The sequence below is a fragment of the Rana temporaria genome, chromosome 1 (genome assembly GCF_905171775.1).
Source record: "Rana temporaria chromosome 1, aRanTem1.1, whole genome shotgun sequence".
NCBI lineage: Eukaryota > Metazoa > Chordata > Amphibia > Anura > Ranidae > Rana > Rana temporaria.
Genome location: NC_053489.1, coordinates 203,663,883 through 203,808,061, shown reverse-complemented (window position 1 = coordinate 203,808,061; position 144,179 = coordinate 203,663,883). Strand labels below are relative to the sequence as shown.

At 43.0% G+C, this 144,179-nt stretch overlaps 1 protein-coding gene across 3 annotated transcripts; it reads right to left on the bottom strand.

Moving 5' to 3' along the window:
- Nucleotides 1-24,750: 24,750 nt before the first annotated feature.
- On the bottom strand, nucleotides 24,751-131,315 carry GOLGA3 (golgin A3). Of its 3 annotated transcripts, none has more exons than XM_040347791.1 (24): nucleotides 131,003-131,315; nucleotides 127,507-127,813; nucleotides 107,910-108,167; nucleotides 99,917-100,029; nucleotides 96,745-97,418; nucleotides 90,556-90,667; nucleotides 87,548-87,854; nucleotides 77,796-77,998; nucleotides 77,559-77,696; nucleotides 77,046-77,207; nucleotides 76,296-76,664; nucleotides 76,007-76,084; nucleotides 74,582-74,845; nucleotides 68,870-68,964; nucleotides 65,406-65,622; nucleotides 64,045-64,188; nucleotides 56,324-56,521; nucleotides 54,282-54,398; nucleotides 54,007-54,146; nucleotides 51,041-51,173; nucleotides 44,640-44,762; nucleotides 43,627-43,791; nucleotides 31,749-31,909; nucleotides 24,751-31,228 (listed from the first exon to the last, which is right to left on the bottom strand). In XM_040347791.1, the coding sequence occupies exons 2-24, from the start codon at nucleotides 127,643-127,645 to the stop codon at nucleotides 31,033-31,035; spliced, it is 4,506 nt and encodes a 1,501-aa protein (XP_040203725.1). In that variant the 5' UTR covers nucleotides 127,646-127,813; nucleotides 131,003-131,315; the 3' UTR covers nucleotides 24,751-31,032. The 3 variants fall into 3 exon arrangements, with proteins under 3 accessions (XP_040203725.1, XP_040203733.1, XP_040203729.1); XM_040347799.1 differs by having other exon boundaries at nucleotides 108,012-108,167; XM_040347795.1 differs by having other exon boundaries at nucleotides 131,019-131,315.
- Nucleotides 131,316-144,179: the final 12,864 nt, after the last annotated feature.

Genomic DNA, 144,179 nt, shown 5'->3' with positions numbered 1-144,179 from the left:
ACCATATTTAGATGCATTAATGCATTGAATTGCTGCCATGTGATTGGCTGATTAGCAGTTTTTGTTACCAAGCAACTGAACAGGTGTACCTAATAAAGTGGCCAGTGAGTGTGAAATTTGAAAGCATACTTTACTTCATAGCATTTCTTTACACCTGCCTAAAACATTTGCACAGTATTGAACCTTTGTTTTGTTTACTAACGTAACCCTTGGACAGATTGAGGCTAGGGCAGGGGTGTCCAAACTTTATTCAAAGAGGGCCAGATTTGATTAAGTGAACATGCGTGAAGGGCCGAATATTTTGCCTGACATTCTTTGAACCATTAAAATTCTGCCTAAGTGTGTTCGTCTGAGCACTAATACACGGCCCAACAATAATTCTCTTGCCTTTGTGGCTGTGTGTGGTGAAGAGATGAGCTCGGGCGTGTTATTTGGATCTACTGTATATATTTTATTTGTGGCCCCAACGAATCCCAGAGCGCTGCTTAGGACTAAGGATGAGCTTGGGCGTGTTATTTGGATATACCGTATTTATCGGCGTATAACACTCACAAGCTTACCATTGCCAGGAATGCAGCCTTACAATTGCCATGAATGCAGCCTTACCATTGCAACCAATGCAGCCTTACCATTGCAACCAATGCAGCCTCACATGTGCCATCAGTGCAGCCTGAACGATGCCGATCTGCAGCCTCGGAGGGCAGAGGGAGGGGGCGGGACGAGTGCCAACAGATTACAAACAGGAGAATGCCTTGTTTATCCTGTGGCCTCTTTAATAGACAGAACAGTCGTCCAATGGCATCCCAGGAGACGGGACTTACAATAGAGACGCTGCTGAGTAAACAGGAGATTCTCTTCATGTAATCTGATGGCGCTCGTCCTGCCCCCTCCCTGTCCCCTCCAAGGCAGCGCCAATAAATACAGTATATATCTTTTGTGGCCCTGGGGGCCACAAACAATATATACATCCAAATCCCCAGGGGGGCCATATTAAATCAACAGGGGGGCCGCATTTGGCCCCCGGGCCTGACTTTGGGCATGCCTGGGCTAGGGCTTTGGTAGAAAACATAGTTTATACATTTACGAAATGCAAAGTGAGCAAACAGAAGAAAAATCAAATGAATATCTGATGTGACTACCCTTCGGCTTTAAACCAGCATCAATTCTTAGGCCTCGTACACACGACAGAGTTTCTCGGCAGAATTCACAGAGAAACTCGGTCAAAACCCGGATTCTGCCGAGAAACTCTGTCGTCTGTACAGTTTTGGCTCGATGGAGCCGCCGAGGAACTCGACGAGAAAATAGAGGGACATGTTCTCTATTTTCTCGTTGTTCTATGGGAGAAGGCGGCCCGCCGAGCTCCTCGGCGGCTTCATCCCAAAACTCGACGAGGAACTCGACGTGCCAAGCACGTCGAGTTCCTCTGTCGTGTGTACGGGGCCTTACACTTGCACAATATCAGGGATTTTGTAGGATTTGAATCAAGCACATAGGCGTCCGCATGGGGTGTGTTGGAGGTGCCTGGCACACCCTTATCACTCTGTGCGCATTACAGTGGCGTATCTAGGGTATGGCAGCCATGGCAAGTGCCATGGGCGACATGGGGAGGGGGGCGGCAAAAAGCCAGCCCCCTGCATTAAAAAAAAAAAAACACCTGTCCTCCTGCGGCCGCCTCCCGCACTAATGTAGCTCCCGACGCCGCGCCCGCCCTGCTGAAGCATGGCACCAGCACAGCAATTGCTAATATTTCTGCCTGGGGAGGGGAGTGACAGGGGCAACCAAGACGGCCGATGACTGGCCAGACCGGATCCACGTAGGGTAGCCTAACAGTGGTGGAGGCAGAGCCTAATGCTTTGCCTACCTTCTCTGCGTGGCATTATCTTATCCCCAGAGCGGGGAATGGGACATGATATAGTGCTCAATATAGATTAAATAATTTATAAATATGCATAGCCATAGATATCATTAATAAAGTGATTTGTGCAACAAGCTCATTAAACAGTCCACATTCAGTAAACTTTGCAGTGCATTAACTTTCACTGAATGTGTACTGTTTAATGAGAAGGGCTATTGATGGGTACATTAGCTGCGTTTGATGGTCACAGTGGCTGCGTTTGATGGTCACAGTGGCTGCGTTTGATGGTCACAGTGGCTGCGTTTGATGGTCACAGTGGCTGCGTTTGAGGGTCACAGTGGTGGCAATTGATGGCACATTGGCTGCAAATGATGGGCACAGTGGCAGCAATTGATGGGCACAGTGGCTGCAAATGATGGGCACAGTGGCGGCAATTGATGGGCACAGTGGCGGCAATTTATGTTTTTCTTTTCAGTTTGTTTGCGCCCCCCCCCCCCCAAAAAAATGTTCAGCACCAGCCGCCAGTGGTCCCCAATGTCCCTCTCTGTCTCCAACGTGTGCATGGTTATCTGAAAGATGGGTTTCAAATGTTTTGACAAGGCCGCAGTTTCAGTGCTTGCCATAGGCGCCATTTTCACTAGATTCGCCTCTGGCGCATTAGCATTATCTGTGTGCCAACAGGGATATGAGAAAGACCAGCTCTGCCATAAGAGAAGTGCTTCTGCACTCCTTTCACTGTGCCAGGGGGGAGATCAATGTGCCAGTGTATATACAGCCCTCAAAATTTCCACTTGCATTTGGTGAATGGAAATAAGCTGAGGGCGAGTGTTCCAGTTCAGTTCGGGCGGGGAGGTGGGTCAGCATCATCTTTACCACTGGAGGGTTAAGGAGAAGCCATAGCGGTAGCAGCTTCACCCTCGTTTTTTTTTATTGGATATGTTTTATTTATATAATAGAAAATAAAAAAAACAAAAGAAAGCTCTATTTGTGTAAAATCTTCCTAAGCTGAAATGGTTAATATATATATATATATATATATATATATATATATATATATATATATGTATGTGTGTGTATATATATATATATATATATATATATATATATATATATATATGTATGTGTGTGTATATATATATCATGACCAGGCCATTTTTTGCTAATTAGCACTGCAACGCTGTACCCAAACAAAATGTATAAAAAAAAAAACTCAAATAGAGCTTTCTTTTGGTGGTATTAGATCGCTACAGTTTTTTTTTTTTTTTCTATTATATAAATAAATCCAATCATCTGCTCCTACAGGCTCTTTCTATGCTGCTAAACTGGCCATATGGACTTTTCCCCCTATGCTCCAGTTGTTGCGGTCTTCTGATGGCATCAAGTAAAGTGTAAGGCTTGTAGCCCTATATTGATTGTGAGGACGCTGAGGGACAGTCCATAAGCTGGAGTAGAAGGAGCATCTGCTGAGGGGGCAGGGATAAGGTAAGCATAACTGCTTTTTTGCCCCCCTAAACCTAAAAGGGCATTTACCCTTGTAATTCAGGGGCCAGTATAACTGTAGGGGGAATTTTGTCAATTTCCTAGAGATAGGTTTCAAACTTTTTGGGTTACTTTGACTTCTTTGCATTAGTATTTATAATAACCAATGTAATGATTATGGGGGAGGATGAAAAGATTAGCACAATATAAACAACCCTGGCAGGCTATTCCAAAAGATTTCCCTCCTGAAGGTTTGAAGGTATGAAAATCCAGAGCTTGGATTATAGGCTTCTATGGCAAAACCATAGCACAACTGTTATATTTTAAGAGGCTCTTTTTGACCTGTTTGACCCAGTATTGTGTAACTTGCCAGCTAGTTGCAGAAAGTTAAAGGGGTTGTAAAGGTTCTTTATTTATTGTATAAGGTTTTTTATTTTCTAAATAGGTTCCTTTAAGCTAGTGTATTGTTGGTTCACTTACCTTTTCCTTCAATTTCCCTTTGAAATGTTTTTTTTTTTTTTTTTTTAATTTCTCACTTCCTGTTTCTCCTCAGTAAGCTTGCCCCCATCATCCGAGCCATTCTGGCTGTGGGTTAGTGAGCCAGAACAGCTTACTGAGGAGGAACAGGAAGTGAGAAATTCAGGCAAAAAAAAACAAAGAAATAAAACATTTAGGCCCAGATTCTCGTAGGAGATACGGTGGCGTATCTCCAGATACACCGTCGTATCTCTGAGTCTGAGCCGTCGTATCTTGGAGCCTGATTCAAAGAATCAGATATGCCAGAATTTGTGTAAGATACGACCAGCGTAAGTCTCCTACGCCGTCGTATCTTAACTGCATATTTACGCTGGCCGCTAGGGGCGTGTACGCTGATTTACGCCTAGAAATATGTAAATCAGCTAGATACGCCGATTCACGAACGTACGCCCGGCCGTCGCAGTCCAGATACGCCGTTTACGTAAGGCTTTTCCCGGCGTAAAGTTGCCCCTGCTATATGAGGCGTAGATGAGGCGTACCAATGTTAAGTATGGACGTCGGAACAGCGTCAAATTTTTCACGTTTTACGTCGTTTGCGAATAGGGCAGGGCGTCATTTACGTTCACATCAAAAGCATTGTCTTCTTGTGGGTTAATTTGGAGCATGCGCACTGGGATACTTACACGGACGGCGCATGCGCCCTTCGTAAAAAGCGTCATTTAAGTGGGGTCACATTAAATTTCCATAACACACCCCCACATCTTCCACATTTGAATTAGGCGGGCTTACGCCGGCCTATTTACGCTACGCCGCCGCAACTTTGGTTTGAGAATACTGCACTTGCCTGTCAAAGTTGCGGAGGCGTAACGTAAATAGGATACGTTACGCCCGCACAAAGATGCACGCTTCTACGTGAATCCGGGCCTTAGAAGGGAAATCAAAGGAAAAGGTAAGTGAACTAACAATGCACTTAAAGGAACCTATTTAGAAAATAAAAAACAAACCTTTACAACCCCTTTAAATCAGAAAAGTTATTGAAATTAATTTCAATGGCTCCTCAAGGTTGAGAAAGGCTGATGTAGATTGTTATACCAGAGCAAGAAGGCTGATATTTCATTGAAGATGAAAGACAGAGGGATTTGATTCAAAAAGTGTGACAGTCCCTCTAATTGAGCTACTATGCATTTTGTTTGATTATAGAGGTATAGAAATGAAGGAGCTCTTGGAGTACAGTACATAAATACCAAAAAAAAAACATTTAATTGGTAATCTGAAAAATAAATCTAACAATTACAGGAACAAAACTGTACATAAAAGACAAGACCCTGGCCAGGATTCAGAAAGGACTTACGACGGCGTATCTCCAGATACGCCGTCGTAAGTCCAAATGTGCGCCGTCGTATCTTTAAGCGTATTCTGGAAACCAGATACGCCTGAATTTGGCCAAGATACGACCGACGTAAGTCTCCTACGCGGTCGTATCTTGGGTGCATATTTACGCTGGCCGCTAGGGGCGCTTCCGTAGATTTACGCGTCAAATTTGCAAATGACCTAGATACGCTGATTCACAAACATACTTGCGCCCGTCGGATTTAGCTACGCCGTTTACGTAAGGCGTACGTCCGGCGTAAGTTTACCCCTCATAAAGCAGGGGTAAGTCATGTTAAGGTATGGACGTCGGAAACGTCGGAACAGCGTCGTATTTTACGTTGTTTGCGTAAGTCGTACGTGAATGGGGCTGGGTGTAGTTTACGTTCACGTCGACAAAGCATTGAGTCGACGTATCTTAGGGAGTATTTGCGACGTGATTCTGAGCATGCGCGAGCATGCGCCGTTCGATCGGCCATGCATTTACATGGGGTCACGATTCATTATAATACAACACGCCCACCGCCTTGCTACTTTGAATTACGCGGGCTTACGCCGGTGCATTGCCATGAAATGTGATTTGCCATGAAATGTGATGGTCCGCCTCCATCACATCCCATTGGCTCACTCATGTCATGTGACATATAGACACGTCATCAGTCTCAGCTAGGCTATCATAGGGAGAGGATCTCCTCTCTCTGTGATAGGTGAAGCTGCACGGAGCTGGTATATACTGTTAGGAAGGAGAAGCCAGTGTGATATGCACAGCTCTGTGAGGAGCAGCCTGTGTGCAGTGAGTGCTGAAGCTGCACGGAGCTGTAGTAGTAAATTTAGCTTACTCGCGCACCCAGGGAGGTCAGTCCCCGTGCAGCTCTTCAAAGGGCTAAGAGAGAGGAGAGGGAGGCAGGCAGATGGGAGGCTGCTCCATTATACAGGCTGCCCATGGTGTGTGTGTGTGTGTGCTGCTGGCCACACAGCCTGAGAGCAGCCTATAGATGTGTGTGAGATCATTGTTTCTATACATTGTTACACCAGCAATGCACTCACTGCACACAGGCTGCTCCTCACAGAGCTGTGCATATCACACTGGCTTCTCCTTCCTAACAGTATATACCAGCTCCGTGCAGCTTCACCTATGATAGCCTAGCTGAGACTGATGACGTTTCTATATGTCACGTGACATGAGTGAGCCAATGGGATGTGATGGAGGCGGACCATCACATTTCATGGCAAATCACATTTAATGGCAATGCACTGGCCCATTTACATTACGCCGGCGTAAGAAAGGGAGCAAGTCCTTTCTGAATACAGTACGAGCCACTCTAGGTTACGTCGGCGTAGCGCATATCAGATGCGCTTCGCCGCACTAAAGATACGACAATCTCTCTGAATCCCGTCCCCTGTCTCTGGTACTTTATGTATACATTAATTAAAAAGTATTAATTTTGTATTTATATATTTGTATTTTTTATATTGCTATAGTGCAATTTTTGAGTTGGTTCACAGTTTCTTTATTTTATTGTGGGTGGTTTTGAGTATATGCAGTTTACAATATGCCTTTTTTCATTTTGCATTTTTGAAATAGAAACAAGTATACAGCTTTTTACTTCATAAATTGCAAACATATGGATGTATTAAGCAAATTTGAAGGAACATAACATTTTGCAGAATAAAGAACATAATAAAGTCAGAAGAGTAGTACTTCTCCATGAATTTTCCAGTCTTATAAAAGATAAGCGGGACACTAGAAACAAATTACTGTGGGAATCTCTCTTAAATAATGTTGGAAGTGGTGTGGCATTAAAATAGGGGGGGAAGGTTGCCTGTGAGCAGGGCCGCTGATAGGGGGGGACCACCAGTCCTCCTGTAGGGGGCCCAGGCACACAAGAGGGCCCAAACAGCAGAGAGGCAGTAACAGAAAAATGCCCAGTGTGGCGCTCTGCAGCAGCTGAAAGCCGGTTTCTCTCCCTCCCGCCGGCTATCAGTTCCTGCAGAGAGAGACACAGGGCATTGTTCCTGTATTTGCTCCCCCCCGCACCAAACTCCCTCTCTGTTCTTTCTGCTTCTGACCCCCCTCCCTGTTCTCCCTGCTTCTGACCCCCCCTCCCCAATGTGCCCACTGTCACTGCGCTTCCCCCCCCCCTGTGGCACTGCCAGGCTTCACTATCCTGTAAAAAAAGAATTGTAAAAAAATATATATTTTTTTAAACATTGTAATAAATAATTTTTAGAAATTGTAATATAAAATAATTAAAAAAATGTCAACTTTTTTAAAAATTATAAAAAAATTTAATGTAAAAAAACAATAAAAAAAGAACAATTCACACAGGCTCTCTGTTATGTGTGTGTCCGCTAATAATAATTTTAGTGTATTTTTAGTGAGAATATTGTTTTGATATATTTGGGAGGGGAGGACTGCCAGGTAGGCTGTACAGAGCCCCGTCATTTCTAATGCCGCGCACACACGATCATTTTTTGGCATGAAAAAAATGACGTTTTAAAAAAATGTAATTTAAAATGATCGTGTGGGCTTCACATCATTTTTCGGGTTCTGAAAAACGACACAATTTTTTTTCGAACATGCTGCATTTTTTAACGACGTTTTAAACAATGACGTTTTTCGGGTTGTAAAAAATGATCGTGTGTGGGCTAAAATGACGTTAAAAACCCACGCATGCTCAGAAGCAAGTTATGAGACGGGAGCGCTCATTCTGGTACAACTACCATTCGTAATGGAGTAAGCACATTCATCACGCTGTAAGAGACAGAAAAGCGCAAATTGTCTTTTACCAACAGGAAATCAGCTAAAGCAGCCCCAAGAGCGGCGTCATCTGCATGGAACTTCCCCTTTATAGTGCCGTCGTACGTGTTGTATGTCACTGCGCTTTGCTAGAGCATTTTTTTAAAACGACCGTGTGTAGGCAACGTCGTTTTAATGATGAAGTTGGAAAAAACAACGTTTTTTCTACATGCCGAAAAATGATTGTGTGTACGCAGCATCACAGCAGCTGTGCATGTGAGATTAGGTTGCCATAAGAGGTGCTACAAAAGAGGAATAGGGGAAGGAAGAAGAAAAAGAGAAGATGTGTAGGGGGGACAGGTATCCCAAAGGGTGGAGATTGGAAGGGAGGTAAGGGCAGAGAAGCATCCCATGGAGTCTGACAATGTACCCAGCACCACAAATGACCACTATCAATGCAGGTATAAGAAAAGAAGGGAACGATCAGGGTTTAGGTGGTTATTGTATTTCACTATTATTATTATTATTATACAGGATTTAAATAAAGCCAACAGTTTGTGCAGCGCTTTACATCAGGGAAGACAGTACAGTCACAATACAATTAAATACAAGAGGGATCAGAGGGCCCTGCTCGTTAGAGCTTACAATCTAGAAGGGAGGGTCAAGTGGAACAAATAGTAGTTAGCTGTGGGGGATGATCAGATGAACTCAAATGAAAATACAGTTGTTAGGTGTGGGAAGGATAGGCTTCTCTGAAGAGGAGGGTTTTCAGGAATCCTCTAAAACAGGGATATGCAATTAGCGGACCTCCAGCTGTTGCAGAACTACAAGTCCCATGAGGCATAGCAAGACTCTGACAGCCACAAGCATGACACCCAGGGGCAGAGGCATGATGGGACTTGTAGTTTTGCAACAGCTGGAGGTCCGCTAATTGCATATCACTGCTCTAAAAGCTAATAGAGAAGGAGATAGACTGACAGATTGGGGTAAGGAGTTCCATAGGCTTGGAGAGGCACTGAAAAATCCCTGGAGACGAGCATGGGAGCAGGTGATGAGAGAGCTAGAGAGTAAGAGGTCTTGAGAAGAACAAAGAGAACGATTAGGTTGGTATTTAGATACTGGGTCATTGATGTAGCTGTGGGTAGAGTTGTGGATGGCTTTTCAGGTGTAACGGTCAGGGGTTAACACCGTTTACGATATTCCATTCCATCGCCCCACGACAGCTTATCCGACAATCCAGCAGACATGACCCATTCTATTCCCCAGTAAGACGAGACACACGCTCTGTTTCTGGTTTTAAAATGAATGAATGAATCTTTAATGGTACCTTAACTTTCTTATATACAGTACAAATATGTTACAGTAATCAAAAGGAACAAAGAAAACTCTCCAATCCACAACCAGACAGACATTCTATCTCCGCATTTAGAGGAGGTAATTACTACAGTTAACAAGTCACATTCCACATCTAATCAATAGGCTTTTCACACAGAACAGTGTCATTAGTGTGAAGGATATGCTTCAGTTAATTCTCCCTGCTAGTAATGCTGTGTATGTTAAAGGGTAATTGATCTAGTGTGTTGTGTGAAGAAGCCCTGTGTTTACTGTTTACTGTGATTAGAAGGGGCTCATGTTAATTATTCTGATTGCTTCATTGTGGTAATTACCTCTTCTATATGCGGGGCCAAGCTGTCTAGATAACGTATTCTGTTACAACTAGTAATTACCTTCACTGATGTCATTATCTAAAGAAATGTGTCTTCAGAGTCAGCGCCGAAGTGTCTGCCTATAATCTGTATGAGAGCCCCCACTGTGTGTGGAAAGGGGGTGGAGATTTCATTGTTCTTTGATTGAGGATTTAGCTTGTAAACTGCATATATATCTAGCAGCATGCTGCCATTAAAGTGTCTTGTTCCAGCAGTAAGCTTGGCTCATGTGTGGCTTATTGGGCGATTCCAGGAATATTCCTCCTCGTGGAATATTGGGTGATTTTCTTTATGGGAAGAAGGGAATGTTTGACGGGGATATCATTCTACTACCGTCACAACCGGTTGGCAGCAGCGGGATTTTCCCTTCTACTCTCCTTTACACCCAGATTCCAAGCAGACACTGGAAGAACTACTGGAAGTTCGTGGAAGGATTGCTAGCAACAAAACCAAGCGGGTCATCATAGCAGAATTAATGGAGCTAGACCAGGAGAACTTGGTTGCAGCAACGCCAGCAGTACAAGAGATGGAGACACCAGTGATTCAGGAGGAGTAATCGCCAGCCAACAAAGTAATGAGAGAGAAGCTACCATGGTTCGGTCCGAACCCAACGGCGGATGTGGTGCTGAAAGTGATGGACCTGTTAGTAAACGCAGAGCTACAGTTAAAACTGGCAGCAGTCCAACAAGCAGCCGCACATTCTCCAAACAGTGAGTACAGCCCAGCAGACACAAGGAAGCATTTAGCGCTTTTAAAGCTTTTGATGAAAAGGACTGTGAAATTGATAACTACCTGGCAGATTTTGAGCGACAATGTAACCTACACCGAATAGCTAGAGGAGAGTGGGTTTCAATATTGTCAGGCAAGCTGTCAGGCAAAGCTTCGGATGCTTTCCAGACCGTGCCAGATCAGGATATCCATAGCTACGCCCGGGTTAAAGAAGTGCTCCTGGCTCGTTATGCAGTAACCCCAGAGTCCCACCGACAGAAGTTCAGGGACTCACGCAAAACCACGAAAGACTCTTACGCGGAATGGGCATGCCAGTTATCCCTGTCGGCCTCTAACTGGGTTAACAGCAGCCAGGCCACCACCGCAGAGGACATTTTGCAACTAATGCTCCTGGAGCAATTTTACAATCACATCCAGACGGATGTCAAAGACTGGGTGAGAGATCGCAGGCCCATGACTCTACCAGAGGCCGCAAAGTTGGCGGATGAATATGCGGATACTCGCAAGACAAACCAGGTCACACCACGGGTACAACCTCCACGACCAACGGCGCCCTCACACCCACTAGCCGCTAGATACCAACCTCCTAACAGACCGGTGACATCTAGCCCTCGCTATCCACGCCAGGAGGACAACGAACAACGCTGCTTCCGGTGCAAACAGCTGGGTCACTTCAAGCAGAATTGCCCCATGAACGACAACACCAGGTCAAATTGGTCTCAACCTGGGTACCGCCCACCAGCAGCAGCCCATTGTGTAGACTCGGCTTGGGATCCCCAGGAGCTGGGTCAGGAAGAACCATTGGGCACCCCTTACGAAGCCCTCATGGTACAATCTGTTATTACGGACAACAGGGAACACCATTGTCAGCTGGTCATGGGTAACGGAAAAACCGCCCGGGGATTAAGAGACAGCCGGGTGGGCGACAGCCATGAGCCGGAGGGGCCCTGGAGGGAGCTGGGCAGAAAGAGGCACCGCCGGCTACCCTCCAAGAAGAAGAGGTCCTGGAAGCCGTATAACAAGCTGACCTGGGAGGAGAAGAAGCGACTGGAGGAGAGGGAGTCGCAGCGGGCGTCCCAGATGCGGGCCGAGATGTTCGCCAAGGGCCCACCGTTGGCCCCTTACACCACCACCCAGTTCCTGATGATGAAGTACCATGTGGAGAGCCTGTAGGACATTAACAAGCAGGAGCTGATCCGTGAGTACATGGAGCTGGAGGAGTGCATAAGCCGCATGGAGGAGAACAACCACCTGAGGTCACAGCAGGCTGACCCCCCCAAGCTCCATGAACTGGAGATGGAGCTGGAGAAGCTCAAAGAGAAGAACCGGTGGCTGCGGAGGGAGCAGGGGGTGGCTGACCCTATGGGGCACTGATCCAACCCCCCCCCCCGGACTCTGAGCACCAGTGCTACAGCATTTCAACAAATATACATTTTTCTTTTTATGAATCTCCTGTGATTGTCACTTCAGAGCCATAACCTGCCCCTCCCATAGCGGGACACCTAGACGGCGGCGCACAGACCCATTCGCCGTCTTCACACTGACTTCTGGTGACTCTGCAGATCGCACAAAGACTTGGGGACTGACCGGCGTGTGATCTGACGACCCGGTGGCATACCTGAGTCGGAAGCTGTTGCCAAGGGAGGTCAGTTACGGAGTTAACCTCGGACTAAAAGCTCTGAACCCGTCAACCCTACTGGACCAGGAAAGGTCCAACCGGGTTGCCGGAGCAGGGAGAAAAAGGGGGGCCATTGTGAAGGATATGCTTCAGTTAATTCTCCCTGCTAGTAATGCTGTGTATGTTAAAGGGTAATTGGTCTAGTGTGTTGTGTGAAGAAGCCCTGTGTTTACTGTTTACTGTGATTAGAAGGGGCTCATGTTAATTATTCTGATTGCTTCATTGTGGTAATTACCTCTTCTATATGCGGGGCCAAGCTGTCTAGATAACGTATTCTGTTACAACTAGTAATTACCTTCACTGATGTCATTATCTAAAGAAATGTGTCTTCAGAGTCGGCGCCAAAGTGTCTGCCTATAATCTGTATGAGAGCCCCCACACTGTGTGTGGAAAGGGGGTGGAGATTTCATTGTTCTTTGATTGAGGATTTAGCTTGTAAACTGCATATATACCTAGCAGCATGCTGCCATTAAAGTGTCTTGTTCCAGCAGTAAGCTTGGCTCATGTGTGACTTATTGGGCGATTGCAGGAATATTCCTCCTCGTGGAATATTGGGCGATTTTCTTTATGGGAAGAAGGGAATGTTTGACGGGGATATCATTCTACTACCATCACAATTAGCATCCACAATGGAATGTCTTTCAGGAGACAGACTCAATTAACACCTAAAAGTTAGACATCTGACGTTTACAGACTTAATCAGTACAATAGACACAAAACAGTATTAGCATCACACAATGGACAATTGAATATCAACAGTCTATTGACCTGTTCATAAGGAACAACTTGTAATATTCTAAGATATCCTGCAAAACATGAATTATCATTTCTCAGCCATCCTATGCCCAAAAGGGGCATAGGATGACCCTAGACCCAATAGCCATTAGTGACGCTGGCACAGGAGTACCCCACATCCTTCAAAGGTCTCTGGGTGTCACGGGCCATTCCGTTACAGTAGGTAATTGTTAGTAGTTTGAATTTAATTTGTTGGGTGAGCGGAAGCCAGTGGAGGGATTGACAGAGAGGAGTAGCAGAGACAGAGCGATTGGTAAGGTGGATGAGTCTGGCAGCAGCATTCATGATGGACTGAAGGGGGTTAGAGTATGCAGAGGTAAGACAATGAGGAGGGAGTTGCAGTAATCAAGGCGAGGGATGACCAGGGAGTGAATTAAGAGTTTTGTGGTGTCATTGGATAGAAAGGGGGTATTTTGGAAATGTTGCGGAGGTTGAGACGGCAAGATTTGGACAGTGATTGAACGTGAGGCTTAAAGGACAATTCAGAGTCCAGGACTACTCCTAGGACATTGGCATGTGGCTGATAGTTGTGCCATCAATTTTGACAGAGAGATCAGGGGAAGAGGCACGTGGGGGAGGGAAAATGATAAGTTACGTTTTGGATAGATTAAGTTTGAGGAAGTGGTGAAACATCCAAACTGATATATCCGATAGTAAAATAGTGATACGTGAGGAGAATGAAGGAGTGAGTTGAGGGGTAGAGAACAGAATAGTGTCCCTTCATTTTTGTCCGTTGGTATATTGTTTGTTAGTTTTAGGAGAGCAGTTTCTGTGGAATGTTGAGGACGAAATCCAGACTGAAGGGGATCAAGAAGGTTATTATCAGCAAGGGGGACACTCAAGCGGTTGTAGACTAGATGGCCAGATGACATTGCCAGGTGATGTGGCCAGTGGACAATCCACAACTTGTGGCCAGGTGACATGGCAAGTGGACAATCCACAACTTGTGGCCAGGTGACGTGGCTAGGTGATGTGGCCAGGTGACGTGGCCAGTGGACAATCCACAACTCGTGGCAGGTGACATGGCCAGGTGACATAGCAGGTGATGTGGCAAGTGGACAATCCACAACTTGTGGCAGGTGACGTGGCCAGGTGACGTGGCAGGTAATGTGGCCAGGTGACATGGCCTGGTGACGTGGCAAGTGGACAATCCACAACTTGTGGCAGGTGACGTGGCAAGTGACGTGCCAGGTGATGTGGCAAGTGAACAATCCACTTGTGGCAGGTGACGTGGCAGGTGACGTGGCAAGTGACGTGACGTGGCCAGTGGACAGGTGACGTGGCCAGTGGACAATCCAAAACTTGTAGCAGGTGACATGGCAAGTGGACAATCCACAACTTGTGGCAGGTGACGTGGCAGGTAATGTGGCCAGGTGACATGGCCTGGTGACGTGGCAAGTGGACAATCCACAACTTGTGGCAGGTGACGTGGCAAGTGACGTGCCAGGTGATGTGGCAAGTGAACAATCCACAACTTGTGGCAGGTGACGTGCCAGGTGATGTGAACAGGTGATGTGGCAGGTGACGTGGCCAGGTGACATGGCCAGGTGACGTGGCAAGTGGACAATCTGCAACTTGTGGCAGGTGATGTGGCCAGGTGATTTGGCAAGTGAATAATCCACAACTTGTGGCAGGTGCCGTGGCCAGGTGACATGCCAGGTGACGTGGCAAGTGGACAATCCACAACTTGTGGCAGGTGTCATGGTCAGGTGACGTGGCAAGTGGACAATTCACAACTTGTGGCAGGTGACGTGGCCAGTTGACATGGCAGGTGATGTGGCCAGTGGACAATCCACAACTTGTGGCAGGTGACGTGGCCAGGTGACGTGGCAGGTGACGTGGCCAGTGAAAAATCCACAACTTTGTGGCAGGTGATGTGGTCAGGTGACGTGGCAAGTGGACAATCCACAACTTGTGGCAGGTGACGTGGCCAGTGGACAATCCACAACTTGTGCCAGTTGACGCGGCAGGTGACGTGGCAAGTGGACAATCCACAACTTGGGGCAGGTGACGTGGCAGGTGACGTGGCCAGTGGACAATCCAAAACTTGTGGCAGGTGACGTGGCCAGGTGACATGGCAAGTGGACAATCCACAACTTGTGGCAGGTGACGTGGCCAGTTGACGTGGCAGGTGATGTGGCCAGTGGACAATCCAAAACTTGTGGCAGGTGACGTGGCCAGGTGACGTGGCAAGTGGACAATTCACAACTTATGGCAGGAGAGGTGGCAAGTGGACAATCCGCAGCTTGTGGCAGGTGATGTGGCAAGTGACACGCTAAATACAAGTACACTGCTGCTCTCTCAGCTGCTACTCACTCTGGTCTCACAAAATGGCTGAACTGGTTAAATAATACAGTTTTTTGAGCTTAGGGTGGTCTTATGATGTTTTTTAACTAAACGCTTATAAACGCAAACGCGGTAAAACGCTGCGAAATTCGCAGCAAAATGGGCGCTTTAAACGCCGGTTTTTGCGTTTGAAAACGTGTGTTTAGATGAGTTTTCATCTGCGTCTCGTGTGCATGGGGCCTAAAACTGCTTGCGGCTTTAATGTAATGTTGGGTCCCAGCAATATAGATGAAAATTATTGAGAAAAACGGCATGGGTACCCCCCCAGCCCATTACCAGGCCCTTTGTGTGTTGTATGGATATTAAGGGGAACCCCGCACCCAAATAAAAAAAGGAAAAGGCGTGGGGCCCCCAGGCCCTATATACTCTGAACAGCAGTATACAGGCGGTCCCCGGGTTACAAACAAGACGGAGCCTGTAGGTTTGTTCATAAGTTGAATCTGTTTGTAATTTGGAACAAGTACATTTTGTAAGTGTAGCTCCGGCCAAAACATCTTTTTCTAAGCTTTTTGGATAACATAACTCTTCCCTATCACCCTGTAACATTTGTTTTGCTGTCTGTGCCCCTGTTCAGAAGATTTCACCTCACTTTCTGTCCCATTGACAAATGGATTTAGAAAATTTTTCTTTTTTTAGGGAAACAAGGATTGGAGAAAAAGCATCGGTGGAGACACTTGTTTCCCATATTAACTCTTAACGATCGTGTGTGGGCTCCGGAGCATTTTTCACGACGTAAAAAATGGGCATAACAATTTTAGAACATGCTCTAAATTTTCACTTAGTTTTTAACGTTGTCGTTTTTAACGTCGTAAAAAATGGTCATGTGTGGACTTTAACGACGTGAAAAAAACGCGCATGCTCAGAAGAAAGTTATGAGACGGAAGCGCTCGTTCTGGTAAAACTACTCGTTCGTAATGGAGATAGCACATTCGTCACGCTGTAACAGACTGAAAAGCATGAAAACTGAAAAGCGCGAATCGTCTCTCACCAAGTTCACCATGCAAGACTTGGGAGCAGAAACGCCGCGCCAAGGCCCTAATGGTGTCGCTGTCCATTCATACCACATTCACACGGTCGAGAGGATAACTTCTCACCGACGACCCAGGGTGACACCCCTTTGCTGGCAGGAGTGTCACCCCCACATTCACACACCAGTAGCTTGCACTACTGACCGTGTGCATACACAAAAAAAGAATTATAACTCATAACCTGAGTATAAAATCAAAATAATAACACTCATAACCTGAGTAGAAAAGCAAAATAATCAAACTGGCACTCATTTGCCCTGACGTGGGCTATGCCTAGTGCCAAGGCTCCTGGTCCTCAGTTGCCTGGGGGGAGCCTCGGGTGGGGTGGTGGGGCCCCGGGAGGAGGATCATTCCCCCGTCTCTCCCTGGCTGGCTGCCTGCCTTCCAATGCCAGGGCTATGCGGGTGAGGACCGCATTAGTCTGCCTCCCCCGCCTCAATGTCAGCTGTATTGGCCTGTATGGCCACTGCCAGGCTCCTGACCTCTGCCACAAGGCCTGATGTTGTGGCCTGAAGCTCCCCCAGGCAGGTCACAATCGCTGAGCAGTTTGCACTGACATCCTGCAGGCTGTCAGTGATGGATGTAGTCCGAGCAGCCTGCTGGGTGAGGGCCTGCTGGACAGCCAGTGTGCAGGCAGCCTGGGTCTTGGCCGAGGAGGCCAGGCTGTCTGCCACACGACGCATGTCACCCGCTATAGAACCCATATGGTAGGTCTGCCGGGCCTGGTCCCTCGCCAGATTCTCTTCTAAGGCCTCAGGATCACCCCTGGTCTTCCTCGTAGCCTTCCTGGGGGCAGGAGAGGCTTGGGGCCGTTTGTATGGGGAGGCCCTTGAGGGTACTTCCCTGATGGAGGAGGAGGGGCTTCCCCCGATGGAGGAGGCCCTTGGGGGGCTTCCCCTGATGGAGGAGGCCCTTGAGGGGCTATCCTGTATGGAGGTGGAGGTTTGGGAGGGTCCTGGGATGGGGGTCTCCTCCACAAGGTATACTCCTTCCTCCAGAGTACCGTGCTCCTCCTCTACTTCCTCTAGAGGAGAGGTGTGGGCACTCTCATCATGGGATGGCGTGGGTCGCCCAGCAGCCGACGACGGCCCAGCTCCCTCCAGCACATCTGTGGATGACACAAAAATTCAAATGTTGGTGGACCCACACACTTGTCACATGTTCCCTTCCACCCCCACACATGCTACACACTGGATAGGAGATAAAACACACTTACCTGTCCTCAAGGGCTGATCAACTGAATCAAAGCCCTCCAGGCCCTCCACCTGCTCCTCTCCAGGCACCTGGCAATGACCTGCTCATCAGGAGTCAGCGTGATCTTCATGGCTGGTCCACCTCCTGTGCCCCTGGAGTGCCTCCTGATCGTGGCCACCTTGTCTTTGACCAGACGCCGCAGATCGTTTATTTTTTTTGCAATGTCCTTTGAGGACCGAACCTCATGGCCAAGGGACATTGACCTGCGTTGTTATTTCCTGCAGGATCTCCTCCCTCCGGACCTTGCTGGTCGTGCCACTCTCAGCACCATGGAGGTACTTGTCGTGCCTTGACATGGCATCAATAATAATTGCCTTCTCCTGTGGTATGAAGTTTTTTTTTCTCTTATCCTTAGGCCCAGTCACTGGTGCAGACATGACTCTGAAATCAGCAAGCAAAAGTACCTACACCAAAATAACAAAAGCTGCTGGTGTACTTTTGCACTCGACGGGCGCATGTCTGGGCGTATTTATGCACTGGGCGTAGGCATTGGGTCGGCGTATCTCAGGGGTTACGCCGGGCGTAGTTGTGAGCATGCGTAGAGGGGCGCGGGACATACGTCCACGTCACGGCGCATGCGCCGTTCGTTCGGCCCTTCATTTGCATGGGGTCACGCTTCATTTAAATGGATCACGCCCACTTCCTTCCTACTTTGAATTACGCAAGCTTACGCCTACGAATTTACATTACGCCGGCGCAATGTTGGGAGCATTTGCTCTGAGAATACGGTGCTTGCCTCTCTTAGTTACGTCGGCGTAGCGCATATGAGATGCGCTACGCCGGCATAAAGATGCGCCGATCTACGTGAATCTGGGCCCTAGTTTTTTTCTAGACCATTAAAAACGGCTGTGTGTACGCAGCATAACAGGAGAGAATTTACCTTCCTAGGGGTAGATTTCCTCTAACTTCCTGTTTTCTCCCTCTGTTTGGAGTCGTTTGTAAGTCGGATGTTTGAAAGTAGGGGACCACCTGCATATACTATATACTCTGCAGAAAATTGGACCTTAGGTGTTGGTGGTACCAGAACACTGTAAGCCCTCACATTTACTCTTGATGGGTGCTGAAACGGGCCCTGCTGTGAAATATTATAGCAAGAATTGTAATTACATGGCACTGTTAAACAGGGGCAGAAAAATTGGGCCTTAGGCAGTGGTGGTGGTGCCCTGAACCAAAATATTCTTAGAAGCTAGCATCATCAAGAGATTGAGGAGGAATAGGATAGTCACTCAGCATAGGCAGTCTTCAAGGGATCCCACATCTATAGAAAAATTAATCGGTTACATCAGCATCCGGTGCTTGGTAGCTGGTGATCCAACACTGATTCATTTTTATGAAGGTGAGCCGATCAACAGAGTCTGTGGACAGGCATACTCTTGTGATCGGTTACAAAGCCTCCAGCAGCACTGAATGTGCGTTCAGAAAGAACGCTGGATGCAGGACAGGCCAGTAGCTCAATTGCATATTGTGCAAGCTTTGGCCAGTGGTCCATCCTCAACACCCAGTAACCCAGTGGATTTTCTGTTGGAAAGCTCTCCAAGTCTGATCTTGCCCCTAGGATTTCCTGCACCATGTAATTCAGACGCGGGCGATGGTTGCTGGAACCAATCAGACCTTGGGGCTGTGGACTGAAGAATTGTCTGAAGGCCACCTTCTCCACTGCTCCTTCTGTGACTAACCGAAGCTTTAGCAACACGTTGTCCAGGACAAGGAAATTGTAACCTCCCAGGCTCTGGAAACGCATTGCACAAACCTTTCTGCAAGGCCTCCCGAAGATGTTTCATCCTCTGCGAAGGCTGGATAAGTTCTGCAACCTTACCCTTGTAACGTGGATCAAGAAGGGTTGCCAGCAAGTAATGATCCCTCTCTTTGATACCACAAATTCTAGGGTCCTTTCGCAGGCTTTGCAGGATCAGGGAGGCCATGCAGCATAGGTTTGCTGAGGCATTCGATCCGGAGTCCTCTGGGTCACCGAGGATCACATGATCTGCAGCCACCTCCTCCCAGCCACGTACAACTCCATGGGTTTCTGGGGACTGAAAATGATCCCTTAAAGACTACTGCTGATGCTGAGTGCTATGCTCCACCTCCATGCGGACATAATCTTCCTCCTCTTCCTGTGTGACAGGCGGGCCCGCAGTAATACTATCTGGATAAAGGGGGCCTTTAGAGGCAAGAAAGACCTCCTCTTCCTCCCTCTGTTCTGCCTCAAGTGCACTGTGCATTATTCCCCGAAGCGTGTACTTCAACAGGAAGACAAGAGGGACAGTATCACCGATGCATGCACTGTCACTGCTCACCATCCTCGTGGCCTCCTCAACTGGTGACAGGACAGTGCATGCATCCTTGATCAGTAGCCACTGGCGTGGCAAAAAAAAAGCCAAGCTCCCCTGACCCTGTTCTTGTGCCATACTCACACAGGTACTTATTGATGGCCCTCTGCTGCGTGTGCAGCCACTGCCGCATTGTCAACGTTGAGTTCCACCTGGTGGGCATGTCACAAATGAGGCGGTTCTTGGGCAGGTTGCATTCCTTTTGAAGGTCAGCCAGCTGAGCACTGGCATTATATGACCGGCGGAAATGACCACAGACTTTCCTGGCCTGCCTCAGGAGATCCTGTAAGCCTGGGCACCTGCACAAGAACCATTGCACCACCAAATTTAGGACATGAGCCAAACAGAGAGCATGGGTCAAGTGTCCCTGTCGGAGGGCGGAGAGAAGGTTGGTGCCATTGTCGCATATAACCATTCCTGACAGAATCGCTGCCCCAGTGTGGCTCCTGTCCCCTAAGCAGACCAACTCGAACACCACATGGCATCTTTTTGCCTGAGTGCTTGCGTAGCCCCTTGAACGCCTATGGCGCACCGCTGGTTCCGAGGACAAATCTGCGGAGGAAGAGGCCATAGAGGAAGAAGAGGAGGGGGTGGAGGTGAGAGCTGTGGCAGAATCATCACTACTAGAATTTGGAGGCATGGTGGCAGAACAAGCTCCAACAATACTGCACCCTGTCCTGCATCCTTCCCAGCTGCCAGCAGAGTTACCCAGTGCACCGTGAAAGAAAGGTAACGTCCCTGGCCATGCCTGCTGGACCATGAGTCAGCGGTAATATGCACCTTACCGTGGGGTTGGAGATCCCAGCTGATGAGGAGCAAGGAGAGGTCCGCCTTGTTCTTTGGTGTGGGTCTTTTAAGTACTGTTGCCAACGGACTGCATGGGAGCTCGACATATGTCTGGTCAAGCATGTGGTGCCCAAGCAGCTTCTGTTTTGTCCACACTTGATATGCTTCAGACATATGTTGCAAACAGCAATGGTGCGATCTGCTGCACATGTGTCAAAAAGGCCCACACCAAAGAACTTTTCAAAATACGCGGGGAGTCAGCAGCGCCCTGCACATGCGTAGCTCTGCGGTGTGATGCAGTCGGGTGACTGCCCTTAAGCTGGCCCCTGGAGGGCATCCTGCCTCGTTGGAGAAAATAAATGATGTTGACTATACACAGGACATTTTTCTAGCAAATTCAACCTCTTGAAAGAAAGCGTGTCTTGCCTACAGTCAAGCATGGTGGTGGGAGTGTCATGGCATGAGTGCAGCCGACACAGGGGAGCTACAGTTCATTGAGGGAACCATAATTGCCAACATGTACTTTGACATACTGAAGCAGAGCATGATCCCCTCTTTTTGGAGACTGGACCGCAGGGCAGTATTCCAAACATAACTACCTCAAACACACCTCCACGATGACCACTGCCTTGTTAAATAAGCTGAGGGTAAAGATGATGGACTGGACATGCATGTCTCCAGACCTAAACCCTATTGAGCATCTGTGGGGCATCCTCAAATGGAAGGTGGAGGAGCGCAAGGTCTCCAACTACCACCAGCTCTGTGATGTCATTATGGAGGAGGGGAAGAGGACTCCAATGGAAACCTCTAAAGCTCTGGTGAACTCCTTGCCCAAGAGGGTTAAGGCAGTGCTGGAAAATAATGGTGGCCACACAAAATATAGACACTTAATAAAATATTTATAAAAATGTGAGGGGTGTACTCACTTTTGTGAGATACTGTGTATATGTATGTATATACAGTAATACCTCGGATTGGGAGAAACGCAGTAAACGAGCGTTTCGCAATACGAGCTATTACTTAAAAAAAAATCCTGACTCGGTTTGCGAGTGTTGTCTCGCGAAACAAGCAGGATTCAAGCCTCTGCAGTGTGCAGTAACGCATTTGGCCAGAGGTGCGGGGGTGGCGGTGACACTCTGAGCCATTCGGATGCACTCGGAAACACTCCTTTCCTGAGTGTTTCCGAACCTCTGAGGGTTTACGAGCAGTTTCCAGGTCTCTCCGGCAACCCCCCCCCCCACCTCTAGCCAAAAGCGTTACTGCATACGATAGAAATCTATGTGGAATGAATTATCTTTGTTTTCATTGACTTTTATGGGGAAACTCGCTTTGATATGCAAGTGCTTTGGATTACAAGCATTCTCCTGGAACGGATTATGCTCGTAATCCAAAGTTTCTCTGTGTATAATTATATATAGTCATATATACTGTAAAAATCAATTGCACCCCCTCTGTTTTAGGAAGAAATAAAGCACAGTATGTCAGTTGTTTTTATTAAAATCCTAAATATATATATATATATATATATATATATATAAAAAGATATTTAGGATTTTAATAAAAAAACTGACATACTGTGCTTTATTTCTTCCTAAAACAGAGGGGGTGCAAGTGATTTTTACAGCATATATGACTTAACAAGCACTTTAACCTCCCTGACGATATTCGAGTCTAGCTCGTAGTGAAATTTCAGTGCATATAGCAGTACCCCCAGGCCACACTCGGGATCGCATCGCAGTATCCAGGCAGGGAGTTACTTACCTTGTCCCTGGATCCTGCGATGCCTCCCCGCTGTGTGTGCAAGCTGTCTCCTCGCTTGATTCACACAGTGCCCGAGTGCCGCCGAGCTCCGTTCCCTGCGACGCACGGGGGTGGAGATCGGCGCCAAATTCAAAAAAATAAAAACACAGTACACACAGTATACTGTAATCTTACAGATTACAGTACTGTATAAAATAATTACACACCCCCTTCGTCCCTAGTGGTCTGCCCAGTGTCCTGTATGTAGTTTTATATTATAAAAACTGTTCTTTCTGCCTGGAAACTGGAGATTGTCCATAGCAACCAAAAAGTGTCCCTTTATGTCAAAAGTGGTTTTAGAGCAGCTAGAAAAGAGCAATAATAAATTAGAATCACTTGCAGAATTGAGCGATAGCGATTTGTGGGGAAATTCGTCATCAAACACCGAAAGTAATGACAGCGACAATTCTGCAACTGAGCAAATTTCAGTGTTTTTTTTAGATTTGATTACATTATTGAATCATTTTTATTATTATTATATTTGTTATAATTATTTATAGTTATTATATTATAATTAATGATTTTGTGTTTCAAACTTTATCATACCCGGGATGTCTACTAGACTCTTGTTTGGACAGATTTAGGTGAGTTATTCCTAAGAATTACAGGCCTACAATATAAAACGGCAAATTTCCATGCAAAACAATTGTACCGCTTTCAGCATCAAAAACCTGACATAATCATACCACCAGGGAGATTAAATAGTAAAAATCATATTTTCTGATTTTGCATAAGACAAGAAAACAACATATTAACAAAAATAGTTTATTTCACAAAAAAAGAAAGAAAGACTGCTTATGCATATATCGATCCACATGCTTTACACTGCATTATATGTACAGTTTTAACAGTTTAAAAGCTGTAACTTTATATTATATAGGAATATACCACATGTAATAATAATAAATGTCCTTAAAGGAGTTCTCTGACCTAAAACTTTTAACCCCCGCTGTGCCCGGGCTGTAAAAATATACAAAATAAACTTTCACTTACCTGCCTACGATCCCCCGTTGTTCCGATATCGCCGTCCCGTTCTCCGGTCCCGGTCTCTTCCGCTTCCTGTGTGTCGGTGACTCATAGTGCGCTCAGCCTATCAGCGGCCGCAACGGGACATTGCTGCGGGCGCTGATAGGCTGAGCGCACTATGAGTCACCGACACACAGGAAGCGGAAGGGGCCCGGGACCGGAGAACGGGACGGCGATATCGGAACAACGGGGGATCGTAGGCAGGTAAGTGAAAGTTTATTTTGTATATTTTTACAGCCCGGGCACAGCGGGGGTTAAAAGTTTTAGGTCAGAGAACTCCTTTAAGATACATTTTTCTTTCTATAAATAATAGCACAAACATTGTCAATGAAAACAATTCATTGATTATACAACAAATTTTCAAACTGTCCACCAGATTGTTTCACAACTTGCCACAGACTGACAGAACAGAAGCCATCAACCCAAAAAGATTCTGTTACAGTTTTACAATTGTTATAACTTAAAAAAAGAACAGTGCAACAATGTCTACTTTCAACAGTCTACTGCAAAAAAATAAAAATAAATGACGTTGACTATACACAGAACATTTTTCTAGCAAATTCAACCTCTTGATAGCAAGGGAAAAAAAACAAAAAAAAAAAACACCACCTCTGCACAGATCAGGTCAACCTGCCACCATATGTATGTTTATATAACAAAGATATTGATATGGAAGCCTGCCTTGAGTGGTTCCATTGTTTTTGAGATTAAAAGGCAGTTGAAAATGTCGAAAAAAAATGCCTGTAGTAATCGCCAGCTCAAAAGTTTACCCAAAACCTTTACTACTAATAAATGCTGGTGGGTATAAGGACCCATTTGATGCTTATATATCTCTCTCTCTCTCTCTCTCTTTAGTCCTGGCAGTGATCATTCTCTACTTGAATGTCTAGTTCCACCCCCTGGAACTTTCCCAACACAGCTTTAGACCATGCAAAGCAATCAAATTCTGCTGGTTGACATCTCCCATTTATTCAGGTGGAGCCCCAGAGATCTAAGCAAAAAAGATCCACCGACTGCTATCCAGTACATACAATCAGACTTTAATTATTGATATGCAGTATGTATTACTGTTTTTACAAAAGTGACAAATACAAAGCTGTGTTAATGCTGAAATCTGGGCTAGAAAATAATATACAAGAGCCATGTGTATTCTCATTTTTATCTTTGTGTACCTTCTGTGCATTAATCAAACATAAAACTCCTCCTACACTTTAAAATATAAAAAAAATACCTGCTCAACCGGGTAGCCATCCGAAGTAGGATAAAGCCATGCACTGGCTAACGTGACAAAGATAAAAAGCTGCATCCAAGTGCCTGTCCTGTTTTAAAAAAATCATTTTTCTACCGGTTTTATTTAGCATCTCCCAGCAATCACATGACGCCAGCCTCTCTGCTCTCCCCACCGGATAGCTCCAGAGGGCAGGGCTGAGGGCCGAGATTCCCTTGCCAACATCAGCCGGGGAGGCGAGCCTGGAGTCACGTGATCGCTGGGAGACGCTGGTAAAACAGATAGAAATCTGCTTTTTTTTTTTTGTATAAAGCACAGGTACTAAGATACATTTTTATCTGACAGAGGGGATGATATAAAAGGTCAGATAGTTTTGAAGCAGCAGGGAGAGGAGCAGAGCAGCACTAGTGAGAACTGACAGGCAGGGAGGAGAGGAGGACAGAGGTAGACACAAAAGAGCTGCAGATAGCAACGGATGATGGAGGCACATACGTTGACCACGGTTTTAGGGCTCAGTAGCCCCAATATATCGAGGTCAGCGTACAGAGGGGAAAGTAGAAACTGTCAGGGTCAGACGTTACGGGGGGCCAAATGACACAGCACAAGCAATGTGCCGTATAACATGCTTTAAAGGAACAGGGTCAATTTTTTGGGGGGTTAACAAACGCTTTAAGACTGTTGGGTGCCCTGGTTTGTATGGTGTAAATCCAACACATCTCTCTTTCGAAATAACTTTTCATGCATATCACCCATCAAAACACGTTCTACATCTTAAAAAGAAAAGACCATACATCCTTCATGGATATCTCTTGTAATCATAATAATCAGTGGCTGTTGAGAGCAATTTACAATCATTTATACTTGTTAATCTGATTGCCGGGGCTGTTTAGGATATACCTGGGAATATATCAATATAGCTTTACATTTTATAAATGTGATAATTGTGTGCTGTTGCTCACTTAATTGATTTCAATTATTATCTCCTGCTTCTTCCGCTTGGTTCAAGAGTAGGTATGTCTATTTGATTGTTTGTTCAGCATGTTTTTATATTTGCTATGAGTAAGGCCAAGTAGCCAAAATGTGTTAGCCCTCCGTCCTGTGTACCCACCATGTAGCCAATAAAGGACTCATATTTGTGGATGACACCGGGTTACCAGCTTAATTTTGCTGCATGGATCTTTGTCAGAGTGCGGAGACACTTTAGCCAGTGCATGGGTTTCTCTCGCCTCTTGAGCAGAGTCACTGGTAGTATTTTATAGTGAGGGGACCTAATCTGTCCCATTCACAAATATACTCTCTGAACATGTACAGCATAGAAATTATGTTCCCACTACTTTTAAAAGATATCTGGGTTTTGCAAATACATCAAGTACACACAATTTAGATTTTTATTAATTGAGCAATAGATTTAAATAAACATTATTTTTTGACAATAGTTCAGCTTTAACCATTTTTACTGATTAAAGGTTACCCTGCATTTTTTCCGGCTTATAATGAAACCGAATACTTAATTTTAAACTGAAGTCCAGTTTTCTGAGGATGAACCTTCATTTAAAATGTTGCAACATTTATAGGAAAAAGAAAATCTGCCGACTGATCTAACAAAAATTTGTATGACCTCCTGGGTTGAAAAAAAAAAATCACCCAAACATCATGAACATACATTTTACATTTTAGGGACTACTTGTATGCTTGCTATGAGGATATATGCAGCATAGGCAGTGTAGTGTGTCCATCAACTATAACTATTCAACACCTAACTGTACCATAGAACAAACATTATAATACCCTGAAATACGACATTTGAAGTACAGTAGACATAAATGGGCTGTTTAAAAATAAAATGTGTTGGCATGATTTGGATTTAAAAATCATCAGCCTTTTCCATAGTGACTGTTTGTTAAAGAGGAACTTTCAGAAAATTAAGTCATGATAGATTCACTTTATGATGGCCAACTTTGCTAATATAGCTTTATAAAACACTAATAATACGTGCCTATATTCTTTCTCATCTTGCTCTGCACAGCCTCAGTTGCTCTTATTTTCAACAAGATTTACTGCTGCTAAGGAGAGGGGAAAAAAACAGGAATAACACAGACTGTGCCAATGGATAACACATTAGGGAGGATTACAGGACAAACTCTGCAGCCAGGGAGACACAAAAGTGTTTACCTACAAGCATAGTGTCTTATCTCTTTGATATTCTCTCCTTTCTCCCTGCATGTCAGCATCAGCTGCTGTTAACCCACTGTCAGCTCCTGCAGCCTTCCTTCTTAGCTGAGCCAAGACATACAATCAAGACTGGAAATGCATACATTTTAATTGCATAACGTTTTTGAGACTAAGGAGAGGGGGACAGTTCTCAATAAGAAAGTCACTGGTCTGGGTGGCCTCCAGCAAGATACCGGAGCAGTGCTGGACGCATTTTACAGCACACACTAATTTTGGTAGCATATTTATTAATGTGGAATGTTTTACCTTGCTAAAAGGTACAGGTATTGTATATTACAATTTTTTTTTAATAAAATAACTTCACAAAAGAAAAAAAAAAAAAGAAATTATGCTACTGTGAATGGCAGTAGTCCATTCATAAACCATACAAAGTACATAAGCATGCAGCTTATCAACATATACAGAATCAGTAGCATCTAAGGGCATGAACAGGCATTTTACCATTTGTAAGTAGGTCACCTCCAACCTATTCCTACTTTCATGCCCGGAGAGTTGTCCAAGTGCCCACTATGATAAGTCAATAAAAAGTGGAAAGAGATGTAGGGTTATTGGCTTTTTGATACAGGTATGACATACCTCCTCATTCAGCTAATACAATCCCTAGTGTAATATTTTTGAGGGTACTAATTGGAACAGTCAGTGAAGGTATGTGGTATGTATGTGAATCTAGTCAGTAATGTGTCAGATGCATAATGTGTAGCGCGTAAACAAAAAGCAAAACTTTAGCATGTAAATAATTGCCAACACTAGACTTTTACAGCAGAATATATTTTATAGGTCTCTTCTGTAATAAACGTTTTTTAGATTCTAAAGATTGTACACTCTGCAGAAGAGAAGCTCAGTGTATACTCTCAACATGCCAGGTGCTTATGCGCAGGAGTAACCTCATCTGGCAAATCAAGGCAGCCGAAGGCTTCAAATTAAGTGGAAGAATGCAGACACTGGGTCACTGGAAAGATTGGTTTGAGAGGAAGGTTCAGCTTTAAGTGGCTGTTAATTTTTTTTTAACCTGGCTGTTGTGGAATAATACAGAAAGAAAAAAATGTAAAGTGTAAACTTATATTAATGAGAAAAAATGTAAGGTGGAAATTTATATTAATGAATTCCTGCATTATAGTGCCTAGAATCAGTATACAGTGAGATTATTAAAATCACCAACACCACCACATTTCATTCAGAAGCCAAACTGCAATGTCCCCCTTTTAAATTGCACCCAAATGTACATCCACACCTCAATGATGAGCGTTTTGTGCACTGCTTCTGAAAAGCAGGTGCAGATATGTTTTTTCTGTTTGCTATGGTGAATTGGCTGCTTTAAAAGGAGAAGTTCACCTTTTGTAACATGTTACAACCGTATTCAGTAATATACAACATATGCACAGGCCCCTGCTCCCCCCGATTCACCGTTGTGAAAGCTGGAGGGGTATTTCCACCCCCCACACCAGCTGTCACACACCCTGCAACAAATGTGGCCATCCACAGTGTTCTGTAAATAGGAACACTATAAGGTCTGACAGCCTTTGCGGCTGTCGGCTTGTAGTTCTCAATGAGCTACCATGGCGCTGTTGAGCACTGTGGTAGTTCATTTATGCTATTGGAGGTACAGTCAGACAAATACACAGACAGTCTGTAGGACCGTGGCATTACACTGGTGATCGTGGGTGCAATTCTTTACAGGTTCATTACAAAAAATACATATTTTTTTACATGCAAAAACAAAATGTGCATTTATTTTTAATTATTTTGTGAATTTTTTCCTTTAATGCACAGTACTGGAGCAGACAAATGAAGTAAGCTTAAAAGTCTCCTTTAAGGATAACAACAGGAAAAAAAAAAAAAAAAAAAGTGTTTAGGGAGTCACTGCACTCGTTTTGCCAACCAATATTTAAAAACGTTTTCCCCCTAAATATTTAGGACACTTTTAGTATCCGGTTTTGGGATTTCAGAGTTTTGGTGCACTAGCAGACAGCTAGTTTACTGGGTCACTTATATTCAAGATGACTTCATAGCTGTGACACATGTGTAAATGTAATAATAAATCGCATTAGTGAAAAAACACAGGCTGGAAGAAATTTGTAGGCTGGCCTCTGCTACTAAAAGTGCTAGTTTGCTTGGCTTTTAAGCTGATCCAATGGTTTCAATATTTTCTGATACAATGAGAGAACAGACATAAAGACAACAGATATGAGATTATACATGCTGCATACCTGTTCTGCTTTAGTAAATCAATGGACTGAAGCTTGTCAGATAACTAATCATTTTCAGAGGGGGTCAACAATGACAGCCAACATATTGCTCTCAGCACAGTTTTCCTTATAATGTTGTCTGAAGTTTTTTTTATGATTTTCACTTTGGATTGTAAGAGCAGCATTCAAGAACCAACATTGAACAGTACTGGCTACACCATGCCGAGATTCATTTTTGCATTGCTATTACAAAATGTAAATTTATTACACCTAGATAAATATCTAGCATATTAGCCGTGTGAATTTTTAGCTCAAACAAATATTTGATTCATAGGTAAAGATTCAGCATAGGGGAAAGTAACCTTATAAGTAAAGCAAATGAAACCACACTACATGCGTCGGCTATAAAACACCTTTCTTTCTGCAAACCGTAATCCAGGAAAAAACTAAATTCTGATAAACAAAATGCATACGACTGCAAATCTGTGTCAGAAAAAAACAAAACATTTTGTATGTTGTAGTAAAAGGAGGGCACTATGCTAACTATTTTAGCCGCAGATGCCATCCCAATGGGATCATGCAGGCAGCAAAACTATAAATGCCAAGATTCAGGTCTTAATGTTAGAATAAAAAATTACCCACATGGCATAAATTAAGGGGCAATCATTTGTAAGGTAAAAGGTGCCGTAGGAACAGAACATAAAATAAAAAAAATCTTGAAACAAATTATATTAAATATGAATGAAATAATTTTGTTCTAACTAACAAATTCAACGTAAACATATACAAGTTATTATCCATTTACAATCAAAAGTAGTATGAAACATCATGTAACTTAAAGTGTACATTAAAATCAGAATGATCAATGTCAGTTGTAAAAATCAACTATAGAGTGCAAGACAACACATATACACATAATGGTACATAGACAGAAAAAATTGGAAATTCAAAAAGGTAACAACAAAGGCCTGTAAATAAAGTATAGCATACCTAGCCATAGGTTGATCAATTTACAGTGGCTTTCCAGTTGTGATACACCCCACCTACTTCTGACCCATCTGCATCTGTCTTAAGCGGACATCCCCTACCCAGTTTTCCCTCATTATCAGGATTGGGGCTTTGGTTCTGCAGCCTTACAGAAACAATTCAGCTGTATGAATAACTAGGTTTCAGTCTGCCAAGCAATGTTCACAGTAGGATGATAGTCCTGCTTCTGCTTTCTAGGGAGGTTTTTCTATGGAATACCTATTGGTATTATTGCATAGAGGTATCAAACACAGATGGTTTATTTTCTTATTAACCAGGAAACCCTGCCACTGGCACACTAATGGAGTGTTTTCTAACTTTTTATGAATGCAGAAAACACCTTTAAACAATAATTACATATTATTATAAAAGTATTCCATTATGGTGTGCTCATCACAAAAAGGACTACAAGTTGTATTTAAAATTGATTTGCAAGCTATATTTTTAGGTTTATTCACACAGCATTTAATGAAACATTTAATGATGATCATTTAAGTTGAATAGACTGCCGACATGAGTAGACAAGTATGTAAAACATCCTTGTTCATCTGATAAAAACCTCCTCCACTTTGTCTAATTTGTTGTGAGGAGAGTTCCTGAGATGACCCACAGATGAACTTATTTCTTAAGAACAGGCCTTTGACGATAATGCAAGATGCTAACTGTACTCTTCCTTATGTACCGTTATAGGAAGGACCCCTGCATTAAAGCAGGATTGTTTTAGGCACATATATGTGTGTGATTTCCAACAGGCATCCTCCATGTTCTCCTCTACAGTTCCAAGCGTCTTGGCTTTCTACCGAATATATATATATTATTTACAATAAATAATTGGTGTGTTAAGAGAGACCCTCTTACACTGTGCTTTTTGGTGTGCATACGTTTCTGGTATAGGCAGGCACACACAGAGTTCCTACCATCCAGTATTAGAAAGCAGCTGTAAAATAACCGAAGAGTGCAGAATCATTGGTCAGTTCTTTTTGGCTCACTGTTATTGAAGTTCTGATCATTCTTGGGGAGACTAGAACTAGTGAGGGGCAACTGGACAGGTTCGGCCAAGTCCTGTAGCTGTCCTTCAATGTGGTTCCAAGAGGTCATTGATTCATGTACAGTAAAAGTGTGTTCTTCCATTTGACGCTGAAGACTGTCCATTTCCTGCCTGAAAATACAAGTGTATGTTAGCGGAGTGCACAATATAATATATATAATTGTACAGTGTCTAATTTTTTTTCAGTCTACCCCAAAGTAATATTTTAGTTATAAGTGGAGTACGGTGCAGTGACTCATCTGGCTTCTTGTAGCCTCTTGGGAACTCCAGTAGCAACTCTTGAGAGGCACAACTCCTGGCTGTGTTCCCACCCATTTTAAGATATTTGCATTGTTCTGTTCACCTCTGGATGTTCCCAGTCTTCCTGCAGACTTCTTTATTATTAAAACAAAAATCAAGGATGACGATATCTGTTCATAAAAGCCAGAACATCTAGAAACTTAAATGGACAAACTACACCAACAGTTGGATATCTGAACTAATCAAATTAGTTTTGAACCAATACCTTGGATATCGGAACTAATCAAACATCCTTAGAATTAAATGCCTGACCGTAGAGAGTTTTTTTTTATTCTATATCTTATTTAAACAAATTAAAAGTAAAAAATATATGTAGTTGTAAATATATTACTTTAATTGTTGAAGACAGCTGTTTAGATTATTCAATGGTTCTTTGCTTATAGCAGTAGGTTTCAGGAGCTCCTCTAGTAGTGAAGCTGGTACTGGACAGTCTGGTATCTTAACTGGAGTTACTGGATTAGATGAGGTTATATCTCCTTTCAATTCTTTCCGCTGGATAAAAGAAAGAATTAAAAACATATTAGAAACATTCGTTTCAAATAGATATCAAATCATATTTAGTATGAGATACATAAAAACAAAAAATAATCAAAATGATTATGCAAATCACAATGAGGATGTAAGCACTAACAAATAGAGTCGTTTGCTTTACAATGTGCTGTCCAGTTGTGAGCACTTAAACAGCACATACTATTATTTTGATAGTATGCACACTGACTTTATACATAACCATAGTAAAATAGAATGATGACTGCAAGAAAATTAAGTGGTTATTCAGACTAGAGAATTGATGCGTACTGCCTACAACTACACTTGTGACTATGTGATAAGGTTTAAATATTAACCACTTGAGACCCGCACTGTAGACGAAAGACATCCACAGCGCGGCTCTCAACTGCGCAGCGGGGAAAAACTGTGCCCGGCGCATCGCTGAGATGCCGATGCGCGTGCCTGGAGGCCGCGATGTCCGCCAGGTACCCGCGATCGGCAGTGACAGCAAGGACGTGGAGCTGTGTGTGTAAACACAGAGCTCCACGTCCTGTCAGGGAGAGAGACCGATGCCGTGTCCCTTGTACATAGGGACACAGCATCGGTCACCTGCCCGAGTCAGTCCCCTCCACACACAGTAAGAATAACACCCAGGGAATACATTTAATCCCTTCCTCACCCCCAAGTGTTAACCCCTTCCCTGCCAGTCACATTTACACAGTAATCAGTACATTTTTATAGCACTGATCGCTGTATAAATGTGAATGGTCCCAAAATAGTGTCAAAAGTGTCCGCCGCAATATCGCAGGCCTGACAAAAAAAAAAAAAAAAAAAACGCAGATCGCCGCCATTACTAGTAAAAAATAAATCATAAATCTATCCCCTATTTTGTAGGCTTTTTCATTTTTGCTCAAACCAATCAATATATGCTTATTGCGTTTTTTTTTAACAAAAATAAGTAAAAGAATACATATCGGCCTAAACTGAGGAAGAAAATATATATATTTTTTTAAATTGGGATATTATTATAACAAAAAGTAAAAAATAGTGTTTTTTTTTTCAAAATGTTTGGTCTTTTTTTGTTTATAGCGCAAAATGGATGGCTGAAGACATGCACTGCTGAGCTCCATGTTCTCCCGACGCTGACAGGCAATTTTACAGACGTCACACATCTGCGATCGTCATGTCGGCACACAGCTCTGACCCTCCTGAGTCTGTTAAACTGCAACAGGGCATGATACAGCATCACTTGCTACGTGCATCTCAGTCAGAACCCTGCACTTCCAAAAAACAAGATGGTGCCCGCCCAGACCACAGGGAAAACCAAGCCTCCTCCCCCTGTTCAGGCAGTGGTAGAAGTCTGTGAGGACTCCGCAGAGTACTCTGCTCCACAGACAGATCTTCTGGCTCCTACATCCAGGTTAGTAAGCCCTGATGCATTATGAATTGAAGCAGACCAGGCTGCACCAACTCCTCTGGCCCCAGGGGATTCATCTAGATTTGAAGCTACGGCCCTTCTGTCGGCATTCCGCAGAGTTTGAGTCCTGGGCTATCAAAATGGAAACCTTGCTCCATAGAAACTTAAATGCCTTTAAACAGCAGGTTTCCACGTCAGAAACTGCATTATCAGCCCTGATTGTCACCCAGAAAGACCATGCGGTCAGTATAACAGCACTCAAGTTTGCATCCAGCGAGCATTTGCACTGTATAAGGCAGCACCAGCAACGCATAGAAGACAGTGAGAATAGGAGCCTCAGGAATAATGTCAGTTTGCAGAGCATACCAGAAGCAACATCTGGCACAGACTTAAAGCCCACAGTCATCACTATCCTCAACCAAGTTCTGGGCAAGGAGGCCTCGTCCCCTATCGAACTAGATCACAAGGAAACGCTCAATACTTGTGCGAGAAAATAAAGCACTACACCCCCAATCGCATTCTCTGATCAACCAACCAAAACCTCCTCCTCATCCCCAAGTCCCGCTACAAATCAAAGGGAGAACGAAGATTTGCAGTCCAAGGACCACGGCTATGGAACGCTCTGCCCACAAACATCCACATGGAAGAAAACCATCGGGCCTTCCGGAAAAAACGTAAGACTCATCTCTTCTGAAGGATAAGGACGTCACTGGATGGAAATAAGCGCCTTGAGGCGATTCAGTTCGCATTTGTAGCGCTATACAAGTTATTCACTCACTCTAGATCGAGTGCATAGAGTGGAAGGGCAGAGGAGGGATCGCAGTGGTCGCCCTTTAGATGTTCTCTGTTGGGTGTACTACTATACCCTAAAAGAAGATCTAATGCGCAAGGCATGGCGCTCGGGTCCAGTGGAAATCGATGGTGCCTCAATTCAGCTCTACCCAGACCTTTCTTGTAACACTCTACATATGGGTTGAGTGGTCCGTCCCCTGCTGGACCTGATCTATCAAGCCGGAGCAACCTACACCTGGGGTCCATCCTTTCAGCATTAAGGTGACCAGTGGTGAGAGTAAATTTGTCCTATCAGATGCGGACCAACTCCCTGACTTCTTTCTCTTCTTTCTCTTTCTGGACCCAGAAGACGTTCCGAAATGGCTAGACCCACCAGACAACCGTTCAAGACTGCCAGGCTGTGAACCTCTCCCACAACATCGTAGGCGTCCTGCTTCATAAGAAGATTGATCTGGGTTTTGGGTTATTGATCACCGATATGATCCTGATGCGCCTACATTCAGCACTTCTCAGGGTTTCTACCAGGTTTGCACTGAGAACGTTTTTTTTTTTAACTGAGATGTCCCCTTATAGATACAAATCCGTCAACGTACTGGATATGACACCTCATGGTCGTGCGGTTAATAGAACTTTGGGCCTTTTCCCTGCTCTTTGCTGGTGTGCTGGGGTTTGGGGGGGGGGGGGGACGATTGAATCTTGTTATCTCTGCTAAATGTATTCGCTTTATATGGTATAGGATTAGACTAACCCTCCTTAGATTTGTCATTTCCACCTGCCATATTGCTAATGATTTCATTGATGAGTACAAGAGACCACCCCCCCTTTAGTTGAATGACTAGAATTTTTGTCTCGTCTTAGTGTAGGGGGGGCAAGATATAGCTATAGGTGGGAACATATATATTATATGCAGCCTCCCTGTCTGGAAAGGTGCTCCCCTTAACTACGGTAGATAGACCTGCAAAAACCGGAGTTAGACTTACCGGTAACTCTTTTTCTAAGGACAGCCTTGAGATATATGGCTCCTCCCTCCGGGACAGGAAACACATGTGCCCAAATCATAAAAAGCGGTCCTCCAGGCCTCCTCCTCAGTTTACTCAAGAATTCCTGAAGGCTCTGAAAGACATAACATACTAACACAATGTCAGTACACACACCCAATTCCAGTTAATAAAATAAACACTGGGTGGGAAACCAGGCTGTCCTGGAAGACTCTTAGAAAAAGAGTTACTGGTAAGTCTAACTCCGGTTTTCCCCTTTCGTCTTCCAGGACAGCCTTGAGATGATGAGCAAGAAACTTACTTGTCAGGGTGGGATCACTACCTGGAGGACCTTTCGGCCAAATGTCTGATCCCTCTCAGACATCAGATCCAGGCGATAATGCTTGGCGAAAGTCGTATGACTGGACCACGTTGCCGCCTTGCAGATCTCCTCCGGTGAGGCGCCAGCCCTCTCTGCCCATGAACTCTAGACTGCCCTAGTTGAGTGTACCTTAACTAACGGGGCCTGAACACCTTCTAACTCATAAGCTTTCACAATTGCCATTCTGATCCATCTGGCAATGGAAGATTTAGAAGCTTTCTGTCCCTTCCTAACCCCCGCAAAATTAACGAAAAGAGAGTCAGATTTTCTGAATCCACTGGTTACATCTAAGTAAACTAAAAGGCATCTTCTGACATCTAGCAAGTTCAGCGATGCTTCCTCTACATCTGTGTCCTTATGAAAAGAGGACGCAACTTTGGGTAGAAAACTGGGGTCTGTTTTCAAAATAACCCTATCTTCAAAAATCAACAAAAATGGCTCCCTTATTGAGAGAGCCTGCAGATCAATCACCCATCTGGCTGAAGTGACCGCTACCAAAAGTACTGTTTTGAGAATTACCCACTTCAAGAGGGATTCCTCCAAAGGTTCAAATGGACTGTTTGTCAGAGCTTTGAGCACCAGGGAGAGATCCAAGGAAGGACAGGTTGAAACTCTCACCGGCCTAGACCTTGACAGGGCCTTGAAAAAATTATTAATGAGCCGATTCTGCTGTAGGGAACATTGAAGGAAGACACTAAGTGCCGCCACCTGTACCTTTAAGGTACTAGGGGAAAGTCCGAAATCCACACCTGTTTGTAAAAAATCTAGAATAGCTGGGATCCCTGGCTGATTAAGTCCTTGCTCCCCCAACCAAGAATTGAACCTTTTCCAAACCTTGGCATAGATCGCTCTGGTCACTGGCTTCTGACACTCTAGAAGAGTTTTTATTACCCTCTCTGAGAAACCCTGAGATCTCAGCAGCTGTTCCTCAGATACCACGCAGTCAACCCCAACCTCTCCACCTGAGAAGGAAGGATGGGGCCCTGAGAGATCAGATCTTTCCTGATGGGCAGATGAAATTGCAGGAGAATGGCCAACCTCTTTAAACTGGCGTACCAGGGTCTCTTTGGCCAAAAAGGTGTGATCAAAATCAAATCCGTCTCCTCTGACCGAAATTTTTGAAGGACTGCCGCAATCAACCTTACTGGAGGGAACGCGTAGCAGAGGTTGAACTGCCAAGGGTTGGCGAATGCATCTATTCCCCTGGCCCGATCCCCTGGATGGACCAAAAAGAACTGAGCTACCTTCCTGTTCTTCTCGGAGGCAAAAAGATCCACCTCCGGCTGTCCCCATTCCTGCACAATCTTTGTGAACACTTCTCCATTGAGAGCCCACTCGTCCTGTCTCACCTGTTGACGACTCAGGAAATCTGCCAGCGAGTTTTGGGTGCCCTTCAAATGAACGGCTGGTCAGCGAGGACAAGTTCGCTTCTGCCCAGGATAGAATTTTGTTGGCTATGTCCTGTAGCACAGGGCTTCTGGTTCCTCCCTGCTTGTTCAGATATGCAACTGCTGCCGCGTTGTCTGTGCGAACCTGCAGATGCTGTCCTTCTATTCTTGCATGGAATACTTCTATTGTCCTCAGGATTGCCAACAGCTCTCTTTGGTTTGAGGACCGACTTGCCTCTACTGGTGACCATGCCCCCTGGGCCACGGCTTCTCCCAGATGGGCTCCCCACCCCCAGGCACTGTCGTCAGTAGTCACCACTGTGGCCATAGGTTGGGTCCAGGCTAAACCCTTCTCCAAGTTGTGATGTGTCTGCCACCACCACAGAGTCCTCTTGACCCTGGATGAAATGGGCATCCGGATGTCTAGATCCTGCCTTCGGCCGATCCAATAACAGAGCATAAGACCCTGTAAGGGACGCTGATGGAACCTTGCCCAGGGTACAGCTGGGAAACATGCTGTCATCAGACCCAGTACCCTCATTACCTCTCTGACCGTGGCTACCTGGTTGGACTGCAACTGCCTGATCCACTTTTGCAATCTTTTCTTTGGGTAGAAAGATTTTCCTCTCCACTGAAGAAACCCCTTTATCCTAGGTACAGGACTTCCTGAGATGGGATCAGTTGAGATTTGTCCCTGTTGATTAGCCACCCGAGAGAAGAGAGAACACTTTGTGCCTCCCGAAAGTCCCTCTCCAGTTGCTGAACTGACGTGGCTATAAACAAGAGGTCGTCCAGGTAAGGAATCACTGCAATAGCCTTGACTCTTAACGGAGCTAGAGCTTCTGCCAGAACCTTTGGGAAGATTCTCGGCGATGAGGACAGACCAAAGGGAAGAGCTCGGAACTGGAAGTACCGTATCTCCGAATTTATTCTCACTGCTACCCTGAGGTACTTCTGAAATTCTGGATGAATTGGGATGTGTAAATAAGCATCCCTGAGATCTAAGGTAGCCATGTGACACCCTGGGAACAGAAACCTTGCAACTGTAAAAATGGACTCTATCCTGAATTGTTTGTACTTCACAAACTTGTTTAAGGGCCGAAGGTTCAGGATCAACCTGAACTTCCCTGAAGGCTTCTTTACCACAAAGACATGGGAGTACATTCCCTGTCCCTTCTGGGGTACCTGAACCAAAACTCTCTGATCCACCAATTCCCCCAGAGACAGACTTAGGGCCTCTGCTTTCTCTCTGTCCCTGGGAAGTTGCGTAACCAGAAAATTTAACGGGGGGCGTTGACTCGAACTCCAATTTGTACCCGTTCTTTATTATGTCCAATATGAACGGGCTTGAAGTCGACGTGGTCCATTGTGGGAGGAACTGCCCTAGTCTTCCTCCCACTGGGACACAGGAGTCACTGAGCTTTTGGGGTGGTTTGAGGAGGATTGAATAAGATTCCTTCCCTCACATGCCCTTTGTGACCTGCCCAATGCTTCTTGGGCTGGCCGTCTTTCTGCTGGTTCTGTTGTTTGAACCCTCGAAAAAAGCGTCTTCAATCTGTTTTTTTCTTTTTCTCGGGAAATGCCTTTTTCCTGTCCCGAGTCCGCGCTAGCGCCTCCTGGAGACCGGGACCAAACAGGTGGTCCGCCAAAAAAGGTAGCCCACACAGTTTTAGCTAAGAGGCGGCATCTCCTGTGCACGTCTTTAGCCACACTGCTCTTCTAGCATTTAAAAGAGCTGCTGACCTGGCCGCTAATTTTACGGATTCTTCTGAGGCATCTGCCAAAAATCCTACTGCCTTGAATAAAAGCGGGAAGGATTTTAAAAGATCCTGTCTGGAAGTGCGCCTGTAGCTGAGTGAGCCAACACTCTAAATTTCTGGCCACACAAGTAGCTGCGAGAGCTGGCTTCAGCCCTATGAAAGAGGCATCCCAGGCTCTTTTTAACAGAAAATCCCCTCTCTTATCCATCAGATCCTTGAGGGACCCAAGATCATCCAAAGCCAAGTCAGTCTTTTTTGACACTTTAGCTAAAGGTGCATCTATTTTGGGATTTTTATTCCAAGCATAAGACACATCCGTTTCAAACGGAAATCTGCGCTTGAGGCTACCCGAGAAGAAAGGTCTCCTTTCAGGCTGTCCCCATTCCCGCAGAATTGTATGAATCAAGGATTTATGAACGGGAAAAACCCTGGTTTTACTTGCACTAGACCCCTGGTACATTAGGTCGTGCTTCGAGAGTTGAACCTGTTCTTCACGGATCTCTAACGTGTCATAAATAGCCTTTAGTAATTCCCAACATCATCCAAAGACAATTTATATATTGATGTCCTGGAGGAATCCCCCTCTCCCTCTGAATCGGATGCTGATCCTGCCTGAGAGGATGCAACTGACCTGGGAGTCCTCTCCCTATCTTCCTCCTCTTCTCTTTCTTGTAACAGAGAAGGCATGCTAGAAGCTCTGGGGAGAGATGAAGAGGGACCCTGCATCCTATCCATTAACCCTTTAAATGACTGGAAAGTATATGCAATTTCATCCTTCACAGAGGATAGTATTTTGTGACAAGCAGTCACTGAATCGTCTTTTACTAGGCTACTGACACATTCTGGACACAGAGGCTTGTCACAACTGGAACCTAACTTTGTCCCACATACGGCACACTTCTTCCTAGGAGGCTGCATCTGAGTTCTGTCGTGGGCCTTAACCTGTAAAAAAAAAAAAAAAAAAAAACTGAGAAAACAGCCCCAGTCACTCACAGTCCTGCACCTGCCACCACTGTGCCTGGTAATCCTAGGGAGTGCCTGACCCATCACCACAGGTTCCCCACCTAGTGAGGGTAAATGAGCCTAAAGCCCTAACCTTGCAGTGTAAGCTATGGTCTGCTCTCACCACGCTTACCTGAGAGGCACCAGAGCCTGTGGAGCCGGAGTCCGATTGTGCCGCTGCACCCTCCATGATCCTCGGTGATAGCTCAGTCTCTCTGGCCAAATTCACCTCCTCCGTGTCCCTGTTTAAACACTGCCGTGCCTGGAAACCGAAACACTGTTTCATGTGCCCCTGGATGACGCAATTCCGCTGGAAGCTCTCACTTCCTCTCAGTGGAACGCATAGCACCGCCCTGCGCTACCTGGAAGTCCTCCGACAACCGCGCGGCTGATTCAAGTGTCTTTCGCCTCCTCACTGCCAGCTAACACCAGGTAAGCCTGCAGAGCGGTGCCGTAGTCTTTCCAGGGTCCTGCTCTCTCTGAGCAACAAACGGCAGCAGTGCTTTCAGCCACCTTCTCTTCCCCATAGGACAGAGAGGTGCTGCAGGGGAAACAAGGTTCACCCAGGGGCTCTCCCAGGACAGCCCTGAGATAAGGAGCTTCCCAATACTGTTCCTGATGTGCTCCTTCCCGTCCGGCAGGAAACACAAAAAAGGAGGCCGCCTGGAGGACCGCCTTTTATGATTTGGGCACATGCGTTTCCTGTCCCAGGGGGAGGAGCCATATATCTCAAGGCTGTCCTGAAAGACGAAAGGGGAAAAAATGTATTCTCTTTAAGATATCTCTACATTACCCACATGAGTCGTTACAGTTTTTCAGGCCCAGGTTCGTGTACCCTGGGGATTGATGACCTACTGAACCCTCTAGATTGGCACTTGGGTGCTTCAATAGTAACACTTGTGGTACATCTCCTCAGGGGGCCTTACAGTTACTGTTCATGGTTAACTTGTTATTGTCAGATTACATGTTTTAGGGTATACTTATTTCTACCGTTTCATATTCAAGCTGCAGCCAACAGATGTGTTCCAATTAAAGCTACAAATGCCTGTCGGGATCACAGCCTCGCTTTTCTCCATTTCGACCTCTCTCCCTCAATAGGTTTGGCACAAATTGTGCCTAAAACTTGATATTTCACGTAGTGTCTCGCTTGCACAGGCATTCCTTTTTTTTATTTTTATTAATGTTTTTACTAAATTTCTTAAACAAAACAAAAAAAAAAAACCACAACAAGACATAACACATCATACACATTAAATCTGAAGCATATTAGTTAAATAAATGTGCAGGCATTCTAGTGTTTTTCAGGCACCCATACCCAGGTGTGTTTCTGCTCAATTGTTATAATTTACTATATTCATTGACTCTACTAGTTCCCTTCTTCTGCTTTCTCCTTTCCCTTTTACCTCCCTGGCTCCCCATACTTCATCCCTTCTTCACACTCCACCATGGCCCATAAGGCAATATCTCATCCTCGGCTGAAACTTTGCTCCTACAATGTAAACGGCCTTAACGTTGCATCCAAGCGAATGCAAATCCTCTATCAGATGCACAAACACCAGATCAAATGTGCTCCTCTTGCAAGAGACGCACTTCCACCCTTTCTGTTCCAACAGATATTTTAACAGGTGGGTTTACAGTACAAACCCTTCTCAGAAAGCCAAAGGAGTGTCTATTGTCTTCCATAAAACGCTTCCTATCACACAGAATGATCATCTAGTTGACCCCGAGGGACGGAGCGCATTTGTAAATTTTGTCCCCCACAATGAAAATTTCCTAATCGCCAATATCTACCTACCAATACATTTTTTTGGTAGATCATAGCTGTTTAAATTGGTCACCTGCATGTAACAGATTCTATGGTTTGATCACTCTCCAGTATACTTGACATTGTCGATTCCCTCCATTTCAGCGAAGGAATGGACATGGCGTTTAAAAGATTTGCTCCTCACGAATTCGGATGGCCTTGCACAGGTTACAGAGACCATCTTTAACTTTTTTTACAGACCACGTCATGGACTCTGCCATGGACTCTACCCCGCTACTGATGTAGTGGGAGGCACTGAAAGCTTTATACAAATTGGGGCTCGCATTAAGAAGGAATGCTCGGCCATTGTAGTGTCTACCATGCAAAAGTCAGGATCTGGAAACTAAGCATAACAGGCTCTAACAGTGGAGACTCTCACAGGTCTCCATGGCTCTGTCTCCTCTACTGGAACTGTATGAGGCCTCAGCTCGCACATATGCAGACAGGGTTGCCTTATATCACTACAAGTTCCAAAATAAATGTGGTAGACCATTAGCCTGCTCCTTACACCCAAAACCATTCTCTACGTTTATACCTCACAGACCTTAGCTTGGGAGTCGGTCACTGCACGCTCTAAAATATACCCAGACGTTTAGGGATTTCTATCAGTCCCTATATAATATCTCTCCTGAGGGACCCTCAAGCCCCCTGTTCGATCAGCTAGACTGTCAAATCCTTTGTTTGTTCTTAATGCAAATAGGTCTGGGCCCCCACATGTTCTCACAGATCATGTCCCTCTATTCCTCTCCACCTGCCAGACTTTGTGTAAATGGCTTTGTCCCCCACATTCTCTATACATAATGGGGCGCGACAAGGCTGTCCTCTGTCTCCTCTTCCTTACGTCCTTGGTATGGAAAACTTGCCATCGCTCATCACAGTAATTCTAATATTAAAAAGGTATTTCGGTAGGCCCTATGCACACAAAGTTATCCCTCTTTGCCGACGATCTTCTAATGTTTGCCACGGTCATCCCTACATCCCATATTACAGGAGTTTAGCAAGTTTGGGGAAATTAGTAATTTCAAAGTGAATCATAGTAAATCAGAAATACTCAATATTTTGCTGCAAAAAAGGTTCTTCACCAAATTTCTACCACATTTCCTTTTAAGACAGATTCCACCTCCATTCGCTATCTAGGAATCCATGTACCCACAGATGTAACACAGTTGTTTTCTAGGAATTCATCCCCCTATTCCACAGAACCAAGACAGATATGTCCAACTATGTGACCAGGCATCTGTCTTGCCTAGGCAGGGTGAATGCTTTGAAAATGGGATGTTCTCCCTCGGTTTCTATACCTGTTCCCAACAATTCCTATTCACATACCTTCTTCATTTTTTAAACAGCTTCACCAGATGTTATTCAATTTTATCTGGAAAGAGGCCCGACCTAGGATACACTATGAAACACTTTCGCTCCCGAAGACTCGGAGGTGGTGATGGAGTTCCATATGCCTCTATTAATCATAAGGGTACAGTACGCGCACGAATACTGGATTGGTTCCACCACTCCTCATATAAATTATATTTTTTTAATTAGAAGGCCATATGACCCCAAGTGGATAAAGATAAGCAATTCTCTAAGACTTGGACCATGTGGTCTATGTTCCGTTATTCCACTGAGTTTATCTCATGGGCCGAAGGAGACCCTGTCCCTACCACCGCTTAACCTAGATGGAGGGACTTCTAGCCATACCTTTTTGGTTATAACGCTGTTTCTTCCCTTTCCTTTTCTCAACACCTCCTGACATTTATGTAATCTTCGAGCAATCACCCTGCAACAATTTGTCTCACCTCAAGGAAATTATGTGATCCAAACAGCATTACCTTTATCGAGTCATTTTGATCATTGAAATATCATACATCTTGGTATGTTACTATCCAAGTATCCACCGGCCATACTGCAGATGGTGGTGTATACGAAGTTCAATTGAGTTATAGGTTATGTTAAGGACATACCTAGATGCTACCATTTAGAATTAAACATACACATGACAATTTATATATAACAATTGCGTTATGTGTAGAATTGCCTAGCTCTCCTTTATGTTATGTAATCACATCTCTACGTTAGATTTTCTTACCCAATAAAATCAGACTGAACTAAAAAAACAAAATAATCACGTTCGAGTTTTTTTTTTATCTCATAGGAGTGAAATATTTTTGCTTTAAAGATAAATGAAACCTGTAAATAAGCACCTTCTTTAGACGACCTTGTCTAAGATCCAGCTTCAGCTGCTGATTTTGCTGCAGCAAGGTTTTCATGCTATTCTTCAGCTCAATCACCTTTGCCTGTAGCATGAATTTATCCTTCTGGGTCATAGTAAGATCCTCTCGAACAACTTCAAGCTCAGACTTTAGATTCTAAGAAGGACAGAAAGAGTAGGTAAAACAAACAAGGCTTCAAATAAACATCCACATATAAAATCAAACAATTATCTGTGTAAAATGCATCTATGATACATATGAACATACAGTTTTTCAGATGTCATACTTTTTGTAATTTTCATATGAAAATGCACAAAAATATGCCCGCTGATATGTTTAGATGTGCAGGTTAAAGTGCACCCATCACTTGCACCTCAAGTATTAAGCAACAGGGAGTCCACATTGTTAAACTCAGACTTTCTGCCTAGCAAAACGATCACAAAGTATAGCCATCCCTGTACAAACCACTTTTATACAAGTAACATAATGATTATTTTTTAATGACTGTTCATTTAGAGTCTGTTATGACTGTGTTTGCAAGCAATACATACCCTTCATAAATGAAGGGATAGAAAACAGTATTGGCCAGCACATTTACCAGTCACTTAAAAATTACTGTATTTAAAATGCCTCTGTAAAAAGGAATCATAAATGTGCCAGAACTTATCATCTCTACACTTTTCTGGGTCAGCCACAAAGCAACTGAATGTCAATAAGGAAACTAGCATTGTCAACAATGGCACTCTCTATTAGTTTCATGACAGATTCTCTTTAGGTGGCTTTGCTTCCATGTAAATAAAGACAGCTTTTAAGGCACTTTTGCAAATGTGCTGGTTGAATGTATAACTTAACACGTACATCACACCTTCTAATGGGTGAGATCACTTAAATGCAATATTAACGTTTTAGGTGGTTTCATTTTTAGGCTTAAAGAGAGATGAATAAATGCATATCAAATGTCTAGATGGATTATAAATCAGTGAAGGAGTGGAAGTATAGCGTACCTGAAGCAAGGTCTGAACATTTTCCAACTCCCTATGGCTGCGTTGCTCAGTCATGTCCAGTTGCTGCTTCATAGACTGAAGCTCATGCTCCTTCTGTTCCAACTGCCATTTAAGGTCTTCCACCTGAAAAAATAAATAATAATAATAAAAAAAAAAGATATAAAAAGCTATACACAGTATTGCTACAGCAAACAGGAAAAAAAACAACCTTTATTCTCTTTAAAAATACCTATAATATTTCTCCAAAGCCAGCATGTTCATCAATATTCCAATAAAAAAAACTGCTTAAATTCTTATATTTGTCTTGCTTGCAAGATTTAATGTGAAGATGTACAGCAGGGACCGGCTGAGGTTCGAACCATGTACGGGCAGGCTGAATGTACACACAATGGATCGACTTGGGTACAACCAGCCTGTCAGGTTTTACATGCGATTATTGCTAGTGGTTATTATAGCCGTAAGCAATAATCACCGTGTTCTCCTGTGGGGTTGGCTTCCCACCACCGGGAGAAAACCATGGCTCTGTGGGAGCGAATACCTCATCCACACGGACTGTGTTGATGGTGGTTTTGAGCAATTTTCTTTCCTGCAAACTGTGGTTGCAGGAAAGATAATCCCACGGCTTAAAGACAAAACATTTTTTGTTTTGGATACCATGTGGCGGGGGTGTAGGGGCTGCACAGGCTACCTTCAGGTGATTGGGCACTGGCAAAAATGTTTGCTAGGGCTGCCTCTAGAGCATACTCTTATAACCCTGCCTAACTCCATGAGGTTTGAGTAGGTCTATATACCACATTCTTCTGGGCCAATTTTGGTGCAATTAGAAACACTGGGACCCATTCCTTTTCTACACTGCACAGCTCTCAAGTTAGCATCTTCATAAAAAAAGAAAAAAAAAAAGGCATAAACCAGTTAAAATTTAGTGCAAGTAATCATCAGAGCATCTACTTCGAAGGCTAGAGGATCATAGGTCTTCGCCACAGATTTGTTCAGCTTGTTGTTGAACCTGGAGACCAGCATGTCCCCATTTGATTTTCCCCAACTTTGACAGTGATTTTGTAAGACCACTCCCCCAGAGCTAGGCATTGACTGCCTAGAAAATCTGCCTGCCAATTGTTCACTCCGTGAATGTGGATGGCCAAAAGGGGTGGAATGTAAGTTTCTACCCATGAGAGGATTTGTTTATTTGTATACTTGTTTCTTTTAGGGCTGCTAGGCTTCTGGTGCTCCCTTGATTATAAATAAAGGCTACCGCTGTGGCATCGTCATACTGTACTTTGACTGGGCGACCTTGTAGAAGGGAGGTCCAATACTGTAGAGGCTGTTTGATGGCTCTCAGTTTCAGACTGTTGATGTGTAGTTTTTACTGCTGTGAGGACATGTCCCCCCACAGTCAGGGAGTTGTAAACTCCACCCTAGCCTGCAAGAATCACATTTGTTTTTAACATGCTCCAAGTCCTGTTCAGTATTAATTTTGAATGCAAATTTTGATTTAGTTTGTCATAGTCTTGACTAAAATGCCGTTTTAGTCATATTTTTAGTCATCTGAATTGTTTTAGTTGACTAAAATCGAATCGGTTTAGATAAATTGTAATGCATTATTTAAGCATTTCACTACAATTGCCAAACTCATAATATAATCTTAAAGTAAAAATCTTTTTTTTATTCTTATTTATGATATTAAAGGGGTTGTAAACCCTCAAGGTTTTTCACCTTAATGCATTCTATGCATTAAGGTGAAAAATCTTTTGTAGTGCTAGTGCAGCAGCACCCCAGAGCCCTCCTTTTACTTACCTGAACTATATTGTTCCAGCGACGGGGACGAGCACAGCAGTTCCAGCCGCTGTCTCAGGTCCTCAATGAATAAATTAATAACAGCAGGAGCAATTGGCTCCCGCTGCTGTCAATCAAATCCAGTGACACGTTAGTCGGGGGACGGGGCTGAGTTCTGCTGTCTGTGTCAATGGACGCAGCAGCAAGACCTGGGGGTGTGCCCCCATGTAAAGCGGCTCTCTGTCGGGGCACTTGAGGAGAGGAGGAGGGCCGCTGGGGGACCCCAGAAGAGGAGGACATGTTTGTTATAAAAAAAAGAAAAATCTGTTGCGATATAGAACGCCTTTATAAATAAAACCAAGTTTCATAAAACAGAAATAGTGCAACTTTAAGATATAAAAAAAAGAAACAAAACAAAATGTAAACTCTATTGGCTGTAATGCTACCTGAATAGATTACCAAACATTACATTTTAAGAAAATAAAATAAGGAAAGTTTTTTTTTTGCTATTTTTTTCCCCCTTTCAGCAGCTTAGCGGATGGCCCCTACTTATTATGTGGTGGTGGAATAGTGCAATACAAGGGATGTGCTGTATTTTTGGTCTCTGGAAGCTGAAGGTTCTACAAGTGACTCATCAGCCCAGAACACCTACTGCCATTTTTCTGTACCCCAGTTCCTATGTTTTCGTATATAGGACATAGAAACAAGGCTAAGAGACTCAACTATGCAAGAAAACATAGGAACTGGGGTGCAGAAAAACGACAGCAGGTGCTCAGGACTGATGAGTCAAAATGTGGAGGTTCCTCGCAAGTTCGGGGCTGCATTTCTGAAAAAAGAGTTGGAGATCTGGTCAGGATCAATGATGTCCTCAATGCTAAGAAATACAGGCAGATACTTACCCATCGTGCCATACCATCAGGGAAGAATGCGATCGGCCCCAAATTTATTCTGCAGCAAGACAACAAACCCAAACATGCAGCCAATATCATTAAGAACTATCTTCAGCATAAAGAAGAACAAGGAGTCCTGGAAGTGAAGGTTTGGCTCCCACAATGCCCTAATCTCAACATCAAGTCTGCCTGGTATTACATGAAGAGACTGAAGGATTTGAAGAAGCCTACATCCACAGAAGATCTGTGGGTGGCTCACCAAGATGTTTGGAACAACCTACCTGCCAAGTTCCTTCTAAAAATGTGTGCAAGCGTACCAAGAAGAATTGATGCGGTTTTGAATGCAAAAAGGTGGTCATACCAAATATTGATTTAATTTGGATTTTTCTCGAATGTTCATTTAGTTTCCATTTAGTTAATTAATAACACTTTAATTTCTGTAAGCATTCTTAATTTACAGTATTTTTTTCATTCCTTGCCTATGACTTTTGCACAGTAGTTTACATCTTGAAGGTTTTCACAAGGGAGAGTGAAACCAGAGGCCCTTGAAAAAGAATAGATAAGAACTAGTAGTCTCTGGGATTAAAGTGCATCTTCTCACACCAACCAAAAATGAATTTCCAGGTGTGATATCGGATCTTCCTGGAAATAGGCTTTTTTTTGCTTTTAACAAGGTAGAAATGAGACACTCAGAAACCTCTCTATCCTTTAGGTGCAACAGACATGCCATTAAAGCTAGAGACTGATAACCAGGATGGATTAGAAGGCCCTGAGAAAGCAGATTTAGCCTTTTGGAAAGTGGACAGGGGTAGTCTGCTAGAAGGCCCAGTATATCTGTGTACCAGGTTCTTCTGGGTCAGTTTGTTGCAATTGGAATCATTGTTTTACTCTTTTGCTCCACTCTTCAAAGTATTATTATTATACAGGATTTATATAGCGCCATTTGTTTGCACAGTGCTTAACAAAATGAAGGCAGACATTACAGTTACATTACAATTTGGTACAGGAGGAATCAGAGGTCTCTGCTCCTTAGAGCAAACAATCCAAGATGGAGGGTCAATTGACACAAAAGGCAATAGCTGTGGGGGATGAGCTAATAGAGAAAGTAAAACAGTGTATTAGTTAGAAGCATGATAGGCTTCTTTAAAAGAGAAGGTTTTTCAGGGATTGTTTAAAGATGGAAAGATTAGGGGACAGTCGGACAGACTGGGGTAGGGAGTTCCAAAGAATGGGTGAGGCTATGGAGAAATCCTGGAGGCGAGCATGGGAGGAGGTGACAAAGGAGCTTTTCACTTCCTGTTTGCCAATATATTGCTCTTGTCACTTCTCCTGCCGTCTATATCTTTGCTACCACACATTACAGAGCTTTGGATTGTTCCTCAACTATGCTTCTGCTTGATCCCAACCTGCAAACACGTGTTACCAACCTTTGGCTTGTTTACTGACTATGTATCTGCTTGATCTCTACCTGCTATATCTGCTACTGGACCCCGGCTTGCTCACCTCCTGGTGGAGTGATCCTGATGACCGTGACCTGGTACTAACACACAGCAAAACCCACATTCACCATCAAGGCCTCTGGTGAATACCAGTTAGTGCTTAAACTCCACACCTCAGGATAGCCTGCATCATCTGCCAGGGTGATCTTTTCATGTATTTATCCTGCTGGTCGGTGGGAGCCTTTCAACTGCCAAAACTACTGTTCTCCGAGCCTGGCCCGGACTGTGGCAGACTTATTTTTTCATTGAGAATCTCATTGTGGGATGCCACAATTCTTAAGCATGTGCTTCTAGAGAAAGAAACGTTATTTTCTGGGAGAAATGCTTTTGCTTGGGATGTGTCCAGGACCACACACAAATATTCCAGACAGAGAGGAAAGCTGAAGAACAAATTTGTTGAAATTGATCACCGAGCCAAAAGCTTGGAGAATCGGAATTGTCTTGTGGGCATTTTCTGAAAGGAGAGGAGTCATTCAGTAGAAGATCATCTAGATAGCTTGTGACCTGGCTGCCCTGGGTTCTGAGACGGGAAAGTAGAGGTGCTAAGACCTTAGTGAACACTTTGGGAGCAGAAAATAGACCAAAATGGCAATGCAACAAACTGGATGTGGTCGTCTGCCAATGCGGAGCACAAAAAGCGCAGATGAGGTAGGCAAATGGGAATATGCAAATAGGCATCTTGAATGTCCACAGATGTCATGTACTCCTTTTGTCTCAGAGGGGCAATTACTGACCTTGTGGATTCTATTTTTTTTTTTTTATTTGAAGGAATTTAAGCGATTTTAAGTCCAGAATAGGATTATTACCCCCATTGGGCTTCAGTATTCTTTCAGTAGAATCATTTGAACCGGTCTTGTATTGGTACTGGCAAAACGAATCCCTGGGACAAGAGGTGGTTCGGGCATTCTGCAGATCTAACTATCCTTGGGCAGATTTTAGTTGATTTGAAAAAAGAAAGCAGTGAGTAGGTAGTAGAGGTTTAAGCTCTATTTTGTACACCTTTGAAACCACCAATTGAACCCACAGGTCTGATACATCTGTGACCCAGAGAAAAGACCCTCCACTCCCCTTATTGTGACAAGGGCTTTGGGGAAGGTTTATATAATGATAAGAGTGGCGCTGGTCAGCACATTAACCCAAAAAATATAATCTTAAATAGTGAAAAATCAGAACATACATCTATATACTGTATATCATCACATGTGTGATAACATCTGTGCAAAAAAATATAAAAAAGTGCTAGTGTTTATCAAATTACAGTGCAAACAATCGTATTCTGCAATATAATCAAAGTGCTACAAAAAAACTCAAAACAATTTATGATAAAGAGAAACAGCAAAAATATAAAAGGTCACAAAATATTACATTTATAAAAAAAGTCTCTGCTTATAAGTGCATCAAGTGCTCCACCGCTGTGTGAATCCTTCACCACTCTCACCAAAATGGACTCACCAGATCAATAAAATTGTAAAATTATGAACGAGCAAGAGGACCACACTGTCTGCAAATGATCACCAATCACCGATCTACGTTCAGATTTCCCTTACACAGCTCACAGCAAATTATAGGGAAGACACAGGAGTAGGAGACAAGGCATAGTGTTTTTAGGCCCTGGAAAAAGATGGCTATACCAAGGCTGCAATCTGTGCATTAATATGGTGTATGCGCAGTCAAAGATGATTGACACTAGCTTTCATTTTGTTTAGACCGCATCTGTATCCAAGGCTCTTTTATTTACTTTACAGATATTAGCATTGCATTTTACAACCTCCATTAGATATATTTTTCATGGATTTATTCTAAAACTAAGCAGCTGTTAGTTTCTTAGTGAATGTAATCAATTGGCATACTATATCCCACCCCATACTGTTTTGCAATAGGAGGACATGGAGGAGGAGGGATGGGAGTGTCATTTACCACTTTGTAGATGCCCATGTGTGACTCTATAGTCATGTGGGCTGTATAGATAAGAAAAAAGAGCAAATGAAGAGCTTAGACGGGAACTGAAGTTAAGCATGCTCCGTAGAGGACACCAGCTGGTCTACAAATTCTCATCCTGCAGTGGGGACCACAGAAGATGTGAGGAGACACCTGAAGCCTGGATCAAATAGGTATGTTTGACTCTACTGTACACAAAACAAATGCTTTAGTGGCTTTGTGAGTATGCACACTCTTTTGTATAACACGTAATGAGAGTTTTTCATAGTCTGGGTTTAACATTTCAGAAGTTCTGTATTACCTCTTGACTGATTTCAGGCTTTTTGCCGAGTTGATCGTCCAGTTCCCTCTGCAACAGCCCCAGCTGGGAGCGGGCTTCAGCAAGCTCCTGCTGGAACTGGGACAATTCTTCAGAGTGTTTCTTATCCTGAGTCCTACAGGGTAAAACCATGGCAAACGATCACATTGAGCCTGCTGCATATATAAATCCTAATAAAATTTTATTTTATATTTACTGTAAACATACACAATGGCAAATATAGACATTTATTTCACACAAGATATTTAATAAAACGCACAAAAAGCAAAGTGCAGTAATCATCTTCCATTGGTCTAACATCAGTGCATTCTGACTGGTGGCTATACAGTACTTTGTATGGTTTATTGAATAATCAAGATCAAGTTTTTCAGGTCTTGCGTGTGTGTAGGAAGACAAAAAATAGTATTTTTGTACTCGTCATAAAATCCTTATCTCAGAGTCAATTGAAGGACACCGCTTCCTTCCCTCATTTGCCATCATTTGGATTTGGATGAAAACAAGAGAACACTCACTAGAGTCGACTTTAAATGCGTAAAATAAATAACTAGGCCTTTCATATCCAATGCCTGTCAAATTCACTTAGAGACAGGGATTCTGAAACCTGGAGGACCACTTTCTGGAACTTCTGAAATAGAGGATTACGTGGAAATACCTTTCCGAACATTTAGCTCTATGATAACCAGGCCTAGACATCATAGAATTGGATGAAACAGTGGCATCCTGATTCCAAAGTGGAAGGCACAGCCGCATCTAGAAACAAACAGTCTCTTTCAGTTGTGGTGACACAACCGCTAACTAAAATTTAGCTGGTGGGGTCTCTGTCTATAAAGGAAGAGAGAATCTTCATGTCTGAAATAATCCTTTGGAGGATTCCCGGCAGATTTAGCAATACAAGGCACCTCTAACTCACTAAAATAACTTATTCACACCTTGTTCCTCCCCTTCTCTCTCTAACAATTAGATTTTAAAAAAATGTTTGCTTTTCTAAGCGTTTGACTTTTTAGTGCTGCAACAAATAATTTTCGCCTTTCTCACTTAGTTGAGAATGACACAGCGCTCCCCGGTGTCCCTGACTGTACATGCACCGGATACCGTACTTGTGCAGATGTGTTTCTGGGCTTTGGGACCTGGCAGAAACTTACTGCACATCTGTGCACTGCCAGGGTTTCCCATGCCTCAAAGATGGCAGTGCTGGGGGGGGGGGTAGCAACATTACAGGTAACCAAGTTCCTCTTTAAGATCTTGTGTAATCTCACAAATTGTTGCAAAGATATTATATGAGCATTTTCTTGTGCATTCCTGCACATGTTCCCTCTTTAAGTGCTGTGCCATCCTAACGGATGAAGGAAGAGGCAGGAAAGTTAAAATGGCAGTTTGCGCCAAAACAGAGCCAACAGCCAGAGAAACAATAGCGAACCCTGAAAAAAAATAAAAAAAATAACATGGCTCCCCCAAGTGGCAAGCTCCTAAAAAGGTAAATACACCACAGTCTGAGGATAAAATTAAAATGAAGGGGGCTCCCCAAGTGGCTAGATTGCAAAATTACAAAAAAAAAAAAACTGTATTTAAAGCAAGTTCAGTAGTAAAGAGAAGGTAGAAAAATGTAAAAGCATTGCACCCCTAATCAGCAGATTATGGTACAATCTCAGGCTCCTGTAGACTGTCAGTGTATCTGTCTGCTCGTATCTCATACAGGCAGGCAATTACACAATGACAGGAAGACTCAATGAACTACCAACAGCTAGTAGCCTGGTAGTTCACTGAGCACAAGATGTCAGCTGCAAAGGTACTTGTAGTTCATTTATTTACAGATCTCTGTGAATGAATGATGTGGTTGCATTCTTTTCAAATTATGACAGCGGTTGCGGGGGGAGGATATCTTATGCCCACTGTCACAATTTTTTTTTGGGGGGGGGGGGGTAGTTAAATCAGTGAGAGGCTGCAGGAGTGGGAACATGTTACACCCTAAAAATGTGTATAACATTTAACATGAACGTATCCTTTAACCCCTTCCCAAAATGGCCTCGGTATAAAACAAACAGAGAACAAAGCAGGCAGGTCACTCACAACAGTGAATCTTTAGACATGGGCACACCAAGACTTCAGGTGGCCATAGATGGATAGACTTTCTAAAGAAATTTGTTAGGAAGCGAACATTCTCAAAACATTTAAATGTCATTCAAGAGATTTCAATTGCTTTTAACACTTGATTTTGATTTGATTTCAATTGCTTTGAACACTTGATTTTGGAAATAACGGACTTAACAAAAACCACATACACGGTTAGAAATTCGTTCCTTCGAGAAAATATTTCCATCCAACTCCTTCGAATTTTCTTATCACTGCGGTAGAAAATAAATGTCGATTTGACCCACTAATGATTAGAAAAAACAAACTTTCTTGGAACATTATTTTCCAAGAAATTTTGTTCGGAATTCTACCCACCTATGGCCAACTTTCCACAGATGTGGTTACGAGAACTCCATAAGTAATAGGTATGTCAATAACAGACACAGGCCTGAACTGAAAGCAGTGTGCAAGATAGTTCTTGCCAACTGCAGGACCATTGCAGAGAAAGCACCAGTATACCTAATCAACCAGGAAAACCTGAACATCCAGGATAACTGGAGAGACTTCCAGAATTTACAATAACTGTAGAACATTTTCCAATTTAAGAAAAATCTATACTGTAGCAGAAAGAAAGGAGACATCCATTAACCTGGGACACTATACATAACTGTATAGATATGAGGTGAGAGGGGTAAAAGTATTAAGGAGGCTGCCCTTCAGTCTTCTACGTGCATAGTTTACATTTCTCCTGTAAGCAGCAGTATAATCCTAGGTTGCCTAATCATTGTCAAACTGTGTACTTCAATGCATGATAGACAAAGCAGATCTGTACTACATTTGCCCTTACTGAGGATTTTTTTTTTTTATTAATTACTTACTGTAATTTTTCAGCTTCAGCCTGAAGTGCCTGAATCATCTGTTCCTTTGCCTGAAGTTCCTTTTTTACCTCACTAAGCTCAAGTGCTGCAGCCCTGTAGTGCCTCCTGTTATGTGCAGCTTCGGCCTTGGTGCTAGCAACCTGTGAAAATAACATACCAATACATTTCAAAAATAAAAGACTATCTAAAAATCAACAGTGCTGTCCCATTTTAAAATATTTAAAAATTATATTGGTGTACTTTTTTTCAAACAGCAGTGTCAGACAGTGTGTTACCTGTTCAGCAAGACTGTTGACTTTTGCTCTCTCTTTCTCTAAGGCATATTGTAGACTCTGCACTAGTTCTTTCATTTGCCGATCTTCTTCTTCTTTACGTTTAAGAACTGCCTGTACCTGTTCAAGACAAAGTATTTAAACAAAAGCAGAGAAGTGGCTAAAGCCTGGTACACACAGGTCAAATATAGAATGGGCATGCTGGATAAAGTTGTTAAACGGGCATGCTGGAAAACCAACCAGCCAATTCCATAAGTGCTTACAGCCAATGGCTGCGAGTGCTAACCACTGTGTTCTGGCTGGTTGGGGGCAGACCCCCTTATCAGAACACAAAAGCTCAGCGGGGAGATCACTGTACTAACATTGCATAGTTAGCGCAGTGAGCTCCTGGTTTTGTTTTGTTTTTATCAGCCCACTGGGTTGAACAAAAAAAATAATTAAAGTATCGGCTTAAGCCAGAATTATTCGCCTGACACCTGCTGTAGGTCCAATCCTGCTTTTGTCACACAAAAACATAATTGAAATGAGAAAAAAGTTCTTGAAAAATCTGGGATGAAAGTTCCTGCAAAAAGTTCACTTCACCTCTGTTTTTAAAAATAATTACATTATATTGTATTAGAATAAAAAATGCCTCAGGGATTTCAATAACCATTCAATAATAAAAAAAAAATTCTGCCTTTTATCAAAAACACTTGTCTACCTAAATAATCCAGGCTTATTTTCTTGCGTGATATAACTCGTATTTATCTCAAAAAACCTACCTAAACTTACAAAGTAAAGGAGCCTAGTCTACAAATTTTGAGGGGTACAAAACAAGTCACATTCACTAGCATTACATGCAACATATTCATTTTAAATTATCACTAGTCTGCACAATAAAAGTAGGGAATATAAATCTAGTCTGTCTGCCGCTGATTTCGTTTTTTTTAATTGAACTACAGTTAAATATTCAATGCAAATTTGTTGTGCATTTTGATTTCCACTAGCCCTCTACAAGCCCCCAAAAAATACCTATTTATCCTGCCAGAACTGTGCATATTTTCCACTTGCTTTACTGGGGTGACAACACTAGCACACCCATTCTGAAATCAGGGCAGTGTTGTTACCTCAACTCGGCTGTGCTGACTACAGCTTACATGCTAATGCCATGGGGGGACAAGACTAACCGCACTGTTGCCAGCGACAGAAAAGCCTTTTCACCATCAGCTGCCGTCAACAGCTATTTTATTTCCTTTTTAGCGTTGGCAGTTGCAGTGTGCTCAGCGGTCTGCACATTACATGACATCCAGGCACTGAATAGACCTGCCCAATTTCCTAAATCTGTTTGGCAGAAGAAAGCTAGGGATATCAAAAAGCTATAATGTGGCAGATTTTGAGAAGCAAGTCAGTTTTTTTTTTTTTTTTTCACAGAATGGCTTTGAATACTGAATTAAACTCTTGAAAGCATTACATTATTACATATGAAGTGAATTTGGTAAATCATAGCCAATAAATACATGTATACTTTATATCAGCTCAAAATCACTAACTTAATTAACCAATCTTAATTTTTCATCCTAAACACTGCATCTAAAATCAATTTCAGGAATATAAAAAGTTGGGGAAATATACATGTTAAAATTCAAAATCATAATATACTACCAAAAATCCCATACCAGCAGTCACTGTGAAAATTTTTAAATGTGATCATCTTCAAGCAACTATGTGTACAGCTTCCCAAACAATCTTCTTGCGTTTCTTCCCAGGTGAAACACTCCATCACCACTCAGAGGTAAGAACAACCAGAAGAAACTACCTTTTTAAGTGTACTGCAGCAGTCAAACTTCCTTATTGCCATAAATCATCATAACCAGAGGTATGGTTAGGGTTAAGGTATATACATGACATCACCTGTTCATACACTCTATAGAATTTTGCTACTTCAATCGCTGTTCTAAATATCAAAAACACACACAACCAGCTGTATTCCAATTTATTTAGTTAAGAAATCCTCTTAGAATATCGATACAGATAGAAGGACCGCAGTGTGTCCACTTATTCTATACCTGCAGGTTCAGTTGGACCAGGTCTGCCTCTCTTTTTGCCAGTGCAGTTTCAATAACGTTGTTATGTTCACGCAAAGTAGCATTGGACTGTGCAAGTCCAGACAACTTTCCTCGTTCATGTTCTAGTTCTAGAGTCAGCTTTTTATTTATTTCTTCCAATTTTTTTATTTTTCTTTTAAAACCACGAGACTCCTGGAGCTGAAGCAATATTTTCAAACAAAAACAAAAAATAAAAAACACATATTTGAAGCTTCTAAAACAATCTAGTACAAATTTTAAAACTGCATCCTATGAACAAAATATACTTTTTTCAAATGTAATTGGCACTAGAAACAAGAACCATACAAGGCTAAAAATGTATCTATAGTCAAAAATTTTATTTTCTGTGTCCTGTTGGGGAGATTTCTCTTCAGTTTCTCTCCTGGAACCATAACAGGAAGTGAAAATAAATCTCTCTAAAGTAGAGACAACTTTAGACAGTTGTCACTGCTAGAACTGGAAGATTTTTTTTCTCATCTCCTGTTATGGTGGTAAACGTAAAGCAATTCTGCCTTGCAGCACTGGGCTCCCTGGTTCGAACCCAAGACACTACACTATCTGCAGTGAGTTTGCATGTTCTCTTTGTGCTTGTGTGGGTCTTCTCTGGGTACTCTGGTCTTCCTCGCACACTCCAAAGACATGCTGGAAGGATAGGTGGCTCTCGTCTAAATAGGATTTTTTTGTGTGTGTGTGTATATATATATATATATATATATATATATATATATATATATATATATATAAAATATACACACACACACTATATATATATATATATATATATATATATATATATATATATATATATAAAATAGGGACCTTAGATTGTAAACTCCTTGAGTGCAGGGGCTAATTTACAGTACATAAAGTGCTGCGTAAATTGTTGGTGAGCACAGCAATAAAAACAGGGCTTATACCCTTCCCTACCTTATCCAAACTAGGGGTCGACCGATTATCGAAGCAGCCAATTATTATGGCTGATATTTGAGAACATTATGGCTGATATTCAAGAATTTTCAAAAGAATTGGTATCGGTCAGAAACTTACAGATAAAGAGATTTTTAATACAGCTTACCTGTAAAATCTTTTTCTTGGAGTACATCACGGGACACAGAGCGGCATTCATTACTATATGGGTTATATGGAGTACCTTCAGGTGTAGACACTGGCAATCTCAAACAGGAAATGCCCCTCCCTATATAACCCCCTCCCATAGGAGGAGTACCTCAGTTTTGTAGCAAGCAGTATGCCTCCCAAAATGGTCCTCAAAAAAGAGGGGTGGGAGCTCTGTGTCCCGTGATGTACTCCAAGAAAAAGATTTTACAGGTAAGCTGTATTAAAAATCTCTTTTTCTTTATCGTACATCACGGGACACAGAGCGGCATTCATTACTATATGGGATGTCCCAAAGCAATGCTTACAATGAGGGGAGGGAGAACATCTCCAAGACAAAAGGATTTAATTTAGAGATATACTCAAATCATAATAAATCCAACTTAGTTGAGAAAAATAATTTTAAATTTTAAATTTAACTCAAAAAAGAGGAGCCCCCGGAATCCGAGGGTCTCAAACTGCAGCCTGCAGCACTGCCTGCCCGAAGGCAGTATCAGTATTCCTTCTTACGTCCAACTTGTAGAATTTTGTAAACGTGTGGACAGAAGACCAGGTTGCCGCCTTGCAAACTTGAGCCATAGAGATCTGGTGGTGTGCTGCCCAGGAGGCGCCCATGGCTCTAGTAGAATGAGCCTTTAATGATACTGGAGGAGGCAACCCTTTCAAGCCGTAGGCCTGAGTGATTAATTGCTTAATCCACCTAGAAATGGTGGACTTTGCAGCTGCCTGCCCCTTCTTGGGCCCATCCGGTAGAATGAACAGCACATCTGTTTTCCGGATCTTCTTTGTAGCTTTAAGATAGGCCTTCATGGCCCTGACAATATCCAAGGTATGCAGCAACCCTTCCTTTCTGGAAGTAGGTTTAGGGAAGAAGGATGGTAATACCAAATCCTGGTTCAAATGAAAACTGGATATGACCTTCGGTAGGAAGGATGAGGGCGGAGAACGACCCTGTCCTTATGAAAAACAAGATATGGTTCCTTACAGGATAAGGCCGCTAGCTCCGAAACTCTTCTTGCGGAAACTATGGCAACCAAAAATACTAACTTCCTTGTCAGTAGAACCAAAGGAATTTCAGCCAACGGCTCAAACGGTTGTTTCTGTAAACTTGACAGAACAAGATTTAAATCCCACGGACAAAGCGGGGATTTAACTGGAGGTCTAATACGTAAGACCCCTTGAAGGAAGGTCTTAACCAGCGAGTGGGTGGCCAGCGGCCGCTGAAACCACACTGACAGAGCAGAAATCTGTCCTTTGATTGTGCTTAATGCCAATCCTTTATCCACTCCTAGCTGGAGAAAACTTAATACTCTATCGATGGTAAATTTGCGAGAAAGCCATCGCTTGGACTCACACCAGCCTACATAGGCCTTCCAGACCCTGTAATAAATCACCCTAGAGACCGGTTTCCTGGCTCTGATTAGGGTAGAGACTACTTTCTGAGACAGACCTCTACCCCTGAGAATCAGGGATTCAGCTTCCAGGCCGTCAAATTTAGATGCCGTAAGGCAGGGTGGAGGATCGGACCTTGCGATAGCAGGTCTGGCCGTAGAGGAAGAGTCCAAGGGTCTCCCACTACCATCTTTAGGATGAGTGAGTACCATGCCCTTCTGGGCCATGCTGGAGCTACCAGGATGACTGGTATGTGTTCCACCCGGATCCTGCGCAGCAGGCGGGGTAGTAACTGGAGCGGGGGAAACGCATAAAGAAGTTTGAACTGATGCCAAGGGCAAACCAACGCATCGGTTCCGCAGGCCATCGGATCCCTTGAGCGGGATATGAACCTGTCTAGTTTCTTGTTGAGTCTCGATGCCATGATATCCACGTCCGGCACTCCCCATCTTTGGCAGAGTGCTTGAAAGACTTGTGGATGCAGAGACCATTCCCCCGGCCATAGAGTCTGGCGGCTTAAGAAGTCCGCCTGAAAGTTGTCCACTCCTGGAATGAATATTGCCGATATGCAGGGCACATGCGCCTCTGCCCATAGGAGAATCAAGCTCACCTCTCTCTGAGCGGCTTGACTCCTGGTTCCCCCTTGGTGATTTATGTATGCCACGGCCGTGGCATTGTCTGATTGAATTCTCACCGGGAACCCCTGCAATTTTGACGTCCAAGCCCTGAGGGCTAGTCGAGCAGCTCTGAGCTCCAAGATGTTGATGGGCAACTGCTTCTCTGGCTTTGCCCAAGTACCTTGGCGAGTGCAACCATCCAAAATTGCTCCCCAGCCCGTCAGGCTGGCATCTGTGGTCACTATCTTCCAAGCCACTGGGCTGAAAGACTTCCCCTTCAGTAGATTCTGAGGGTCTAACCACCAACACAGACTTTGTCGGACTCTTGATAAGAGCGGCAACGGGATATCCAAGGCCTGTGGCCTTCTGCTCCATGCTGACAGGATGGCTGCCTGTAGGATGCGAGTGCTTAGAACCAGTAGGATTAATTCCTTGATGGCTTTTACCTTCCTCAGAGGTAGGAACACTCCTTGTTGTTCTGTGTCTAATCTCATGCCGAGATATTCCAACTGCCTTGTGGGCTGGAAAGCTGACTTTTCTCGATTTAGGACCCAGCCGAACCTCTCGAGGTATTGGACCGTGAGGGCCACTGCTCGCTCCAAGCCGGGAGACGAGTGGTCTATGACTAGGAGGTCGTCCAGGTATGCTAGGATCGTGACCCCTTGGATCCTTAGCTTGGCTAGGATCGGAGCTAGGACCTTCGTGAACACCCGGGGGGCCGTAGCCAACCCGAAGGGAAGCGCCACGAATTGGAAGTGACGCGAAGCCACCATGAAGCGTAGATATCTTTGATGTGGCTGATAAATTGGAACATGAAGGTAGGCATCCTTTATGTCTATGGACGCCATGAAGTCGTCCTTCTGGAGTGTGGCAGCTGCTGACCGCACGGATTCCATCCGAAATGAGCGGATCTTTAGATATGCATTTACCATCTTTAGGTCCAAAATTGGCCTGACATCTCCATTGGATTTTGGGATGATGAATAGGTTGGAGTAGAAACCCAGCCCCTGTTCCAGGACTGGTACCTCTACTATTACTTCCTGGGAAAGTAGATGATCTAATGCCGATCTTAATGCGGCTCCCTTTTCCGGATCGTTTGGAATCCTCGACTTCTGGAAATGAGGAGGAGGAAACCTTAGGAAATCTAATTTGTAGCCTGTGGCCACGGAAGACCGTACCCACTCGTCGGGAATGCTGGCTTCCCAAATCTCTGAAAAGAGTCGCAGCCTTCCCCCCACCTTCGTGGGTGGGGGCGCCCCTTCATAAGGTTGGCTTGGGGGCTGGTTTTGCTGGTTTGCGAAACCACTGCCTTTTGCCTCTAACAGCCTGTCCTTGTGATTTGCTGTTGAAGCCGAAGTTTGCTTTTGCAGGAGGCCGTCGATACTGCTTGGCATTAGAGGGCCCCTGCCCAGGGGAATACTGTCGTTTAAACGCAGGCCCCTGAACCTTCTTCTTAGTTGGCAAGAGAGTACTCTTGCCGTTTGAAATGGTCTGAATGTATTTATCTAGGTCTTCTCCGAAGAGTCGTCCTCCATGGAAGGGGAACCCTACCAGGAGCTTCTTGCATGGGGGCTCAGCCTCCCAGCTTTTTAACCATAAGAGTCTTCTCATATGGATAAGGGATAACGATAAACGTGACGCTTGCTGGATAGAATCCTTGATTGCGTCTACCGTAAAACATATGGCCTTAGGGACATCCGAAAATTCTTCTGCCTGCTGGGCAGGAATAAGTTTAAGCATCTGCTTAAATTGATCCGATAATGCTTGAGCGACCCCAATCGCAGCCACAGCTGGCTGTACTACTGCCCCTGCAGTAGTGAAGGAGTTCTTAAGTAGTGCTTCCAAGCGCTTATCAACTGGATCCTTGAACACCTGTATGTTTTCTACAGGGCATGTTAACGATTTGTTAACACATGAGATGGCTGCGTCCACTGCAGGAGTAGCCCATCTTTTGGAAAATTTTTCTTCCATAGGATATAGGACAGAGAACTTCTTAGGTGGTAAGAAGATCTTATCTGGCTTGTTCCAATCTTGGAACAAAACTCCCTCTAATAGAGGATGGATCGGAAACACAGCATTGCTTTGAGGCGCCCTCAGTGAGCCCAAAGCTGAAACCGTCGATACCTGGAGATCTGGTACTGGCAAGTTGAATGCCCTATGGACCAAGTCCGACAATCCTTGAATCCACCAGCTCTCCCTCAGGGAGACTGCCCCAGACTCCTCTGTATCCGGATCCTCGATCCCTGAACCTACTTGGTCCTTGTCCAAGAGGTCGTCCAATTCCCCTGAGGAAAGGACCTCCTCTTCTGAGGGTCCGCGCTCGGGCGACGGAGATCTATTCCGCTTACTGCCCCGCATAGCTGCGGCTATCATTTTACCCATGCTTTTCTGCATCTCTTTTAAAGAGGTGAGTAATACCTCCTCCGTGACCATCTTAGGGTTGGACTGACCCGCGTCAGCTCCAGCCCCAGATCCCGATGGCCCCAAGGCTCCCTGTGGGGAAAGCAGCGGCATAGCTTTGTCCGAGACCTCAGACTCTCTGGGGGAATCCCCACCTCTTGTACCCTTGTTTTTTGATGCCATGGTACAATACCGAGGTACACCTGCTACTTATTGGTACCTGGGACTTATAAATAGTTAAATGCCCAAACACCTGTTTGGGGGATAAAAAAATGCTTCCTCTCCCCTAGATGACACTTTTTTTTTTTTTTTTTTTTTTTCAAAAAAAAATCTTTTTTTTTTTTTTTTTTTTTTTTCAAATCTAGGAAAGAAAAAACATTCTGTCCCCCTGAGTAGTATTGCAAGAAAAACTATGAGATGGAAAAGAAACAGCCTATTCCTAGGCTTGAAAACAGTCTTTCTGAAGACTGCAATATTCTTTCTGGCCACTGTGTGTCCTCGGCGCCCCGTGCTTGCCGTTCTGGTCTTTCCTCCTCAGTTCCAAAGTATTGAATGAGCTATATGGAACAAACAAGGAAGGGCCGCCCCTTCCTTAAGCCACTGACCCGCCCTTCCCCCCCAGCAATCTCAAACAGGAAATGCCCCTCCCGACAGGGGGGGGGTGGGGTTGGGAGGAAGGGACCTCTCTGCTCCAGCAAACTGCAGCCTGCAGCCTGGAACCATGAGGAGGTCAGCGTTTTGCCTGCTTTGCAGGCCGTGAGGAGGAAGACTGAATGGAGCATCGCCTGGAGGCTTGCAGGTAAGCACAGCTCTCTGACACACACATATACTTTTATATCACACAGGCCCCACTCAATGCTTTTCCAACACTACAAGGGAGGTCACATCTTATGGGGAATAATACATATAGAGCCATCCTATCTTTATGATATGTGACTAGTTTGCCAGATGCAGTGCATAACTTTAGGCATGTCCCCTGTGACCCCCCAGAAAAAACCTGCTAAGAACCAAGTTCCGCAAGTTTTCCCCTCACTTACCTGCTCCATGCCGCAGGACTTTGCCAAGCAAGAGGCCCAATCTTCCCCCATCTCGGTGGGGATGTCTAGACCTTCAGGCCCTGGGTTCCTATGAAGGATCCACTGTCCTGGGCCCATATAGCACTCTGGCAACAGAAACATTAGGCACCCAAAGGTTTCTAAGTTCTGGGCCCAGGGTCCAGCTCTCTAAAAAGAAAAGCATTATGGGCTATACCCCAAGGGTTTGGGGTCCGGTTACTGACCACTTTAGCGCTGAGGCTTTTTTGGACAGAACCGGTTAGCTCACCTAATCCCAAGGATGTGGAGGCAAGCTAAACCATGACTAACACCTAAGACACTGGCGGAAAAACTGAGGTACTCCTCCTATGGGAGGGGGTTATATAGGGAGGGGCATTTCCTGTTTGAGATTGCCAGTGTCTACACCTGAAGGTACTCCATATAACCCATATAGTAATGAATGCCGCTCTGTGTCCCGTGATGTACGATAAAGAAATTACCAATATTCTCCCACCTGCAGCGGCGACCATCTTTTTGGGGCTCACTATGTCATCGGCCCGGGTAGAAAAAGCCAGGAAGGTTTGCAGTGCACTGACTGCAGGCCCAGTGTGTGGAGGCACACGCATACAACGTCATTACGTATGTTGTGCTGCATGCCTCCACGCACTGGGCATGCAAACGTTCTGGGTCTGACTGAGTTCTGACTTCTTCTACCCAGGTTGGGCAAAGGCCACCGCTTCCCTCGCCTCAGACAGTGCATGCCACCGAACGGCAGAAATGGACCAGAGAGGACACGCCAGCAGAAGCAGGTAGCCAGGTGAGGCCACCCACCGCAGGATCCACCATGCCAGCCAACCACCCACCCACAGCAGGGTGCTACTTTAAATGTACAGAATATCAGCACCTGATATTGACTAATCAGCCTGAAAGGCAGGCAAAAAAAAAAAAAAGAAGATCGGTATCGCTAATCGACCCTGAAAAAATGATATTGGTCGACCCCTAATCAAACCTTATCCAAAGCCTAAGCCTCATTTCTTTATCAACAAGTCACTTGACATAAACTTTTCAAAATCTAGATCATCTTTATGAATCCTGAAAAAAAAAATAAAGCTTGACCTTAACTTACCTCATCTTCTAGTTCAAGGACTTTCTCCCTGTATTCATCCAGTTCCTGGCTAGTCAGTGATATAACCTCTTGCAGCTCACGTTCCAGCATGGCCTTACTTTGGCTAACAGATTGCAGTTCATTTTTTAATTCTTTTAATTTTTCCTGTTAGAGAACAAGATATATTGTATGCATTAGAGAACTGGATATACCATATTGTATGCACCCATAAAACAAGTTAACACATACCATTGTGCTCATAAGTTTACATACCCTAACAGAATTTATGATTTCTTGGCCTTTTTTCTGAGAATATGAATGCTAACACAAACTTTTATTTCACTCCTAATTAGTGTTTGGCTACAGCAATTTATTATCAATCAACTGTGTTCACTCTTTTTAAATTATAATCGCAACGGTAACTACCAAAATGACCCCGATCAAAAGTTTACAAACCCCAGTTCCTAAAGTGATTGTAAAGCTTCACTTTTTTTATTTTTTTTTTTAAATAACAAACATGTCATATTTACCTCCACTGTGCAGCTCGTTTTGCACAGAGTGGCCCCGATCCACGTCTTATGGGGTCCCTTGGCGGCTGTCTCGGCTCCTCCCTGCATCAGCGAACCCCCCTGGGAAGCGCTCTCCCAAGGGGGTTACCTTGCGGGCATGCTCCCGAATCCTGTATCTGGGGTCCATAGCTGGCGACTACAGGACTCGGCGCCGCCCCCGGCCCTCACGTCATTGGAGTTGATTGGGAGAAGCGAGCCAATGGCTGTTTAGTGTATTGTAAGCGGGATACTTTGTGGCATTTGCATAGCAATGACTTTCTTCTGGCGACTTGACCATGCAGCCCATCTTTCTTCAAGTGCCTCCTTATTGTGCATCCTGTATTTAAACTTAAGTTATTTGTGGGGTTTTCTTTGCATCCCAAACTATTTTCCTGGCAGATGTGGTTGAAATTTTAGTTGGTCTACCTAACCGTGGTTTGGTTTCAACAGAACCCCTAATTTTTCACTTCTTGATTAGAGCTTGAACTCTGCTGATTGGCATTCTCAATTCCTTGGCTATCTTTTAATATATCCCTTTCCTGGTTTATACAGTTCAACTACCTTTTCCCACAGATCCTTTGACAATTATTTTGCTTTCCCCATGACTTGGAATCCAGAAACATCAGTGCAGCACTGGATGAAAGATGCATGGGTCTGTCAGGCGTCAAGAAACTCATTGACCTTTTATATACACAGACACTAATTACAAGCAAACAAATCACAGTTTAGTTGTGTTTTTACAAAATTAGTTGAAAAGCTTAAAACATTCGATTCCATGTAGCATTTAGACTTCATATTAAAGCAGTGTGTTGCTCCCAATATTCCATCTGATACCTCATATGCTTGACTATCTCCACCCTCAGAGATTTGTGCTTTGAGCTTTTTGAGCTCTGCTTCTGCAGCTTCTTTTGCTGTCAAAGCTTCTTGGAGGCGACGACTTAGGATCCCCACTGCATTCTCATAAGCTTTGTGTTTGGCTTTCATTTCCTTCTGAGCACTCGTCAGATCTGTGCCTATCCTCTTCATTCTCTGTTTTTGCTCAGTAATTGCCCTTTAGTGTAAAAAAAAAAAGCAGTTTTAGAACAATTTTAACAATATGTCATTCCAAATATGTAACATTTCATTAGATTTCAATAATGACAATTAAATTGCAGACTCTTTCAACTGTACAAGCATAGACTGTCAGCCTTCATAAAAGTGCTCCATCACTTATAGGGGCATATTTATAAAGCGCTAAAAACAACTTTCACTAAACATTCAGTGATGGGGAAGTGATCACTTTCATTTAAACCACATGCACCTGAAGGTTTACCCAAAGTGAATTGTTTAGTGAATCTCCAATTTACGGCTTTACAAATATGTTCCTTTGTAATATTAACGGATTACTGACAAACAAAACATATATGTGGGGTATTGTGTGAGCAGAAACTGTTGTAACAATTTTGGAATGTTCTCTTCCACTTTTACTTGGCCCTTTTATAATATTCTATCAATGAAGTTTGTGGTTTTTCAACTAAGGAATGCAGACAAAAATATTTTTAAACTCACACAATATCAAAACAAAGTCATAAATCAGAAAATACATATGAATATGCAAGGGTAAAATAAAACAAAAAAAAAATCTACAATTTTGGCTAGAAAGAGCGATATTTGAGTCAGTAAATAGTGCAATATTTGCGAGAAACACCCAGCTAAACACAGGCACGAACTAACTGACAAAATTGGTCTTCACATTGGTAGATGGAATCTTTTCAAATGTTTCAGTTCATGAAGCAGTTTATTTTATTTTATTTATTTTTTTTGTCCCCTGCAAAAGGAATCAGACCAACTTTAAAGTTTTTCTTTCTGGTAGTTAGGGAAAGGTTCCAATTTTTCAAGAATTTTTTATAGGACACAGGAACTGTATAAGACAACTTTATACTAAAAGAGAGAGTTGGGAATATACTAAAAGAGAGAGTTGGGAATAGACAACGGAAAAAGAAGGGAGCTAGACAAGAAAAAGAAGGGGTAAAGGGATGAATGACACAGAAGGATAGCACTCACATAGGCCGCATCTGTATATATAGTAAAGGGGAAACAACAACTACAAGTAGGTATTGATGGTCAGACTTTCAGGCCAAGGAAGTCTGACCATCAATACCTACTTGTAGTTGTCGTTTCCCCTTTACTGTATAAGACAACTAGTATGAAGCACATTACTATCTTTTTATACAATGTTGTGGCTTTTCTCCAGCAAAATAAGGCACTTTGTGAAATAGGTTTATCCCCTCATATATTTATTATACAGTGCTTTTAAGTGCACTTGGGTCTGTTAATATGGGCATTTGTGTAATGTGCAGAGCCTATGCTCTCATCAAGTATCCCCATCTAGCATGAAAACTTTTTTTTTTTTTTATCATAATTAATTGTTGGAAACAACTTTTTTGTTCAGAGGTGTAAAATTCTGAAAATGTTTGATTTTGAGAATTGATATTTAGACTTATTTTTAGGTTCAATAAAGATTTATTGAGTTTTTAAGACAGAATAAACAGAAGGGTAACATAATGCGGTCGAGCGTCCGACAAAGGGCGACACGGTCACCAAATCAGAAGACATAAACAATCCGTATTACACAACTGAAAATGGTACAAGCAGTTATTGCAGCAAAAGATACATTCAGGATATAACTATTCTTGAGAGGCACATCCTCGGCCCGTAGTGTCCTCCCCCGACCTGGACGCCCCCATGGAATCCAGCTGCGTCCATGGCCCAGGGGAGTAGGGGGGGTCGAATTGCCCCAAGTAGGCATTTGACTGGGACACCCTCACTCGATATTACCATGTGCAATAAGTTTTAGCAAACAAAAATGAAATGAAATGCAAGAGCTATTGACCATATACAACAATCTGATTGTGCGTAAATAAAACCCAGATGTGGCCGGAAAGAATTTAGACTTATTTTTGTATAGAATATTACACTGGATCTTATTTTCAGAAAGGCACGGTGGATTCATCATATTGCAAGAGTCTAAAAGGTGGCCTTAGATTGATTAAAATTTCTATAGCTGCCAACAGTGGTCACCGTTATTCTGCCAGTGGGGAAGGCTCTCTGCCAGCAGGACACAATAGCACTGCGGGAGGGATTCCCCCATCTGTTGCTGCCTTCAGGGCACTGGACAATGGCAAACAAAGCTATTATAACCCCTCTCACCAAGATCCAGTTTTATAGCAAAGCAATAGTAGGAGTGGATCATAAGAAAATAGGGAAGGGTACCCCTTAACGTATTGCAGGAAAAGGATTTTACGGTCAAAAAGTCAATCTTCCTAACATACATAACTGTAAATGAGTACAGTTCCTTTGGAAGTGGCTCCTGGACTATAGTGTTATAACGTGGGATTGGAGATTTTAGAGCTTTTCCCGAGGATGGAAGACCCTGGACAAAGAAGAATCCAGAAGGCTTAACACCATATTGCAAAAGTCTAAAGGAGGTCATAGATGGATAAAAATGTCTAGGAAGCGAGTAGGAAGGGTTTATTAGGCTACTCTTACAGCTTTGTTTGCCAGTGTCCAATGTCCTAAAGGCAGCAGACTAAATGTTCTCGAAATACTCATCCTCCGGTGGTGGAGTGAAATGCGTTGGAGGGCGTGGTCTGGTTGGAGCTCGGCCTGAGGCCGTTATACACCTCCTCACAGGGTTGTACTGTGATGTGTGACTTTTAAGACTTCCTTTCCCTACTGCCCAAAGATGGTTCGAGTCTCGGCCAGTCCCTGCTGAACAGGCAGAGGTTGCAACAGTCTATAGTGCGCTTTATAGAAACAGCTCAACCCCAAAGTCAAAAGAATGTGCATGACAGAGGAACGTTAAACAAACAGTTAGGCCTGGTTCACACCGGCAAGCGGCGCACAGCAGGGGTCAGGTGCGTGTTGGTCCACCGGTTCAGGTCCGATTTCAGCCCGAATTTTAAATCGAACCTAAAATGCACCAAAAAAGCGCACGTTTTTCTGGCACACCGCACCGGAACCGCTGCGGAGATATGTGAACCGGCTCCATAGAGAGCCAGTCACATTCTTCTGCTGTGCGAATTGAATGCGGGGGAAACGCACATTTAATTCGCATAGGTTTGAACCCAGCCTAAATCTACTCTTTTGCAGGAAACAGTTTAAGATCATTAGGCAGCCAAGATAAAGAATTAAAAATACATTAAATAATGGTTTAATGCACAAACTGCCAGGTTTAGTTGTTATGCTGTAAGGGACAGTAATAATTTTATCAAATTTTTTTTGTACATTTATGCATTTGTTAACTGTAGCAAACTTACGTCTTTGCTTCATTCTGTAACATTTCTATTTGTTCCCGAAGTGCAGCATTATCCTGGGTCAGTGTGGTTATCTGATCTTTGTCATACTGCATAGACTACAGAAGAGACCAGAAGAAAAAAGAAAATGTAAACCAGTAACACATCCACTGCAAAACAACAAGGCTAGAGATCACATTAACCTTAAGTACGGTATATACGTTGAGTTTTTCAACCAGAGATCTCTATATAAATCCTGTAAAATAATAATAATAATAATCTCTCCCACCGTGTCTTTGTATTCTGACAGTGGGGACTTTCCCCCTCATCAAGATACACTGATCGAATGCTGGTTTTCCAGCATGATCGTTCAAAAAAAAAAGCCAGTTAGACTAGCTTCCGTTGAACAGACAACAGTATACACGTAACAAAATTCAACCTTCCTGCGGAACCAGACGATTTTAAGTCTGTGTATACCCTGCTTAACAGAATCTTTAATGTATCTTTATTTGAATAACCACATTATGATTATGAGTATCAACACCAGCAACCGCAAGACACCTACTCAACAATTTATGCCAGTGAGCAAAAGTCTAGGAAATTTGTTTTGTTAAGGTGAGACACTGGTGAGTCAAAAGCAGAAGTAGATCATTTTAAAACAAAGTCCTCAAAAGATTAGAGCTCCAGGAACCCCAAGAGCAACAAGATAGTCTGGCTTTGGTTACCAGGTGAGCACACATCTTGTACAGCTGCCTCCCCTCAGATTAACTAGGCTAGCCAAGAGCCACTTCCAATGTCTGGATTTCTAACACACACAGCATTGATTAGAAAACAAATAAAAAATTCCATCTGTTTTGGTGAAAAAACTGCTGACTGAAATTCTCCTCCACTAAGGAAGGGACTAGTTCTCTGGAGGATTACCGACAGAATCACAAATTCTCTCTGCATCAAAGTCCACTTTTAGAAGGTGACAGTAAGTGTTTTAAACCCTTGGAATCAATACCAGTAGCATGCTGTATTAACCAAGTTATGGAAATCTTGCATAAAATAATAAAATATCTGGGAGTCAGGAAGAGGCATAAGCTCCCCAAGTGAAAAAGGAGTCTTGAAAATGGCCATTGGCGTAGAGGGATCCCACTGATGTCAGTAGAAGGCACGGAAAGCATAATCCTTTCCTAGCTCAGCTTTGCAGGTAGTATAAATGGGTTCCTGATTAGGTTCGTAATCACCCGTATGTTTTGAGACAAAGATGCTAAAATAGCAGCGCCTGCAATACCAGAAATTGAGACAACCTTAATACCCCATAATACAGGATTTGACAAATTTGCTTTGAATCTAGGAGCCAGCTAAAAAAGTTAGGAGCCAGAAAATGCGCCCTGTCGAGCTTGCGCGCAGAAGCGAACACATACGTGAGTAGCGCGCCTGCATATGTAAACGGTATTCAAACCACACGTGAGGTATCACCGCGATCGTTAGAGCGAGAGCAATAATTCTAGCTCTAGACCTCCTCTGTAACTCAAAACATGCAACCTGTAGATTTTTTTAAACGTCGCCTATGGAGATTTTAAAGGGTAAAAGTTTGTCGGCATTCCACGAGCAGACGCAATTTTGAAGCGTGACATGTTGGGTATCAATTTACTCGGCGTAATATTGTCTTTCACAATATAAAAAAAAACTTGGGATACTGTTGTCTTATTTTATTAATTAAAAAAAGTGTATTTTTTTCCCAAAAAAGTGCGCTTATAAGACCGCTGCGCAAATACGGCATGACAGAAAGTATTGCAACGATCGCCATTTTATTCTCTAGGGTGTTAGAATAAAAAATATATATAATGTTTGGGGGTTCTAATTAGTGGGAAGGAGATGGCAGTGAAAATAGTGAAAAATTACACACATTAGAATTGCTGTTTAACTTGTAATGCCAACGGCCACCACCAGATGGCGCCAGCTCACAGAAGGAAGAGCTTGGGTCTTCACATGGCCGCAAAGCCGCGGCCTCAATTACAGGATCCTGTGCTTCCATGCGCCCCCACCTCCCCCGCCGCGCGATTGCGGCGGGCCCGCGGCGGCCGGTAATTGAGGCCGCAAAGCCGCTGCCTTAATTACCGGCGGGCGCAGGCGCCAGGTCACAATTTCTTGTTGCCAATGCGACCTGGCGCCCGGATATTGCCGACCCCTGCCATAATAATACTCAAGGAACCATGAGCGAGGCTTCTGTAGGTGGGTGTAACACCTTTAAAAGCTATGCTGCTGCTGTGTCTCACAGTCTGCAGGAGAAGTGTATGGATGGCCGTTATAATTTCTCATGAAAACAGTGGTGTGCCCAGAAAGGAGGTTGAGGTGCTTGTAAGGAACTGGGTCACAGCAAATGCAACCGATAGAAAAAAAACAACATTGCAACCCAACCTCCAGAGGAGGAGGCAGGAAATGTAAAACGGCGATTTGGGCAGAAACAGTACCTTGGTCCCCCAAAAGAAACCAAACCATGGATGTCCATCTAAATTGACAAGTTGGGCAAGGAGAGCATTACTCAGAGATGCAGCCAAGAGGCCCATGGTAACTCTGGAGGAGCTGCAGAGATCCACAGCTCAGGTGGGAAAATGTGTCCAAAGGACCACCATTTGTCATGTACTCTACAAACCTGAACTTTTTGGAAGAGTGGCAAGAAGAAAGCCATTGTTGAAAGAAAGCCATAAGAAGTCCTGTTTGAAGTTTGCGAGAAGCCATGTGGGGGACACAGCAAACATGTTGAAAAAGGTGCTCTGGTCAGATAAGACCAAAATTGAACTTTTTGGCCTGTAAACAAAACGCTATGTGTGGCGAAAAACTAAACATTGCACATCACCCTGAACACTTTATCCCCATCTTGAAACATGGTGGTGGCAGAATTATGTTGTGGGGATGCTTTTCTTCAGCAGGGACAGGGAAGCTGGTCAGAGTTGATGGGAAGATGGATGGAGTCAAATACAGGGAAATCTTAGAAGAAACCTGTTAAGAGTCTTCAAAAGACTTAAGACCGGGGCAGAGGTTCAGCTTTCTGCAGGGCAACAACCCTAAACACATAGCTAGAGCTATAATGGAATGGATTAGGTCAAAGCATATTCATGCGTTAAAATGGCCCAAAATTTAGACCTAAATCCAATTGAGAATATGTGGCAAGACTTGAAAATTGCTGTTCACAGATGCTCTCCATCCAATCTGACAGAGCTTGAGCTTTTTTGAGAAGAATGGGCAAAAACGTCACCCCCTAGTAGTGCAAAGATGGTAGAGATATACCCAAAAATACAAGCAGCTGCAATTGCCACAAAAGATGGTTCTACAAAGTATTGACTCAGGGGGGGGGGGGGGGGGGGTGAATACAAATGCACGCCACACTTCTCAGTTATATATTTGTAAAAAAAAAAAAAAATTGAAAACCATTTTCCATCCACTTCACAACTATGTGCCACTTTGTGCTGGTCTATCACATAAAATGCAGATAAAATACATTTACGTTTTTGGGTGTAACATGACAAAATGTGGAGAAATTCAAGGGGAAGGAAAACTTTTTCAAGGCACTGTATATAAGCAAGATCAGAATAAAACAAGAGATCTTAATCATCCTTACAAAGAGAGCAGTCATTTATAGCCTTAAGCCCCAGGTGAAAAAAAAAGAAAAGGGAACAGCATATAGCCTGCTAGCTACTCAGAGCGGGTCTTCAGAGAAAGGGAAAGGAGAAAACTGCCAAAGCGCTGGTACTGAAAATTCAGAAAGGATTACCCAAAGAAACAGGCATGACCTGAAAGCAGAGTCTTGTGCCAACTGAACATAGATAGGTCGTCACAACTGCGGGACTGCTGCAGTCCCCAGTACACTTAATGAACTAGGAAATCATGTGCTCCTTCATTAACTGTAAAGACTTTTAAGATTTCCAATATCTGGCCTGAATCTACTAGTAACGGTTGATGGTAGAAAAATCTTCCAAATCAGTCAAAAAATATAGCTAAACAGACACTTCCATTCTCCTAAGGACACGAAGGAAAAACTGAGCTGGTGTGATGTGAGAAGGGCTGTAGCCTTAAGAGGGCATGCTTTCAGTTTTCTATGTGTCTCGTTCACTTTTCTAATATAGGCAGCAGTATATTGCTGTTACTATACAAGATGTCAGCTGTATGTTGAAAATATAAATTTCCCACTATGGAACCTTTATTTAGACATTATTTAACATCTTAAGGTCCCATTCAAACCCGTGCATTCAAGTTGCAGTGTTATGTAGAAGAGGAGGTGCCTTTAGTCCTGTCCTTGGGGTAGGATCACCAAGTGAAAATAAAGGAAAAAAAAAATCTGAAAAAGTACACTAATGCAGCTACATACATCGACCGACTAGTATGCATCAATACATACTCAAAACTTTTTGGAGAAGGGTTTGGAGAAGCTTTAACCCCTTCCTGCCCAGTTCTGGCAGCCCTTCTTTAACTTAGTCTTTAACCCAAAGGAGCTGGATGGACTTCCCGATTACGTGATCAGCATTAGTTACATGATCAAGAGCCTGTACGATTGGCTCCCAATCATAGCGTAAAACTGGGAGCGGTCTGTAAGATTTTTATCTAAATTCAATGCTCAAATTTGGTGCCTGCAAACTTTACTGTATTTTTTTTTTTTTTGTCACATTAATTTAGTAAGCTTTCAGGATGTCAGCCAGAATCCTCGCTCTAACAGTATTCTAGCCACCAGAGAAACAGTACCCTATCTACTAAGTATCTGAAAAAAAACATATCTGTTTTAAAACTATACAAGCTTAAAGTGGTTCTAAAATGAAAAATATTTAGGCTTTTTTTATTTTTTTTTAAACGGATGGAAGAAAAATAGGGTTTTCTTCCGTCTCAAAAAACTTAACGGGGCGGACATCAGTGGATGATCATACACCAACGTCCGCTAGCTTATAGACCAGTGATGGCGAACCTTGACACTCCAGATGTTTTGGAACTACATTTCCCATGATGCTACACTACACTGCAGAGTACATGAGCATCATGGGAAATGTAGTTCCAAAACATCTGGGGTGCCAAGGTTCGCCATCAATGTTATAGACACACATGTATGTCAGTTTTTCCTCCGGAAACGGATGGAGGAAAAAACAGACATACGGAACGCCTGTGTGAAAGGACCCTAAAAAAAACGTTAGCCTTTACAACCGCATAAATCCCAAGTACTTCAATTAAACAAATAACTGTGTAGACCATGTTGTAATCGATGCCAACCAATTAGATGTGATTCTGCTACTCTCAATAAACAAAAAATAGCTAAAATTGAAAAACAGTATTATTGGAATTTGTATCAGTTTAGCTTAAATTGCTCTGCAACAGAGACAAAAAAGGGTATACTGAAGCGTACCTGCATACCCTTCACCATTTTAAATTGGCAGCAGACATATGCCTCGTACACACGTTCCGATTATCGGATGATAAAAATCGCTTTCGGATAGATTGTTCAATAATCTGATTGTTGGTACACAGCTTTCGACAGCAGATCACGACAGTGCGTCCAACAAAATCCGAAGAGACAAACACGAAAAACTTTGCTCAGACAACACTTCTCCACATCTAACTTTTCGTAGCGCACATTTTGCACGGTTGTATTCGACAATAGTTTGATACAACAAAATGTGAACGATACGTTGTACGATAATCTGAACGTGTGTGTGTGTACGAGGCATACATTTCTGATATTTAGCTAGAAAGACACTTTAATCCAACCTGTAAACGGATTTCCATGTCATCTCTGTCATTCTGAGCAGCCTGAAGATGTAATTCAAGTTCATCCATTTGTTGTTGCACTTTTAACATTTCCTTCACAACCCGGGCTTGCTCCACCTCTGCTGCCGTTTTCTCTCCATGGACCTTCAGCAGCTCTTTTCTTAGTTCTTTCACCTCAGAGTCAAGCTTTTTTTTGGTGGCTTTTAGCTCACTAATCAGTTGGTCCTTTGAACTAGCATCTCGGCGGTATGCTTCGACCATCACCTAAAATGCAGACACCAGCATGAATGCAAAAAATAAAATAAAGAGTGCTCCATTTTTGTGCATGTTGATGAAACGTGGGGTTTTGGAAGTTTAAAATATCAAAATAACTACTTTAGAAATAGGGTATATATATCTTCCTTTCCAGACTATTTTCTCTGTGATAGTTTGACAATTTCTTGTCATGCAATAGTGTACCCAAGTGAACTTTAATTTTACATGGATTTTTCATTGTTTCCCTATATAAAAGGAGAAAGATCAAAAACGTTGAGGAAAAAAAAAAACAGTTTTCCTTCCTTTCTGTTTTAAAACATATCAAACAAAAATGGCAGTTCTCTTAATAGGATTAGGGGTTTATTACCATCGATTTAACCCTGTGAGCAAAAAGGGACTCTTAAGATATCAATTCCGCTATGTCTACCTATGCCCTACAATCCCCTTGCTACCCTGATACAACAAACTCCTGTATTTCCGTTTTCCTGGTCAGGTGTCTGGGATGATTCAGAGACTTATTCGGCTTGTCCTACACAGCCAGGATTAAGCAGGCGTGTGAAAACAGGGCTACCGTCAAAACCAGAACCCCCATGCAAGAGAGATTTGAGCAGCCACTTTTTACATTTATAAGAGTGGTGCAAGCATTATGCATGTCAATTTCCCCCATTGTATGCAAGTAGTTTATTAGGAATTCAGTACTTATAGGAGTTACATTTCCATGAAAAAAGATTCCTATTAGCAATGAAATTACTGTAATCATAGTTACCATATATTTTGGGAACACTATAAAAAAAACTATAATCTTAAAATATTAAAGCCAATGTACTTGGTTTTTAACCCTTTCCTGCACGGTTTGCTGATAGTCTCCCTGCACCAGCTGGATCCTTCCTGATCTTTTAAGAAGCTGTAGGAAATGATGTTAGTTGTACCACTTATGCAACTTGTGGAACTTATGGACCAACAGAAAATGTATAAAGTTGTAGATTATACTATGTGCACTACTTTAGTATAATTTTACTGTTAACTCTTTAGGAAAGGTAATTTTTCCCCAATATAATAATTATAAATTGCAGCAATTATTTAACAAACGTTAATGCAAGTTTTTCTTTTAATCAGCAAAACATGATATGTATACCCAAAGTGTTGAATATGCTACAGAAAAATGCTTACTTTTTGCTGGACAAATTGTTCCTTCACTTTCTGGGTCTGTTTTTTTAAAGTTGCATTCTCTTGCTGCAATGCCTCCACCTACGGAGTATTAGAAAATTATGTAAACATTTTGTAAATGCATGTAAAGAATATTGACTCTGCGACCATATCCTAGTTATCATTTTTCACATTATCATCACCTTTTCACAATTTTCTGTATGTCAAAGTATGAAAAAAAATCAGCACCAGCATTTAGAGATTAATCCATGAGCTAAAACAAAATCTGAAAAAGTTTTTGAAATGTAGTCACCTGTCCAGATTTAAATGCAAGGTCCTGGCGCAACTGTTCCAAAATTTCTGCCGCAGCTTCAGTCCCTTCTTCCAAACGTTTGGCTCCTTGGTCTAAACTTTCTTGTTCCACCTTGGCAGTCTGCAATGCCACTTCTAAAACAATTTTCTGATTTTGTAGATACTGAATTGTGTCATCCTTCGAGGAAACATCATTCTGAAGTTCCACAAGCCTGGCCTCAAGTTCATCATACCGCATCTGGAGGTCATTTAGTGTCTGGTCTTTGGTATGAAGATTTTCTTGTGTTGATGTGAGCTGTTTCAAGATTTCAAGATGTTCTTGCTGAAGAGCTTCAAGCTGCAGATTTTTCTGATGCAAATTTAGCGCCATCTAAACACAAGAAATTAACAGAAAACCAAATTAAACCGTGGACCCTCTCTCTTCACTATAATCTATAATTCAAACCCATAAATGTCAAGGTACTTTCCTAAGAAAAACCAAGGGGCTGCAAGTGCTAACCTTTTTTCTGAAATGCTAGTTGCTTGGCTGTTATGCATACCTACGGTCATCAATATCATCTGAATCACTGACCCAGAAGTGTATACATCACAAACGATAGCAGTCCTTACTTGCAATTCTTTGATGACTCAAAACAGCGACCAAGAATGTCAGCATGACAGCTTGGCTACATTGCAGAATAAGTCATGGCAGTCTCCATGTCTCTCACAGGCAAGCTTTTCTTTGAACCAGTCAACAAAATAGGAATCAAACCTGCTCTATTTCACGTTCCAAAGCAACTGCGGAATCTGCCAGTTTCTGCAACTGCTCTCGTTCATCCTCAAACTCCTCAAGTTTTCTTTGAAGATCTTCTTCCACCATGTTCTTTGCTTCCTGTATCTGATGGAAAGCAGCCTCCTGATCCAACATGTCAGTCTGAAAGTGAGAAACAAAAGAAAGTCACTCCCTACACAAAGTTTAAGTCATAGTAAAGCAAGTCACTTATTTTAATGAAAGCATATACGGTAATACAGGATGTTTCTGCAATGCAGAGTATTTTTTAATGAATAGGTGTTCAGCACAACTATGCATGAGAGTAAATAAACTGATAATTTAAAAATAAAAATCTGAATAAAATGTTTAAAATGGCATGTTTAATTTTACTTATGAAATTTGGTTTGGGTGCAAGAACATCAGTAAAAACACAATGCACAAGACCTATTTATGCAGTCTCCACCTTCTCTGACAGTAGCAGAGTGAATGATTTGTAAACAAAACGTGGCCTACCTCAATATTCTGGAGTTGTACAGCAATGCGCTCTTTTTCCTTGATTGTCCTGTGCTGTGTCTCTGTCAGTTGATGTGAGAGTGTTACATTTTCTATTTTAAGGTGCTCTAAAACCCCAGCTTGGGTCATTTGTCCGGCCTATGGGGGAATGAAGCAAAGTGATAATTATGTTGTAATCAACCATAAAGAAAATGTCATAAAAATGTTAAATGTGATAGCACCAAGATAAGCATATACCTGCATGTTTGCCATCTCGCTCTGTAGTCGGACCCGAGCTTCTTGAGCCAATGTAAGCTGTTGTTGGTACCACTCACGTGCCTGTTGCAAAGAGGATATTTCTGCTTTTGAGGCTTTGAGCTTGTTAGTTAGTGTAGTACGATCCAGTTGCACTTGCTGTAGCTGGTTCTGTAGAGAAACAGTCTTCTGTCGCAGATCATGAACTATGTGAAACAAAAGCATATGTGTAAAGTTATATGCAATTTTTCCCATCTACTTAACTAAATGTCAATATTCCTAATAGTTTAGTCAATACAATCTTAAGAGCCGGTTCACACTGGGGCGACTCAGCCGCCTGACAAATCGCGTCCCATTCTATTCACCGGAATCGTTCTAATAGGAGTGACGCAAGTCGCTCCGACTTAGAAAAAGGTTCTTGTATGACTTCGGGGGCGACTTGCATTGACTTCTATACAGAAGTTATTTTGCAAGTCGCCTCTGAAGTCGTCTTCAGGACGACTTGCCGAGTCGCCCCCAAAGTCGTGGCACCCCAGTGTGAACCGGCTCTAAATCCCCCATATTATACCCACATGCAAAATAAATAAATACAATTCATCAACTTGCATTAGGCTGAAGTTCAGCTTTAAAAATAACTTAAAATAATTCTAAAAGGCCATTTCTTTTAATTAAAATAAAAAATAAGATATACTTACCTGCTTTGTGCAGGGATATTGCACAGAGCGGTCCCTTACCTCTTTTTTTGGCAGTCCCCTGCTGGCGCATTCAGCTCCATCTTCCCGAGGGTGCCCCCATAGCAAGTTGCGTGCTATGGGGAACTGGTGTGGGCGGGCTCTTGAGTCTGGCTGTATGCGTCCAAAGTCACACCCAGTGCTGGTAAGCCAAGCCATCCCCCCCAACTCTCTCCTCACATGAGTCTGACTGACAGCAGCAGCCTATGGCTCCCCCACTGCTTCTTTTGTCTACTATAAGAGATTTTATTTTTATCCTATTTTTTCCTACGTATCTTTGTCACCCCTCATCCTATTGCTAAAACTAGGCTGCATATGACCAAAAATGAATACATATATGCCTCCTGATGTCAGTCTATAAGAATCAAATGACACATGTCTAAATGATTAAAAAATTATACAGGCATCAAAAAGAATACGTAGAAAAACATATATTAATATACTCCCATAACAAAAATGTTACCATTGCAAATAGAACATGCCAAAGATCATAAATGCATAAATACAAGTGAATAATTGATCATAGTAACCATGTCACATGAATCATGATAGCTCAAGTATACGACTGCAAGAATCCTAATATGACAAAAAATAAAAGACAAAAAGCCACAGCCAAAGCAATGAAAAAAAGTGGAGAGTATAAAAGGGGGACGAGGGGAAAAAAGAAAAGAAGAATGAAAAACGAGAAGAAGGTGATGAGCAGAACAGAACCCAGATGGAATCATACAGCGCTACACAAACAATATTCCTTATCAAGGAACAGAGATTAGACATGTAACTGACCAGTGAATAGGAAAATCATGTGTAAATCTCTGACCAAAACCTCCTAATTATATGAATGTATACAAAGATTATGTGCACACACCCACATCCATATACCCATGTATAGTTAAAGAAATATAGATATATTATATCAAATAAAAAAAATAAAAAATGTAAAGATGAAAAAAGTAAGGAGGAAGGGGAGGTAGAAAGGGAAAATAAAATAAATGATAAAAAAATAAATACGCAAGACCAGAAGAAGGGAGAATACAATGTCAAACATCTGGACTATGTAATGTAACTATTTACTCACAGAAGTGCGAGACATCCCACTCAAAATTGAGGCCAATGGGCTTCCTAGTATTGAGATGGAATATTCAATACACTCCCCTCTTGCAGAGCAATCTGAATTTTTCACCTCCTCTTTTTAGATGACACCATCTTTTCTACTCCCTGGATACGTAGGCTACTGACATCCTTATCATGGCACAAATTCCAGCATCTTGCTATGTTAGTAGAATGATCCTCAGCTATATCACATAAGTGATCATGTAACCAATCCCTCAACCTGCGGGTCGTACGACCCACATATTGAACAGAGCACTGCTCAAAGGTGATTACATATATCAAAAACATGGTGTTACAGTTAATAAACGTGGATGCCTTAAAATCCTTATTCAAAAAAGTAGTATGGATCACATTCCCCCGTTGTATATAGGGGCAACACGGGCAGCCACTACCTCCACAGCTGACGGTTTCCTATAGAGTTTAGAAGAGATTCTGTCTCCATCTATCAACATAACATCTTTGGTCCATAATACCTGTATAGGAGCCACTCACCAATGTCCCCCACATCCTTGGTACACACAAAGATTAAGTCGTCTATATAGTGACGAAAATATGTAACCTTAGAACCATGGGAACAACCAGCGCCAAAAATGCAGGACCTCTCCCACCATTCACAAGGGAGGCGGACCAAGGAATAGTTTCTGGTATGTTTCCAAAACTGCGTAAAGACCCAAGGAATGAGGTCTTTATGAATCTATCTATGGTGATAGACAGGTGCAGGAGAGAGAGGGGGCAACACCCGTGCTCCCTTTATGGACGCAGCGCCACTGCTATAGCTGGAAAGTGTACATAGGTATATGGATGTGGGTGTGTGCACATAATCTTTGTATACATTCATATAATTAGGAGGTGGTTCGTTATTAGGTTTTGGTCAGAGGTTTACACGTGATTTTCCTATTAACTGGTCAGTTGCGTGTCTAATCTCTGTTCCTTGATAAGGAATATTGTTGTTTGCAGCACTGTACGATTCCATCTGGGTTCTGTTCATCGCCTCCTTCTCGTTTTGATTTTTCCTCTCGTCCCCCCTTTTTGATTTGCTTTGGTAGTGTTTTTTCGTCAATTTTTTTTGTCATATTAGGACTCTTGCAGTCATATACATGAGCCATCATGATTCATGTGACATGGTTACTATGATCCATTATTCACTTGTATTGATGCCATTTATGCATTCATGCATTTATGATCTTCGCCATGTTCTATTTGCACCTTGTAATTCTCTCAAGTGGTAACATTTTTGTTATGGGAGTATATTAATATGTTCTATGTCATTTGATTTTTATATAATGACATCGGGATGCATATATTTTTTATATATATATATATATATATATATATATATATATATATATATATATATATATATATATATATATATATATATATATATATATATATATATATATTCATTTTTGGTCATATGCTGCCTAGTTTTAGCAATAGGATGAGGGGTGACGAAGAGAGGTAGGAGAAAATAGGATAATAGAATAGGATAAAAAAATAAAATGAATAGAATAAAGAAACATTAAAACAATAATATGAAAAAGAGGGGGGTTCTTTGAGCCGCATTCAATTACACTGATGCACTGGTAAGAGGAAAATGTCATTCCCCTCTTCGTTGCATATGCCAGGGCATGCATTTTTTAATCACATACAAAGTTTTATAATGCATGTGGATGTTTTAGGTCTATTGTGTTTTTGTTTTTCGTTTTTTTTCCACATATTTTTATATGTAGAATTGTCTGTGAAGATTTTTTCATTTGTTTAACCGCTTGCCACCCACCGGACGCAGATATACGTCTGCAGCATGGCACGGGCAGGCAAAAGGACGTACCTGTAAGTCCCCTTTAAGAAGCGGTTGTTGCGTGCGCGCCCGCCGCGATATCCGTGAGCGTATCCACGGATTCCGCTGACTCGATCGCATACCCACGACTGTCTCACGGAGACATAGAACAGGGAGATGTTAGTGTAAACACAACATCGCCCCGTTCTGCCTAGCCGACACTGATCGTGTTCCCTGTCATCGGGAACACGATTAGTTACGTGTCACAGCAAGCCATGCTATCCTACAGCAAGAATCACGCCTTAGGGAACACTTAACTCCTACAGCGCCATCTAGTGGTTAACCCCTTCACTGCCAGTGTCATTTTCAAAAGTAACCAGTGCATTTTTATAGCACCGATCGTTGTAAAAATTACAATGGTCCCAAAAATTTGTCAAAAGTGTCCGCTATAATGTCGCAGTCACGATAAAAATCGAAGATCGCCGCCATTACTAGTAAAAAAAAAAATATTACTAAAAATGCTATAAAACTATCCCCTATTTTGTAGTCGCTATAACTTTTGCGCCAACCAATCAGTAAACGCTTATTGCAATTTTTTTTACCAAAAATATGTAGAAGAATACGTATCGGCCTAAATCGAGGGAAAAAAAAATTGTTTTATATATTTTTGGGGGATATTTATTATAGCAAAAAGTAAAAAATATTGAATTTTTTTCAAAATTGTTGCTCTATTTTTGTTTATAGCGCAAAAAAATAAAAACCGCAGAGGTGATTAAATACCACCAAAAGAAAGCTCCATTTGTGGGGAAAAAAAGGATGTAAATTTTGTTTGGGAGCCACATCGCACGACCGCGCAATTGTCCGTTAAAGCGACGCAGTGGCCTGGTCCTTTAGCTACAAAATGGTCCGGGGGTTAATGGCTAATCTGTAATTTGATGATGTTCACAGGTGTTATTTGACAATCAATGTCTCGCATGCTTTGTCTAGAGTGTGTGTATGTATGTATGTATGTATGTATTAGGGGTGCTGAATATAATCGTTGCATCGATGCACCGCGATTCGGGGGCACCCGATGCGGCATCGATGCATGTGACCCCACTAATCGATGTCGGGTGACGTCATCCCGACTTGCCCCGCCCCTCCCGGGAGAGCGCTCCGAGCGTGTGTATTAAAAAACCCGTTTTGCAATAAATGCCGCTATTATCCATTAAAGCGGTGGTTCACCCACACTAACAACATTTGAGCATTACATTAGGCATAGTAGCGCGAGCTACAGTATGCCTGTATTGATTTTTTTAGCCCGGTACTCACTGTGCAATCCTCTATAGAAGATTCCGACTCCCGCGGGGAATGGGCGTTCCTATCAAGAGGGAGGATGATTGACGGCCGGCTATGGCACGTCACGCTCCCCGAAGATAGCCGGAACAGGTCTCGGCTCTTCACGGCGCCTGCACACAGACTATGCGCAGGCGCCGTGAAGCGCCAAGTCCTATTTCGGCTATTACCGGAGAAGCGTGACGTGCCATAGCCGGCCGTCAATCATCCTCCCTTTTGATAGGAACGCCCATTCCCCGCGGGGAGTCGGAATCTTCTAGAGAGGATTGCACAGTGAGTACCGGGCTAAAAAAATCAATACAGGCATACTGTAGCTCGCGCTACTATGCCTAATTTAATGCTATAAAAAAAAAAATTTCATTAGGGTGAACCACCGCTTTAAGTGGCCACTGCTGCATGTGCTTTTTAAAATATACTGTGTTTCATACCTATATTGCTGTCTGTATACTCTGTATACTCCTCTCAAGTGACTGTTCGCTCCGGCCCGCCTCTCACGTCTCTCCTGACGTCAGCCCCGCCCGCCTCTCTTCTCATCCAATAGCTACAGTATAGTCGGTGGGCGGGGCTGAGAACTCCCACTGACGTCGGGAAAGAGGAGAACGAGAGGTGAGAGGCGGGCCGGACAGGACAGAGTCACATGTGCGGAATATAGAGAGCATACACAGACAGAAATGCAGGTATGAGAAGCTGTATATATTTTAAAAAGCACATGCAGCAGTGGCCACTTAATGGTTTAGAATGGCATGTATTGCAAAACGGGTATTCTTAGTTACAGCAGTATTCTTTCTTCTCCTCCATGTGCTCTGTGTTGACATTTCCCTGGGCTCCTAAGTTTGCACATTCCATTGTGTTAACTCCTAGTGTGCTGGAATGTGCGAACTTGAGAATCCAGGGAAATTTCAACAGAGACAGTACAGGGAACTTGCTGGGAATTCTAATCCCTACTGACCTCCCAGCAGCCACATGCATATATTACTGTACCATGTAGTGCACGTTTTATAGTGGAGTTCCACCGTTTTTTCGTTTAGTAAAAGTCAGCAGCTACAAAAAGTGTAGCTGGTGACTTTTATTAAACCGACACCTCTCCTCAACACCGTCATATTTACTGTGGGCACCCGGCCATGATAGCTTACGGCTTAATGGCCAGGCGCGCGCTGTGATCTGACATTGGCCAGCCAATCTTCTGTGACCTGTGTCCCAGAAGATCGCTGACAGGGAGGGGCCACCTAGGGCGACAGGAGGAGTCACCTAGACAGCCGTCCCACAGGGAATCCCACTAAAAAGAGGACACCCCCCTCCCAAAAAAATGACATGCCAAATATGGCATGTCAGGGGGCGAGGAGTGCTTAAAGCAGAAGTTCCACTTTTGGGTGGAACTCCACTTTAAGGGAGTGAGGTTATTTTTATTTAAAAGCAGAGTTCAGTAAAAAAAAAAAAAATATATTAAAAGTCAGTAGCTACAAAAAAAAGTATCTTCTGACTTGTAATAAAAAGACACTCACCTGTCCCACAATCCAGCGATGGTGGCCACCCGAACACTCCATTCTGTCCACAGGGCTGGCAATACTACTGTGGGCATCCGGCTGTGACAGCTTGCAGCTTCACAGCCAGGTGCGCATGTCTCACTGCGCTGTCCTGCATAGCCAGGCAATCTTCTGGGACCTGTGATGTGTCTCAGAAGATTGCGGAGAGGAAGGGCCACCTAGGCGGTCCAAGCGGAAGCGAGACCTCGTCGGTAATCTTGATGCATCGCAGAATCGAATCGATGACCAGATAATCGTAATTGAATCGAATCGTGAGACCGGTGAAGATGCGCACCCCTAGTATGTATGTATGTGTATATATATATATATATATATATATATATATATATATATATATATATATATATATATAGTAGCAAGAGCATCCCAGAGAGAGCCTGGGAAAGTCCTGTTCGGGGTTTATACATCTTCCAGGCTCCTCTATTACACGTTCGGGGATCTCTGATCCAGTTCAGGTGTTGGTTCTCTCTCCCAGGTCAATTTAAGCTCACCTGAGCAGACAGCCTTCCTCTGCCTGGGAAACACAGATAGTGCTGATCTGTGAGAGCAAGGTAGTTGGTGGAAAACTGTTAAGCAGTTTGTGTTTAAGCTGACAAGCTGTAGGCTTGTTCAGCCTGGTAGTTAGGGCATGTACATATCATATAGTTATAGCCGAGACACGGCTAGGTTTTTGTTTAACTATTTTTTGTTCCGTTTGTTTTTTCTGCACACTGTACAGCACCTGTATAGACTTTATATATAGCACCAATAAACATTGCATTGGGTTTCACTTATCATATGGACTTGTTATCTGTGCCTGCTCCTCCCAGGGAGTTTTTGTACCTGCTACCTATCCCCCAGGTTACAATTATATATATATATATATATATATATACACATATACACACACACACCTGTATGTATGTGTGGCACTCTAGCTATGGTTAAGCACCATAACCGGTGTTAAACTCTTTAGCTGTGCAGTTGGTCTGTATCCACTTATCATGCATTTAACTCTGTTTTTACAAAATAAAGGTGAATATTGGAGTGCAGCTACCCAGCATAATTTTTGGTTCCTAGGGTTTAAAACCATTTAAAAAGAAACAAAAAAAATAATATTTTGCAGGTTTCACTGGCAAAGATTTTGCTTCCTGAACACTTTTTGGTGCAACTTATAGACTTGTGGCTGCCAATCACAAAATAGACCTGTGGCTGCTAATCACAAAAATAGCCTATAATTGAATTTATATTTTACTGTTTTAAAGAAATCTGTTTATGCAATATCTATTGGCTATGCTGCACACATGAATTAAACATACTGTATGAAAACATGGAACTTTTGTTGAAGCACATCCAGTACACCAGGAATATCTGTGGAGATTTAAAACTAGTGGCTCTGCTGCTTGGAATGCAGCTTGGATATACCAAGTGCTGTTAAATATGTGAATCGGACGCCGTGCAAGAGAGTCTCATTACATTAAAAAGAAATGACCACTCTAAAAGAATTTGGTTCCAGAAAAACATGAACCACTTGTATAAGATATTTTTGCCCTTGTTTCACCATAACATTTTGTAAAAGCAATGAACAAGGAAGGTGAAGGCGTTTGTTATTTGAGTTAGATGTTTCCATGAATAACTGATGCCAAGATTAAAGTGGCATTTTGTTGTTCCAAAGATCAGTCAACAATACCAAGCAGTTCTCGAAGGTCTGTTGGCACGGACAGAAAAAAAATCATCTGGAAAGCACAAAAGGATGTCGCTGAGAATTTTTTAGCCACTACAGAGCAACAAACTACATTCAGCTGGTTGACAAACTTCTTACAGCAAACAAGACCATAAGTGCCGGTTCACACAGGGGCAACCCGAATTACAGCGCAACTTTGCAAGGCGATTTGGAGGCAACTTCAGCATGACTTTGAGCAACTTACAACGTGACTTAAAGTTGCCTCCAGGACAGGCGACTTTGGCTGTGGCCAATCACAGAATAATCAGCTCTGTGGGAGGGAGGGGTTTGCCTGGTTAAACTATTTTCTTTTCCTGTAAAGTTGCTTCAGTTAAGACGAAGGTCCAACTTGGAGGCAACTTCCATTGAAATCTATGGGTACAAGTCGCCTTGAAGTAATACAGGAACCTTTTCTGAAGTCGGAGCAACTTCAGTAGCGTACATTAAGACGGCCCTCATTCACTTCAATGGAACTCATACCATCAAAATTACACATAAAATGTTAAAAAAAAAAAATTACACACTCTCTATTGTACATTAAAACAGAAATCAGAGCAAGAATTTAAACAAAAAGTGGAAGTCAAAAGGGTGACCAAAAAAAAAATCAATTTTTATCAATGGATAATAAAAATGCTCAAAATAATAATTTTAACCACTTTGTTACCGGGCCTATTGTGGCACTTTGCTCCTTTATATAAAAATCTCAATTTTTTTGCTAGAAAATTAATCAGAACCCCCAAACATTATATATTTTTTTTAGCAGACACCCTAGGGAATAAAATGGCGGTCATTGCAACTTTTTTTCTCGCACGGTATTTGCGCAATAATTTTTCAAACGCCTTTTTTTAGGGAAAAAAACTGTTTCATGAATTAAAAATAACAAAACAGTAAAGTTAGCCCAATTTTTTTGTATAATGTGAAAGACGATGTTACGCCGAGTAAATAGATACCTAACATGTCACGCTTTAAAATTGCGCACACTCATGGAATGGCGCCAAACTTCAGTACTTAAAAATCTCCATAGGCGACGCTTATTTTTTTTTTTACAGGTTACTATTTTTGAGTTAGAGGAGGTCTAGTGCTAGAATTGTTGCACATGCTCTAACGCACGCGATGATACCTCACATGTGGGGTTTGAATGGTGTTTACATTTGTGGGCAGGACTTGAATGCGCGTTCGCTTCTGCACGCGAGCGACCGGGACAGGGGCGTTTTAAATTTTTTTTTTTACTTCATTTTTTTATTTTTACACTTTTTTTGACATTTTTTTTTTTTTTTGATCACTTTTATTCCTATTACAAGGAATGTACACATCCCTTGTAATAGGAATCACTGTGACAGGTCCTCTTTATGGAGAGATGTGGGGTCAATAAGATATCCCCGCACAAAGTCGAGGACGTCCCAGGACGTCCTACGGGTCTCATTTGTTACATGAGTCTTGGAATTAGATGCACAGTTAACAGTCTCTAGAAAGGAATTGCTGTTAATGCTTATAGCGAAAACACACATACAGGACCATACCAAGAGCTCCTTTATGCAAGTAAAAGTATTCACCTGTGTTATCCTTTTGAATAATGGCTCTCTGCAACTCTTCCACTTTGCTCATCAACCTCTGATACTGCTCTTCAGCTACCTGCAAATCGTTGGTTAAAGAGGCCAGTCCGGTATTCTTTACTTCCAATGAGTTCTGAAGATCTGCCATGGCCCTCTCCAGCTCTAGGCAGGACTTCTTCAGGGTGACAACCTCCGAGCTCAAGGTCTCTTGCCTGTGTTGGCTAGACAGGCTTTGTTCAACCTCAGCTTGAAGCCTGGTGTTCACTGCTGCCAGTTGGGCCTGTAGTTCTGTCTTTTCTTTCAATGCCTGTTTAGAAAAGTATATATGACTTAGCTGGAACTATATGTTAAATGAAACCTGTCAGAATACAAAAATGGGGGCTGTCAATATGAACTTGTTTTTGAAGGTGTATGCTTTTGTGGCTGGCATGTATATCTGTTATTCACTCTTTAGTAAGTCACTAACCAAAAACAAGTACACTATATGACCAAAAGTATTATGATGCCTGCCCTTACACACACACACACACACAAACTTTAATGGCAACCTGAAGACAAAAATCTGCAGAAAATCTAATAGTGTGTATGGGGCCTTAGTCCATAGGGTTTAATATTGAGTTGGCCCACCCTTTGCAGTTATAAAAGCTTCAACTCTTCCGAGAAGGCTGTCCACAAGGTTTAGGAGTGTGTCTATGGGAATGTTTGACCATTCTTCCAGAAGCACATTTGTGAGGTCAGGCACTGATGTCGGATGAGAAGGCCTGGCTCGCAGTCTCCGCTATAATTCACTCCAAAGGTGTTCTATCTGTTTGAGATCAGGACTCTGTGCAGGCCAGTCAAGTTCCTCCACCCCAAACTCGCTCATCCATGTCTTTATGGACCTTGCTTGTGCACTGGTCGAAATCATTTGGTGGAGGGGGGAATATGGTGTGTTTTTCAGGGGTTGGGCTTGGCCCCTTAGTTCCAGTGAAGGGAACGCTTAGGACGTCAGCATACCAAGACATTTCGGACAATTTCATGCTCCCAACTTAGTGGGAACAGTTTGGGGATGGCCCCTTCCTGTTCCAACAAGGTACATAAAAGACATGGATTAACGAGTTTGGGGTGGAGGAACTTGACTGGCCTGCACAGAGTCCTGACCTCAACCCAACAAAACACCTTTGGGATGAATTAGAGAGGAGATTGCGAGCCAGGCCTTCTCGTCCACATCAGTGCCTGACCTCACAAATGTGCTTCTGGGAGAATGGTTAAACACTCCCATAGACACACTCCTAAACCTTGTGGACAGCCTTCACAGAAGAGTTGAAGCTGTTACAGCTGCAAAGTCTGGGCCAACTCAATATTGAATCCTACGAAGATTGAGGTGCCAATAAAGTCCATGTGTGTGTAAAGGCAGGCATCACAATACTTTTGGTAATATAATGTATATGCATATAAAGTTTCCTGATATTCAGATGCTCTGTCTATACATGCAGTGGAAAAGAGAAGGATGAAAGCCATGACCTCTAGGAGGAGGGGGGTGGTACACAATTTCAACTATCCTACTGGTATGCACAGGTGGTATTCATATGCACAGTACAGCTGAAATAAAATATGTGCGATCGGATTCTAATCTTATGCTGGAAAACCAGCATCTCATTAGTGTTTCCAGCCAATGGCTAATTAGGCAGGGAAAGGGGAAAAGTGAAAATCACTGCACCAACATCGCTTGCGTTGGTACGGCGATTCGTCACTTTTTTTGTTCAACTTACAGTGTGAACCAGCCTTAAAATGATTGGAAAGATTTTTTTTTTTTAAAACAAACACCTCTATACTTAACTGCTCTGTGTAATGGAAATGCACAAAGCGGCTACGAACCTCCTCTTCTTTTCGTGTCTCCTGCTGGCACTCCTAGTCCTCCGTTTAGTGCCCCCATGGGAAGCGGCTTCTCATGTGGGCACTCGTGCATGCTCTCACCCGAGCCCCGCTACGTCCATTGACACAGACAGCGTGACTCTGCCCAGCCCCATGCTTCCGCTTCACTGGCAGCCAATGCCTACCGATGCACCAGCAAAGCCAGCGAGACCCAAAAGTGAGTGGAGAGAGAGAAGAGCTGCAGATGTTCACGGCGTGGAATCAAATGAGGGATGCAGGTAAGTAAAAGGAGGGGGGTGAAGGGGGAATGCTGACGCCTAAACATTTTTTACTATAATGCAAGGAATGCATTAAGTCGCGCTGCGCTCTCCTAGTGGCAGGCAAACTTCTGGAACCTGTGACAAGTCCAAGAAGAGTGCAGAGAGGGAGGGGCCACCTAGGAGGAGTCGCCTAGGTAACCAAGCGACGGAAGGAGGAAGTGGGACAGGAAGTACCTGTAAAAACCAGGTACCCACTCCCCCCAGGAGGCTTGAATCTGTCCAGGGCACAATAAAATCTCAAGACTATTAAAAAATTCTGAAGGGAAACATACCAGTGTCAGAAAACTCTGTCTCAGTCGCCAAGAGCTAAAGATATTCTTTGTTTGCAGTGACTTTCTCTAAAAAGGTTGTGCAACTAAACACTAGGTTAAAAAAAATGTTTTAACCAATGTCATTTTCATTTGTTTTATTTATTTTAAATATTCGGTTGAATCCAAACGCAAAGGCAAAGCCCAATTTTATTAAATATGGGGGGAAAAGCATGCTGGATGCCAATTGTCAGCTTCAAGTTATTTCAGAGTAAATTGTGGCTTCTTCTTTTTTCCATGGAAAGGTACCAAAAAAATCTGTCCACGGTTGTATCTCATTAATGGTTTTGTATAAATATGAACCAGGTCCATCCGGTCTCTTAGGCTACATTTGAAGCAGTGATTAAGGCCTGTGCGAATTCAGATCAGATTCCCACTGCGGCTTTAAGAGGCTCGGTGTGGCCGGTCCCTTACACTCCAATAACAGGTCGCTGGCAGTCACAGATATTCACTGCTGTCCACATAGCTAGCGATCACTGCAAGTGTGACTGCAGCCTAAATGGCTGACTGATTTAATTATTCTTACCTGACTGGCTTCTGTTGTCAATGACTCCAGCTGTCCTTCTAATCTCATCTTCTCTTTCAGCGCCTGCAACAGTTCATCGTGAGTCCCAGCAATGGAGCTTTCCATAGAAATGCTACAAAAGCATTAACACAGATAAGAAACTAGTAGTTAAAAAAAAGAAGTATACTGCATTTTCAGTGAGCACATACAGTAAGTTTTTTATTGTAATATTTACCTAAAAGCGGAACTTCAGTAATTATTTCATCTTTCAATCTATTAGATCTTCTGCCTTTGTTGTTTCAACTTTGGATAGTAAAACATTTTTTTTTATGCCAGTAAATACCTTATACAGCCCACTTCCTGTTTCTTGTCTAGTCATCAGCCTGGGCTTATGAGATCATGCACAGCTCTCTCTCTCACTCTGAGAGTTTGTCAGGAAGGGAGGGGGAGGGGGAGTCATACGATGGCCAATGAGAGCTGCAGAGCTGGGTGTGTGCCTCTGTGTGTCTGGGTAAATTCAGGAAGTGATCAGGCAGCAGCTTCAGCTGCCCATAGTTAAAATGGATGCAGCCAGACTCGGCGAAGGGAGATTTCTGCAGCATATTTGCCAAGTACAGAATCACAGTATATATAAAATAATATGCAAAGTGGTTGGAGGGAAGCTTCAGAATGGCAAAGAGGTTTTATTACAAATTATGCGAGCACTCTGGTTACTCTTTAAAGTAAATGTATGTGCAACTTTATTGTATATAGTTGCACCACAACTGTGTCCAGCGTTTTGCTGAGATTCTGCATTCCAATACGCTCAGGTAAAAACAGGGCCTCATTGCAGATAAAAATATTCACATTTCTCCTAGATTGTTTTACACATGTGTGTAACATTTAATATGCTCCAAAAGGGTGAATTTATCCTTTAAGATAAAGTTGCAACATTATGAAAATACAGTCACAATATAGAATCAGAGGAATATTACCATAAAAGGAGCCCTCAAAAAAGTTTAATAAAACTGTGATTCTAACACATCAAGATGGCTGCCCTCTCCATTAACACTTGTAAAATGTCAGTAAAATTGGTAGTGCTATGTAGTGTGATCAACTGCATCATAGATTATTCCTATTGTAATGACTTCTGTACTACGTGGTCTTTTGTCAATTTTCCCAATGCTTCCATAAAACGTTGTTGAAAGGCAATAGTAAAAATTGGTAGTGCTCGTCTGACAATGACTATACCTGATCAGTATTTATGCATTTGTGCAGCAATGGTTTTGGAGTTACAAAACTGTATAGTAAAGTGACCAGCACTGCCACCAATACACTCCAAAAAAATTTTTTACCCAAAATATTTATTATAAACTCCTCTAAACAATCTATCAAGAATGTGCAAGGTAACTCATATTAACAATATATAGCAAACTGCAATATGCATAATGTGTAAATACATAAACTTTCAAAAATACAATCAAAAAGTGCAACGTGCATACACACAAATTTACGGTATATACATCTTGGAATACAATAAAACTTCCCATACAAGAAGGGTTTAACGCTCATGCAAATCTTTCAAGCCAACAAAATGAATGTCCCACATATTATATTATGAAACAGAAAGTACCATGTGCATTCTTCATAATTTCAATAAATCTGTGCTCCCCACCACCACTAGGTACTAAAAGACCAATGCTAGTAATATTTTAAACCAAAGCGCATAAAACTCAGATTTTCCGATGGAAAAAGTTGGACGGACTTATTCCATTGGAAATTCCGTGTATGCCCCATCGGAGTAATTCCATCAGAAATTCCAATGAATTCCATCGAAGTTTAGATAGAGAACATGTTCTCTTTTACTCCAATGGAATTCCGATACGATTTTGGTCGGACAAAGGTCCAATCGTGTGTACGGGGGTTTAGGGACCTCTTAACCACTTCCCGACCTCCTCATGTACATTTACGTCGGCAGAATGGCACGGACAGGCACAATCACGTGCCTAGACATGGGTGGGGGGTCCGATCGGGACCCCCCCCCGGTACATGCGGAGGTCGGGTCCGCTCGGGGAGCAATCCGGGACGACGGCGCGGCTATTTGTTTATAGCCGCTCCGTCGCGATCGCTCCCCGGAGCTGAAGAACGGGGAGAGCCGTGTGTAAACACGGCTTCCCCGTGCTTCACTGTGGCGGCGCATCGATCGAGTGATCCCTTTTATTAGGGAGACTCGATCGATGTCAGTCCTACAGCCACACCCCCCTACACTAGTAAACACATACACAGTGATCCCTAAATGTTACAGCGCCCCCTGTGTTTAACTCCCAAACTGCAACTGTCATTTTCACAATAAACAATGCAATTTAAATGCATTTTTTGCTGTGAAAATGACAATGGTCCCAAAAATGTGTCAAAATTGTCCGAAGTGTCCGCCATAATGTCGCAGTCACGAAAAAAAATCGCTGATCGCCGCCATTACTAGTAAAAAAAATAAAAATGCAAAAAAACTATCCCCTATTTTGTAAACGCTATAAATTTTGCGCAAACCAACCGATAAACGATTATTGCGATTTTTTTTACCAAAAATAGGTAGAAGAATACGTATCAGCCTAAACTGAGGAAATTTTTTTTTTTTATATATGTTTTTGGGGGGTATTTATTACAGCAAAAAAAATTGAATTTTTTTCAAAATTGTCGCTCTATTTTTGTTTATAGCGCAAAAAATTAAAAACCGCAGAGGTGATCAAATACCACCAAAAGAAAGCTCTATTTGTGGGGAAGAAAGGACGCCAATTTTGTTTGGGAGCCACGTCGCACGACCGCGCAATTGTCTGTTAAAGCGACGCAGTCCCGAACTGTAAAAACCCCTTGGGTCTTTAGCCAGCATATTGGTCAGGGGCTTAAGTGGTTAAAAATGGTCATTACATATTTCTTATTATGTAAGGGGGCTCTTATAGCGTAAAACCATCTAAAACGCTTCATTCCATAAAAACAATAAAAATTTGTCTCCACTGACAATAGTATGCAAGTTCAATCAAAGAGAAAAATCACCTCTGGCCGCAATTCTGAGCCACGTGTGCGAACCCAGAGTGCATGGTAATGTCACGTCTAATCCCTGCCTGGGGTACACCAATATTATTTATTTTGCATGAAATATTTGCACAAGTATTGAAGCAATCTTATATAGGACATTATATTGATTACAAGACATTAGAATTTGTGTGTATGCTAGAGCTGCACGATTCTGGTCAAAATGAGAATCACGATTCTTTTGCTTAGACTGAAGATCACAATTCTCTCACGATTCTCAAAAATGTTATGCCAGAACCCCCCCCCCCCCCAAAAAATAAAAAAAATAAACCTGTGATTTATCTGAAAATATGAATATATAAAAAAAGAGACCAGTGATATGTCTATAATGTTAAAGATCATATAACTCCTATGAAAAAAGCAGAATCAAACTTTGATTCTGCTTTTTTCATAGGAGTTATATGGTCTTTAACATTATAGACATATCACTGGTCTCTTTTTTTTATACATCAGAAGCAGTACTGCCAGAAACCATTGGGTGGCGCATGGATACACACAGTTGTACAGAACTGTGAGAAGGATTAATACATCAGAAGCAGTACCGCCGGCAACCACTGGGTGGCGCATGGATACAAACTACTGTTGTACAGAACTGTGAGAGAAGCTCAGGCATCTATCCAGCGGCGCAAGCTGCTGACGTCGGTTTCGATATCGGCGCCATTTGCGTTCCACGCTGGTTATGTGGAACCAGCGGTGAACACAGAAAAATCGCGGGTCAATCCCGCGGGGAGATCGCGGGCGGGGAAAATCGAGATTGCGATTCTCTCCGCGATTAATCGTGCAGCTCTAGTGTATGCACATTGCACTTTTTGATTGTATTTTTGAAAGTTTGTGTATTTGCACATTGCAGTTTGATATATTTTCCGGCGTATAAGACGACCTTTTGCATCTAAAATAATGCCCCAAAAGTCGGGGGTCGTCTTATACGCCGGGTACCCATGTGTCAGACGGCAGCCATCCATTATTCAAAAGCCGCGCCTCCTCCTCAGACTGTTCCGTGATAGGCGGAACACTAATTTTCCCAGCAGAGCCTCTGTTTAGTGTTCCTCCTATCACGGATGCCTTCTCATCCTTGGACGAGATGACATCCGTGATAGGCGGAAGACTGAACAGAGGCTCTGCTGGGAAAATTAGTGTTCCGCCTATCACGGAACAGCCTGAGGAGGAGGCGCGGCTTTTGAATAATGGATGGCCGCCGTCTGACATACTCTGCAAACAGGAGAAGGTAGGGAGATAGTCGAGGCAGGGAATGGAATGGCACAGTGAGGCATGTAATAATGGCACAGTGAGGCATGTAATAATGGCACAGTGAGGCATGTAATAATGGCACAGTGAGTCTTATACGGTGAGTATATCACAAAACTAAAATTTTAGCTGGAAAATTAGGGGGTCGTCTTATACGCCGGCAAATACGGTATATTGTTTATATGAGTTGCATTGCACATTCTGGATAGATAATTCAGAGGAGTTTATGATAAATGTTTGGGGTATAATTTTTTAAGTGTATTGGTGTATACATTTTTTTATTTCTACATAAAAATTGGATAGCAGCTGCATTATAGGGATTTTGTTTTAAATCTGTGGCACAGATCTAGACAATATCTCACAAAAGAGAGTACGACCCTCACAACATTTTGTAAATATTTTGTTATATCTTTTCATGTGACAACACTGAAGAAATTACACTTTACTACTACTACTACTACTCCTCCAAATTGGACCCAATTAGCCATTTCCCCTCCCTGGTGTCATGTGACTTGTCAGTGTTACAAAGTCTCAGGTGTGAATGGGGAGCAGGTGTGTTAAATTTGGTGTTATCGCTCTCACTCTCTCATACTGGTTACTGAAAGTTCAACATGGCCCCTCATGTCAAAGAATTCTGAGAAGCTGAAAAAAAAAAAAGAATTGTTGCTCTATATAAAGATGGCCTAGGCTATAAAAAGTTTGCCAATACCCTGAGACAGAGCTGCAGTACGTTGGCCAAGAGCATACAGCAGTTTAACTGGACAGGTTTCACTCAGAACAGGCCTCGCCATGGTCGACCAAAGAAGTGCACGTGCTCAGCGTTATATCTAGAGGTTGTCTTTGGGAAATAGATGTAGGAGTGCTGCCAGCATTGCTGTAGAGGTTTAAGGGGTGGGTGGTCAGTCTGTCAGTGCTCAGACCATACACCGCACGCTGCATCCAATTGGTCTGCATGGCTGTCATTCCAGAAGCAATCCTCTTCTAAAGATGATGTACAAGAAATCCTGCAAACAGTTTGATGAAGACAAGCAGACCAAGGACATGGATTACTGGAACCATGTCCTGTGGTCTGATAAGACCAAGATAAACTTATTTGGTTCAGATGGTGTCAAGCGGCTGTAAGGTGAGGAGTACAAAGACAAGCACTGTGGTGGGAGGGTCACTATAGTTCTTTGAGGGAACCATGCATGCCAACATGTACTGTGACATACTGAAGCAGAGCATTGTCCACCTCTCCCTTCGGAGACCAGGCAGCAGGGCAGTATTCTAAGATGAGAACGACCCCAAACACACCTCCAAGACGACCACTGCCGTGCTAAAGAAGCTGATGGTAAAAGTGGTGGACTGGTCAAGCATGTATCCAGACCTTAACCCTATTGAGCGGTGGGACATCCTCAAATGGAAGGTTGAGGAGCACAAGGTCTCCAACATCCACTAGCTCCGTAAAGTCGTCATGGAGGAGTGTAAGAGGACTCCAGTGGCAACCTGTGAAGCTCTGGTGAACTCCATGCCTAAAAGGGTTAAGGCAGTGCTAGAAAATAATGGTGGCCACACAAAATATTGACACTTTGGACATCTTCACTTAGGGGTGTACTCACTTTTCTTGCCAGCGGTTTTTAGACATTAATGGCTGTGTGTCAAGTTATTTTGAGGGGACAGCAAATGTATACCATTATACAAGTTGTACACTCAGTACTTTACATTGTAGCAAAGTGTAATTTCTTCAGTGTTGTCACATGAGAAGATATAATAAAATATTTACAAAAATGGGAGGGGTGAACTCTATTTTGTAAGGTACTGTATATCTCTTTAGATTTACAAAACTGTCTGATGTACCAGTGTAATATTAATACATATCTCTCAACACTGAAAACATTTTTTTTTCATGGTTATTACCTGCTTGAAATGCTGTCTCGCCGGCTCCTAGGTTCACCATTTCCCTCAGACTCCTGAGTTTGTTGTTCTGCAGCAGCAGCTTGCAAGACATCTCTTAGCGAAGGATAGTGCCCTACATTTTCTGGAGCTATGCTTTGCCCATTCACAATGTATTCCTCTTCTCTCCTGGGTGATGCAGCAACAAAATAAGACCCTTGTCCAGCAGATACACTACTGTACGTAGAGCTGTCACTCTCATTTCCATCAAGTCTATTTCCCATATCACTCCCATCAAGTTCAGAGCCGTTGTCCGCATTGTAACCCTCAAATTTCTGTCCTTCCATACTAATTTCTGACACTACTGAGGTGAAGCTCCCCCTGTTGGGCTTTAGGGAGCTAGGCGATGAATCAGAATAACCTATGCAGGGATTGCTGGGTTCAGAAGATTCTACACGATAGTCTGCTAAAGAACGAATTTTGCTAGAAGATTTGGATGATTTGGAGGACTTTTTCACTTTGGAAGACGATGGGAGGCCTAGACTGCCCAGCTTTGGTCCCCGTGGGACACTTGTGCGCAAAAAGGAATATTCCTTAGTCATTGCAACAGTACTGGCCCGAGGAAGATTATCCGGATTGAACATCAGTTCAGGATCCAAAGTGCTTGAAGGGCGACTTTTCGGAGTCGACTGATTAGACTACACAGAGAAATAAATTTACATCACATTATAGTATATAATATTACATGTTAAAAAAAAAACAAAAAAAAAACATTGTTTCAAACACTCAAACACAGAATATGGTCTTAAAATTTCGAGCAAGGAAAAAGGAAAAAGCACAATTCAAGGACCGATTTCAAGTGATCATATTTGTCTGGAAAAGGCAATTTGATGGTGGGGAGAGTCAGGAAGTGGTAGTACTCATGTTTGGTCTTTGTCGGTATCCACATTGGGGAGATTTTCCCTTCACTTCCTTACCAGTGACAGTTGGGACAAAAAAAACGAGAGGAATTAAAAATATGACAGCTGTTACCAAACTAAATTTGAGCTTGAGTGTGTCAGACTGCTTCAGCAAGACTCACACAAAGCACAGTGGTCCAGCTCTGTAGTCGCTGCTCAGGTCTCAGGAATTTGTAGAGCGGTAGCAGAAAATGTTCTAAAATCTAAAACGGGCAAGTCTGTAAAGTCTAATTACTTTCGGAAACCCTGAATTACACAGTTCATTTTTTTTCTGCAGGGTACAGTCAGGTTTTTAAAACAAAAATTGCTTTTCAGCTGATCGACTGCATTATGCCCTAGCTAAGGCAATTTGTTGCTCCAATTCTTTTTTTAATTTGTATTTGATAAAACTTGTATGAATGCTAATTTATAACATAAAACATCAGTGTCAAGAGTGATAATTTCTGTGCTACCTGTTTGTTTAAAATAAACAATTTATTTATTTTTTCGTTGTTATAGTTGGATGTGATAGTCGAAATGACACGTTATGATTTTTATTATGTGATTTTGGCTTAAATGTTGAGTAATGAATAGAAATCATATAGAGAGAGAGAGAGAGATGATAGAAAATACTGCTCCCTGTCAATAGCATAGGAAACGTTTATAAAAATGTATAAAAAGATGATAAAACAAATATATTGGAAAAAAAAAAGTCAGTGTTTTATAGAAGGGGACTTAAACTGTATCTAAACCCCAAGACGAAAATAAAAATGCAATATATTGCAGCTTACTAGTCCTTAGATGTAATGCCTTTTTAGGCTTTTTCTCTTTTTCCACCTAGTAATCCTGCAAATAAGATACTTCCTGCCCTTTTAAGTCTACACATCATTGTCACACAGGATGGACTTCAAACGTGTCTCCATTGCATTTTGTTTTGATGGGGCTAGTAGTTTAAACTAGATAGATAAAAGGAGGTTTGTGCTTTCAAGCGACAAGACATAGCATTTCAGGTGGGATCAGCAGGTAACTGTACTTTCTGTACTTGCTAAAAATATTTTTTTGAACAAAGAAATTGAATGCAGTCAATACATCTATAGGTTAGAAAGCTGCAATAAATTACACTTTCGGTTTTGGGTTTAGATACGCTTTAAATCAGTTTATAACAGGGATGTCCAACCGGGGGTTACCCAATGATGTGGACGGGTGACCCCGCCCCCTCTTACGTGTCACGGGGGTTTCGTTCCTCGCTGGAGACTAAAGCATCGCTGGAGAAAGGATCATCGTTGGACATTTAGAGACGGCATTACATCGCTGGACAGACATCGAGAGACTGGATTACAACGCTGGAATTTATTTTTTACATTTTTAATAAAAGGACTTGTCTTAAACCGTCTCCTGTGATTTTTAACATTTTCACACTTTTTCTTTGTGAAATGGTAGGGGTACAATGTACCCCTTACCAATTCACATGGGGGGTGGGATCTGTTAAAGGGGGCTTCCAGATTCCGATAAGCTCCCCAGCCACAGACCCCCACAACCCTTGCTCCCCATGATGAGGGCATGTGGCCTGGTACGGTTCAGGAGGGGGGGCGCTCTCTCGTCCCCCCCTTTTTTCCTGCGGCCTGCCAGGTTGCGTGCTTTTTTTGCATTGATACATGTCCCCTGGAGCAGGACCCCAAGCACTTTATGGCAAAATTAACTCTTTTGATTTCTCCCATAGACTTTTAAAGGGTGTTCCGCTGCTTTTCGAATTTGCCAAACACCCCAAATTATTCGACTTGAACATGAAGCTCATCCCTAGTGATCAACTATTTAAGGATGAAGCACACAGGGCAAAATTAGAACCAAAATATCTGATGAAGCACCTTGAGAATTCATTGAGAATTGCTACTACATCCATTGAACCAGATATTGAGGTGTTAATTTATTTAACACCGTGTCAAATATTGCACCAGTTTTATGTTGCCCTCTTTTACTTTAAATAAAAATATATAAAAAAAAATAAAAAAAATAAGAAGTTTTACTAGTTGGGTACATTATCTATATCAGTGATCTGCCTGACTTTTTCTGTTTACCAGCTATCCTTATTGTTAGTATGTTGTACGTGTGGCCCAAAACAAGTCTTCTTCCAATGTGGCCCAAAAAGGTCAAAAGGTTGGACATCCCCGTTTACAGGAATAATTTATAAATATCTATACATATTTTTTTTTTATTATTAGTAATGGAGAGGATATCTCTATAAGAAATACAATTCTCACCCTCTCTTGATGACGCTTAACCCTGTACTGTTTCAGCTGCTCCTCCAAGCGACGTCTGGCCTGCAAGCGGATTTTCTCCTCTCTCTCAAGTGGAAGGGACGCATCACTGGAGGCTGAAGATAACACACACATCAAAAATAAGAAGTGCACAGATAGAAAGAAAACAAGATATATATATATATATATATATATATATATATATATATATATATACACACAGTCATAAAGATGATCCCATGTCTTCAGTAACGTATTGTGCACAACAACGACATAGCTTATTGCATGTTACAAGGGGCAAAGCAGAAAATGAAATTAGAAAAGAAAAGAAAGATACATGGAGATAATCTCTACGGTCTGTAAACAGTACTGTTTTTGCCATACACAAGTAAGAAACATAAGCCATAAATAGGCCTAACTAATACTGAAAAGTGTGATGACCATATGAAAGGTAAAGCTTCCCACCGCAACCATATTTCCATATATAGAGCCCTGGCTAATAACTTGTGAGGGACTGGACCAGAATATAGACCAGGATGCAGCACTTATAGCTCTCTATGCATCATCATACTGAAGCTGCATGCTACAGATAACATCCTCTCATCAGGAGATACATCCTTTATTTACCCCAATTTATACAGCTGACATAAAAAGTGCCTCAATTTAAGACTTCTATTTTTAGGTGCTCTTTCAGTTTTTCAGCCAAATATGTGAAGCTGACCAGCATCCAAGTGTACTTTCAACAGTCACTGCACTTTAAAATGACCTTATTAAATAAATGTTATTTGGGTTACTGGAAAAGCGGGTTAAAAAGAATCTATTTTAAGGCCTCAAAAAGGCTCCTGAAAATGGAGGGGTTTGCATTTTTAGGCCCCTTTCACTTATGCGACCTAAAAGTCCAGCGAATTTGTTGCGACTTGAAGCAATGCCTCTGTAATCTTATGGTCTATGGACCTCAAGTCGCATCAATGTCAGGCCAAAGTAGTGCAGGGACTACTTTAACCACTTAAGCCCCGGACCAATACGCTGTCTAAAGACCCAAGGTGTTTTTACAATTTGTCACTGCGCTGCTTTAACTGGTAATTGCGCGGTCATGCAATGTTGTACCGAAACGAAATTTGCGTCCTTTTCTTCCCACAAATAGAGCTTTCTTTTGATGGTATTTGATTGCCTATGCGATTTTTATTTTTTGCGATATAAACGGAAAAAGACCGAAAATTTTGAAAACAAAAGATTTTTCTTATAACAAAAAGTAAAAAATATCGAATAAACTAAATTTTAGTCAAACATTTAGGCCAAAATGTATTCAGCCACATGTCTTTTGTAAAAAAAAACGCAATAAGCGTATATTTATTGGTTTTCGCAAAAATTATAGCGTCTACAAACTAGGGTACATTTTCTGGAATTTACACAACTTTTATTTTATGACTGCCTATCGCATTTCTTGAGGTGCTAAAATGTCAAGGCAGTACAAAACCCCCCCAAATGACCCCATTTTGGAAAGTAGACACCCCAGGGAAACTGCTGAGAGGCATGTTGAGTCCATTGAATATTTTTTTTTTTTGTCCCAAGTGATTGAATGACAAAAAAATAAAAATAAAAAAAAAATTACAAAAAGTTGTCACTAAATGATATATTGCTCACACATGCCATGGTTATATGTGGAATTGCACCCCAAAATACATTCTGCTGCTTCTTCTGAGTACGGGGATACCACATGTGTGGGACTTTTTGGGAGCCTAGCCACGTACGGGACCCCGAAAACCAAGCACCGCCTTCAGCATTTCTAAGGGCGCAAATTTTTGATTTCACTCCTCACTACCTATCACAGTTTCGAAGGCCATAAAATGCCAAAATAGCACAAAACCCCCCCAAATGACCCCATTTTGGAAAGTAGACACCCCAAGCTATTTGCTGAGAGGCATGTCGAGTCCATGGAATATTTTATATTTTGACACAAGTTGCGGGAATATGACAAACTGATTTTTTTTTGCACAAAGTTGTCACTAAATGATATATTTCTCACACATGCCATGGTTATATGTGGAATTGCACCCCAAAATACATTCTGCTGCTTCTCCTGAGTACGGGGATACCACATGTGTGGGACTTTTTGGGAGCCTAGCCGCGTACGGGACCCCGAAAACCAATCACCACCTTCAAGATTTCTAAGGGCATACATTTTTGATTTCACTCCTCACTACCTATCATAGTTTTGAAGGCCATACAATGCCAAGATGGCACACAACCCCCCCAAATGACCCCATTTTGGAAAGAAGACACCCCAAGCTATTTGCTGAGAGGCATGTTGAGTCCATGGAATATTTAATTTTTTTTGCCCCAAGTGATTGAATATTGACCAAAAAAATAAATAAAAAATAAATTACAAAACGTTGTCACTAAATGATATATTTCTCACACATGCCATGGTTATATGTGGTATTGCACCCCAAAATACATTCTGCTGCTTCTCCTGAGTACGGGGATACCACATGTGTGGGACTTTTTGGGAGCTTAGCCGCGTACGGGACCCCGAAAACCAATCACCACCTTCAAGATTTCTAAGGACATACATTTTTGATTTCACTCACACAAATCTTGAAGGCGGTGATTGGTTTTCGGGGTCCCGTACTTGGCTAGGCTCCCAAAAAGTCCCACACATGTGGTATCTCCGTACTCAGGAGAAGCAGCAGAATGTATTTTGGGGTGCAATTCCACATATAACCATGGCATGTGTGAGAAATATATCATTTAGTGACAACGTTTTGTAATTTTTTTTTTTTTTTTTTTTTTGGTCAATATTCAATCACTTGGGGCAAAAAAATGTAATATTCCATGGACTTAACATGCCTCTCAGCAAATAGCTTGGGGTGTCTTCTTTACAAAATGGGGTCATTTGGGGGGGTTGTGTGCCATCTTGGCATTTTATGGCCTTCAAAACTATGATAGGTAGTGAGGAGTGAAATCAAAAATGTATGCCCTTAGAAATCTTGAAGATGGTGATTGGTTTTCGGGGCCCCGTACGTGGCTAGGCTCCCAAAAAGTCCCACACATGTGGTATCCCCGTACTCAGGAGAAGCAGCAGAATGTATTTTGGGGTGCAATTCCACATATAACCATGGCATGTGTGAGAAATATATCATTTAGTGACAACTTTGTGCAAAAAAAAATCAGTTTATCATATTCCCGCAACTTGTGTCAAAATATAAAATATTCCATGGACTCGACATCCCTCTCAGAAAATAGCTTGGGGTGTCTACTTTCCAAAATGGGGTCATTTGGGGGGTTTTTGTGCTATTTTGGCATTTTATGGCCTTCGAAACTGTGATAGGTAGTGAGGAGTGAAATCAAAAATTTACACCCTTAGAAAGCCTGAAGGCGGTGATTGTTTTTTGGGGTCCCGTATGCGGCTAGGCTCCCAAAAAGTCTCACACATGTGGTATCCCCGTACTCAGGAGAAGCAGCAGAATGTATTTTGGGGTGTAATTCCACATATGGGGGGAGTATGTTTTGCGCGTGGGTGTAAGCGTTACTGGCACTAACTAGCTACCTAGCGGCACCAGCGACACTAATACAGCGATCAGAAAAATGATCGCTTAGTGATGCTGGCAATAGGGGGGTGAAAGGGTTAACTCTAGGGGCAATCAGGGGTTAAAACCTTTATTAGAAAATGTATGGGGGGTACCTAACGCTATAAAAACCTAGCGGGCGAACCTCAAAAAATAACTAGCTACCTAGCGGCACTAATACAGCGATCAGAAAAATGATTGCTTAGTGACGCTGGTAATAGGGGGTAAAAGGGTTAACTCTAGGGGCAATCAGGGGTTAAAACCTTTATTAGAAAATGTATGGGGGTACCTAACGCTATAAAAACCTGGCGGGCGAACCTCAAAAAATAACTAGCTACCTAGCGGCACCAGCGACACTAATACAGCGATCAGAAAAAAACGATCGCTTAGTGACGCTGGCAATAGGGGGTGAAAGGGTTAACTCTAGGGGCAATCAGGGGTTAAAAACCTTTATTAGAAAATGTATGGGGGTACCTAACGCTATAAAAACCTGGCGGGCGAACCTCAAAAAATAACTAGCTACCTAGCGGCACCAGCGACACTAATACAGCGATCAGAAAAACGTTCGCTTAGTGACGCTGGCAGTAGGGGGTGAAAGAGTTAACTCTAGGGGCAATCAGGGGTTAAAACCTTTATTAGAAAATGTATGGGGGTACCTAACGCTATAAAAACCTGGCGGGCGAACCTCAAAAAATAACTAGCTACCTAGCGGCACCAGCGGCACTAATACAGCGATCAGAAAAACGATCGCTTAGTGACGCTGGCAATAGGGGGGTGAAAGGGTTAACTCTAGGGGCAATCAGGGGTTAAAACCTTTATTAGAAAATGTATGGGGGTACCTAACGCTATAAAAACCTGGCGGGCGAACCTCAAAAAATAACTAGCTACCTAGCGGCACGAGCGACACTAATACAGCGATCAGAAAAACGATCGCTTAGTGACGCTGGCAAAAGGGGGGTGAAAGGGTTAACTAGGGGGTGATCAAGGGGTTAAAAGTGTTAGGTCCAGTGTAGCCCCCTACCCCCCCCCCCCCCAATAAAGGTTTTAACCTCTTGATCACCCCCTAGTTAACCCTTTCACCCCCCTTTTGCCAGCGTCACTAAGCGATCGTTTTTCTGATCGCTGTATTAGTGTCGCTCGTGCCACTAGGTAGCTAGTTTTTTTTTTGAGGTTCGCCGCCATGTTTTTATAGCGTTAGGTACCCCCATAAATTTTCTAACGCTATAAAAACATGGCGGCGAACCTCAAAAAAAAACTAGCTACCTAGTGGCACGAGCGACACTAATACAGCGATCAGAAAAACAATCGCTTAGTGACGCTGGCAAAAGGGGGGTGAAAGGGTTAACTAGGGGGTGATCAAGGGGTTAAAAGTGTTAGGTCCAGGGTAGCCCCCTACCCCCCCCCCCAATAAAGGTTTTAACCCCTTGATCACCCCCCTAGTTAACCCTTTCACCCCCCTTTTGCCAGCGTCACTAAGCGATCGTTTTTCTGATCGCTGTATTAGTGTCGCTCGTGCCGCTAGGTAGCTAGTTTTTTTTGAGGTTCGCCGCCATGTTTTTATAGCGTTAGGTACCCCCATAAATTTTCTAACGCTAAAAAAAAACATGGCGGCGAACCTAAAAAAAAACTAGCTACCTAGCGGCACGAGCGACACTAGTACAGCGATCAGAAAAACGATCGCTTAGTGACGCTGGCAAAAGGGGGGTGAAAGGGTTAACTAGGGGGTGATCAAGGGGTTAAAAGTGTTAGGTCCAGTGTAGCCCCCTACCCCCCCCCCCCCCAATAAAGGTTTTAACCCCTTGATCACCCCCTAGTTAACCCTTTCACCCCCCTTTTGCCAGCGTCACTAAGCGATCGTTTTTCTGATCGCTGTATTAGTGTCGCTCGTGCCGCTAGGTAGCTAGTTTTTTTTGAGGTTCGCCGCCATGTTTTTATAGCGTTAGGTACCCCCATAAATTTTCTAACGCTATAAAAACATGGCGGCGAACCTCAAAAAAAAACTAGCTACCTAGTGGCACGAGCGACACTAATACAGCGATCAGAAAAACGATCGCTTAGTGACGCTGGAAAAAGGGGGGTGAAAGGGTTAACTAGGGGGTGATCAAGGGGTTAAAACCTTTATTGGGGGGGGGGGGGGCTATCCTGGACCTAACACTAACTGCCTGACACTAACTGCCTGTCACACTGAAACTAAATGCAGTGATCAGTAAATGATCACTGCAATTTAGTGACAGTGTGACAGGGGGGGGCTGGTGGGGGCAATCGGGGGGTGACCGGGGGGGGGATCGTAAGCCTATGTGTACAGGTGTCAGTGTAGTGCTTGTGTACTCACTGTGTGATGTCTCCGCTCCTCCGCCGGACGAAAATACCGGCGGGAGGAGCGGTGACATCACTTCCTCCTCTGCCTGTGTTTACAATGCAGGCAGAGGAGGGCGGGGGAGGAAGCTGATTGGCTGGGGAGCGATCCGGAGGGGGCGGACAAAAACGAACTGCCGCCCCCGCATCCCGGATCGCTCCTGAAGATTACCGACCCGCGCCATGTACCGGGGGGGGTCCCGATCGGACCCCCCACCGCCGTCAAGCAGAGGACGTACAGGTACGTTGATGTGCCTGTCCGTGCCATTCTGCTGACGTATATGTACATGAGCAGGTCGGCAAGTGGTTAAAGTCGCACAGATATGAATGGTACTCATTGGAAATCATGAGGTACGACTTGTCATGTGAATTTGCAGTTCCAAGTTGCAGGACAAGTCGCACAAATGTGGAAGGGGCCTAAAACAAGAGTTTAAAACTGATGCTGGGTTTGAGTGTGTGTATTGTTTTGTTAAGTTGTGTTTTTTGGGGTTTTTTTTAAGCTGGTTGGTAACCTTTGCCTATACATGCTATACCACTCCTTTTATATGTCTGTGATAGTATTTACTTCTTTGGTTACTGATGATACTGCCGATTTGGGCTTTGCATAGCTGACTATAGTGCCATCACATACTGTGTTCTGATAGCATTAAAAAAATAAAAATGTGTTTAAATCTGATGCCAATTTAAATATATATTAATTTCACTAGACAGATATATAGGCCTATTTATAAAGATCTGCAAAAAAAATGCTTTTTACTTTCAATTTATAATTGTAAAGTAAAAAAAAAAATAGAGTGCTCTGGATGACAGACTAGCTAGAGAGAATGTCCTCAGTATGGGATGTATGCAAGTCAGGCAAACAGATGTCTCAGAACACTTAGGCAGCACTAGTAAAGCAAATCTGGTAACGAAAAAAAAAGGCGCTCTGTATTTATAAGTGGAAATGGAAAGACAGGCAAAAAATGCTATGAAAAAACACCCACTCTGTCCTCTAACCTTTCCTAGCCCTGTATCCCCAAGTTTAAGATTCATTTCTATAGGCCTCCTTTCTAGATTGTGAGCTCTAACGAGCAGGGCCCTCTGATCCCTCCTGTATTGATTTGTATTGTAACTGTACTGTCTTGCCCCCATGTTGTAAAGTGCTGTGTAAACTGTTGGCGCTATATAAATCACACTCAGTGCTCAAAACAGAGCACTGAGAGTAAAACTGACCAATTACACAATCTTAATAAGTGAATACTATGCAACAGTAGCAGGTGTACTAGCTTTTTAAAAAGGACAATGAAGCCTCGGTTCACACTGATGCTTTGGGGGAAATGCACAGGAATCATTGCGTTTCCTGCATAGGAATCGCACTGTGTTCATGCGATCTGATGCAAGCGTCAATTAAAAGTTAACGACATCCCAAAAAGCAGGTTGAAGAAAGCAGTGCGTTTGCTAGAATCGGATCGCATGGATATGAACACCCATGCCATCTGATTCCAGTGCAGCCATCTGATTCTGGGAAAGATGTTGGTTATTATAGCAGTGTGTGGGGACTGCTGCAACAGCTTTGTGCAATGCATACTAGCTCATTATGCCTTTATCTTGCAGGTTTTATTTTTGGAGGGGTATTCTTTTTAGAGGTTTACAACCTCTTAAAGAGCACAAATTTTCCTGATTCTAAGATATTGATATGAACCTAGATACCTGTAGTTAAAAAGATGTGAATGGCATTATTTCCTAACCAACAAATTTTCCTGATTCTAAGATGTTAATATGAACTTGATAACGGTAGTTAAAAAGATGTGAATGGCATTATTTCCTGATAATGTCAAAACCAACAGATCCTATGTGAGCAAAGAGAACATGTGTGTACTTAGAAATTGATGTACTATTGTGTAGTAGCCTCAGAGTAATCATCACAAGTATAATAAAAGGTTGAATTTTTTTTTGTTTTTTTTTTAAATTTACAGGTCAAACCATGAAAGAGTAGAAATTTCAATCAAGAAACATCACAGGAGCACTTTGCAAGTAGGAATAATAGTGCAAAGCGATAGATGGGATTTCACTTCAGAAAAAGAGGCGCTTACACAGGTCAGTTTCCTGCATATGAAGGCTTAGCTTCAGCGACTGCAAAGCTTCTTTTCTAAGAACTACGCCCTCAGTACTAGGTTCATTGAAACCAGCCACACCTGGAGGGGCTGCACTTCTACAGTCGTTTAGTGGCTCAGTGGTTGGAGGAGGATCCCGATAATGTGAGAGAGGTCCATTCTGACATGCGTCTCCAGAATTGTTCAACTCCATACTAATTTCTTCTTTTGGCAAGTTAATAGAACATAAGCTTGTCACTAAAAAAAAAAAAAAAAAAAAAAGGGATGTTAAACATTTGAATTGCAATATTTTAACAGTAGACACTACTGGAACTTTAAACACAATAAAATACACAAGTAACCAAAGAACCAAAAAAGGGAAGCAAAAAAAAAAAAAAGTAGGAGCCAGATGAAAGATTTCTAAAGGCCAAGTTCACTCTTTGTACCATGCTACAGCTGTAGTTAGCATGTACCATGGTGAAAACATGCAACGTGACAAAATGTGAACAATTTCAAGCGGTATGAATACTTTTTCAAGGCACGGTTTACTACATTTTATATACAGTATATATTAAAAACTCATTACAATAAATTTTTGCTTTTGTGTTTAGATACACTTTGAAAGGTTATACCACTTTTAAAGTGCAAGTTCTCATCAAGGCCACCCGCACTGCTAGGTCAAAGATATAAAGTGGTCCAGTATCCCCTCTCTAATATAATATATTCCTCTTTTCTAAGAGACTATTGAACTCATGGGATAACTCCACTATGTTTTGTATACTTTCCTTTTAAAAGCAAATACTATTAGAAAATAAACAAATGTTCCAATGGAAGCAAGCACATTTTCAGGTATATTAGCACAAAAACCAAAACATCTACTACATTTCATATTAGAAAATTCAAGTGAACATTAGGCAGCAGGTTCCATTCTGGAACATTTGGTCTTTAAACTAAGCTTTTAATAGCAGCAAAGGACACGGTAAACCTTCCAGTTGTCTGGAGTAGACCTTTCTGACACTCAAATTACATTTGTCATGTGACTGAATGAGAGGACAGCAATCATACAAACCTTGTTATGTGCGGTCTTTTGTTATAAAAATATTTTGGTAATAAATTGGGAAGTTGTATTACTGTGGAAATGCACACGCAATGCGTTTAAAGTATTACATTTGAAAAAAGAAAATAATTTTGAAGAATGAAAACAATTCTCCAATATCATATCTCATATTTTTTGTATGAATGGGGAAAAGATATTAAACAATCTCAGTGCTGCCTCTTCAGTCATTGTAGGGTCTTTTATTCATTACCTTGTTAACCACTTCCATACAGGGCTTTTATACACACACCTCATTACCGGGCCTATTCTGGCACTTCTCTCCTACATGTAAAAATCATTATTCTTTTGCTAGAAAATTACGCAGAACCCCCAAATATTATATATGTTTTTTTAGCAGACACCCTAGGGAATAAAACGACAGTCATTGCAACGTTTTATCTTGCACGGTATTCGCGCAATAATTTTTCAAACGCCCTTTTTTGGGAAAAAAATTGTTTCACAAATTAAAAAAATAACAAAACAGTAAAGTTAGCCCAATTTTTTTGTATAATGTGAAAGATTATGTTGCACCGAGTAAATAGATACCTAACATGTCACGCTTTAAAATTGCGCATACTCATGGAATGGCGCCAAACTTCGGTACTTAAAAATCTCCATAGGCAACGCTTTAATTTTTTTTACAGGTTACCAGTTTAGATTTACAGAGGAGATCTAGTTCTAGATTTGTTGCTGGCACTCTAACGCACGCGGCGATACCTCACATATGTGGTTTAAACAGCGTTCACATATGTCGGCGGGACTTACGTGTGCGTTCGCTACTGCGCGCGAGCTACCGGGGACAGGGGCGTTTTCATTTTATTTTTTATTCTTTTATTTCTTTTTTTACTTATTTTTTTTCTTTTTTTACACTTCTTTTCTAATTTTTAGACCATCTGGTCACCAGTCATCTCTATGCTTCCTGCGAGCGCCGGACGATTCTTTCTCCGGGTCCCCGATGGCACGGGAGAGCCCGGAGAAGCACCGGATGGCGGCGGGAGGGGGGGGGGGGGGATGTCCCCTCCCGCCGCCTGTAAGAACAATCAAGTGGCGGAACCGCCACTATGATCGTTCTTATGCTGCACAGAATCGCCGGCAGAACAAAAGGATATCTGGATGATGCCTCTAGCTGCAGGCATCATTCAGATAATTACCTGCAAAGCCCAGGACGTCATTTGACGTCCACCCAGGATGGGAGATCCCATCTGTGGACGTCAAATGACAATGGGCGGGTATTGAAGTGGTTAAGATAGATATCACTGGGTAGGGTCAATAAAAGAAGGGAAGAGAAGGAGAGCAAGTGAGAAGGGATCAGTAAACCACAGTGAATATCAAATAGGAGTAGATTCACTGGGGAAAAACAGAGTGAATGTTTTGGTTTGTGCAAAGTTGCCTCTTGCATGATGGAGTGAGCACGATGGGGGTTAGTCTTGTGTCAAGCCACTCAAGGGGGTGTGGTAGGTGTTATCTAAAGTCAGAGTTCCCTGGTACAGGAAGGCATTGTACTGGGCCCAGGCAGCCCATATGTTATAAAATCTAAGATATTATTGATTTACATGTGGCCACCCATTTTTCTGGTTCAGCGAGATCCGTCAGCTTTCCGGTCCGATCTACTCTGTGCAGGAACGTTCTACAATGTCAACATCCTCTCCAACACAGTAAGATAGGGATGAATGAACAGTCAGTCTAGCGGGGACCTTGTACCGTTGAATAGAGAGTCCATAATAAGTTTCCTGTATCTAAATTGAGGTGGTGCGAGTGGAATAAATGATTTGCAGCAGTTGTAGTTTGGCTTAGGCTGTAATCCAATCCCTCTACCACTCTATGATAAAAGGATAGACCCCCTAAAAAGTCATCTTGTAATGACACCTTAAATATCAGGTTACAGTGTCCAGGACAGTGCGTCCATACGCATGCGCTGTTTCCACAAGCACTGGTGTACACTCAATTACAGACAAATACAGCCATTACATTTCTACATGCTTTAGGGCTCATGCACACTGCAGCTTTAAAAAAAAAAAAAAAAAAAAAAGCTGCTTTTACAGGCATTTAAGCTTTTGTTTTAGCTTGAAGAAGCTTGTGCTTTTTGTGCACATTTTTTTTTTTTGTTTACAAACTTTTATTGTTGAAAATAAATGGTGGTACAAATCCATAAAATTAAGGCATATACAGAAAGAAAGATAAAACATATGAGAAGTCTATTTGTGTACATACTATAAAAAGCCGACTAAGGGCCACAGTCGATTATTCATATTATCAAAAAATCTAAATACTGGAGTAACAATGTAAATCAAACAATATCCACTAGAATATGACAAGCAGGGAAAAATTAGATAGGGTTAAAGAACAAAGAGAAATGCTCGAACCAGGGAGACCATTTGTGTATATATATATATATTTTGTGTGGGGCTATGGGTATCGTAGGTGATTTCCAGTGGAAAGCTATTAACCATTGTATAGCGACGCATATTTTGAGCTTCTTCAAGCTCCTTTGAGCTTTTTTGAGCAAAAGCATTTTTTATTTTTTTTCACAAACCCTCCTAGATAGTATTTTTTTTTTTTTTTTTTTGTCACTGTATAAAACAAAACAAAAAGCTGGAACAAACATTTTTGCGTGTTTTCCAGCTTCTTTGAGCTCTTTGGGACACTAGCTCCTCTAAAAAACGCGAGTTTGGTGGGGGTTCTGCCTGTAGGAGTATATGCCTGAAAAAGCCATAGTTTGCAAGAAAACATTGGTCAACATAGAGGGGAGTTTCCAGGCAGAAAACAAAATAAGAGGTTAAAAGCCTGTAGGAGCTGCTTCTTTGAGCTGCAGTGAGTATGCGCCCTTATGCGTTTTTTTTTATGCATTTTATAGAAATAATTGAAGCTCCTGAAGGAAGCATAGGAGACTCTCCAGCAATCCAAAAATGTAATTGTTGTACAGCTTTTCTGAGGTGTTACAGGACTGCAAATGTAGTGTGTGAAGTTTGCTGAGGAAGTGTCCAGGGTCACATCAGGTCTGAAATAATATATATTCCACCCAGAACAATCAAGCCCTCCTTAAATTCTGATAACTTTGCAAGCACTGGGTCTATAAAAGGAAGGTTGGGTGTTGCGATTATAGTGTTTTTTTGTTTATTTTGGTTGTGTATGTATCCCTTAGTGAACAAAAATGCCCTGCAAGTAGTGCTCCTGAAGTGTAAAAGTACAAGTCTTATAAGAGGCTATATCCACTACCCTGACTTGGGAGAAGGAGATTTACTCAAAAACCAAATAGTTATTGAGGCATGTGGGGAGCTTAGGGATAGTGGGCTAGGAGAAATAATGTTACTCTAATATAAGAATCTGTGCCTTTAAGGGTACATGCACACAGGCTTAAAAAAAACAGCAGTGCTCTTGGCAGAAAAGAAAAAAAAAATGCTAATTTTGTTTACTAAAGTCCAATTCAAATTGGTGACCTACATTTTGTTAGCAGCAAAACAGACGATCACCAAAGCCCGGAAGGAACAATTTATTTTCTTTGAGGAAGTTAGTCAGCGGATCGATGAGTTCTTTATCAATCAGAAACTGACCAGCATCCTGCTAGACAGTCAAAAAATATTTTTTTTCAGATATGGACCGGTGGATACAATATGTCTATTGGTCACTGTCCTTGCAGAGCTATAACTCATTATAGTAATCCAGAATTGGGGTGCTGGTTTTGGGCATAACCGACGCTCACTCTCCTCTCCCTTACCCCACCTCTCTTAGTATCAGAAGTATTAAAACTTCATAGAGGGGCAGGTGCTGTGTCTAAAATGTAGCGCCCAAGGTGAAAAAATAAAAAATAAATAAAAACACCTAAAAAGGATAATAATAAAGTGAATGTGACAGTCAAACGACCTGCATCATCGACTGCTCTAGTGACAAAAAAATGTGAACCTGTGAGGTGAGATCAAACACATGTAACTCAAATGAAGATACCAATGTAAATGGTGCAAAAAAGTTAAAAGTGATCTGATCAACTGCAAATGAATGAGACTAGAGCATCTGGTCTCTCATAAACACACACTGGTGTAGGATAAATAGTACAGATATCACTCGAGTGTTCAAAAAATCCTTGGCTAAATATATAAACCATACGTGATAATATGCTTAAAAATAATGCCCAAAAAAGCCAGTGTAAGTGCACCTTAAATGCATAAATGACTGAATAAATCAATTAGCATGACACCATACAATTAGTCATTTATGCATTTAAGGTGCACTTACACTGGCTTGATATCTGTACTATTTATCCTACACCAGTGTGTGTTTATGAGAGACCAGTCTCTCATAGTGCTCTAGTCTCATTCATTTGCAGTTGATCAGATCACTTTTAACTTTTTTGCACCATTTACATTGGTATCTTCATTTGAGTTACATGTGTTTGATCTCACCTCACAGGTTCACATTTTTTTGTCACTAGAGCAGTCGATGATGCAGGTCGTTTGACTGTCACATTCACTTTATTATTATCCTTTTTAGGTGTTTTTATTTATTTTTTCACATTGTTTCCACAAAGTATCCACTTTGTTATGTTGGCAGCCTGACCCACGACAATTAGTGGTTTGCACAATATTATTTGATATTTTCAGGTGCTGTGTCTGTCAAGTCAAAAATCCTATTTTCTCATTCGTTCATTGACAGACATAGCTTTTTTTACTCAAAACCATAGGGATGTCCCAAAGCAGTGCCAAACATGAGGGGTGGGGCAGCAAAAAAAAAAACAGGCCAACCAGACAACCTGGAGCTCACCTGACCAAAAAAAAAAGAAAGAAGAAGCATCCGCAGATGCCAGCACATCCACCTTGTAAAATTTTGTGAAAGTGTGCACCAACGACCAGGTGGCCATCTTGCAAACTTGCGTTACTGATGCCTGATGACGGAAGGCCCAGGAGGCACTCATTGCCCGAGTCGAGTGCACCTTCACCAGGAAGGGAACAACCTGACCCTTGAAAGAATAGGCCTGGGTCACCGTCTGCCTGATCCATCTAGAAATTGTCGCAGAGGAAACCCCTTCTTTGGTCTGTCCGTGATCAGGAAAGGGAGTCTGACTTACGAAAAAAAGACTCAGTGGCCGCCAAATACACCCTGACCGACCGCACCACATCTAAGGTGTGTAAGACAAATTCCCTCGGATGTTGCGGCCTGTGACATAGAGAAGGCAACAAGAGTTCCTTATTTAAATGGAAATCAGAGACAACCTTTGGAAGGAAAGAAGGACAAGGTCGAAACACCACCTTGTCCTTGTGAAACACCAGGTAGGATAGCGCCACCAACTCTGACACCCTGCAAGCAGAAGTAATAGCCACCAAGAAGGCCACCTTCTGCAATAGTGTGAGCAGAGGAATTTCTCAAATATTATCAAACAGAGGCTTCTGTAGAACCGAAAGTACGAGATTCAAGTCCCACAGTGGCAAGGGAGATCGCACCAGTGGAACCACATGTCACACTCCCTGAATGAAGGTACGCACCAGGTAAGCAAAGCTAGGGAGTGTTGAAAAAAAACTGCCAAGGCCGACACCTGGCCCTTGACAGTACTCAAGGCCAAATATTTTTCCACGCCTCTCTGAAGAAAAGTCAAAATCCGAGCCACCGAAAAGGAACGTGGGTGAAACCCCACTGACTCACACCATGAAATGTACACTTTCCACGTTCGGAATCAGACACAGATAAGCCCCTATCCTTCAAAACACCTGTCTTTTAATAGCCTGGCCATTAAAGCCAGCGACGGTAAAGCAGGGTGGAAGATCGGCCCTTGGGATAGCAGATCCTCCCTGAGAGGCAGCCGTCAGGGGAGGTACCAGGGCCGACAAGGCCACTAGAATGACCAGAATTCCTTCGGCCTCGATCCTGCGCAACAGCCGCGGCAAAAGCTTGAGAGGAGGAAAGGCGTAGATCAGACAATACTGGCCCCACGGAGCGACCAGAGCGTTTGAGGAGTCCACCAGAGGGTCCTGAGACCTGGCCACAAACCTTCCCGTTGATTCGGATGCCATCAGATCTACCGCTAGAGATCCCCAGCGTAGACAGATCTGCTGAAATACCTAATGACCACTCCCCTTCGTCCAATACTTGACAACTGAGGTAATCCGCCTGCCAGTTGTCCACCCCCGGATTGTGAACAACGGAGATGGCGAGGATGAAACGCTCTGCCCACCGTAGAATGCTGGTTACTTCCAGGCTGGCTAACACACTTCTTGTTCCTCCCTGGTGGTTGACATAGGCCACCGCCGTGGCATTGTCTGACTGGATCCGTATCGGGAGCCCCTGAAGTCGATCCGTCCAATGATGCAGACAGAGTCTGATCGCTGGAGTTCGGAGATGTTGATAGGTAGCCTGGATTCCTCCAGCGTCCAGTGACCCTGAGCCCTAAGCTCAGGCCCAGGACTCCTCTCCATGCGGACAGACTGGATTTTCCCTGCCGGGGAACGAAGCCACCAGATCAGGGACCATTTGGTTCCTTGACTCAGCTGAATCTGACTGTCTAGAGACTCTGAACTTTTGTCCAATTTTAACAAGATCTCCCTTTGCAGGGGTCCCATATGGAACTGAGCGAACAGAAACGCCTCGAACATAGACGCCATCAGGCCCAGTACCCACATGCAAGTCAGCGGGGAGACCCACCTGCTGGACAGCAGCAAGCGGGCTGCCGCCTGTAATTTCTGGAGTTTGTCCTGCAGAAGGACCACTCTGGCCTGAGCGGAGTCAGACCCAGATAAACCAAATTTCCAAACTGGAATAAACGCATACATTTGGTAATTTATCAGCCACCCAAAGTCTGCACAGTGATCTCCACATTGCCCTTAAGGGCCGCTGGGTACTCTGCTCGAAGCAGAAGGTCGTCTAGGTAGCCCAAAACAGCAATTCCCCCACTGGCGCAGCAGCACCAGAACCAGGGCCAACACTTTGGTAAAGACCCGAGGAGCAGAGGCCAGACCAAAGGGTAATGCCGCAAACTGATAATGCTCCTTTCCCACAACTGTGCACAAATCTAAATGTGCAGTTAGGCATCCTTGATGTTGATGGAGGCAAGAAAGTTCCCCTGATGAAGAGATGACATCATGTGAATGTACTCCTTTCTGAACTTTGCACCCGCACATAGTGGTTCAGGGCCTTGAGGTCCACAATCAGACGTACCGTACCCAATTTTTCGGAAATCGTAAAATAGGTATGAATAAAAGCCCTGGAAACATTCCGACACCTGAACCGGGACAATTACCCCTTGGAGCAACAAGTCGTGCACCGCCCCCCGGAGGGCTAACAAGCGGTCCGGAGACAGATGCAGATTGAATGGAAAAAATGTGCTTGGGGGAGAAGTCTGGAACTCGATCTTGTAACCAGACAAAATCACTTTGTGGACCCACTTGTCGTTTATCAGAGAGGTCCACGGGGCCCGGAATCCAGCGAATACGTCCCCCACCCGGACTGCAGGTGAGGACGCCTCTTCATGCTGAAGGAGCCTTATCTGAGGGTCTGGAGAAACCCGCTCTCGGATTGCCCGACCAGGGCCACATGGCACTTCCCGAGGGGGGCTTGAAAGACTTTGAGCCTTTATCAGTGGACCCTGAGGGACGAAAAAAAAAAACTGTGTGCCGATAAACAAATTTATGAAGAAAAATTAATAATTTTCAAAATTTTATGACAGAAACAAAGAAAGGCATTTTGTCACAAAATGTTAGTTTTTTTTTTTATAGCATATATAAAAAAAACACTAGTGATTAAAGCGGGGGTTCACCCTATAAACCCAAAAAAAAAAAAAAACATTTTTTCTTCTACCATAAAATCAGGCATTGTAGCGCGAGCTACAGTATGCCTGTCCCGATTTTTTTATCCCCGTACTCACCGTGTACTCGTACATCGAAGATACCGACTCCCCTCGGGGGAATGGGCGTGCCTATGGAGACGGAGGATGATTGACGGCCGGCTCTGGCGCGTCACGCTTCTCCGGAAATAGCCGAAATAGGCTTGGCTCTTCACGGCGCCTGTGCGCAGGCGCCGTGAAGAGCCGAGACCTACTCCGGCTGTCTTCGGGGAGAGTGACGTGCCAGGGCCGGCCGTCAATCATCCTCCCTCTCCATAGGCACGCCCATTCCCCGCGGGAGCCGAAATCTATAATGTACGAGTACACAGTGAGTACGGGGGTAAGAAAATCGGGACAGGCATACTGTAGCTCGCGCTACAATGCCTGTCTCGATGGTAAAATCGTGTCACTGAGGGTGAACCACCGCTTTAAATAGTATAATACCACTAAAAGAAAGTTCTATTTGTGTGAAAAAAAGGACGCCAATTTCTGAGAGCTCTGAAAGCTGAAAATTGGTTTGGGCAGGATGAGGGTGAAAGTGCCCTGTAGGCAAGTGGTTTTAAACCCCCGATTGTCACGTTTACCTATAGGTAAGCCTAAGGCCTACCTATAGGTAGTGGAAATATCTCCTAAACGTGCACTGTTTAGGGAGATATTTACCTTGTAGTGCGCCGATGATGTCATCGGCGCATGCGCTGTGAAGAAACTGAATCCCGTGCAGTTTCTTCACTCGCAAGTGCCGTGACTGACAGCTCCCGTGCGCATGTGCAGGAGTGAGGTCACGCAGCTCCGGCCAGTCACAGAGTCGGAGTCCGCAAGTCCGGAAGGAAGAGGGGCGAAGATGGATGCAGCCACCAGCGGGGACATTGCGGGCTTCGTTTGCAGGTAAGTGGCACATAATGGGCTACAATGCTATGCATATTAGCCCATTATGCTTTTACTTTGCAGGGGAAAAAAGAGGAAGTAAAACCCATCAGGGTTTACTTCCTCTTTAATTGCTAAACCACTGCCAACAAAATGGAGTACACCCCTAGGTGAAAATGTCCAAATTGAGCCCAATTAGCCATTTTCCCTCCCCGGTATCCTGTGACTCGTTAGTGTTACAAGGTCTCAGGTGTGAATGGGGAGCAGGCGTTTTAAATTTGATGCCATCGCTCTCACTCTCGCATACTGGTCACAGGAAGTTCAACGTGGCACCTCATGGCAAAAAGTGTGGTCGAGCGTGACAGGTCACTTCCGCCCACAGTAGAACACAGGTGGAGTGCACAACGGCATCCCCATGTCCACTTGCTTTTTTAAACATTGTACACTTGTCAAGTGTTTTTAGTGCTTCATTTTTAATAAAACACCAACGTACTTCACCATAGGAGATTATTACTTTTTCACTTCTTGATCCTGTTGTCCAAAGATTTGGCGGGTATCCTCTTTGATGATCGTTTTTGAGGCTCCTCCATTGCAGGGTACTGTGACGGATCATGGTAACATCTTGCACCCTAATGCTATATATGTCTTCTGTACTGGGGGTTAGAAATTTCTGGTGAGTAGACCAAGTGACCGATGTTGGTGGAGGAAGATTTTACAGTCCTTTGTTTGTTGGATTCACAAGATCACCGTATTATTGGAAACCATTTGATGGAAGTTTTGGACACTGCACATTTTTGGGTATCCATCGGAAAGGTGGTTTCATCTATGCTCATTTATTTGCACTTTATAATTGTCTAGCACATTTGTATAGAATATTGTTACCATCCCCCACTGGGGATACCCAGTGGTTGTTCACATTATTGCACTTTATTGTATTTATATGCGGTTCATCACCTCATGGCAAAGAACTCTGAGGATCTAAAAAAATAAAAATAAAAAGAGAATTGTTGCTCTACATAAAGATGGCCTTGGCAAGACCCTGAAACTGAGCTTCCAGCATGGTGGCCAAGATCATACAGTGGTTTAACTGGACAGGTTCCAATCAGAAAAGGCCTCATCCTGGTCAACCAAAGAAGTTGAGTGCATAGCGTCATATCCAGAGGTTGTCTTTGGGAAATAAATGTATGAGTGCTGCCAGCATTGCTGCAGGAGGTTGAAGGGGTGGGGAGTCAGCCTGTCCGTGCTCAGACCATATGGCGCACGATGCATAAAATTGGACTGCATGGCTGTCGTCCCAGAAGGAAGCCTCTAAAGATGATGCACAAGAAAGCCTGCAAACAGTTTGCTGAAGACAAGCAGACTAAGGACATGGATTACTGGAACCATGTCCTGTGGTCTGATGACACCAAGATAAACGTATTTGATTCAGATAGTGTCAAGCGTGTGTCGCAGAAACCAGATGAGGAGTAAAAAGACAAGTGTGTTTTGCCTACAATCAAGCATAGTGGTGGGAGTGTCATAGTCTGGGACTGCATGAGTGCTTCCGGCACTGGGGAGCTACAGTTCATTGAAGGAACCATGAAAGCCAACATGTACTGTGACATACTGAAGCCGAGCATGATCCCCCTCCCTTTGGAGACTGGGCGGCAGGGCAGTATTCCAACATAATGACCCCAAACACACCTCCAAGACGACCAATTCCTTGCTAAAGAAGCTGAGGGTAAAGGTGATGGACTGGCCAAGCGTGTCTCCAGTCCTAAACCCTATTGAGCAACTCTGGGGCATCCTCAAAATGGAGGGTGGAGTGCAAAATCTCTAACATCCACCAGCTCCGTGATGTCGCCATGAAGGAGTGGAAGATGACTCCAGTGGCAACCTGTGAAGCTCTGATGAACTTCATGCTCAAGAGGATTAATACAATGCTGGAAAATAATGGTGGCCACACAAAATATTTACACTTTGGGTCCAATTTGAACATTTTCACCAAGGCTGCTTTCACACTGGGACGGGGGTGGTGACGGCGGTAAAGCGCCGCTATTTTAGCGGCGCTATACTGTCATTTTTGCGGAGGTATTCGGCCGCTAGTGGGCTTTTAACCCCTGCTAGCGGCCAAAAAAGGGTTAAAACCACCGGCAAAGCGCCGCTGCAGTGGCGCTTTGCCGGTGGTTCGGTCGCGCTGCCCCTCCTTTTCAAAGGGCATGAGGGGTGGAGGAGCGGTGTACACACCGCTCCAAACACTGCTCCAAAGTTGCTGCTTGCAGGAGTTTTTTTTATCCTCCTGCCAGTGCAGCCCTCAAGCTTTCACAGTGAGACCGGCAGGGAGACAGTTTTCAGGCGCTTTACAGTCGCTATTTTTAGCCCAAAAGCACCTGAGATAATATACATACAAATATATACACAGTCATGGCCGAAATTGTTAGCACCCCAGAAAATCAAGTATTTCTCACAGAAAAGTATTGCATTAACATGTGTTTTGCTATACACATGTTTATTCCCTTTGTGTGTATTGGAACAAAACAAAAAAAGGGAGGAACAAAAACTGGACATAAAGTCACACAAAACTCCAAAAATGGGCTGGTCAAAATTCTTGGCACCCTTTCAAAATTGTGGATAAATAAGATTGTTTCAAGCTTGAGATGCACCTTTAAACTCACCTGGGGCAAGTAACAGGTGTGGGCAATATAAATATCACACCTGAAAGCAGATAAAAAGGAGAGAAGTTCACTTAGTCTTTGCATTGTGTGTCTGTGAGTGCCACACTAAGCATGGACAACAGAAAGAGGAGAAGCGCACTGTCTGAGGACTTGAGAGACAAAATTGCGGAAAAATATCAACAATCTTAAGGTTACAAATCCATCTCCAGAGATCTAGATTTGCCTTTGTCCACAGTGCGCAACATTATTAAGATGTTTGCAACCCATGGCACTGCAGCTAATCTCTCTGGGCATGAACTGAAGAGAAAAATTGATGAAAGGTTGCAACGCAGGATAGTCCAGGTGATGGATAAGCAGCCCCAAACAAGTTCCAAAGAAATTCAAGCTGTCCTGCAGGCTCAGGGAGCATCAGTGTCAGTGCTAAATATGCATCGACATTTAAATGAAATTAAACGCTTTAGCAGGAGACCGAGGAGGACCCCACTGCTGACACAGAGACCTAAAAAAGCAAGACTACAGTTTGCCAAAATGTACTTGAGTAAGCCAAAATCCTTCTGGGAAAACGTCTTGTGGACAGATGAGATCAAAATAGAGCTTTTTGGTAAAGCACATCATTCTACGGTTTACCAAAAACGGAATGAGGCCTACAAAGAAAAAAAACACAGTACCTACAGCGAAATATGGTGGAGGATTCAATGATGTTTTTTTTTTTTGCTGCCTCTGGCACTGGGTGCCTTGAATGTGTGCAAGGCATCATGAAATCTGAGGATTACCAAAGGATTTTGGGTCACACTGTAGAGCCCAGTGTCAGAAAGCTGGGTTTGCGTCCGAGATCTTGGGTCTTCCAGCAGGGCAATGACCCCAAACATACGTCAAAAAACACCCAGAAAGGGATGGCAACAAAGTGCTGGAGAGTTCTAAAGTGGCCAGCAATGAGTCCAGATCTAAATCCCATTGAACACCTGTGGAGAGATCTTAAAATTGCTGTTGGGAACAGGCGCCCTTCCCAATGAGAGAGACCTGGAGCAGTTTGCAAAGGAAGAGTGGTCCAAAATTCCAGCTGAGAGGTGTAAGAAGCTAATTGATGGTTATAGGAAGCAACTGATTTCAGTTATTTTTTTCAAAGGGTGTGCAACCAAATATTAAGTTAAGGGTGCCAAGAATTTTGACCAGCCCATTTTTGGAGTTTTGTGTGACATTATGTCCAATTTGCTTTTTTTCCCTCCCTTTTTTTTTTTTTTTTAAATCAAAGATGTTTATTGAAAAGAACAGAAAAGAAAATCACAGCAAATTCACAGCTCATACTTATAACACCAAGACATTCCGACAGTGCAGATAACAGTTCAAATAATACGGTACAATCAAACAATAAGCACAACAGCCTGTACCATAACAGAACAAACATGTCTGACACTACTATTCAAAGGCACTAGTCCCACAACACCCGAATCGCATATAAACAATGAGTCGAACTCCCCACCCACTCTGCATCCCAGCTGGTCGCCCCTCATCTATCTAAGCAGCTTGTCCATGACAAAATCAACCGGGGACAGGCCAGGAATCTAACCATGGGGTCCACAGTTGCTCAAATTTTCTCAGACAACCCCTATGCTGATAGACATACTTCTCCATTTTTCCTCCCTTTTTTTGTTTTGTTCCAATACACACAAAGGGAATAAACATGTGTATAGCAAAACATGTGTTACTGCAATACTTTTCTGTGAGAATTACTCGATTCTCTTGAAAACACACACACACACACACAAATATAAATACATCAAACACACACTTTTTGTCCCCCCCCCATTTCAATGTTATATTAGATAGGTTTGAAAGTTAACATTTGTAAACTGATGTTTTACATATTGGTGACCAAGTATTAAATAAAGTTCGAATTTATTCTCCCATTTTTGGCATTTAAAAGAGAAACACACACCGTCTTATTCAAAAAGATGTACAGTAATCCTTGGTGGACCACACCTTACAGTTTATCGAAGCTTTAATTTTTTTTGACCTTTAGGCAACAAGGAAAGCAATACTGAAACCTGTACATTTATGGTAGGATGGTAAAAATGGAACTGCAGGAAAAAAAAAATTCTGCTTAAGGAATGTAAAGAGACCATAAAAAAGGGTGAATTATGGTATGAGATTATAAACATCAAGTCTTTCAGTTAATAATTAGGAAGCAAGCTGCACAGTTGGAGGCGGTATAACCCTGCTTTGAAGGGTCAGTTCAGCCAAAATTTCTATTTTAGTAGATGCTGGAAAAATAGAACTACCCAACACTTAATTATAGCTCAGTTTGTCTTTCTTTCTGGAAAATGCTCCAACCACAAGAATTTCTGATTTATTTAGTAATAATTTCAAACATCAATCTCAATGATGTACAATTAATAAAGCTGAACACATAACAAATCATCAAAACACCTGCTATGAGGAAGACACCTAAGTGGTTCAGGTAATGCCAACAAATCTTTATTCCACAATACAAAAATGAATATAATAATATAATAGTGGGGTATATGAACCATGTGTTACACTACTGCCTGTATGGGTTATACAACCATGCAAGGTTCTACTTCCAGCCATGGTGACCAACCAACCACACTGGACTATCAAAACATTATCTAGACTAATTTATTTTATTTAAAATATAGATCAGAATAAATGCTGATTTTCACTGCACCACAATTACATCTTTGTCTCAGACAGAATGCATTTGTAGACTAAAGAATCTTTTCCTGATATCTGGAAGTATGATATTTATTGCAGGGTCTTTGTGGACTATATGGCAGCTGAAATCATGATTTTGAACAGGGGTTTGTATTTTTATGACCTTTGAGACCACAAAACATATATAATAAAACCCTCCCTACATAAGTACCTGTTTAAAATTGTATTTGTGTGTTATCAGCCGCACGGTAGACACCTCCAAGGTGCTTACAAATATTTTATTCATAGAGCACCCCAAATCCAGACATGCAATACTTGCTATTTAAATGGAAACGGAGATGCCCCCACATCTAAAAAGTTCAAAATGCGTACCCCTGAGTGGCCAACTTCTGCCTTTATGAAGGGGCATATTGACTTAGATAGATATTATAAAATCGTATCCGTTTCCCTCTGAAATTACCCTACACTTCGGTTTAAAATGGTAATAATTCAAATTAAAAAAAGTGTTGTATTCATATGCTGTAAATATAAACGTACACAAACTAGTATATGCTTACAAATTAAAATGAGATGAAAACATTAAGAATCAATTGTTCTGCTTAAGCACATCATGACCTTTTAAAGGATATCCTTAAATAAATCAGATCACTTCAAGACAGTCTTTACAACATTACACAACAGAACAGCGATTTAAATTTTCAAACACAAAATAGAGATAAAACTTTTTTGAGGAAGGAAGGGAGTTTAACACCTTGCCGTCCGACCCATGCACTTATACGTCCGGCAGAATGGCACGGCTCCGCAAAGCAACGTATATATACGTTGCTTCGAATTTCGCGTTGTGAGCTCCATGACTGTGCCTGCGGGACCCACAAACTCGATGTCCGCCGGTGTCCCGCGATCGTGTCACAGAGCTGCAGAACAGGGGGGGGGGGTACCTGTGTAAACAAGGAATCCCCCTGTTCTGCCTTGTGAGAGGACACTGATCTTCTGCTCCCTGTCATCTGGAGCAGTGATCAGTGTCGTGTCACATGTAGCCCAGCCCCCACACAGTTAGAACTACTCCCTAGGACCAGGGCTGTGGAGTCGGAGTCGGGGGAAATTTTGGGTACCTGGAGTCGGAGTCGGCAAACAATGCACCGACTCCGACTCCTACTAAATTTAGATTGGAATAAAAAAAAAAAGCAAGTTTAAATGTCCCAATTCACAAAAAGTTATAATTCATGACTTCTCTACTGTAAGAATAAAGACCAATCTATATATATATAAAACTCAACGTGTGTGTATGTGTGTATGTGTGTATGTATGTTCCAGCATCACGTCCAAACGGCTAAAGATATTAACATGAAACTTGGCACACATGTTACTTATATGTCAGCAACAAACATAGGATAGGTGGTTTAACCCTTACCCACCCCCATTTGCCATGGTCGGGGTTTTTCTTTAAAGTCCCATTCAACTCTATGGGAAATACATGTTACTTCATAACTTCCAAACGGCTGTAGATATTTCGATAACACTTGGTCACATGTTACTTATATGTCCACTTAAACTATAGGATAGTTAATTTATCCCTTAACTACCCCCATTTGTGAGGGTCAGGGTTTTTGTTTAAAGTCCCATGCAAATCAATGGGAAATGTATGATCCCACATAACTTCTGTACGCCTGGAGATATTTCAATAATACCTGCTATACATATTACTTATATGCCAAATAAAAATATATGACAGTTAAATTAACCCTTACCTACACCCTTATATAAAAGATGGGTATATTTATATTACTATGATTTTCCTCCCCAAAAGGTTAAGATAGAAAGACCGGGCAACGCCGGGTATTCAGCTAGTGCATGAATAAAATAATAAAGTCTGACTTAAGAGCCTCTATGAAAGAGGATCTGGCAGAGGCAATTCTCTTCCTTAGAACTCTACATTGAATTGATTTGCATTTGCTAAGCCTATAACTACATTTCAAGATTAATATAAACCATTTCTAGGTTTTACAGATTTTGTTTTTGGTTCATTATAGATAAGCTTTGTTTTTGTTCTAAAACAACCAAACAATGTGGTTTGTATTTTTGAACTGGTAAAGATCCTGTTCCTGATGTTTATGCCTGCTGCTACTATCCAGTCACTTGATTGTTTTCATTGTGTTTGTCTTTTGCTTAAACTGTGCAATACAGTAGACTGTTGGCTTCCCAGCCAGTAGTCCTGTGGTAGGTTGCGTTTCTTTCCCTCAAGGAATGTATAAAATACATTCGCATATTAATACAGAGGAGTCGGAGTCGGAACATTTATCTACCGACTCCACAGCCCTGCCTAGGACACACTTAACCCCTTCCTCGCTAGTGTCTTTTACACAGTAATCAGTGCATTTTTATAGCACTGTTCGCTGTATAAATGACAATGGTCCTAAAATAGTGTCAAGTGTGTCCGACGTGCCTGCCATAATGTAAACGCTGAACGCCGCCATTACTAGTGAACAAATAAATGCATTAATAAAAATGCCATAAAACTAACGTTTGCGCAAATCAATAAACGCTTATTGCAATTTTTTTACCAAAAATATGTAGAAGAATACGTATTGGCCTAAACTGAAGAAAAATAAATAGTTTTTTCATATTTTTGGGGGGGATATTATTTATTATTGTGACAATCCACAATCCCAATCTTTACTTTCACTTTCAACGATAATGGTAAACATGACAAACAGAGAAGGTGAATCTCGTTAACAGAGGGGCACAGACAGCAATGAAACTTGACAAGGGTTCTAATCCCTCTCCACTTCACTGTAAATTATGATAAAAGGTAAAATGTATAAAGAATGGCTATGGGTTCCCTAGCTATGCTGCACTTAAAGCGGAGTTCCACGAAAAAAATAATAATAAATTAAAAGTCAGCAGCTACAAATATTGTATCTGCTGACTTTTATAATAAGAACACTTACCTGTCCAGGGCGCCTGCAATGTCCTCACCCAAAGCCAACCCGTCCCTTAGCTCTGGGTGCAGGCATCTTCAGTAAGGGAATCAGTAAATGAAGCCTTGCGGCTTCACAGCCTGGTTTCCTACTGCGCATGCACAAGTCACATTGCGCGTTCTGAATGGTCCCTGCTGTCTTCTGGGACCTGCGTGTCTTCCAGAAGACAATGGGGAGGACGGAGGAGGGGCCGGACATGGCGCACTTTGATGTGGATTCTGCCAAACCTGATTAGACAGGCAACTGCTCCCCCGTGAAAGGTGCCAAATGTGACACCGGAAGGGGGGTGGGAACCTGATCAGCGGAAATTCCATTTCTGGGAAAAACGCCGCTATAAAAAAAAAAAGGACAAAAAACTAACAGTTTGACATGACAAATCACGGTCAATGAAATCCTATTTAAACAAAAATACAACCACAACAGCTATCAATAGATAGCAATGAAATAACAGACGAGATTCCATCACTACAATGTAAAAGTATCCGTAAACTGTGGGCTGAGCCTCTACAACAAATATATCCTGTATCCAGTCTTGTAATGTGGCGGAAAACTAATATAGAAGCTTAATAGTCATGAACATACCAAACGTAAAAAAATGTAATAGCTTTAGTACTGTCACGCGATTTGCAAGCTGCAGTGCAGGTAGTTTCCAAAAGGAGCTACCTACAGAAAAGTGTTGTAAAGACTTCATTGAATTGCCCATGTATTCATACTAAGTACTGAAATACCCTGTTTATTCCCCTGGTATGTTTTCTTTTGCATTATTTACACCAAGATATGACGTTATATCTACACTTGCTTGTTTAGATCAGCGGTTCTCAACCCCTGTCCTCAGGACCCACTAACAGGTCAGGTTTACAAGATAACTGAAATACATCACAGGTGATATCATTTTCTGCTCAGCGATTGCAGAATTCTAGCCTGCATCTCCCCAAGGTAATACTTCAAACCTGGCCTGTTAGTGGGTCCTGAGGACAGGAGTTGAGAACCACTGGTTTAGATTAGGGAGGAGCTCCGGCGCGTTCGCATACTCCATGTGCAGAGCTCGCCAGGAAGTTGGCACTGCGCTGCGCTAATCACAGGCAGCGAGACATTTCCCGATCTCTGCAGCCACACATCAGGCCAATGTCTCCCTGCCTGTGATTAGCGCAGCGCCGTGGTGACTTCCTGGCAGGCTCTGCAGTTGGAGTGTGCAAACACGCCGGAGCTCATTCCTAGATTAGATCGAGGTTTCTCAACTTCAGTCTTCAAGTTCCCACAACAGGTCATGTTTTCACGATATCCCTCAGATGAAAACGTGGTAATTACTAAGGCAGTGAAACTGATCAAATCACCTGTGCAAAATAATGGAAAACCTGAAAACATGACCTGCTGGAGGTACTTGAGGAATGGGGTTGAGAAACATCGGTTTAGATCAAGTGGTCAGAAACAAAGCAATACATTCAGTCCTATTTCACAAACCCTGATAGAAAAGGTTTCTAACATCATCTTATCAGACAACAATTAAAGGCAAATCCATGCAACTCACCAATATTGCCATCGTCACCAAGTGATGTGTTCAGCTCAGCTCTGGCATCAGCAAGTCCATCTTGCTTGAGAGGAGTCCCATTATCAACAACTGTGCCAGACTGGACACCAATAAGGTCAGATCCAGGCTGTGTGCTCATATCTGCACTTTACTGTATATGGAGTAATCACTTGTGCTCTCTTTAAAATGAAAAAATCCCCAATATTCGCTGTCTTTCCATAAGCCAATGGATGAGCATGGTGGAGTGGCTTCCATAAACAGATTGACAACACAAAGCTGAGTGTCAGTTCATCACTTTAAAAATGACCTGAAAGATAAGGGCATTGTAAAAATAATGCATAGCTGCACAGTGTGTATACTAGATAATTACAGCTTTCACATACACTAGTCTAGCAACAAGGTAATCTCAAACAAGCGCATGTTTGCTTTCTCACAAGGAAAAATCATGTTATTTAAAATCATACACATGCAAAAAAAACACTAACAAGGAATATGATTATAGAGCTTTTGAGAAACGAGAGACCATGCAATTTCTTAGTTTTATTGGCAAAAAAAAGTTTAGCTAATTATTTACAAAGAAAGTCATCAGTAACTCACTAAAGGGAATTTACCAAGTCTGGGACGGACAGGATCTGTGCAACCAATTAGCTTCTGGCATTGATTCTCAAAGCTTAACGGAAAAAGCCGATTGGTTACTATACACAGCTGCTCCAGGTTTCAGTAAATTCCCCCGATTGTATGATTATACATAAAATGTATGGCAGCTGCAGTTAGTTGCCTGAAGCTTGATACACGTGCAGAAACTCTTGTAAAACACCTGAAACCGGCAGATGTGTCACTTTTATGATGTACTACGGAAATGTCTGTGACAATATCACAAACAGGATACACAGAAGGTTCTGTGGTAGTGGTAGGGACACATAGAAATATCTGTGCTAATCTTCTGGACATAGGATAAACAAGAGGAACACCAGGGGGGGGGAGATTTATTAAAAGTGGAGAACACAGAATTAGGTACTCTGGCCCAGATTCTCAAAGGCGTTACGACGGCGCAACACCATTTGCACCGTCGTAAATCCTAATCTGGCCCCGGGTATCTATGTGACTGATTCTTAGAATCAGTTACGCATAGATACCCATTAGATCTGACAGGCGTAAGGCTCTTACACTGTCAGATCTTAAATGCAATTTTTTTTCCTGCCGCTAGGTGTCGCCGACGTCGTTTTCCCCGTCGCTTATGTAAATTAGCAAATTACGATTCCCGAACGTACGCGCGCTCGACGCAGAGAATTTACGTCGTTTCCGTAGCCTTTCCGACGCGTATAGTTGCCCCTGGGTCTATGAGGCGCAGCCAATGTTAAGTATGGCCGTCGTTCCCGCGTCGAAATGTAAAAAATCTACGTCGTTGGCGTAAGACGTCCGTGAATGGCGCTGGACGCCATTTACGTTAACGTCTAAGCAAATGACGTCGGTGCAACGTCATTTAGCGCAATGCACGTCGGGTAATTTACCCGACGGAGCATGCGCAGTACGCTCGGCGTGGGAACGCGCCTAATTTAAATGGTGCCCGCCCCATTTGAATTGGGCGGGCATGCGCCAAGCGCTTTTACGATACACCGCCGCAAGTTTACAGGTAAGTGTTCTGAGAATCAGGCACCAACGCTGTAAACCTGCAGCGGTGTAACGTAAATCACATACGTTACGCTGCCCAGGAGCAACGTAATTGTATGAGAATCTGGGCCATAGTAACCAGATTCTAAACAGCCCTGGTTCACACCTATGCAGGTTGCAGTTTGCATATTCCAGGTGCATTTTGCATTTTTCAATAGACGTTTTTGATCCATTGAAGTCTATGGAACCAAAAAACAGAAAAGGGCCCTTTTCAAAAAACACACAGATGTGAACATCACCCATAGTAAACCATGTTATATGGACTGTGGTATGTTTCTGAAAACGCAGTAAAAAATGCATAGATGTGAACCAATAAAACCTCAAAGCGGATTGGTTAATGTGCACAGCTGCACTCATTTTAGTAAATATCCCCCCTAGATAATAATCATCATACAGAGAGAACAATGGAATGTAGCAGAGTTATAGGACTGTCATCAGTCAGGACTAGAGATAGAAGGGGGGTACTTACTGAAACGAAAGCAGTGTGAATAGTAACTAATCAGCTTCAAGTTTCAACATGTTCAGTTAGGCTTTAAAAATGAAAGCTAAATGCTGACTGGTTACCATGCGCAACTTCTCCAGATTCCCCTCACAGGCATTAAATGAGACATGCACTATACACAGAAAAGCCTGGTCAGGGCACAGTGTCAGCACACTGCTCTCTATGTCAGTCTCTGCTATGTGAGGATGTGGCAGGGAAGAGAATGCCAAGTTCTGCTCAGAGTGGCTGTCACTATCCGGCTCGATGGCACGACACAGAAATGAAGGCTCTGTATATAGAATGAATGCCCTGTAGAGGGCTCTGTATAGGGAATGATTACCCTGTATAGGGCTTCATATAGGGAATGAGGGCCCCGTATATAGAATGAATGCCCTGTAGAGGGCTCTGTATAGGGAATGATTACCCTGTATAGTGCTTCACATAGGGAATGAGGGCCCCGTATATAGAATGAATGCCCTGTAGAGGGCTCTGTATAGGGAATGATTACCCTGTATAGTGCTTCACATAGGGAATGAGGGCCCCGTATATAGAATGAATGCCCTGTAGAGGGCTCTGTATAGGGAATGATTACCCTGTATAGTGCTTCACATAGGGAATGAGGGCCCCGTATATAGAATGAATGCTCTATAGAGTGCCTCACATAGGGAATGAGGGCCCTGTATATAGAATGAATGCTCAGTTGAGGGCTCTGTATAGAGAATGAGGGGTCTTTATATAGAATGGATGCTCTGTGGAGGGCACTGTATATGGAATGAAGGCTCTGCATATACAAAGGCTCTGTATATAGAATGAAGGCTCTGTTTTAAGATGGGGCTCTGTATATAGAATGAAGGCTGTTGATGGAAAATATATATATATATATATATATGAGAATGGAGGGCTCTGCGTAGATGGAATGAAGGGCTCTGCGTAGATGGAATGAAGGGCTCTGCGTAGATGGAATGAAGGGCTCTGCGTAGATGGAATGAAGGGCTCTGCGTAGATGGAATGAAGGGCTCTGCGTAGATGGAATGAAGGGCTCTGCGTAGATGGAATGAAGGCTCTGTGTATACGGAATGAAGGCTGAGTATACGGAATGAAGGCTCTGTGTATATGAAATGAAGGCTGTGTAAATGGAATGAAGGCTCTGTGTATATGGAGTGAAGGCTCTGTGTATATGAAATAAAAGCTCTGTGTATATGGAGTGAAGGCTGTGTAAATAGAATGAAGGCTCTGTGTATAGATTTAGCACTATGTCTAAGGAAATAAATAATGATAGGTGTGTATATGAAGTGAAGGCTATGTATAAGGAATGGAGTCTCTGTATATGGAGGGGGGTCTCACCGTAGTGTATGCTGACCTGGCTCCTGTCACTCCAGTCCCAGCTCCAGCTTGTCCCCCCGGTCGGCCTCTCCCATTAGACGTGGCTCTCAGTGACCGGTCTGGCGTCTCTTCATTTTCCTTCCCCGTAGAAACAAGTCCCACACGGAACCATAGTGCGGTGCGGCAGCTGCACGTCTGACAATGACAGTGCCTGTCACATTCCGCTCTGAGCTGCAGCTAAAGATGAATAGAGCACATAGAGACACCGAGCTATTGACAATAGCACCACTTTCCACCAAATATTACTCTTCCTGGTTTCCGAGTGAAAGTCAGCGGGTTGCACCAACAACTTCCGGTGACAGCTGGAAGAAATGTAGTGGTGTCTGTGATGTTGTGATGTTGGCTATCAATGTAAACATTACAGGAGTTAAGGTTGTATGGTATTTTAGGTGAATTTTTTACACTTCAAACATACAAACAGATGAAGGGGGAATAAACAATAGACAGGGACAAGTCAGCTCTAACTTTATTAGCCAGCCATGACAGTATATCATACACACACAGAGCTGTGATTGTCGGAGGCAGAGGAGATGCTACAGTGCTGTAGGTGGTGGGCATTTGCGTACAGTGTGTGTGGATGTTGTTGGGGATCCCCAGAATTCATAGACGTTATGTTTATATGTATACATTAATTGTATTGATTTATACATTTAAATCGGGATGATTTCACAGAGATTATTTTGCTGAAAGCAGAACTTAAGTTCCAGGGTCAGAAACTGCAAGCAGGCAGGGTATTTATCTCAGAAGAGACATGCAATGATAATGGGCCTGAATTTGCACCTGAGCTGGACCGCACTGCCTAATGCACACGTTTTTTGGCCAATGCAGAGTGCGAACGCACCACAGATATGTGAACCAGCCTTATTCAAATAAACATATTTTAAAATGTCATGCGAACTGCCACATCCAATTCGCGTAGGTTTAAACCCAGCCTAAAAGTAGCTGTGAACCCTCTCATATACCCAGTAAAGTGAATGGCTTCAGGTGATACACAGAGATTAAACAAATCCTCCTACATACATTTAATTTCTTTATCTGTTGTATTCTATTTTCCTACATTCCTTTAAAGTGCAGTTTTGTAAAATCCTTCTGTATCTGTGAGGAGCATAGAGATAAGGGGGTGGAGAGCTGCAGTTACAGTGTGTGAGAGCTGATTGGAACAAAGGGACACCCCCCCCCCCTCCACACACTGCACAAGGACAAAAGAAGGATACAGAGCTGTGTTCTGAATAGACAAGTTGTGGTGAGCTCCCTCCCCCCGTCATAAATGTATCTCATGTGACGGGAAAACTTCTCAGAAGTGAGACATGCTTATAACAGAGGAACAAAGCACAAGAGCAAAACAACACTTAGAGCTTTGGAGATAGACAATTAAACACTACAGATATATGTGCTTTGTTCAGATTTCATGACTAAGGTTTACAACCACTTTAAGCTCTCAAATAAGGATGAGCTTGAGTTCCAGCGTGTTCGCAAATCCCACGTGCAGAGCCCGCCAGAAAGTCGGGCACTGCGCTAATCACAGGCAGTGAGATATTTCCTGATCTCTGCAGCCACACATCGGGACAATGTCTCACTGCCTGTAATTAGCACAGCATAGTGCTGACTTCCTGGTGGGCTCTGCACGCAGGGTTTGCGAACACGACGGAGCTCATCCTTACTCTCAAATGTGAGCGAGCCCTTTACGTCATTATCTACAATGCAGGACTAGGGGGGAGCTTAGGCATGTTCAAATACTGTACAACTCCAAACCCACATGACCAAGCCTCCAGGGAGCTGTCGCCTGTACACGGCTAGTAGCCAAACATGCCCAAAGTAATTTTTGCAGGACCAGCATGATGGCTTCAGTGAAAGGGACCCGCAAGCAAAAAGGCTACAGAGGACCAGTGATCACAACCTAAACCAGCAGGGGGGAAGACTGCATAACCCTGGATTAAAGTAGTATTAAACCCTCAGTGTAACTTTGCTGTCGAAGCTCAACACAACTAGTAGTTAATATTTACCATTATCAATGTAGCTAGTGTTATTTTCTATTCTAGTGCCCCATGGCCTTAGCTGTAATTAGTTCCTCTTCACTTTGTCCCTCTCTTTAATGCTTTTCCGAAATTCTGGTCGAGGAGCACGCACTGGGCTCATTAGCGATATAAACCATTGGGATTACATGTTCAACGATTACTTGTGCGCTGCTCACTGCATGTTCCTGATACTAACACATGGGATAGGCAGTGTATTTCAAGACATAGATCAGAATGCCATATCTGTGCTAAGCTGATAGGGGGGGTCAGTCTCCATGCAGCCTAACACCCTACCCCAATTTTTGATTTTCATCCAATTTACACTTATCCTCCAAGTCAGTTTTTCTTAACCTTCTTGCCACAGAGAAACCCTATAAATAACGTTTAAGTCTCGGGGGGGGGGGGGGGATCCTCAGCTAAAAATGATTATATCCACAGCTCACAGCACAGTAGCACCCCTGCTGGAGAAGAACATCCTTATACAGTATTGGAGAAGTCCCCCCTTACATTGGTAATTAGTGTAGAAGTGTCCTCTTACATTGGTGATCAGTGGAGAATTGCCCCTACATTGTCAGTCAGTAGAGACATTCCTCCTTACATTGGTAGCCAGTGGAAAAATGTCTCCTTACATTGGCAGTCAGTGGAGTAATTCCCTCTTTACATTAGTAGTCAGTGGAGAAGTTCCTCTTACATTAATGGCCACTGGCAAAGTCCCCCTTTACATTGGTGAGCAGTGGATAAATGCTTGCTTACACTGGTAGTCGGCGGAAAAAATTCTGCTTACCCCGGTAGTCAGTGCAGAAAAGCCTTATGCCCTGTACACAAGCGATCAGATTTTCCATCGGGATAAAATCCGATGGAATTTTCCATCGGAATTCCGTTCAAGCTGTCTTGCATACACACTGTCAGACCAAAGTCAGACCATCCAAAACGCGGTGACGTAAAACACTACGACGAGCCGAGAAAAATGAACGTTCTGAGCATGCATAGTTTTTTTCTCCGTCGGAGTTCCGCACAGACGATCGGATTTTGTTCTATTTCTAAACTCCGACGGAAAAAAGTCCAATGGGGCCCACACACGGTCGGAATATCCAAAGAAAAAATTCCGTCTGACTTTTTTCATCGGGAATTCCGATCGTGTACAAGGCATTATATTGATAGTCAGTGGAGAAATTTCCCTCTTTACATAGTGGAGTGATGGACTCTTTTGTCTATAGTCAATGGAAAAGTGTCGCTTTAAATTGAATGCTATTGAAGAAGTGTCCTCTACATTGGCTGTGGTAAATTGCCACTTTATACTTTGGGTCAGTGAAGTGCTCTTTAGCATTTTGTGTCAGTGTAGAAAGGAGTGTAAAACCCAAAAGCACAATAAAACCAACTCAGAAGCTCAGACAAAACTATTAGACTCGGTTCACATTTAATTCGGATGCGGCCCACAGCAAGGATCCGATGCGTCCTTGTTCTCTGTTTCAGGGACGAATCAGGTCTGAATTTTTGCCTGCATTCAGATCCCTGTGCAATTCGCTACGCAGCCACCCCAGAGATGTATGAACTGACTCTATTGAGAGTCTCCTGTCATGTGAATTGGAATGCAGGGAAAGCCACATCCAATTCGCAATAGTGTGAACCCAGCCTAAATCTCACTGCATGTCAGTTGTTTCACATCTATTAATAAAGCAGCAAAATTAAGAGACTCTATAGATCACCTATCTGCTGCCTATAAATATTATCAGCGACTGTCTGCAAAATATACTCTCTTAAAGGCTGGCAGACAGTACTTGTAGTTCATTCATTTACAGACCTCTGTGAATAAATGATGCAACTGTGCGGGCAAAGCCACACCATTTTTAAAATGTAAAGGTGACTGCGGGGAGATAAACTTTGACCTGCTGTCACAGAGAAAGGGGGGGGGGTGCTTAGAAATGTTACATGTTACACCCTAAATATGGGTGTAACCAGAGGCATACCTAGAACCTTCAGGGCCCCAGGGCAAGAAACCACAAAGGGCCCCCTGACCCCTCTTCCTGAGCCCAGGGTCCTTCCTTTCTGTCCAATGTTTCTAACTCTCAATGTATTTTTTAACTGACAAAGTATTACAAATTTACTGAAGGAGCACAGTTTTTTTTACTGACAAACTAAAATATGCATGTTAGTGGTACTAACAATGCCTCATACAGGCCCGGACTGGCCATAGGGCAAACTGGGCATATGCCCGGTTGGCCGCAGCCCGTGGGCTGCATATCACGTCTCCCTCCAGTGTAACAAGCAGGGGGCCCAGAACTGTTAGGGGGTGTCTGTGTAACAAACTGTGAGGGGCTGTGTAATGTAAAGGGGTCCAGAGGTGCGGTGCTATGTAATGTAAAGGGGTCCAGAAGTGCAGGGTGCTGTGTAATGTAAAAGGGTCCAGAGGTGCAGGGTGCTGTGTAATGTAAAGGGGTCCAGAGGTGCAGGGTGCTGTGTAATGTAAAGGGGTCCAGAGGTGCAGGGTGCTGTGTAATGTAAAGGGGTCCAGAGGTGCAGGGTGCTGTGTAATGTAAAGGGGTCCAGAGGTGCAAGGTGCTGTGTAATGTAAAGGGGTCCAGAGGTGCAGGGTGCTGTGTAATGTAAAGGGGTCCAGAGGTGCAGGGTGCTGTATAATGTAAAGGGGTCCAGAGGTGCAGGGTGCTGTGTAATGTAAAGGGGTCCAGAGGTGCAGGGTGTTGTGTAATGTAAAGGGGCCCAGTGGTGCAGGGTGCTGTGTAATGTAAAGGGGTCCAGAGGTGCATGGTGCTGTGTAATGTAAAGGGGCCCTGAGGTGCAGGGTGCTATGTAATGTAAGGAGTATTTTAAAGGGTCAGCTACCCTCAAATTACTAGAGCAATATTTACCTCATTTATGCAACTATAATTACCTGAGCTATATTGCCTCTCACATGCAACTACTATTACGTCTGCAATATTTACCTCATGTATGTAACTATAATTACCTGAGCTATATTGCATCTCATACGCAAGTACTATTACTTTAACTATAGTGCCTCTCATACGCAAGTACTAGTTGTTACTACAACTCCTATTTACTACGAGCTTGACATAAGTACAAATCCCTTATAGGCCTTGTCCTAATTGTTTGAACATGTTCGCTCTAACTTTTCTATGCTAGGGGTTGATGCTATTTCATAGCATCTCCCTTAGTGGCCTAATACATCCCAATATGCTCAAAGTGATATGATGTACAAAACCCCCAAACTCCTGTTTGTGTGGAGTGACGCCTGGGGTCCCTTACTGATAATCACTTGCATATAGAGGTGTATTGGAATATTGACCTAGAAGTATATTATATTTTTAAACACTAAGCTCTGGTCGCATGTTGTAATGCGCCCATCCTTAGTAGCTCAACGCCTTTCTTTATATGACAGAAAGATGATTTAGAGATCCCCTAAACTCCTGTTGCGAGGAGTGACGCCTGGGGCCAATACTGAGTTTCCTGATGGAGCTCAGCTTGCAGGTCAGTGCCGTGGGCAATGCCACCAGGACCCCCGAGGATATCCAAAAAAAGATCAATGATCTAAAAAGGAAGGTCCGTGAAAAGCTGGGTGTGATAAGGAAGCATGCCAGGGGCACGGGAGGAGGACCAGGCTGTACTGTGCGGTTGACCCCGGAGGATGAGTTGATCACCCAATGCTTGCAGGAGAGCCAATGAGAGGCTGGCGATCCAACAGGATCTCGACAAACCACCAGGGATCAAGGTAGCCGGACACTGAGAGGCTGGTCACCTGTCAGTCGGTACCTAAAAAAACGATCTGAAGGAGATCCAGGCGAAATTCTATCAAGGAGGATCATCTCCGTAATCAAGTTCATTCCAGGAGGGCCTGTTGCAGAAGCTTTACCCTGAGTCCACTCCAGGAGGGTCTGTGGCAGAGACTTCTCCCTAAAGGTTCAAGTTCATTCCAGGAGGGTCTGTGGCAGAGACTTTTCCCTAAAGGTTCGAGTGATACTCTAGCTGCCAGGTCAGTGAGAGAGGCCTGTCCAGGTACACTCAGGCAGTAGTGGCGCAAGAAGTGTTACACGTGGGAGCAGGACTGTTTCCCTATTACTACGCCCGAATCTGCTGTTCTCCTTTCAACTCTACCTTTCACCACAAGTTTACTGTTTTTACCCGGCTGGGTAATAAAGAGCACAGAAAAGACACCTGTCTTGAACATTCCGTTACTGCTACATTCACCATACACCCCTAAGACGGCAGAGGAGCCATTAGGTAACATGCCACCCAAAACAAACCATCAGCTTCCGGGGATAGTGCTACACAAGTAAAGTTCCATTGGTTAGGTTAAATCTGTGTGCCGTCCATCTGTCATCCTGGGGTACCAGTGCAGCACAAGGTAACAATTTGTTTATATGTTTCCTGTGGTGATAAAATATTGTGCTCCCCAACAACCACTGGGGTCCACAATCCTTACTGATTCCAGTTGTGCCAAGGGAGGGTTCGAGACAGTTTCAGGGGATGACAGCCAGAGCGTAGACCCAAATCAAATCAGCAGCTCCTTCGGGGGTAGTGCTACATGAGGAATCAACCTTCTCCAAAGTAAGCAAGGTACACTTTCTGAAGTTAATCTCAGACTCTCTAAGATTGTTGTCATGAAAGCATTTCAGCCTGGCAATCATGCTACAGAGGCCATAGCAACTGTTGTCTACCTCAAGGTAATAGGCTCTTGCAATCAAACCAATGTAGGGATGTTTGGCAAAGCCAATTTAGCAACTAAGCCTGTGCACACAATTGCTTTGTGGGACAGTGCTAGCTGTGTGAAGCGGTACCCCTGTAGGGGCTGCAGAGTGATTGTGGCCCACCTGTCACCCTGCCCAGCACGGTATTCACTTACAGACACTCCAAGACAATAAACAAGTTCATCAGCTTTGTTTTTGTATTTTGAGGGATTAGAACTTGGATGGGGTTAAGGAATTAATGGGATGCCCAGGAAAAAGATTCTTGCATGGTTTGGGACAATTTAGATACCCTCCTCCTGCACAACTAGGGTGACCACATTTCCAAACTGCCATTCAGGGACACACCTCCTCTCTCACCTTCCCCAAAAAAGGATGAGGGGAATGTAGTCTAGGGGTTTATGGGGAATTTGAAGGTGGGTTATTTGTCAGGTGAATGTACCACCTGCCACCAGATGCAGTGGCGCTTGCCACCCATAGCATGCCATCAGATTCAGTGCTGCTATCACTTCCTCTGCATGAGCCACGTGCGTAGAAGGAAAGGAGTGGCCTCACTATCTGGAGAGTGAAGATCACACCAGTCCCTGCTGCTTGCTGCTGGGTGCCAGAGAAGGAGGAGGTGCTAAGGTGGGTAGGGACAGCAGTGCTGCTCTAGGCGTAGGCCTCGCTCCCGGTTTCGCTGTCTGAGAGTAAATTGTCACTGGTTGCAAGATGCCAGGCAGCGCTGGCCCTTGCAACCAGTTCTGGAAATGTAGTTATAAGTTAGTAGGGGGTGGCTGTGTCCTCTATTTCATTCCAGGACATTGTATTGTCCCGGGAATGAAAGTGCCCGGGACCCAGGACAGACATGTCAATTGCGGGACAGTCCTGGGCAATCCGGGAAACGTGGGCACCCTATGCACAACACTCGCTGCAGACTATCTCTCCTTCTCCCTCCAACACAATCCTTTAGGCGCAGCTAGAACATAGTTAGGCCTGACACTGGTTTCATCCAGGACTTAGCTAAAGTTCCTTATTGCAGGCAGGGACCGCTGGCCCCTATGGTGTAGCAAAGAAAGTTCTGGTGCTAGCTGCCCTCTTTGGTGGACTACTGATCCCAGTCAGCCCTTTGCACACCCTGACAGCCCTCCCGACTGCAGCGTCCTGACTTCACTGCCAGTAACATCACAGTCTCTTCCTCCGGCTCTACATCCATCTCAGACTGCACACTCCCAGTCTGCTCCGGCATGCCTCTCTTAGCTCTCCCGACTGTGCCTGCCACTCACTGACACCTAGGGCCTGATCCACAAAGAGCGGCCGTAACTTAAATTTTCCTATTTAAGTTACACCGCCGCAAAATCTCTACCTAAGTGCCCGATCCACAAAGCACTTACCTAGAAATTTTGAGCGGTGTAACTTAAATCCGTCCGGCGTAAGGCGTTCCTAATCTAATGGGGCGAGTCCCATTTAAATTAGGCGCGCTCCCGCGCCGGACGTACTGCGCATGCTCCCGACGCGATTTTCCCAACATGCATTGCGTGAAATTACGTTACGCCGAGTTTTGTGAATCGCGCCGGGTAAAAAAAAGTGGCGGCGGGAAAAAAATAAATAAAAAAAAAATTGACAGCGTCGCGGGAAAGAAGGGTCTACTTTTACATGGTGTACTAACTTTACACCTTGTAAAAGCAGCCCTAATTTTGCGACGGCAAACTAATACTTACGGAGAAAAAACGAAGCTTAAAAGCTTCGTGGATCTCCGTAAGTGCTAATTTGCATACCCGACGCTGGATTTCGACGAGAAATGCCCCCAGCGGCGGCTTCGGTACTGCATCCTAAGATCCGACAGTGTAAGTCCCTTACACATGTCGGATCTTCTGCCTATCTATGAGAAACTGATTCTGTGGATCAGTTCCATAGATAGAAACAGGGATACGACGGCGTATCAGTAGATACCGGCGTATCCCTTTTGTGGATCAGGCCCCTAGTGTATCCCTCCTGGAGACTTGCCCCTTTTCCCTTGAATTGTGTGAGGGCTCCTGTTCAGCTCCGAGCCCCTGGACCAAGGTCACCTCCCCCCAGAGTAGGGGGCTGCCTCCAAGGCCCCCCCGACAGCCTAATACTCAATCTCCAGTTCTTTCAACTGAACAAGTCCGCCCCAGCTGGGCTGACTCTAGGTGTTGAAGGAGGTCTGCCCCCTGCCAATCCAAGTTGGGGATTGGTCAGGGCTCCCTAGAACACCCCAGGCAGCTCTACCTTCTTCCCCACCTTCCTTCTAGAAGCCTCTAGAAGCAAAGGGAATTTAAACAAAAGATGAAACTAGCTGTGAGTCACCAGCCTACTCTAAGTCACTCCCAGCCCCCAGATTAAAACAAACAGGCCTAGCCTAGGCCTGCCTAAATTTACCTGTCCTACAAAAAAAATTGAAATGCAGAAATGTATTGGAGCTTTATACTCTCATTCAACGGTCACTGTTAGGATCAATGAGTCTCCACAACCTTCTACCGTGTGTCCCTAAATATAAGCCTGGGTCTTATATTAATTTTGGCAACCATAAACACAGTAGGGCTTATTTTCATGATAGGGCTTGCCATTTAATGTGCTGGCATTTGAGAGGGGTCTAGGAGGATCTAGCTGGAGTGTTCTGAGGGCCCTGACCAATCCCCAACAGAAAGGTTGGCAGGGGGCACGCCCCCTCAAATACTCAGGGTCAGCCCAGCTGGGGCAATGGAGTTCGGGTGGAAGATGGAGATGGAATGTTAGGCTGTTGGAGGCCTTTGAGAGTAGCTCCCCAGTCTGAGGAGGGGGGGTGACACAGACCAGGGCTCGGGTGCATAAGGAACCCTTCTCATGACACAAGGAGGGATCCGGACCAGGAGGCACGGGAGCAAGGAGAGGACAGTGGGAGAACACTGCCGGGCTAATCTCCAAGGAGGGAGACAGCCAAGAGGGCTGGTGAGTGTTACAGTCACAGGACTGAGAGGCATGCCTAAAGGCATTTGGGGCAAGCAATCTGGGATGGATGCAGAGCCAGCCTGGGAGGACTGTGGAGAAGTATTCAGGAGGGCTAGTGAAAAGGGCAGCTGCAGCCAGGTGGGCTGGCAGTGCCTGAAGAGGTGGTACTGGGAGCAGTGCTGGAGCTAGACAGGCTGGAAGCAGAAGACTGAAGCAGAGTCAGACAGGCCAGGTTATACACGGAGGATCAGTCTATCATAAACAGCAGGCAGAGAATGGTCAGAGTTGAAGCTGGGTTTGGCAACAGGAAATCAAGCAGACAGGCAGGAATAATCAGGTTCAAGGCAAGTCAAAGGTCAGGACTGGAGACAGCAGCGTAGTCAGAAAGCCAGGTCAAATACTGGATCAGATACAGGCACAGGATCAAAACACAGGGTAAAGCTAAAGATCAGACAGCAGCTGCACTAGTGCAGCTGCTGTCTATATATAGGCCATTAGGCACCAGCATTAGTGGCTAACGTGTATTTTCGTGCATGTGGATATGCATTTGCCTGTTATCGCTAATGTGCGTTTGTCTGTTAGCACTAATATTCCCGCGCATGCACATAGGCTTTAGCTAATCCCTGACAGTTAGGCACTGATAAATGTATAATTTAATATTTATTTTTATAACCTAATTCTGCATAAAATTACTAAGTATAATTTCATGATAATTTATGAGGGCGTGTTTAGGGGTGGAATTAGGGGTTGGGTGGAGCAACTGGAGGCAAGTAACCCTTGAGGCCTGGCTAGTAGCTCAGGACTTGACAGTTTGAGCCCTGCTGTAATCGTTGGATTCGTTCCTGCGTACTATCAGAGCAAACAAAGTGATAACAGGACTCAAATCAGCCAAGCTAACCCACAAAGTCACAGCTTACGCTTATGACATTATCTTCTTTATCATCTCTTTGATCTTACTACAGGAACTGGAGAAATAGGGGTTCATTCCAACTACAAGATTAATATTTCAAATTCGTCTGTGCAACTAAAGCATATAAATCGTAACTTCCCATTCAAACGGTCCTCATCCTATGCCAAATACTTAGGTACACTTATTTCAGCTAATTTGAAACACAGCTTTGAATTGGAATTTCTGCCCGCTGCCCAAAACCATTTAAACTTTAATGTACACGGGACGTTGTTTAACCTCTCCTGAACGATTTAACTTCCCTGTTTACTATATCTGCTACAGACCCTTCTGATTAAACTGCTGCAGGGATATTTGAAAGATCTTCAAGCTCTTAATATTCTCTTATCTCTGAAGAAGGGTGAGAGCCAGAGTGAATGGATCCATATTAACTTTACATAAAACTAGAGGGGACATTGGGTTCCCAGCAGGGACGTGAAGCCATGAACATAAAAAAAAAGATAGACTTTGAGGGTTGTAGCTAGGCGACCCGGGACCACAGAGGAAGTCTTACCCCACCACTGGTCAAAATTTGAGGCCCCTACGACCTATAGTTCTGGAGATACAGGGCTCCTTGTGCAGCCTATCAGAAGCTACATACAGAGAAGCCAGTTTTAATACAAACTGGCACACTGTTTGCAGCAGACTGAGGCCCCGTACACACGACCGGATCTATCCGCTGGGATTGATCCGCGGATCAGTTCCAGCGGACAAATCCGGTCGTCTGTACGGCCTAGCGGATATTTATCTGCGGAGATTCCTCGGGCCGATCGATTTCAAGCGGATATAAATTTCTTAGCATGCTAAGAAATCTATCCGCTTGAATCGGCTCCAGCGGATTGATCCGGTGGTCTGTACAGACTCACCGGATCAATCCGTCCGCTCCCCTTCCTCGCATGCGTCGTAATGATTCGACGAATGCGTGGAAGTACTTACCTTCCAGCGTCGCGCCACGTCACCGCGGATGAATTCTGCACGGATTTGGATCCGATGGTGTGTACACGCCATCGGATCCAAATCCGGAGGAGGAATCTCCGCTGGAAACGATCCGGCAGATCGTTTCCAGCGGAGATCCGGTGGTGTGTACGTGGCCTGAGAGGTTGAGCTCACAGTGCCTCTCCTCACTTCTTGTCAGAGGCACCGAGCTCAATGGACAGCTTGGAGCAATGGTAAAGTGTCATGGAAGGGGGCATGTGTCTAAAAGACACATGCTCCCTTCCAGCCCAGTCCTCTTAACTACAAGGAAAAAACATGTGTTTATTGTGTATAAGATTTACCCATAATCCCATGGGTAAATCCCATGTTTTTCTCACACAGTTAAGAGGGAGAATGAGGATCTGCTGCTGCTGAAAAAGTATAAGCTAAATCATATATTATTATGCTCTATTTTATAAGATAATAATTTATCATTTATCTATTTACTGTGAAATTTATAACTTCAAACTTCAGTAATTTGTCCGTTAAGCCACCTGCTTGAGTACAGTTTTTGAAAATATAGTAAATTACCCTAAAAATAATATAAAAAAATTATTTGTATATTACTTATTTATAGTAATTAACCCAGGCCAATTCTGACACTTCTCTCCTACGTGTAAAAATCATATTTTTTTTCTAGAAAATTACTCAGAACCCCTACGGAATAAAATGGAGGTCATTGCAACTTTTTATGTTACACGGTATTTGCGTAGCAATTTTTTCAAAGCATTTTTTGGGGGAAAGAAACTGTTTCATGAATAATAATAATTAAAAAAAGAAACCACTAAAGTTAGCACGATTTATTTGTATACTATGAAAAAGTTAGAGTAAATAGATACCAAACATGCTTTACAATTTTACACACTTGTGAAATGTCGGCAAACTTCAGTACTTAAAAATCTCCATAGGCGACGCTTTAACAATTTTTACAGGTTACATGTTTAGAGTTACAGAGGAAGTCTAGTGCTAGAATTATTGTTCTTTCTCTAACATATGTAACCTGTATGTATCTGATACTAGCCAGTGCCTCAGCAGCCACTGACTTCACCGCACGTCCCTGGTTCCCAGACCCTGTGAAGTATCATAGAGCAGTGCATCCAACTAGGCTGATAGACTGCTGTTCCCAGAAAGACCAAAAACCCTAATTAAAATTAGAGCAATCATTTCACGACTTTCCACTTGAGGGTGTGGGTGAAAACCCACCCATGCTAACATAACAGATAAAATCCCACCCTTTATTAGGTCCCACTATTATCACAACCAAGTACATCTTCAAAACAACTTCCCACTCCTTACACCCTAGTCTACTGGTAGCCATCCTGGGTTTACCACATTTCTCACACAGCACCACAGACCCTCAATTTGGTAGTCTTATCTGCAGAGTTAAATTTAGGTCTTGCAACTTTACAACCCAGAACAAACTTATGAATGGCATACACATCAGATCTTCCTTTGTATTTGATTTAGACTTTATGCATTGCCTGTTCCTTTCTTAGATCTATACCGCATGAATGCTTTGGAATACGCAATGTATCGGATTCCTATGATGAACTCAGACAAGCTTTGCCTAT

Coding starts and splice junctions, on each gene's coding strand:
- GOLGA3 (XM_040347791.1), bottom strand. CDS start 127,645: ATGAGCACACAGCCTGGATCTGACCTTATTGGTGTCCAGTCTGGCACA. Junction 97,419..99,916: donor TTAAGCGTCATCAAGAGAGG/GTGAGAATTGTA, acceptor TTCTCTGTGTAG/TCTAATCAGTCGACTCCGAA. Junction 77,208..77,558: donor TACAACTCCAGAATATTGAG/GTAGGCCACGTT, acceptor TCTCACTTTCAG/ACTGACATGTTGGATCAGGA.